Source organism: Chiloscyllium punctatum, chromosome 12 (assembly GCF_047496795.1).
Source record: "Chiloscyllium punctatum isolate Juve2018m chromosome 12, sChiPun1.3, whole genome shotgun sequence".
Lineage (NCBI taxonomy): Eukaryota > Metazoa > Chordata > Chondrichthyes > Orectolobiformes > Hemiscylliidae > Chiloscyllium > Chiloscyllium punctatum.
The window spans coordinates 57,135,449-57,279,627 of record NC_092750.1 but is presented as its reverse complement, the minus strand read 5'-3'; the positions used below and the strand labels follow the sequence as shown (position 1 = coordinate 57,279,627).

Here is a 144,179-nt window from a genome sequence, read left to right as displayed (position 1 = left end):
GGGCATTATTGATTGAACAGATTATAGACCTTTACTGCAGTCAAGAGACAGGATTCAAACTGAGTGTCAGAGGAAGAATCTATAATCAACAGGCACTAGACATTTCAGGTGATTGGTAAAATAAATTTACTGGAAACATATTTGAGCATTCAGATGGCCAATATCATGGAAATCATTATCTTCTGGTTGTTGCACAGCATATTCAGGTTCCCTAACCTCGAACAGCCTGTTCATAACCTGCTTGACAGCACAAATATCCCCATGAGGATCATTGTCCCAGTCCTGTACATGTTCTACCTGCACCAGAATTGGTTCCAATGCCCCAGAAAGTCTCCCTCCTGCACCTTTTTTCCAGTCATGTGTTCATTTGGACAATCTTCCTGTTTTGATACTCACGAGCAAGTGGTTGTGCAAATAGGTCCTGCTTTTCAATCTTTACCTTGCTCAATAAATTCTATTGTCTAGGCCCCATTTCTCTTTCTACCTATTTTGGTGTGAATATGATCCACAGCTTCTTGTTCTTCACCTTCTTTCAAACCCCTGACTGGAAAGTCAGAGTAGACATCTCGCTAACAGCAGATCCTGGCCTTCATGCAACTTCTGCTTTCGCCATAGCGTCCCTGCATGTTCGATAGGTACCATCCTCTTCCATATTTCACTCACAAAATTCAGCATTGGCAAATGTTCCCCTCATCAGCATGCCTGCCCTATGTCCAACTCTTACATTCTTTCAGCTCTTTCAGACTGGACTATCAAGCTAATGGAAACTGGCGACTTTCATACATCTGCCAGTTTACCTTAAACACATGGACACAAATGCATCTCATGTATTCAAACAAGATGACTCTACTGACTGTAAGCTTCATTTCCTACTGCTCACCCATATTGCGCTTACTCAGAGACTATCAGCCTCTCTGTCTTAGATTGTTGTTCTCCAATTCAAATAACCATCCTACCCATCCCCGACTCCCTTTCCAGCCCCACCTCCTCCCTTACATTCCACCAACTGACCCAGCTACCAACTGGATTTACCCCTTTCCCATCAACCAATCAGATCGTACCCAGCACCTGTGTTCACCTATCGCTACCCCTCCCCACCGAAAACCCTCCTTCACCCCCTTTATCTGCTGCTCCCCCTACCCCCACTTCAATTCTTGAAGAAGGGTTACACCCGAAACATTGACTTCCCCACCTCCTGATAGTTTGCTGTGTTCTTCCAGCCTCCTGCTTGTCTACCTTGGATTCCAGGATCTGCAGTTTTTTTTGTCTGTTACATTGCTGTTTAGCACAGAGGAACAGGTAGCAGATTTTCAAGGTTGGGAACACTGAAAAATGGGGAGGACATTTACACACCAGCAGCTTACTCGGCAATGACATTATATGTGGATCCAACAAAGGCAAGCTTAAAAGTCAAAGGGAAGCCAAGCTTATTGGGATTAAGCTGGAGTACAGTCTATCAAGGAATTTGTTCAATTTCAATATGGGTATTGATCACAGTGAGTCAGACACCTGCACCTATGAGAGTCAGAACAGGTATGTCCTTGCATCCTGGGATTTGGCCATGCAGTCCTGCAAGTCAAGTATAACAATCATGAGATTATACATACATCAGGAGAGTGCTGGAGTCTGGGGCTAGGCCATACTCAACTGGATCTATCCAATCAAGTCAGTCCAGGTCTAAACCACAGCAAGTCCTCAGAGTTTGCTCAATAATGGTCAGAGGGCATATTAGGGACAGACCCTGGAGCCCAGTGAAAAGCAGGCAACTGAAGTCTGGGGATGGGCTTCACCAGACTGGGTCAGTGAGGGACTGATAACGGTGAAAGGGGGCAATTTGATATAGAAAGGTGGATGTCATCAAACATAGTAGGAGAGAGAGAGCTTTGGAGGTGGGGGTGTGAGTTTCCTAGGTCACTATCACTCTCGTCTCTACATGGGAAAGATTATATGATGACAAGGGCATTGTAATTCATAAAGTGATGGTCTCTGCAGGAAAACTGAGGACACTGATGGTTATATAAAGGAAGTTAATGAAATCAAGAGGACACTGTAAGGTTATAGGAGACATAGGGACAACCCCACAAAAGGGAACATGAAGATGGAATGATTAGCCTGCTTCTTAGGCAAAGACTACAACCCTCACGCTGGGACTGGAAGTTGAAACCTTGCCATCTTTGACCCAAAGTCAACAGCACAGAACAAAATGGCTGCCACCATGAAAACAGTTGGAGGAGCAAGTTACTGTTTTCATCTTCAAGTGCAAAGTAAAGTTGTTTGAATGTGAGCCCTGCAACTGGCAATTATATTAATCATGCATCCATTGATTCAGTACTGTCACCTATTTGGCATCAAATGTTTATTCATCAACAGTTCATCTATTGTCCAAGAAGGCGGCTTACGTATTATGACCTTATGTCATTTTTCGTGCTCATTGCCTCATTGTCATGTCAGCTGAGCAAATCTAATCAGATATTGACATAAAAACACCACCTCAGTATTCTTAAATCACTTTCCATAGCTATCAGTGAAGAACATCACTTCAGAGTTGCCACATTTCATACACTGAACTGTAAGTATGCAAAGATATCATTGTTAAAGTACAGAATACCTTTATTTTTGCAGGGGCAAGTGGTCACAATGGCTTGCTGCTAGAATTCTACTTGCCAATGTAGCATGGGTGCTTGATTGCTGCAATGTACATTTGGAGAAGATTGCATATCTCAATGTTCCTTGTGGAGGCATGACGTTGATAACACGAAGCCTCCAGGGCACACTGTGTAACATGAAAGTTCATTGTGATTGATGTGATAGTTCAGGAGTACTCTAAGTGAAATGGTTCTCTTTATGACATTCCCCACAGCGTGTCTGCTCATATATATGACATAGACGTCAACAATCTGGAGGGCTTGTGCCATTGTTTGAAATGTGAATATAATATCTGCTGGTGTGGCCTCCTTTGGCAGTCCTTCAGAAAGAGCATTAATCTCTTCTCCACCAAACCAACCAGTAGCACCTCCAGGTCCCAGTCTGCAAAGCAGCATGCTAGCTTCCTTTTCTGTACCATGTCCTTCGTAATAACAGCCTACCACCACAGTTTGAGGAGCAGTCCCTGGTTTAGCACAACTGAAATGTTGTGCAGTTTGGCTTTAAATATGTAGCCGGTGGCATGAATGCTGGAAGATCCCAGCGGTCACAAGCTTCTTGACATCTCCTGTCATGTGATTCCACAAGAAGGCCCTATAATTCATGAGGTGAAGTGAGAAAGACCAGGTCAGAAAAGTCTTCCTGAGCCATGACAGACCAGACTCCATGAACCTCACTTGATAAAACAATTTAACTCAAAATGGAAAAACTCAGCCCATTGATATTATAAATATGAACCGCAAAGATTGAATAAGTCCACATGTGTTCAACTATCTTTTCTCAGAATGTATTGATTACTCAATCTGATAATGTGTATAAATGCGAGAGGATCAAACATTTTCAAACTGTTCATTGTGATATCTTTCTTTTGAGCAAACACTTTCTTAAAGTTAATGGATGAAAAATCATGAAGGCCATGAATTGGTTCAGTGATTTTCATCCAAAGCTGATGATATCTTTTGCTGTCATGATAAGCTGTGCAGTAGAAATCTTGTATTGTGTAATCTTATTGTGTATTATTCCCACACAAAAACGAAAAGACTTCATTCCAGTTTGTAGCCCACAAGTTTATCCAAAATTCACATGAAATCCATATAAAATGAAAATACTGATATTTGGAGCACACTGCAATTCTCCCTCCATGTCATGCAGGAAGAGGTTTGGAATAGACATCACTTTCCTTCCTTCAGGATAATGATACAAATATGCTGTAAATTCCTTTGTTCTGTTTACAGGATTAAGAGTACCATAACTCACTTACAATCCCTCCTTCCAAGAAAACAACACTAGCTGCAAGGTATCATAATGGAGAAGGGAAACGTTATGAAATAATTAATACTTTTACTTTCAGTCTTGGCAGGATGCTGTTGGTAACAGATTGATTGTCCATAGTATCTATTTTATTCAATTTTCCAAATTAAGTCAATAGAAATTTAATTTAGACAGCATTTATAATAGACAATAATCCTTTGCTGCAGTTTGCCATCATTGCTAAAATTGGAATCTACCCCATTAAGTATCACTTGTGCAGAGTGTCATTTACCATTTCATATCACTGACAATAGCCCTCCATATTGTCTTGAAATTAGTATGTCGTTTATTATTGAGATATGCTGTGAAAGCCTTTCAGTTTGCACTCTTAGAATCATACATACAGAATCATTCAGTCCATCAAGTCTGCACCAATCAAAAAAAAACTACTCTAAACTACACCGGAGCCACTCCAGCACTTGACCCATAACCTTGAATGTTATGACATGTCAAGGACTCATTCAAGTACTTTTTAAAGATGGTGAGATTTCTCACCTTTACTGCCCTCCCATGCAGTCTATTCCAGATTCCCATCATTGTCTGGGTGAAATAATGTTTCCGCAAACCTCCTCAAAACCTCCTGCCTCTCTCTTTAAAAAAACCCACTGTTATTGACCATTCAACTAAAGAGAATGCCTGCTTCCAATCCTCCCTGCCCGAGTCCTTCATAATCTTCTACACCTCAATCAGGTTTCCTTTCAACATTCTCTACTTTAAAGAAAGCAATCTGAGCTTGTTCAGCCTCATAGATAAACTGCCCCATTCCAGGCAGCACCCTGATGAATCCCCGCTGCACTGCCTCCAGTGCAATCATTCCTTTAGTTGTTGCAAAGTGAAAGGGTGGGTAAGTGTGTCCCCTGACTAATCCTGACCAGTTCGCAGTAATCCTTCTTAACTCAGCGGCGTAATGCAGTGAGATAGATAAAGAAGACAAGAGACAGGGAAGGTCCAGCACAAGTTTATTGAAAATTTTATCATGGATAAACAATATTTATCAGATTCCAGTATTTAAGCTTTATCAAACTCAATCAATCTCTTTACAAGATTTTTCATTAAACAGTCTTAAATCTTTAAGCAAACAGTCTCGAATCTTCACAAGCTATTTTCTTCTGAGACATACTTCCGAGGATTCGTTGCACCTTATCCACAGGTTCCTAGCATTGTATTTGAACTGTTCATCTGAAAGGATTGGTTCAACAGCAGGCTGTTCCTTTTTTGAGGATTGGCTGATATTTCAGGATATGCAGTCCTCAATTTGAGTTTCCCTTCGTGTCCAGGGCTAGTTCCAGTTTTGGGTTGTCTCACTGAGTTGGTCTCTCTGGGTCCGGTGATCTGATGATGCTCACCAGGGACCACAAGGAGCTAGAGATGCTGTGCAGCTTGGCTGCCAGGAAAAGGTGCTCTCTGGAGGTGCTGTTGAAGAAGGTGCAAAAGCAGAGAGAGAGACAGAGCTGGGGCTCCAGGTTGCCCCTACTAAATCCCCTCTTCTCACCCTTCTCAAAGAAGGGTGTGTCCTATACTAGCAGAGGCACAGTGTGAGCCGCGTCAGTAATTCCAAAGTCAAAATTGTTCAGTAAGTGTATCACATCTATCATTTAACATCATATTTTGAGGTTTGTAAACAGGTTTGTTAAGTGTGGCCAATGCTCTTTTAAGCACAAATCGCATTTGAAATTTTGCATTCTTACTGCCAAAGCAAGATGTAATGCTTGAACAGCATTTTTCCTTTCCAGTATCACTCAAGATCTTTACTACCAAGTGATTATTTAGTTCATACTTTTTACCTGTATTCGTGTTCTAACATAAATCTCTTTCTCTTTCAACACATCTATTTGAACCAGGAACACATAATTAGAGGTGTCTTGTTTTACACCTCCTCAGTGCTGCACTGTAGATGTTATGTCAAAATCCTTATTTAATGCAATCACTCAGTCAGTCTCACTCCGCAGTTCCTTCACTTTTCCCAGTTAGAATTTTTCTACATACCTTTGTGTTAGTCACTCTCTTTCTGCTCTGTGTTCTATCACGTTCTTGTCAAAGATGCTGTTCAATGTGTTGCAAAGACACTGCACATTTAATAGAGGACTTAAGTGTTTGAAGCATTGTAGAAAAATGGTTTTATTTCAAGTTTTTTTTAGAATTAAGCTAGAGTTGTTGTTTTGAAAGAGGTTATTGAAAAGTACTGTTGAAAATTGGAGATATTTTTTAAAAGGTAAAGCTTCTTGGCAGACATGCATTCGGTAATAGCTGTTTGCTTTGCTGTAGATGGCTGCTGGGGTTGTTTGAACAATGACTGGGTGTCTGGAATTAACTGGGGGCTGAGAAACTTGAAATGGAGGGTTGTCCAGCCAATATCTCCCATTTCTGGAAGAGAAACCTTTTGTTGAGTTCAAGCCTAAAAAAGATTTGTTCTTCTGAAAGACTGATTGGAGGCACTTCTTAATATTGTACTTTCTAAGCAAGCTGTGTCCAAAGAACTCCAGAGAAAACCATACATGTTCAGTGACTTGATGACACCAACCAAAATATTAGAGCAACAGATTTTAGAACATTTTATGCTTTATCCTTTGCCTTCAAGGATACCTCATTGGCCAACATTGTGTTCTTTATTTGGAACGCTAATCTCTGCAAAGAAATCCATTTTCATTTGCTTTTCCTGAAGAGAATATGTGTGTTTGTGTGCATATTTACTGTCTGAGTATCTTAACCAATTGTTGCATCTTCTCTGAATATGTTTTGTTTTAATATTAAACAAATAATTGTGCTTATTAAGAAACCAATGAACAGACGTACAAACAAGGAACACGAGGAGGCTATTCAGCCTGTTAAACCTGATCTGTTCATTTAAGAAGATCATGACTGATCTGATTTTGACTTCAACTCTATGTTCCTGCCTGACTCTGATATTCTTTCATCCTCTTGGTATTCAAGAATCTATCTACCTCTGCTATAAACAAAAATTAATGATTCTACATCCACCGTCTTTTAAGAAAGGAAATTCCAAAGCCTCACAACCCTCTGAGACAGAAAAGAACATTCTTCTTCTCTATTTTAACTGGATGAATCTTTATTTTTAAACTATGACCCCCAATTCTAGATTGCCGCACAAGAGGAAACCTGTTCATGCATTTTTTAAAAATTTACAATCTGATAAAGATCTAGTATTTAATCGGCCATTTTGATAATCAGGTAATTATATATTTTCTGTGTTGTGACCTATGAAGTAGTAGGGCCAGATGACAGTACACTCTTCCAGCCTTAGTTATCAAAAATGATTAAGGCAAATGTGAACATCGGCATTGCTACTACCCTCTGAACCCATTCACACAGATGTATTATTAGGCAGCATTTCCTATCCTCGCTGAGATGCATTTAACAAAAACAGAGTCATAGAAAACCTGCTTTAACTAGATTCAACTAGAATGGAAAGCATACCTGAAGCTAATCTTGTTCTGCATGGTGCATCCTGTGAAAAAATATTGCTTAAAATCCCCGATATACAAACATCTGACTTACAAATGCTTATACTTACAAATGAGATCCTTTATTACCCAATTTTAAGGAATGAAATGTGCACGTTCACTCATAGCAAAAAATTATATTTTAGACTGTTTTATATTGTGTTCAACTTGTGTATAAATCAACGTATGAATTTACTTGGGAATAGAACCCTTTCACAACCTGGGGACCTCCTTTATTGCATCTTATTGGTAAAATATAAATCTGGATAATTACAGCCACTCCCCATTATGTGGCAATTGGTTGGAAGAAGAGGATTATAGTCATTTCTTTAATACGGGTATGATGATGGATCATAATAGGGTGAAATTCAATTTCTTCCCAGCAATAATAGATTCCCTTGCAAGTAGATTGCTTGATGTACTCTCTGCTCAGTTGAAAGCAGAAAGTATTATTGTCACAGGGCCAGAAGAAACAGTACAGTTATGTGATGATGACTTCTACACTCGCAACAAACTGATTGGATAAAATGATTTATAGAATACAGTAGAGGAACAGGCTTTTCGGCCCACCAAGCCTAGACTGATTCCAATCCTTATTTAGATCTGCTACTAACTGCCAATGTATGCTTTCTATCTCTCTGTTTACCTCCCATTCGTGTATTTTTAAAGATACACCTTAAATGTTGCTAATGTGCCTGATTCCACCTCCTCCACTGACAGTGCGTTCCAGGCACCCACCACCCTCAATGTGAAAAACTTTCCCCAGAACATTACCCTCTCACCTTGAACCCGTGCTCTCTTGTAGTTGATTTTTCTATCCTGGTAAAATGCCCCGGACTATCCACCCTATCTATGCCTGTCATAATTTTGTAGACCTCTATCAGGTCACTCCTCAGCCTCCGCCTTTCCAATGAAAACAATCTAGTTTATCCATCCTCTCCTCATACCTAAAACCCTCTAGACTGGGTAACATCTTGGTAAACCTGCTCTGCACTCTCTCCAAAGCATCCACATCCTCCTGGTACTGTGGTGACCAGAAATATACACAATATTCCAAATGTGACCGAAATAAAGTTTTGTATAGCTGGAATATAACTTGCCAACTAATATAGCTGATGCCCCAGCTGATGAAGGCAAACATGTTGGATACAATCTTGACCACCTTATATACCTGTTTTGCCACTTTCAGGGAACTGTGGACCTGTAGACCCAGATCCCTCTGTATATCAATGCTCCTGTGGGTTCTGCCATTTATTGTATAATTCACACCTGAATTTGATCTTCTAAAATGCATCACCTTGCATTTGTCTGGATTAAACTCCATCTGCCCTTTCTCTGCCCAAATCTGCAATCTGTCTTTTATCTGACTTCTGCATCCTTTGTAAACCTCCTCAATATCTGCAACTCCGCCAATTTTGGCATCATCCACCAACTTATGAATCAGACCACCAACATTTTCAATTCTATATTTTACAAACAACATGGATCCCTGTAGAAGTACCCTTCCCCCCCGGCTACTCTTTGTCTTCTATGACCAAGCCAGTTTTGTATCCATCTAGCCAGTTCACCCCAGCAACCATGAAACTCTACCTTCTGTCAGCCTGTCATAAGGTGCCTGATCAAATGCCTTACTAAAGTCCATGTAGACAACATCCACTACCCTTCCTTCATCAATCATTCATGTTACCACCTCAAAAAACTCAACCAAATTAGTGAGACATGACCTTTCCTGCACAAACCAAATGCTGCCTTTGACTAACAAGTCCATTCACTTCCATATGTGAATAAATCTGTGTCTCAGTGTCTTCGCCAACAACGTCCCCACCATTGATATCAGGCTGTCTGGTTGCCAACTTCTTTCCTTGAAATGTACATTTGGGCTATAAAATGTAAGTATCTCTTGTTCTGAAGGTGTAGAGATTGTACCTTTAAGAGAGAGAGGAAGCTGGCAAGGACTGACTGAAAGCACAGAGTGTCCTGAACAAGGTGAAAATGTAACATTTGGTTGAAAGAAATAGCTGGAGTTGTGTTGCCATGGAACAAAAACAAATTCAAATTCAGCCAATCAGTTTAAATTATGCCCCAGATACCAAAGTCCAATTGAATTTGAGTTTTACTATTTGGGAGGACATCAAACCACTGAAATGATCCATTGTTTTGCAGTATAAAATCAGATATTTTGAACAGTTAGGGGTAGAACTGCCAACTCACCATCAAACAGACTGCGAGCAGAACAGCTCTCTGAAAGGTACCTGTCTATAAGAAGTTTGAGCAGCAGAACACCAAAGTCAATCTAGAGGAAATCTACAGAGAAACTTCAACATCCAAAAACTATACCTGGGTTTGAAATTGGTTTTTCTGTAAATTTAAGATGGAATTTATCAGACTTTATTGTAGAGTAGGAGGTAAAAATGGGTTTAAGAGAAAGGAGTTGTAAATTTTTTTAGTATTCTTGTTGGACTTAAAGAATAAAATTATTGATTTCTACTTTTAATGGTGACTTCTGGGATAGTTCTTTGCCTCTCAAAGTTTAACAGGTTATGGCACGAGGTGAGCTTCTCTGCGTGTCAGGTTTAAAATTAACATAGGGGTTTACCCTGTGTCATAACACTCTTCTGCAAATTATTCTCAATGTTCCAGATGCACACGATTTTGTATTTAAAAATCTCCTTGACGTTGCTGTCTCTCATGCATGGCAGAGACTTTGAGGGGATGAATGCATGAGTTCAGGTGTTGGTAAAGGGTTAAATTTAGGGAAATGTAATTGCAACTCGAAGTCAGCTTTGACATGATGGCTTCTCAGATTAACTCAACTGCATTTAACACTGCATTTCCTCTTTGTTCATGAGATGTGGGCATCATTGGGTAGATTCAGTGAGATGCCAACCGTATTGCCACGGGTATGGAATCACATGATGGCAGATTTCCTTCCCTAAAGGATGTTAGTGAACCAGATGCACTTTTATGATAATCAGCAGTGGTTATATGATCACAATGAGGTTAGCTTTATTATTTCAGATTTTTATTGAATTCAAATTTTACCATTTGCCATGGGTGAGGTTCGAATGCAGATCTGCAGACCATTAGCCTGGGTTTCTGGCTTATTGGTCTAGGGAGGTACTGAAGCTTGATGATTCCAACTAAGTCTAGTGATTTAATGTAATACAAAGACCTACTGATGCTGGGAACCTGAAACACAAAAAAAAACCAGGAATTGCTGGAGAAACTCAGTGTGTTTGGCAACACCTGTGGAGAGAAAGTGGAGTTAACTAATAGTGACCCTTCTTCAGAACTGATAGCAGCTAAGAAAAGGTGATATTTTTACTGATGACAGGGTCAGGGGGTACATGGACATGGAATGCTTAGGACATGGAGCAGAATTCTAAACGCTCATTCTCACTGTGCCCCTGGAGATAGTTAACATTCCATGCAATAATAAAAATATACACAAAGTCTGTGTTCAAATATCTGTGTTTGGGCTCATTACATCAATTTTTACCACTTTCTTCAAACCCCAGATGGCATTATAAAACAACCATGACTACTAAGGCATAAGAGTAACACAGAGGTAATTCAAAATTATTGTATCATGAGCACCTCATTTCCATATGCCCACACACAAAACTGACAGAACCTCCAGGACGAACTGTCAGAGCTAATTTAAAAAGACAAAAAATATGAATTTCAGATGTATTTTACAAATCCTTATGCAAAAAGTTAACTCGTACTCCAAAATTATTGAAATTCAAATATTAATGTCAGCAGTTTTTCTGCTCCATGTGTCAGAGGGGATTATCTTCATGAAATAATCTTCCAAAATAACACGAACATCAATCTTAATTTAGAAGTTAAATGATTGTAAGTGGCTACCTTTCATTTACACCTGTCAATACTTGTTTGCTATTTTCTCTGCTAAAAATATAATCTGTTATAACACAACGAGATTTAGTTCGGTTGAATTAGAACCACAGAGAATTACATATGAAAGCGCAACTCGCAAATCCCTAAAAATAATTCTGGAAGCAAAACTACATGTAAGAATTCAAGCAACCTACTACTTAAATGAGAGAATGGGAATCAGTCATCTGTGAGTTAATGTTCTTTAAAAAAAAATTCCATGTTGGATTTACTTTAGGAAGAAAGTTTCTTTTGATAAATTAACTGAGTTTCCCCCACGCTTTAATATGGACACTGCAGCATCAAAGTGCATCTATAAGATGAGATATTATTCACTGAATATGTGAATGTCAAAAATGAAGCTCGTTTTGTCCTCACCAGGATTAAGCAAGCGAGACTGGAATAGTCATCTTGTAAAACCTCTTTGATGTAAAGGCATTTCTTTGAAGTGATGAAGCAAAGAGATTTGAGTAGTTCTCTCTGCATAATAGACAATTGGTTTTAACAGCAGCATTTCCTTACTGGCATTTCAAATCACATAGCCATCTAACAAATGCTCCATCCATTTTAATAATGTTTCTTGCCTCCATCAAAAAGAATCCTCCATCAATCGTTCTGTCATTAACAACCTCCTGCCTGTTTCACACAGATGGCTCCACCATTTTGTACTTGGAAAGCACACTACAATGCATCGGAAACCCATGAGGAAGAACATAGGTAGTCCCTGAAAAGGGTTCCAGAATTTACATGAAGCTTGTTCATTATCATTACAGTTGTGTGCAGCCAGCACTAACAGGACTGTTGTTGGAATGCACGCACCAGCAGGGCTCTATATCATGACTTCCTTGTGTTAAAAAGAGCTTACACTGTTTAAACAGAAGGTGCACACTGTGGCAACTTTATATCAATTGAAATAATTTAATACAAACGAGAGCAATGGTTGATTTAATCAGCATTTTCCCATACTGACTGGGCTTCACTGGTGGTCCAGTTGCAAAGGAGGATTTTGTATAAGGTAGTGGTTCCGAAGGAGTTAATGTTCATGCTCCATTGAACTCCATCCAGATGAATGATGTCAAAAGGTTTTTGAGTGGAGACATTGAGTTGGGCATGAGTACTCATTGAAACCAGGTGTATTCTGTATAGTTCCCGAGAGTCTATAGCAATGAGAGCCAACAACAGAAATTGCTAGAAAAACTCAGCGGGTCTGATCTGGAGAGAGAAAGCAGAGTCAATGTTTCAGGTCCAGTGATCCTTCTTCAGAACTGATAGTAGTTAGGAAAAGGTGACGCATATCCTTTGCTGAAGGCAGGGGGTCAGACCGTGGTGAGTGGGGAATGAATGGATAGATTGAGATAGAGTCCAGAAAGAGAAAGAAGTACAATTGGGAAGAAAAAAGGACTGGTTAGCCAGTGAGAAAGAAAAGCTGATGATAGAAACCATAAGTAGGTGAAAATGGGTTGGTTGTCAAGATCAAGCATGTCAGTGAAGAACATAGAAGAATGTGTTTCGTTTCATTATATATTAATTCCAGATTGTCATTGAATTTAAATTCTATTATCTGCCATCTGGTTCTAGAGCATTTCCTGAGCTTCTGAATTAATAACCCAGTGAGAATATCACTCTTCCTCCAAGTATCTGTAATATCTGAAGATAATCTCCTTTCTCCTCTTTGAAATAAACAGTTTAAACAGCCCCTAATCAGGAACGTAATCCAGTCTGCAACATTAACCTTTGCAAAATCAATACCATTTTATATTGTTTCATAGAATATGGACATGCCTGGCAAGTTCAGCTTTTGTTGTTTATCCCTCATTAGCCTTGATCTGAGTGAATGGGGAGGTAATTTCAGAGGGCATTTAAGAGTCAACCATATTTCCTGGGTCTACAGTCAAATGTAGGCCAGGCTTGAGAAACTGATTCATACTCTTAAAAAAGTTAGGGAGCCAGATGTGTTTTTTTTTATACAGCAATTGATGATAGCTTCATGAACACTATTGTTGAGACTGGTTTCCAATAGTTGTAATCTAATTTATACCCATTGCCATGATGGAATTTGAACCTTATTTCTTTACCCTAAGCCTCTGGATTATAAATCCCCCATCTTCACCTATGCTTCTTTTCCCCATACCTAACATTTATTTGTCAATTTTTTAAAAAAGCATAAACGTTTATCATTACCTCATCTCACTTTCCAAATTCAGATGGCCTGGGGAATCGCTGAATTATTACAGTCCAGAAAGAGGCTCTGCGACAGCACTAGCTCTCTAAAAATGTGACTAAATGCCAAACTCCTTGTACCACCCAAGGGGTTCATAGCTTTCCAGCTTAACCTTCTCAAAAGAATTTTACTCCTGAGTTGTTCAAGTTCTTTATTTTAATCATATTCGTGGCAAAACATGTATTTCTGCTTAAGACGGAGGTTTCCTGATTATAAAGTATGCAGACATTTGATACAATCTGTGTTGTAGTATCATTTATAGAACGCCATTAATGTTGAGAGATATTCTACCTGGATCATACAGCTTCATGTCCAAAGTTTGTAACATCTGTTTCTTCTGCCATGGTACTTGAGTTGGGGCTCTCCCCTGTACCAACCTTAAAATTAATGAAATGCTTATTCACACAAACTGGTTCTGTCAAACTTGAATTGTTTGAATCACCAATTTCGCAAATACACCAGGAATGATATCTAATAGTGTGGTTCTATTAATTTAAGTACGTTGTATGAGTAAGCATTTGGCTTTTTATTGCTCCAAATTGCATTGTACTTTTGCATATCTTCTGGAAGTGACATATTGTTTACAGATATAGAATCCTTTTGTCTTGCTGGTCACTGCTTGTGCCTGTGAGATTCTTTTGTCCTCCAGTGCTGGTACTGAATCTTACAATCAATTGTTTCGTCTACTCTTTATCATGTGTCTTTAGAGCGTTCAGTCCTTATAAAGTGAATTAATTCTGTTGTTGTTCTGTGATCAGGTGGGCCTTCTCCTCTCATAACTTTATTCTGCTTCCATCACAATTTAATAGCATTCTCCAAAGTTAAATCTGCTTTGGTTCATAATATACCTGACAAAGATTCATGATTAATTCCAATAGCAATTCCATCTCTTGTGAATTCTGATTTCAAATTTCTGCTTCATCATCACAGTTTTACACAAATCTATACAGATTATTAATAAAATTATTTAACAATGCTGAATACTTTTGTTTAATCTTACTCTTTCAAAAATTCTACTTGTTGCCTGATCAAAGTAATATATAAAATAATTATGACAATATTATTTCTCATGCAATGTTTTCACAATATGATTAATACTTCTTCCTTTTACAGCTGTTTTAAATTAATCAGTATCTAAATTCTGCTGCTAGATTTATAGTCTCAAAGCTTTTAATCTTGCAAGATGTCAATGTTTTCTAATCATTGTGGGAAGAAACTGGTCCGCACGGAGACAAGGGGAATGTGCAAACTCCACACAGACAGTCGCCCAGGGGTTGAGCCCATGTTCCTGGCATTCTGAGGCAGCAATGCTAACCACTGAGCCACCATGTCAGGGCAAGCTTACACAGTTAATGGTAGAGCCTGGGGAGTGTTGTCAAACAGAGAGACCTAAAGGTGCAGGTACACAGTTCATTGAAAGTGGCATCACAGGTAGACAGAGTGGTGAAGAAGGCATTTGGCATTCTTGCCTTCATCAGTCAAAGCATTGAGTACAGGAGTTGGAATGTCACATTGCGGCTGGAAAAGACATTGATAAGGACCACATTTGGAGTACTGTGTACAATTCTGGTTGCTGTGCTTTAGGAAGGATTATTAAAGTGAAAAGGGTGCTAAAACGTTTTACAAGAATGTTACCAAGGGTTTGAGTCATAAGGAGAGGCAAAATAGGCTGGGTCCTTTTGGTGACCTTATTGTAGTTTATAAAATCACGTGGGGCATAGATAAGGTGAATAGCCAAGGGCTTTTCCCCAGGGTATGGATGTCCAACACTAGACGGCATAGGATTAAGGTGAGAGGCCAAGATTTAAGAGGGACCTGAGAGGCAATTTCTCACAGAGGGTGGTGCCTATATGGAACGAGCTGCCAAAGGAAATGGTAGAGGCGAGTGCAACTACAGCACTTAAAAGACATTTGGGTTGGTACATGGGTAGGAAAGTTGGAAAGGGATGAGGATCTAAATGCAAGCAAATAAGAATGGTTCAGTTTAGGAAATCTGGTTGGTATGCATGAGTTGGGCTGATGGGTCTGTTTCCATCAAGATTAGAGTGGTGTTGGAAAAGCGCAATAGGTCAGGCAGCATCCGAGGAGCAGGAAAATCGATGTTTCGGGCAAAACCCTTCATCAGGAATTTCCTTGCTGCATGACTCAATGCTTCTATATCAGAAGTGTAGTAATGCTTGATGCATGGCATTTTAACAACTTCTGGGCAATCAACACACTCCAACAACAGACATAACTGTGTCCCTTATTCTTGAAATTGTAGAAGAGATGCATGTTTTTAATTTTCTCTCCATTAGTTTGGTTACAGTCACAAGTTAGGAAACATCTCAAACTTGTGAGCAATAATCCCTTAAGTGGAATAAGTATCAATTGGAAAGGAAATTAAAATGCAATCAACTTAAGGGAACATCAGCATATTAAGGACAATGTAAGAAGTTGATTCTAAAGAAGTGAAGGATTCATATTTTAATATCTAAAAGAGTGTCCTTCAGTTTTCAGGTGGCAGCCCAAGGTGACAAACAGCAATGTAATGTTAAACATTAGCCTGTGTGCTGTAGTGTTAGAGACCATGATGAAAACATTGTTTCCTATCCACTCATACTCACTTGATATTCCTAAACAGGTGTAATGATGTTGAACATCTCACCCACATCTCTTGTGGCACTCTGTTCCAGACTGACAAAGTCTGAAGAATTTGGAAGGTCCCCCGGGACTTCAGAAAATCCAAGAATCCCGGAATACAGTATCGAATGGAAAACAGTCGGGTGCATTGCTTAGTTAGTGATAACTCAATGAAAAACTTGAATGCCGTCAGGTGGAGCAAAGAAAGAAAATCGTTCGTGGATACCCCAGAAAGTTGCCATAGCAAATAATTAATGCAGCCAAAAAAAAGCAAGGCTATATAATCACCAGCAATTTCAATTAGCCAGTAATGAAACAGCAGAACAATGGCTTCCCCATGAGAATGAGGAGAATGGGGATGTGGGTGACTAAAAATTAATTTACAAAGGTAATCAGACAGACTGCTGTTGAACCCAGTGTGTTTATCCATTTGTTGTAGCTAATAATACATTAAATCCAGCACTTGGCAATGAACCAGCAATATCAAATAACCTGACAGAACATAAATCGGAGCCAGGTCAAGCTTGAAACAAGACATTTACAATGGTTAGGTTTATTTTATATCCTATTAAGCCTAAAAGACTATGCACATTGCTTTTATCATGGAGTTAATGGAAATTAAAAGACATTTTAGAGTTGTTGACTGCACAACAATAAAGGAATAGAAGTAAACAGCTCAACTCTACATTCCAAAATAAAGTTGTAGCTGCATGGCATCTTAGAATTAGAATAAAACAGGAGTCACAATAAGAACAGAAAGAACACAGCAGGATCTAAACACACTGCTGTTTTATTTTATAATTGTCATGCAATGATATTCTCAAGACTACAGTTCCAATATTAAAATGACACCATTATGATTAATGGCATGTGTAAATGGCCTGTAATAAATGACTTGGTATTGAGAGAATTATTAAGCCTGCAGCAATCTTACTGTTATTCTGCATGACATTATGACAAAGGCAAATACTAAAAATAGTAAACGAAGGCCCTGAACTTTAGGAGAGTAGAATCTAGTTCAATGGAAAAGGAATAGGGGAGGATAATTTGGAAGCATGATGAATAGGAAAACAAACTGGCATTTTAAAAGGTTGCATTTTAGGACAGAAACTTCTGAGTTAAGAGAGATTGTTCAGTTGACTGGATAGAGAGGCTGTGAAAGTTGTAAGTGAAACTTTAACAAGCTAAGAAATTGACCAGGGAAGCATAGAAGACAATATTTTGAAGCTCCACTTTGAATGTGGAGTTTCTGTGATCGAAATATGGATGCAGAATTGAGATATATATTGCAGGTTTATCTCTGCCCCACTCTGGTTCTCAAGGTGCGTCAAAAATAGCAGTGCTACCTTGCAATTTCAGCTCAGAAAAAGCACATCAAAGCAATAAAATTTTACAATAAAAAGGGAAATTTGAGAAAAAGGTTATGACCATCAAGGAGAATCAAAATGCCTTTCAGTTCGAAGGAAATCAGCTTGATAAGGACAAATAACTTAAGGTTGAATAAAAATTCAGAAAATTACTTGGAAGGCAAGAGTGAAAAGCTTTGTTAAATCTTTAGGGTTTTAAAGAAGTCAAAGTCAATACATGGCATAATATTTCATTCCGCGATTACGGAAAGAACTGACTTAATGAATAGAATTGTTTTGATGTTCAGTTTCCATTTACATTTAGTATCCAAGACTGGCAAATGAATGGTCAAAGCAGCAAAGGGAACTATAATCATTAGTTAGTAAAAGGTTGATAAAATACAAATCGTGAGAAAAATCAGCAAATTGAAATTCCAGGTGCAACCAAGACCCAATGGAATGCAGTATAGGAAAGTGCGAATATAAATGACTCGATGATTACTGAGGTGTAGAACAAAGATAAATCAAATAGATGTAACAAGGTTAATTTCAGTCATGAGAAAAATAGATTCAAAGTATTATATAATATTAAATGATCATATGTAAGAATGCAGGCTATCGTAGGCAGTCAGTATAGCTTTAGGTACAAAATCTCTCACCTGATACGTTTGTCTAATTTGCAGGATGTGACTCAGTTGTGAAGTGGACAGTGCTTCAGCGATACTCATATTTTAGTTCAAGTAAAGACTCATGACATAAATGGACCTCACCTAATAAAAAGTTGACATGACAAAAAGCATAAGAAGGTGGATTGTGAGATTACAGTCTTCACAGTCTTAGTGAAGAACATAGATAAAAGGCATTCAGCAATGAGTGGCATTATATCTTTACAATGTGTCTTCTTTAATACTGATTAAGAAATATGATTGTTGGTAATGTTATTGCGGATGGCCCACAGTTCCTGAATGAGCTATCACATGTAGCATAACCAGACACTATTCAAAAGGATCTTGGGATGTCCAACAATTGGGCTGAATACTGATAAATAGTATTCAATTTGGAGAAAGCGTAGATATACCATTTAAGACTGTGACAGAAAAGCACATTCATTGAAGATATTGAACAGAAAAATAAGTCTTGAAAATAACTATTGATTTGTCCTTGAAAACGCTCAGCTATATAAAATGCTGATTGACCGAATGGATGTGGCATTATGCTGCAGCAGTCAAGACAGTGAGATCTTTTACTGTTCACTGTATAATTTATGACTGAAACCATCCTTAGAATTTTGGATCCAGTTGTCCTCTAGAAGTATGATTCCAACTTAGTTTAGTTTAACTTTCGGCAATAGTGTAAAGCAGGCAATAATGGATTGGTTGCATGTGAAAATTATTCCCAAAGTGAAAATGCAAATAGTAAATAATATGATGGAGCTGGCAAGCTTCAATTGTAGAATATGAGGCAAAATCCTGCTGGTGATTAGTGACATTAGATAAAGCTGCTTCACCTTTGTGAGCTCATGGCAATAGATTGCTTCAAGTCAGTTTAGTTATTCGTTTATTTTCCTATTTTCTTTCTTTCTTTGAAACTTACCTACGTATGGTTCTATCTCTGCGGTTGATGGAATATCCAGATGAATGCACTCCTTCCTTGAGCTTAGATTTACAACAGATTTCCAAAATATATACCCAGCTAAACTTCTGAAAAGACACCAAACATGTGGTTGGTAATTTAAGTACAATTCTCGTTCATTGTATTAAAACATTGCCAGACAGATAACATCTTAGTGTTTTAATCTAATTTATTTGAAGAAACATTGATCATGTAAATTATAACGGATGATGAATAAAAAATAGTTAAAACTGCAAATGTGGTTCCCAGTCAAGACGAATTTGTACTCGTACCAGTATACAAAACAACATGTTTGTTGATATATTTGTCATACTAGCATCAATGGAAATTAAAATGAGGCACATGCAAACAGGGTACTGAGTGCATTACATCCTGTTTCTGCTTGGTGATGAAAGTGAAGATGTCCCCCAGGTGTCTTTACGATGGTGAGAGTCCAGAGACAGTATATTCCTGTCAGGGTGAAAGGAAAGGCTGGTAAGTATGGGGAATGCTGGATGACTAAAGAAATTAAGGGTTTGGTTAAGAAAAAGAAGGAAGCATATATCAGGTTGAGTGAATCCTTAGAAGAGTATAAAGCAAGTAGCAGTATACTTAAGAGGGAAATCAGGAGGGCAAAAAAGGGATAGCTTTGGGATATAGAGTTAAGGAGAATCCAAAGGGTTTTTACAAATACATTAAGAACAAAATGGTAACTGGGGAGAGAATAGGGCCCCTCAAAGATCAGCAAGGCGGCCCTTGTGTGGAGCTGCAGAAGGTGGGGGAGAAACTAAACGAGTACTTTGCATCAGTTTTTATAGTAGACAAGGACATGGAAGATATAGACTGGAGGGAAATAGATGGTGACATCTTGAAAAATGTCCAGATTACAGAGGAGGAAGTGCTGGGTGTTTTGAAATGCATAAAAGTGGATAAATCAGCAGGACCTGATCAGGTATACCCAGAAGCTATGGAAGTGATTGCTGGGCCTCTTGCTGAGATATTTGTATCATTGATAGTCATGGGGACAGGCCGGAAGACTGGAGGTTGGCTAACGTGGTGCCACTGTTTAAGAAGAGTGGTAAGGACAAGCCAGGGAACTGTAGACCAGTGAGCCTGACATCCGTGGTGGGCAAGTTGTTGGAGGGAATCCTGAGGGACAGGATGTACATGTATTTGGAAAGGCAAGGACTGATTTGGGATAGTCAACATGGCTTTGTGCATGGGAATTCATGTCTCACAAACTTGATTGAGTTTTTTGAACAAGTAACAAAGAGAATTGATGAGGGCAGAGTGGTAGACGTGATCTATATGGACTTCAGTAAGACGTTCGACAATGTTCCCATGGGAGACTGGTTAGCAAGGTTAGATCCCATGGAATACAGGGAGAACTAGTCATTTGGATACAGAACAGGCTTGAAGGTAGAAGACAGAGGATAGTGGTGGAGGGTTGTGTTTCAGACTGGAGGCCTGTGACCAGTGGAGTGCCATAAGGATCGGTGCTCAGTCAACTACATTTCATCATTTATAGAAATGATTTGGATGCGAGCATAAGAGGTATAGTTAGTAAGTTTGCAGATGACAACAAATTGGAGATGTAGTGGAAAGCAAATAAGGTTACCTCAGATTATAACGGAATCTTGATCAGATGGGCCAATGGGCTAAAAGGTGGCGGATGGAGTTTAATTTAGATAAATGTGAGGTTCTGCATTTTTGGAAAGCAAATCTTAGCAGAACTTATACATTTAAAGGTACGGTCCTAGGGAGTGTTGCTGAACAAAGAGATCTTGGAGTACAGGATCATAGCTCCTTGAAAGTGGAGTTGCAGGTAGATAGGATAGTGAAGAAGGCGTTTGGTATGTTTTCCTTTATGAGTCAGAATATTGAGTACAGGAGTTGGGAGGTCATGGTGCGGTTTTACAGACATTGGTTCAGCCACTGTTGGAATATTGCATGCAATTCTGGTCTCCTTCCTATCAGAAAGATGTTGTGAAACTTGAAAGGGTTCAGAAAAGATTTACGAAGACGTTGCCAGGGTTGGAGGATTTGAGCTATAGGGAGAAGTTGAATAGGCTGGGGCTGTTTTCCCTGGAGCGTCAGAGGCTGAGGGGTGGCCTTATAGACGTTCATAAAATTGTGAGAGGCATGGATAGGATAAATAGACAAAGTATTTTCCCTCGGTTAGGGGAGTCCAGAACTAGAGGGCATAGGTTTAGGGTGAGAGGGTAAAGCTATAAAAGGGATCTAAGGGGCAACTTTTTCATGCAGACGGTGGTACGTATATGGAATGAGCTGCCAGGGGAATTGGTGGAGGCTCGTACAATTGTACCATTTAAAAGGCATCTGGATGCATATCTGAATAGGAAGAGTTTGGAGGGATATGGGCTGGCTGCTGGCAGGTTGGACTAGATTGGGTTGGGGTACCTGGTTGGCATGGACAAGTTGGACCGAAGGGTCTATTTCTGTGCTGCATATCTCTATGACTCTATGAATGCTTAAGTTGATGACCAATTCATATAGCATACTGCATGTGGGAATATTAATTTGGGAACTATGTATTCGTGGATAGTGTAACAATCATGAACAAGAATAAGTTGATATTTGCAACTAAATTCAATCAGTACATCATAAAAGATTTGAACTTAAGGCAAGGAGAACTTTTTTTTAAAAGAGGTAGTCAACAGAGAGGCTAAGTAGAGGGGCTGTGTCAAGTTTCCTGCTTCATTAGTTTTATTTGGTAAAGCATTTTTGAGAAATATTTAATATAGTGCAAAATAAAGTGAAATCTGGTTCGAATTAAATTCTTGCAGTATAGGGTGAGTGATGATTTCACTCATAAAATGAGTAAGATTATTGGAGTACAAGGATGCAGTAGGGGGCTGAATCTGGATGGGATGCTTTTGGAAGGTTGGTGCAGATTCAATGGGTCAAATAGCCTCCTTCTGCACTGTAGAGATTCTATGACTGTATTATTATTCAAATAGCAGAAGCAAACATGAGAGGTCCTTTCCAATTCTATAGTTTATAATGTTTAAAAGGACTGTGACACAAATTAATTGGGGCCATATTCATTCTAAATATCTATGTTATAAACTGATATCATTATCTCAATGGAACCAAGGAGTCTCTAGGATGGCGAAACAGGGAGTACTTTAACCTTTTTTGGTTGGAACAGGGCTGGGCAGTCATTAAAGTTCCTGTGCAAAGGCTTGATGTATAATTCCTGCTCCAACCACAACCACTTTTATCAGTGCCTTTCTGCTTCATAAAATCTAGCAGGAAAGTAAAGATGCTCTCCTAAAATAGGTCAAAAGGTTTGCTCAGTTGATCTATAAGGGGCAAATGCATCACTCCAGATACACGAAGGAATATCTCGGCTCTGCTTCTCTAGGATTCAATGCATTCCACGGCTTCAAACTTCTCCAAATCTACCTGCCTCAGGATTTCAACCTCCCTGAAGCTAATTGTCTGCCTCTTTTGACCTGGTTCCTGGTTGACCACTTTTGACTGCTTACGGCAAGTGTCATAAATGATAAATGATAAAAGTGAGGCCCACCTTTTAATATTAACTGAGGGGCATTCTCTAGAGATACTCAGGAACCTCATTCTGGATTTGTAATCCACTCAAAGGTAACTGGGAGAAAACAAATGTGTTCCAATTAATTGATTTGATTGCACTTGGTACTTCATTTTGTTTAAAGTTAATTTTCCTTGGTGTGCTGAGTACTTAATGAGCTGATGGTGAATTGTAGATGCAATTTTCCTTAGTAGATGTATAATTCCCTATGGTGGGTAGCCTGGTTTAAGTTCTCTGGAATGAAAGAATACATTTCAAAGAAAATATTTCCAGTAATGAAGAATTACATCCTTGGCAATGGCATCATACAGTCATACAGGACAGAAGAGGTCTTTCGGCTATGAAATTTGTACCAGCAAAGCTATGCTTAATCTACACTAGTCCCACTTTCGGTATGTGATTTTATATGATTTCACTTTGACTCTGATGCGTCTTGACAAAATCGACGTGAAAAGGATATATCCCCTTGTGGGAAAGTTTGGAATTAAGGAGATGCTTTTAAAATTATGGCTCGTTCTTTTAGGAGAGAGATGTGGAAAATAGTTTTCTCTGCCTCAGAAGACAGTGGAGGTGAGGTCATTGAATTTTTTTTAAGACAGATGTAGGCACGTTCTCGTTAGGCAAAGGGGCAAAAGGTTGTCAGGGATAGGTGGGAATCTGGAATTTGAAACAAAAACAGATCAGCCATGAATAGCAGAGCAAACTCAAGAGGCTAAATGGCCTACTTTTACTCTTTACCTTTCTGTCCATGTGCTTTCTGTTTCCGTTCTGTTGAACACCTCCAAAATAAGCTCATGCCATTTTGAATAAACATAGTTTGTGGACTCTATCAATAAATAAAGAAATTAACCACAATTATAGTGTCTTTACGAATATGATCCAGTCTTACAAGAACCATACGTTCAAAGCAGCCATGATTCAATTCAGTGTTATTTAATTTGCTGAAAAAATGCCACGACACATATGGCTAATAGAAGCAGAAGATCAGATGTATATGTCCTCCTTTACATTCACAATACAGAACTTTCTACAGGACATTATAATTACTATGTGAGCCATCATTTGTCTTTTCTTCCCATATGCAAGCATCCCTTGGTAACTTCCACAGCTAATTTCTCATTTAAAGGTTGTAAGAAAAGCATTTTTGCCTGAAAATCCTGATTCTCATTATATAAAATAAAACTTGAAGAGAATGCTGAGTAGGATCAGTGAAAGGCCTTAGGTATAAGCAAATTCCTTCCTGTACTGTACTGCCTTTGTTAATAAAATCAATCCTCCTTTGAACTACATACGGAATGTGGCGCTTGACTCATCTAATAGTGCTGGGTAGTTGTCACTATGTATATTGATCAAGTCTGTTTAATAGTTAATGTGGCTTTTATATGATTTTAATGATTTATTTCAATAATTTATATGACTATTATATATGATATCTATTACTCATCATAAAGGTTATTTCCTGTTTGTAAGTATTATTTTCCATTATAATTGTTCAAACTATCTCCGAAATGCCTCTTTATCCTCCAAAAGCTGGGCTTCCCCATTTGTACTTGAAGTGTTTTGTCAAGTGACATTCATGTTGATCAGTCCACCATGGCTTGCAGCAACCTTTCTCAGCCAATTTTCCCACTTCCACCTCATTTGTCCAGGCTTTTGGGCACTCTTCTTCGGGGATTACATGGTCAGAGAGGTAGAAATGTCACCACTGCCAGGACTTGCTGCTTTTACAATTCATAGAATTCCTACAGTGTGGAAACAGGCCATTTGGCCCAACAAATCCATACCAACCCTCCAAAGAGTAGCCCACTCAGACCCATTCTCCTACCCTACATTTACCCCTAATCTAACCAACACATCCCTGAACACTATGGACAATTTAGCATGGCTAATTCACCTAACCTGCACATCTTTGGGATTGTGGGAGGAAACAAGAGCACCCACAGGAAACCCACGCAGACACGGGGAGAATGTGCTAACTCTACACAGTCACCCGAGGCTAGAATCAAACCCAAGTCCCTGGTGCTGCTGATGGTGAATTGTAGATGCAATTTTCCTTAGTGGATATATAATTTCCCATGGTGGATTGGCTGGTTTAAGGTCTCTAGAATGAAAGAATACATTTCAAAGAAAATATTTCCAGTAATTAAAGATTACATCCCAGGCAATGACATCATACAATCATACAGGACAGAAGAGATCTTTTGGTTATGAAATCTGTACCAGCAAAACTGCTTAATCTACACAGGTCCCAATTTTGTATGTGATTATGTGTGATTTCACTTTGACTCTGATGAGTCTTAACAAAGTGGACTTGAAAAGGATATAACCCCTTGTGGGAAAGTCTATAACTAAGAAGATCTATTTAAAAATTATTGCTCGTTCTTCTAGGATAGAGATGCGGAAAATTGTTTTCTTTGCCTCGGAGATGAGATTCTGGCACCATATTTAAAACTAATTCAGATGCTACAAGCCAGGAACTTCCTCTCCCACTGTGATAATCAACTGTTGCTACCAATCAAAAGACCCAGAGGACAGGAAAGCTCACTCCTCATTTGTGACAAGGATATAGAAGTGTGGTTGGACGAGGGGGTGGAGATGCAGTCTTTTATCCTGTGATCTCACGCTCACAGGCCCAGCGCTCACTCTAACACTATCATAGCACACACATCTCACCAAACCTCATGGATTACAACGTTCAATATTGTATGCGTGATACTAATACAACGCCATTCATCCATTCCATTCTCCCAACCCACAAAACCTCCCAGCCCTCTGCACTTTCTACTCACGCACTTCGCCAGCTCTCCCAATTGTGCATTAACACTGATTGATCTTGCATCCATTTCTATTGTACTCACTCCCCAACTTTTGCCTCATTTGCAGGAAAAGCTGTTTCATGCCCTGATTTGATGTGATAACAGCACCCTGACTGAATTACCTGTCATCCCCAGACTCCTTGCACTTGACCTGTAGGACTGACTATTACTGATCCCTGACTACAACATTGTGAATCCCTGGATTCTGGTACATCCAAGTTCCTGTTTGGGCCAATGCCCCATAATATAACTAGACAAGAACTTGGCTGACTGTGGTAGTACCTCCTGATTGAATGTAGTCTGCCTTAACCCTACGAAGGATTGCTCCCCTTCGAAGCACATGCAGTGTATTGGCCACATAAACTGCTGGCATATACCACAGGTCTGACATTGACATAGCAAGGTGCCAGACAGCAACATATCCATGCCCCTGTCTGACAGATAAGGTAACTATTTATGTTTCTTACAGTCACATCTGCCTGCTTCTATCTCAACATTGAACGAAACGTTGCAAGTTGCAAAGCAGGGCAGTCTGAAATTGAGCAGTGAAGCCCTTGTGCATGAAGTCACAAATGCAAGCCACACAGAGGCTGGGAGCTTGGGAGCCAGTGTGGAAGTCCGTGAGTATGCACTAAAGAAGTAATGTTCAGTAACTCGAGGTTAGTAGCTACCAAGTAAGTTGTAAAGTGAATGAGCACTACAAAAGCAAGGAGACATCATGTGTAGATGCGTAAGACGTATGAGTGTATGTGTCTTTCTATACAGAGTAATGTCGCAGAACAAGTTGTAGGTGTCCCTGAGTGAAGTGTTGTAGAGTTTGAGTAGAGTTTGTGCTGATTTGAGAGCAGGTATGCTGATGTGATGAGGCTGGAGTGTACATGGATATTATTCTGAAGAAGCAGTGAAAGGATGGCCAGGGCAACCATTTGGTAAGTGCAGCCATCAGGTACGTGATCTGATTTACATGTCGGGAATTAGGACCATCTAGTTTCTCAATGAACAGCAAGTTACATTTAAATAAAGTCAATTGCAATTTAATGTGATGCAAATATGTGGCAATAAGGTAATCACTGCTCTATGGTAAGGTTCAGAATTTGCTATTTATGGCTTGAGGAGAAATTCAAGATTTGGATTCCTTGCTACTATTCAGAGAGAGTAAAATTCCACTCTGCATTTGTATCAGTAACTGAAAATTCTAATGTTTACCTGAAATGAAAAAGTGAGACTCAATTACATGGACACCGTTACAATGTAGCAAACTGGGCTTCTATTAGCTACACAAATGAAATAGGAGGCCTGGTGCAGCCCCTAAATGCTGATGTGATATTGTATGTTTGATAGCATTGTTGACTTTGTGGATTTTTTTTTATGTTTGGATGTCTGGGTGGCAATTTTCACAATTCCATGTCAGATATTTGCTCCATTTACTGTGATTGGCCATGAGACTGGATGTCCATAAATGTCCCTTGCTACAAAGGCAACAGCCCATAGTTACTTTTGTAAAAGTTGAAAGAAGGAGACAGTTCTGATATCCATTGTCTATGAGCAATGTGAGTAAATCAAAGGTTGGAAGGTTTGGTGGGATACGTGGAAGCTATCAATTTGTCAACAACTGTTACGAGGACAATTTCCATGCCATACAAAGTTTAATGATATGATATAAAGGGTAAGCAAGGAATATTTTTCAGATTTCAGGTCAGCTTTCACTCTCATCATTGTCCTGAATGTGATACTGTCTATCTCTTGAAACAAATACCCTTGAATATCATTGTGAAAGCCTTTGTAGTCACAACCGTGTTACCTTCAACTCATACATTATCCCACTGAGAAAAACAGGCAACCATGTATTGGAATTCCTTTAACCTAGCAGTTAGGATACCTGATAACACTAACAGATTCAGAACATTAATCACTCTTTTTCTATCATGCTCAGAATTGGAGGGGTAAAACGGTCTTGCCACTGTATCTGATTCAAAATGTCTTCGCGTTGTGCTTTCAGAAGCAGAGCTCTTTTATAGTGAAGTTGAATTATGAAGACTTAACCATTGAGAAAAGGGTTATGAGCATCCAGAATGATATTTGGGAAGAGAAGGCTCATGATGTTGAGACAACAGAGGTTCCTCTTGTAGAACATTCATTTAAACCTTTGTTAGATTTATGTTCATAATTGAAAATGAAATTATTGAAATAATGGAATGGAAGGTTATACTAAGATTCCTGAAATGTATTTTCTATGTTCTGTTTTATTAGGCCTGGTGTGAAACTACAGATTGGCTCACAACATAGACATGGTTCAAATGTACCACCATTCAATCAGGCACAGTCTTTTGAACACTCATTCAAGTTTATTACCTGTTACAACCAGCTCAAGAAGTACAACTGATGTAACGCTTGACTAGTTTGGCACAAGTAACAAGGAAGAAATAAAGTTGATTATGAAAGAGATAAACTGTCTTCCCATTCACCCTGATCACCATCCAAACATTTCCCCCACCCCATTCCTCTCACACCTGCACCTTTTTTACATAGAGAGTGGTTCGTCTGTGGAATGAACTGCCAGAGGAAGTGATTGATTGCAACGTTCAAAAGACATGTGAATAGGGGTACATGAATAGGAAGGGGTTGGCAAGGTAAGCGTCAAATGCAGGCAAGTGGGATTAATTTAGTTTAGGAACATGGTTGGTGTGGACTAATTGGACCAAAGGATCTCTTTTCATGCTGTATGACTCTATAACTCTATAAATATATGTGATATTCATTTTAACTGTTCCTTGTAACAGTGGGTTCCACAGTCTGAACAGTCTCTGGATAATGAAGAATCTCCTAAATTCCTTTGGGATTTAGTAGATTCTATCTTACATTAAGTGTCCCTAGTTCTGGTTACCAAGAAAATAAACAGTGATGCATAGAAAACTATCTTTAAATGCAAGAATGCATCCCCAACAACAGATTCCTCAACACTTTGGGAGATTTTTCTGAAAAATTGACCAAGTGGCTGTTACTAGGGGAGAGTTCTATTAGTGACACGTGTGGGATACCAATGCAAGAAATATAAAATCTAAAACTCCTTTGGCCAATGCTGTCACCCCTTCTCAATATCTTTCACCTCAAAAATAGACATTCATGAGCTAAACCCAGGAAAGCTATTCTTCTTTCAAAGAAGCTTAAGTGACTTGAGCTTCAAAAGTAGACAGAAAGTCTCTAATTTACTGCGGTACTTTGTGCAGGACTGTACCCAAGTGTAGCTAATCTCAATGAAAATTCCTCGAAATTCCAGACGTCCAAATTCAGATACTTCCATTACTCGATTGCCACTGCGATAAGGGTAATGTCAAAATTGACTAAAAGGACTATAGGAGTTAGTTAGCTCTGTTGGCTGTCCAACTAGTTTGTGAAGGAAAGTAATGCCAACAACATGCCAATTCCTGTGCCAGCTGAGATTGCCATGAAGATCCCAACCTCTCAAAGTCACCTCTCACCTCAGGTGTAGTGACCCTCAAGTTAAAGCACTACCAGTTGTCACTCACTTATGAGATAGCAGCCCTATGGTTGTCTGGGACACCTTTACCTTACCTTTACCACTGAGGCAATAGCCACACAGATTTGGCCATAAATTTTGGCCATGTACTGATTTTTTTTGATAATGTTACAGGACTAGGACTATCCCAGTAGTGATTGGAATGAGATTAACCAGGGGAGCTCATTGAGGTTGTTAACCTGGGCCAATCAGGGAACCTTGGCTGACAGACATAAAACAGGAGTCTCAGATTGTCTCTTCGCTCGAGTGATAGTTGATCAGAGTCCATATAGAGTGCTTACATAAATAAAGGGGTGACTTTGGTGATGATATACAGTTCTCTGTGCAGTCATTTCAGCTTTACTTTTTAATTTCTTTTTATGTTAGACTAATAACCAAATAACAGCCAAATAGCCTAACTGTGTCATTAGTAATCACAAGGCATTACAATGCAGTTACAGCATAGAACCATACTATTTGGCCCAAGAGATTGGTGTTATACTCCAAAGGAACCTCATCCCCATTTTCATTCAATCCCATCTACATACTTTCCTATACCTTTCTTTGCCATGTGCTTATTTAGCTTCTCCCTATATAAAGTAATCGTTTCAACTTCCCCTCATAATAATGCATTCTACAATCTAATCAGTCTCTGGATAATGAAGGTTCTCCATAATCCCTTTTGGATTTATTGAATTTATCCTACTTTAAGTCTCCCACGTTCTGGTCTTAACCACAAGTAGATACATATTCTCAGCACTGACCCTATCCAACCCTGACATAAACTTAAAGACTGGTACAAGTTACCCTTGCTTTTCTAACACTCTCAACATATTCTTCAGCTCAAACCTTAGGGTTCTGTTTTTTTAATAAAGCAAAGACCCCCAACTTATTCAATATTTCCTAAAATATTACCTTGCTTCCATATCCATATATTGTTCATTTGCATTGATACACTTATTCTTCAAGGACAATGTAGATCCTTATTCTCCATCCAAAAATTGATGACTTCACATTTGTCTGTATCAAAGTTGATTTTCCACTTACCTACCCATTCTGCAAGTTTATTAGTGTTATCTGGTATTAGTATGAAAATATCAGGAAAGGAGGTAAAAATTAAAACGTCGTGATTATTTTGAAGTGGAAAGATTTTCTTTTCTTTTTCAGACTGATGCATAAAATGTCAGTTAAAAATTGACATTTAAGGTAATTACACATAATAAAACGCAACCAGTTTTCAAAGTGAGTCAATCTATTTACTTTCTAAATACTGTGAGCTACATCTCCAATACTTATATTGTGAGCTCTTCCATAACAATTAATTTAACAATAAGATCTGCGGTGGTTTAGATTGATAGTTCATTTGCTTATTTTTAAAACTTTCTCTGAGACTCTTCAATGCTTTATGCTTTCTGCAGAGCAAGATGATGTAATTGCAAAGAATGCACCTAGGTGGGCTTTTGCCTGAAATGTCAGTTTTTCTGCTCCTCGGATGCTGCCTGACCTGCTGTGCTTTCCCAGCACACACTCTTAATTCTAATCTCTAGCATCTGCAGTACTCACTCTCACCTTGATATTCAGCAGTCAGGTCTTTAAAAAAATGACAATTGAAAAGACGTTCTATGTGTAGAAGGACCCTGGATGTGCTCAGCACCTTTACCCATTCAGAAACTTAAGTTTGTCTGACACAGACCTGACAAGCCACAAGCTAATGGATAACTGGAACTCTCTCCGACAAAAGGATGTGAATGGTGGGTTGATTGAAAGTCCCAAGACTAAACTGACAGGTTTTTGTTAGATAAGCATATCACTGGATACAAAGCAAGGGCAGCTAAAGTGATATGTGGTGGAGATCAAATATAATCTAAATAAATGTTTACACAGCATTGAGGAAGTTAAATGGAAGCTATTGATTTTTCCAAATGTTTTCAATTCAGTTAAAATCTATCAATGACAATTCACCCCAACAGCTCAAAACTGACAAAGAGCACTTGTTTATGTCATGTTATTCAGAATGATCATTTACATACACTCAATGAGAATATTTAGATTTTAAGATGACAAAAATTAGTTATCTTGCCTTGAATATCTATGGGTGAAAGTTTCACCCCTCTATGTTCCAAGTTAGAAACTAAGACCAGATGCATTAGATGAATTTCCAAGGATCCAAAGTCATCATTCCCTTTCACAATAATATGGAACACATCTATTTGTAAAATTTATATTCAGCCAACTTAATGTGATTACAGTATTGCAAACTAACATTTAATGCCTAAGATATGTACGTGTATGGAATGAGCTGCCAGAGGAAGTGGTGGAGGCTAGTACAACTGCAACATTTAAAAGGCATCTGGATGGGTATATGAATAGGAAGGGTTTGGAGGGATATTGGCTGGGTGCTGGCAGGTTGGACAAGTCGACATGGACAAGTCGGACCGAAGGATCTGTTTCTGTGCTGTACATTTCTATGTTTCTATGGCTCTATATGTTCTAGTGTTTCAAAGGAATTGCAGAATTAATGTTGAAGGTACATAACTACATAATACAGCAAATCTCCCATGATATTCACAAAATGCTGTCTGAGAAAAGAAATGCATATCACTATGAATAAGAATATAAGAAATAGGAGCAGGGATAGACCATTCACCCCTCCAGCCAGTCAATAAAATCCCAGTATGTTGTGGTTTCAGTTGCACTTTTCTGCCTGTCCTCCATAACTCTTGATCCACATGACAATCAAAAATCCAACTCACACACCCTTGGATGAACCAAACTCTTCTGTTCACTGGGGGAGAGAATCCTGAAAACTAATCATCTTTGAAAGAAGAAATTTCTCCTCACCTTTGTCAGTCTGCTCTCCATGTTAATGTATCACTCCTCCCACTTCATGTGTATTAAGCTTTATGGAATCTGTTTTCAAATACCTATCAGAACTACATGTATACTATAACTAATGGTTCATCTTTATCCATCCTGTCAGTTACATTTCAAAACACTGTGATAAAACTCTCAAACAAAATTTTTTTTCACAAACTCTGACTGTATTTCATTGAATTATAATTTTTTTTAAAAATGGCCTGCTATTATTCCTTTAATGATGTTTTCTTGTACAGGGATCTGAAGGTCTAAGAAAGAATTAATAAATTTGCAAGCCAAAAGCACTGCAATAATTTCATCAGGACTTGAGAGGAAAGTAATTAAGGGATCTTGAAGGTGTCAGAACTAAGATCGGGTCTTCTGAAAAGTCTGATGAGAATCTATACCAAAGCCTTCTAAAGTATAAAAAAGTTACACAGATGCAATAAAGTATATCTTGTTCATTACATGAAACTCTTCTCGATTGATCAGAAAGTAGCTATCCACAACAACACCAGATAATGTGGGTCCTGGAAACTATATCTCTTGAAGATATCAGTGGTAAAACATACAACAGGTTGTAGCATTTTCCCAATAACAGACATTAGGCTAGCTAGTCTATGGTTTCTTGCTTTCTGTTGGTACATTTGCAGCTTTCTGACCAGCTAAGACGTTTCCAGAATCTAATGTGCTGCACGTTAACTTGTTACTGAAGAGCAGCTGTGTGCAATGTGGCATGTTCCTTTAAGGGCACAAGGCTTAATTGCTGTAAGTTGACATACCATCATACAAAATACATGCTAATTCCTATTGAATGTAACTTATTACTCTGAATGCTTAGCGTCTTCTCAATGTCAGGAAACAGGAAATGACTGGCTTTCTTTCCTTTATAATCATCATAGTGTGCAAATCTCATAAATGTACGCTGGTGCAAGAGTTTTATTCACAGACTATTGGATCCTCTTTTGCAGTAAGATGGAGGATTTACTGTTTTATAATAATATGAATGTTTATCCTGTTGGAGCATAACACTAGACTTCTTGATTTACAGTGACTGGAATAAGTCAAGGCCCTTTATTATGAAGTGAGTTTCTACAATATTTATTGGCCCTTTGGGGGATTGAAATCTGCAGTGTGCACATTATTCTCTGAAAGCTGAGTTGCTTTTATTTTATAAGTATTGCTTTATCTTTGTATTGAAGATTTACAATTTGCAATTGTTAAAATTTACAGTCCACAAGAGAATATACAAGATGGACCAAGAGGAAGGCATATTGGATCTTCTTGTTGCTGTTTTCTTGTAAAAATACAAGAGTTGCATGTTGGTACACTTGAATTAAATCTGTCCTAAAATGCATAAGAGTGCAATTTTAATAAGTTGTAGGTAATCAGAGACTAGATATGTCATGAGGGTATGAAAAATACTACATGAGATGGAATAGAAAAAAGAGTATTAAGATCTAAGTGATCTCAGCAGGTGCATAGAAATAAATGCTGCATTTTGAAATGTCAGCAGTCATTAGCTGATTTACAATGAATAAAAGCAGGTAGTCTTTCCGAAAAAATTGGCATCTCATAATCAAAACAATCTCACAGCAATTGATGATTCAGCGGTGATGTCTCTAACTCTTAAAGTTCAGTGCAAATCTTTGATAACCAACATAAGAATAATCACTGGCAAAACATAATGGATATTGTAAATAGGTTGTGTTCAACATTATTAACTGTGTAAATTCATGACAATTTTTTGATAGAGTCAGATATAGATTCCTATAGACCCAATCAGAAACAGACAGAAAGTTTTATTTTTCACAAAATCCAATCTGATATCCGATTAAATGATCCTTGACTGCACATGCTTGATAAGCACAGCAGGACAGGCAGCAACTGAGGAGCAGGAGAATCAATGTTTTGGGCTTCCTGATGAAGGGCTTTTGCCCAAAATGTCAATTCGCTTCCATTCATGTCTGAATGTGATGACAAACCTAAAGAGAAATCAACCCATCTCAACATGAAATGAGGAAGGTGGAGAGAAAGCAACAGCACTAATGAATTTTGGTATGATAGAATTCCTACAGTGTAGAAACAGGCCATTTGGCCCATTGAGGCTGCATTAAAGCATTGCTCATTATTGTGTACTCACCCAGTCCCCTCACTGTCATGCCATAATCTCTACCTTCTTGGTTGCGACACATTGTCTCTTGCTGGTGCCAGTGGTGAAGAGGATGGCATCGGAACATATTGTCTCATCCAGTCCTGAGGAGAAAGAATTAGTGAAGCTGACTCCTGCACCCCAGCCAGCCCGGATGAAGAGGTGAGGTTAGACAGAAATGTCGGTGAACGTGAGCTGTATACAGTCACTGTCCATGTCCTGAAATACTGGTGACTGGAGGAGAAGGTCGTGAGCTGGAGTCACCAGGAATTGATACTATCCATTGACAATCTAGCAGGCAGGGAAATGGGAATCTCAAAGAAATGAAATTGAATAATAGTCAGGGTGATCATGAGCAATAATCCTCGTTAACACTCACTGGTGACTCACTGGTGACTGTCTTATCTCAACATCCAAAACTTGGTTGAGAAATGCTGATCTTGACATCGAGGAGGTCCCATCTGGTAAGAATAAGTGTGTGAGAATAAATAACCTCTTTAAATCAATGAATAAAGAATTAGAAAATAATGAAGTGTTTAACTCATTGTAAGAAATGACATTCCCCCTTCACATAAAGCACATTGATCACTGGCAAAGAACATATACATTTTCTCTGCAACGTTCGTGAACACCAAATGGGAAACATCAAGCCATTACAGAGGCAAACAATTGATTTTGAGAAGTAAACAATCCTAGACTATCCCATTTATATGGTCACTGCAAATATACAGCATCTTATTTATGCTGCAACAAAAGGTCTCACGATCTAGGAGTAACTCAGATTTCTCTAAACATTTATATTCTGCTGCCACTACAAAGGAGTATTTGAAGATGATCTGGGTGAGTTTATCTTATCAGCTCATAAAAGCCAGTGATGCAGGAAGATGTGAGGGAGGGTGACAATTGGGATAAAGAGCATAATTTTAACTTTACAGTAGCAGTGTCAGTTTTAACATAGAACATAGAATATAGAACAGTACAGCACAGTACAGGCCCTTCAGCCCTCATTGTTGTGCCAACCTTTTATCCCACTCTATGATCAGACTAACCTACATACCCTTTATTGTACTATCTTGAATATCCCAATCCAGCAGTCGCTGAAATGTCCCTAATGTATCTTACTCTACTACCACTGCTGGCAGTGCATTCCACTCACCCACCAGTTTCTGTCTAAAAAACCTACTTCTGACATCTCCCCTAAACCTTCCTCCAATTACTTTAAAATTATGCCCCCTGTGACATACATTTCTACCATGGGGAAAAAAAAGTCCCTGGCTATCCATTCTGTCTACATCTTGTACACATCCATCAAATCACCTCTCATCCAATGAGAAAAGGCCTCAAACTTTCTTCATCAGACATGCCCTCCAGTCCAGGCAGCATCCTGGTAAGTTTCCTCTGCACCCTCTCTAAAGCTTTCACACCCTTCCTATAATGAGGCGACAATAACTGAACACAATATTCCAAGTGTGGTCTAATCAGGGCTCTATAGAGCTGCAGCATAACCACGCAACTCTAAAACACAATCCCTCTGCTCATAAAAGCCAACACACCATACACCTTCTTGACAACCTTATCTTCTTGGATGGCAACTTTGAACCCCAAGATCCCTCTATGGACATGAACCCTAAGATCCCTCTGTTCCTCCACTCTGCCAAGAATCCTGCCTTTAACCTTGTAATCTGCATTCAAATTCAACCTTCCAGAGTGAATCACTTCACATTTTTCCAAGTTGAACTCCATCTGCCACTTATCAGCCCAGTTCTACATCCTGTCAATGTTCTGTTGCAACCTATAATAGGGCCTGACACTATCCATAACTCCATCATCCTCATGTCATCAACCAACTTACTAAACCACCCTTCCACTTTCTCACCTAAGTCATTTATAAAAATCACCAAGAGCAGAGGTCCCAGAACTGATCCCTGCAGAACACCACCCTGCAGGTCACCGAGCTCCAGGCTGAATACTTTCCATCTACCACTACCTTCTGTCTTCTATGGGCAAGCCAATTTAGTATCCAGACAGTCAGATTTCCCTGTATCCTATGCATCCTTACTTTCTGAATGAGACTACCATGCAGAACCTATTGACTAGATGTTCCACATCTCTTGCCACCCAACATTCTTTCAACCTACCATCTCTTCCTTGTCTCAGTGGGACAAACCTGTCTAGCACTATCAGCAAGTGCTTCCTAAACAATCTCCACATTTCTGCCATGCATTTCCCTGAGTACATCTGTTCCCAATTTAGGTGCCCCAGTTCCTGCCTAATAACATTGTAATTCCCCCTCCCCCGATTAAACACTTCCCCATACTGTCTGCTCCTATACCTCTCCATGAGTACAGTAAACGTCAGGGAGTTGTGATCACTATCACCAAAATGCTCGCCCACTGAGAGATCTGACACCTGGCATGTTCGTTGCCAAGCACCAAATCTAATATGACCTCCTCTCTAGTCAGCCTATCTACATATATTGCATCAGGAACCATTCCTGGACACACCTGACAAAAACTATTCCATCCAAATTATTTGAACTAAAGAGGTTCCAATCAATATTAGGGAAGTTGAAGTCACTCCTGAAAACAACCCTGTTACTTCTGCACCTTTCCAAAATCTGCTTCCCAATCAGCTTCTCCGTGTCTCTGTTGCTGTTGGGGGGGGGCCTGTAGAAAATTCCCAATAAACTGACTGCTCTTTTCCTGTTTCTGACCTCCACCCATACAGACGCTGTAGACAAATCCTCCTCGATGACCTCCCTTTCTGCAGCTGTGATACTATCTCTGATTAGCAATTCCACTCCTCCACCATTTTTACCTTCCCTCCTATTCCTTTTGAAATGTCTAAATCTTGGAACATCCAACAACCATTCCTGTCCCTGTGATATCCAAGTCTCTGTAATGGCTACAACATCATAGTCCCATGTACTGATCCATGCTCTGAGTTCATCACGCTTATTCCTGATACTTCTTGCGTTAAAATAGACACACTTCAACCCATCACACTGACTGCACTTTGCCCCATCAAGTGTCCAACCCTTCTCAAGGACCCTCTGCATGTTGTATCTAGCTGTTCATTATCTATTCCATCAACTGATCCATAGCTCAAGATCCACCCACCCCCCTCTCCCCCCAACCTCTGCCAACCTAGTTTAAACCTTCCTGAAAAGCTCTAGCAAACCTCCCACCCAGTGTATTGGTGCCCCCCAGTTCAGGTGCAACTGGTCCTTCTTGTACAAGTCCCATTTACCCCAGAAGGTAACCCAATGATCCACATAGCTGAAGCCCTCCCTCCTGCACCAGCCCTACAGCCACATGTTCATCTCCACTTGCTCTCTGTTCCTAGCCTCACTTGTACGTGGCAATCCGGAGATTACTACTCTGTTTGACCTGCCTTATAACTTTCAACCTAACTTCCTACCTTCTCTTTTTAGAAGCAGATTGCCAAGGAATTTTTGACTCAACCACTTCATTAGCATCTGACCTCTGGGTTTCCTGACTAATTGGTGCAAGACCACCCAAATTTCAGTTGAACTATTTAATGTCTGACAGCTAAGGATGAAAGTTGAAGGGCTGTTTAGGACAAACAAATCAAGATATACCAGCAATGATTTCAGATAATTGCCAGGGAGCAATTAATCTGACTCAAACTTCTAGCTGCTCTTTGTTCCAGTGATATGGGCTCCCTCCACAGTTGGGAACCTAGTGAGAAATCTACGTCAATTCCAGAGGGATACTCAATGCAATTAAACACCCAGCAGGTACTTAATTGGCTGGCATATGTCTTCCACACACTAAATCACGTAGTGGCTGGATACTAAAAAAAAGTAAAGCAAACAGTGGGATGGAAATGCAATTCTGAGAGCCAGTCAATCAGAGACCAGCAGCTCTCCACTGTAGCTGGGACCGCTGGGAACTGGAGCTGTTGCTGGAAGCCTAGCTCCAGGATCAATGCTACATTGTTGGACACAGTGAGTAAGATGGAGTCAGAACTTCTCCAGAGGTGGGATGCAAGGGTATGAGACACCGGACTTGAGGTGACTTTCAGCACTCGACCCTCCGACAGGCTGTGTCCCTCAAAAGACACATCACACTTATGAGGCCACAGGCAAACCCCAGCAGCATTTCCTGCCCAGCCTTCAGGAGACATGAAAATCATCTGAGACATCTTCAAACCCTGGCCTCACTGATGCACAGTAAAGTGCTCACTGGCTCTTTATCAGCAAGGAAGTGTGGTTAGGATGCGAGAGGATAGTTGGAGATAGGAAGTGGCGACACCCCAAAAATACTGGTGATTTCTTAATTAATGAACCCTATGGTACATCCCAAATACTCTACTTGCTGCCATCTGTCCCAAAATCACCAAGTTGGTTGTGTGTAATAGCACCTCTGGGTATAAAATTTTAAAGAGAAGAAAAAGAAAAGAAAAACAAAAGAAACTCAGTGTAATTGTATCTTTCCCATCCTCTCAATCTTTGGATCTCGTAACAGTAATATTTTCCTGGTCTTTAATGGATAGTATTACGACACGGTGGTGAACCCTTCTGTTCATTAAAACTAAACACCCAGAAAAGCTCACCTTGCCTCGTAATCTGTTAAAATATGAGTAACTCCCAAATTCCATTATTTGAAGAAAATAATATCAATTTATTCTTTAACGCTAACAGTAAACATTAAACAACAACTATTCACAACTCTAAGCCCTTTTTCTTAACTGCTTATTATTTGCCTCCAACTCTAAAAAAAATGTTTTTCCAATAAAACACTTGTCAAAATTACATCAACTTGATTTCAAAACCACACAGCCACTGTGATCTTCTGTGTCTGTCTTCTTCTGGCTGAAGATCTCCCTGGGTCATCTTCTTTCTTTTTACTGAAAGTATGTTTCATATGAAATGAGACCTTTGATAGAGAGTGTTTCCTAACTTCCTGGATCTGTGTTGATAGCATTTTCTGTGTCCAATTTTCAAAATGCCTGCATTTTTATGTCCCCAACATTGGATCATTTCATTGGTTCGATGTTGGCAAAACAATAAATTCAAACACAGATGGGTTTTAGTATCCTGGGGCATAATTTAAATTGATTGGTTAAATTCGAATAGTTGTCAAAATAGCAACTAAAACACAGGTATCCATTTCACAGCCAAATGTTACATATTTTCAATTTTCCAGCACACTCTGAGACTGCCATCTAGTCATGTCACATGATGCTTTTAAGCTCTCAGTTCTGAATAGTATTCACTCTCTCTTAAAGGTACAGTGCACATCTTCAAATTCTTAACAAGAGACTCTGTTGCTTAACAAGGAACCAACCAGCTAACTTGGGCTTTGAGGTGTGAAGAGCTCAGGGAAACTTTAATGGCAAGGGATAGAAGCATCATGACCGTTTGTTGGCAACCATGTACACATATGCACAAGGTTTATTAACGGTTGCTGATGAATTCCACAATGAAGAAATGGAAATCCTTGCAGTTGACGAAAATTCAAGGGTGACCTGGCAGCAACTTGACTGCCATCTTTTCAGTTGATGACCCTCTCCTGTGGGAAACCAGCCAGATGCACAAAGCTGAGTTTCCACCCTTTCTAAGTGAGTTGTTCAGTATGCATAATTGGTGGCATCACATAGATCACTCAAGAAATGTATTTGTAGGCAGTGGATTGTGAAATCCTGCAAAAATCATGCATAAACAGTGAGAGGCAAAGAAATGAATGGTGGTGGAGGACAGTCACTGGCAATGCAGAACCACATGGTTCATTTTGGGCTTCAGGAGCCTCCGAATGTCAGCAACCATCTCAACCAATACCATGAGCCTTCTGAGGCATTACTACCCAGAGATCTCCAGGGCATTGATCCTCTGCCTGAATACACTATATTGGGTTCATTACGTCCTGTAACTTGCATCTTTGTGCTCATCCCCTCTTTCCTTCTGATGCTGCTGTTCATCTTGATCCTAATCCGTTCTCCAAGATAAAGCTGCATAGATGCTACCAATCCTAAATTATCCATTAACAGAAAAAAATTGTAGATAAAGTATGTAAAACTCTAAGGTAGGAAAACAAAGACTTCCAAAGTTGAAATAACATGTAAGGTAGTAAAACATACTCTCAGAAAAAATAATTCTGAGAGGAAATATGTTCTCTTAAACAAGAAATCAGTCTTGATGTTTGAAAACTTATAGAATTGTGGGGCTGCCACTTGACCAGACTCCTCAGTTCCCAATTTGTTTTTTTGCCTTGTTTGCACTGGCAAGTCTCAGAAAGCTAGGAAAACCCACATGCCCAGATAAATTCCAAAACCCAAGTTAACACAAACCTAACAGCCTTTTTTGAAGATTGTAATGGTAGCACATCTTTCCCAAAGCAGGCTTTCTGCACACAGCTGAACATGTTAAAGTTCACCACTGTGCAACTGTCTCCAAAATAATTGTTGGAACTCCAGCTTAACTGCACTGCGCAGTATGAAGTTTGAAAATTTGAATTCGTAAGCTTAATCAAAATGGAAAAGTATAAATATTAATGATGGATATAAGGGATCATAGAAAGCCTTTAGACTACAGTCACTTCCTGCACAATAGGTTGTCTTTCATCTAGTGCATGTCACCAGCAGTTAGTTTGCATTAGATTGTGCATAGTCTGCATTCACAGCTTCTTTTCAGGGGAAAAGGCAACTAGCTACAAGATGTCTGAGATCAGATATATTACTGTTTATAAAGTAACAGATTGGTTAATTGTACATGTGTACCTACTTCTCACAAGTTTTAATGTCAGATTTTGATGTCTTATTCTCTTTCATCTCGATGAATCCAAATACACTCAGTAAAATATTGATAAATTAATTAAATTAGACTGATGTATGTCTGGAACATAACCTTCAAAATTTCCCAAGTTCCTTTCATTTCAGTACCAAATTCAGTGATAGTTCCACCACAACTGGGAAGTAACATTTTAACAGATTACTGATCTGCTGTTTGCAGCTCTTCAGAATGAGCAGCTGCCTAAACAATTTTAATGCCAATAAAAATAGCACAGAGCTTAATATCAAGAGTACAAAGTATTGCATTACAGTTTATTAACTGGAAGCATTCCTCATCACTGTTTTAAGCACAAGTACTCAGTATTTCACATTGATCTCCGTCATTATCAATGCAATACTTTCTGCAAAAATATTTATTTTTACACAAGTGAATATCCAGCTTATGGTTCATGTGTTTTAGTGTATACATTTTTATTGTCTAAGAATTAAAATTTTAACTGTAGAAATTGGGATGAGTGCAATGTAAATGGGATGGGCGATTATTACATTTAATCAGTTAGAATCGAGGAGATATGAGCTATAAACCAGCAGATGCTTCTTAAAGCAAGATGTCACTGAAAACTGAAACTGAAATGGAAACAGAAAAAAATAGATTGGAAAGTGACCCCCTCAGTTTCTAAGAAAACAAAAACTGAGCCTGAAGTTTTGGAAAGATATCTGTGTTTTGTGGTTTTAGGTCATCGAGATAGGCATAACAAATGTCTATTAGACCTGCACTGCAAGCAATGATAAACACTTTATCATTGACTGCCAGGAATGAGGTGAGGTTTAATCTCAGTTTGAATTTTTGTCAGAGAGCAGAAGCTGGAAAACTGACTAATTTGAAACAAGTAGAAGAATCTACTGTTGGACCCCACAGAGTCTTATGGAAAACAAAGCAACAAGTTTGGGCAAGTAATGAGAATAAGGACATGAAACATCCACAGTCAAGAGTAAGGAATGAATGCTTTACGTCTAAGAACAACTGGAGCTGAGGAGAATTCTCCAGAAGGTCACCATATACTTACAATTGACTCCAAAGCAAGTAAATGCATTCTATGTTTTTGTGTTGAATACATAATTCTTGAGGAAAGTAAGAAGTAAACCTGAGTGCATAAGATATGTAGTTATAAACCAGATTGTTCAGTGGTGTATGTGTTTGTTTGAGTCTTTGAAATAAAGTTTGTGTTTTCTTTAAAAATAATGTGAAATCTTGTGGCATTGTGCTATTGGTTAAAATTAGATGTTTGAATGTTAATTCTCACCACCTGATTGTAACAGTGCTATTGGTTCTTGAGAAGTCTTGGATATTAAATGGTTGAAATATTCTTATACGTGCAATCCTTTGAATATTACTGCCTTTCCTGATGAAGGGCTTATGCCTGAAATATCGATTCTCCTGCTGCTTGGATGCTGTCTGACCGGCTGTGCTTTTCCAGCACCACACTTTTTGACTCTGATCTCCAGCATCTGCAGTTGTTGCTTTCTCCTATTATTGTCTTTTGCAAAGTTACCTTTGGTGGCACGGTGGCTCAGCATTTCACACTGCTGCTTCATGGTGCCAGGGACCTGGGTTTGATCCCACTCTCAGGCAAATGTCTGTGTGGAGTTTGCACATTCTCCTTGTGCACTCCTCTGGGTGCTCTAGTTTCCTCCCACCGACCAAAGATATGCAGATCAGTTGGGTGGCCTCAATCTGTGAGAGAAAAGTGAAAGATGGTGTCTGAATATAAATACAAAGACAGAATTTGATCTTAAATTCATTCTTTACAACTTCCAACAGGAGATACTTAAAATTAAATTTGTTCCTTGCCCTTCCTCCCATTCCCATCTAAGTGGAGGGCACAGTGAGGACGAAAGGGAATTAAGATAAATGGGGCACAAAAGGAAGGTGTAGCAGTGTCAGCAAAACATTTTTACTCCGTGTTATATATTCAGCATCGACTGATGAAAATGAACAATATACTCAATATTGAACATATTTTGGACCAAGCTGGAGCCTTGTGCCTTATTGTGGACAATGCCCTTGAGGAAGACTGCCAACACCTCCACAGAAAAAATGGAAGAAGATTCCTTCAGAGTGTTTAACAAGTATAGGTGGAGCAAATCCTGAGTGCGTGACAACCAATTTAGGATTGTCAGTTGGGCTTGCAGTGTGATGCACTTTGCATGCATTGAAAGCTGTATGTGCTAATGCACAGTGTCTAGTTCTTTACAGGCAAAAAGAACATATACATATGCTGCACCTGTTTCAACTCAACAAAATACGTGACAGCCATTTTTGAGTCAATTTCTCAGGGCAATGTCTTGACCATTTACAGTTAACTTGCCTGGTTTAAAATGTACACAATACTTTACAGTTAACTGTCAGTCATCATGAAGTGGTGCATTCTCCATGGCAACGTCATTGCTAATCAGACTCCAATGTCAAACAATCAGCACTCTCTGCACATCCATTATAAATGTTGATTACCTTTATTTTTATATTTCTTGCAAATTGCCCTGTTGAATGCAAGAAAAGATTGCTTCCACACAGAAATAGTGAGGACCTGAGAATCCAGAAACAGAATATACCTTAAAATAATTAAGATTAAAGGAACGTATGGGAGAAATTAATGTAACTAAAGGTTGAAAATATTCTGCATCTAACAGCCTTCCTAGATTACTGAAAGAGGTAACTGAGGAGATGCTGGATGTATTGGTTGTGATCTTTCAGAATTCCCTTTATGATGGAATGTGGATTGGAAAGTAAGCAATTTAAGACTGCTGACCAAGAAAGGAGACCACAGAAGTCAGAGAATGTTAGCGAGTCAGCTAATACTTCATCTCAGTTTTAGCTCACTTTCACCCGGCAGAATTGTATCACAAACTGCTCATTGTATCACTACAGACCTCTGGCTTTTCATCCTTCCTTTCATTTGGAGCATTGCTGGTGGGATAAGAACATGGTGGGTGACTGGGCATGAGTGAGATTAAACCAAGCAATGGGCAATGAATAATGAATGCACCAGCTCACTGGAGGAATGAGGTCATCTGCTGCAGGGCTCTCAGGTGAGGACTTACATGGCAGAAGCTTCAAGAAAAGGCTGATAGTCACAAACACTAAGCTAGAGGTTACACATAGTAAAGAGAAATGCTAGAAACTTATTATTAGGGATGCAGTAACTGGCCACTTAGACAATTATAATTTTCGGCAATGCCAATACAGTTTTATGAAGTGACAGTTGTGTTTGATAAATCCATTAGGAAAGATAATGGAAATATATTCAATATTAACTTTCAAAAGGCATTTGGATAAATATTTGAAAAAGAAAAATGGTCAGGGATTTAGGGAAAGACAAGGAATGAAAATAATTTTATGGGTCTTTCAACTTGCAGAGATGGAGATTTTTAAAACACGCTGCAGTTGTAAAGAGTTTTAAAGTACTATCATGTGTTTCCAGTGCTGAGTTCCTTTTATATTGCAGGCAGTGTAGCTGTGTGGCAGGAAGGACAGAGTATGAGGGGACACACAGGCAACAATAGTCATGGGGGCAGCCATTGCAGTGTCTTTGAATCAAAAAGTGTGGCGGTGGAATAGCATAACTGGTCAGGCAGCATCTGATAAGCAGGATAGTTGGCATTTTGAACATTAACTCACATTCCCGATTAAGAGTTTATGCTCGAAACATCAATTCTCCTGCTCCTCGGATGCTGCCTGACCGGCTGTGCTTTTCCAGTGCCACACTTTTTCACTCTGATCTCCAGCATCTACAGTCTTTACTTTTCCCTCGTGTCTTTGAATCTACAGTATGACAGGGAGATGGAGTGAGGCTGTAGAGAGGGCATGTTTCTCTGAGGTAAGTCTGTGCTGAACTCATCCATTACCCTTTGCAGATCAGATGGTTGTTTAGCCAGTGTAACCTCTAGCTTAGTGTGTGTGACTATCAGCCCTTTCCTGAAGGTTCTGCCATGTAAGTCGTCACCTGAGAGCCCTGCAGCAGATGACCTCATTCCTCTAGTGAGCTGGTGCATTCATTATTCATTGCCCATTGCTTGGTTTAATCTCACTCATGCCCAGTCACCCACCATGTTCTTATCCCACCAGCAATGCTCCAAATGAAAGGAAGGATGAAAAGCCAGAGGTCTGTAGTGATACAATGAGCAGTTTGTGATACAATTCTGCAGGGTGAAAGTGAGCTAAAACTGAGATGAAGTATAAGAGAGGAACATGACATTAAATTCAATATGCTCAACAACTTTGGATGCCACTGTCTCTCTTGCACAAAGCTCCTTCATTGCATTCTGAAGATCCTTGCTCTGTGGTAGCTCTGCTCTCCTCTCCTGTATTCTGTGCTGCACTGTATCCCACTCTCCCCCATCCCCGAGAGAAAGTGGAATATTGGTGATTACATAGCACTGTGCCTGCTGATGGACCTGCCATAGCAGAATACCTGTGAAGGCAGTCAGAGATGGATGTGAAGCTGGCAGTGTTGGCCAATGAGGTGGAACACTTGCATTTTGTTATAATGTCCTGGTTGCTCAGAGCTCATGCTGGTCAAGGGATGGGAATGTAGTGAGTACAGCGGCATGAAAGGAAAGTGCAGTGACGTCCAGGGATATCATGTAAAGATATGTTCACTGTGCATAGTCGAAGTAAGAAGGTCATTAGACTTCTAGTGGCATTAATGTCAGGTCTTTCGGGCTGGAGACCAGAAACCAGCGACAAATGCTCCCAATTCCTTCTGATGGTAGTTCTTAAGACTACCACGTTCCCTGTGAAACTTACTATCACTCCTCATGCCCATCTCCACCACTACATTATTGAGCATCACATGTGACCATGAAACTCTGTCTCTACTCTGAAGAGTCATGCCATACTCATAGACTCATAGATTCATACATTTCAGAAACAAACCTTTTGTTCCAACCAGTCTATGCCAACCAGAATCCCAAACTCAACTATTCCCACCTGCCAGTGCTTGGCCCATGTCTCTCCAAATATTTCTTACCTATGTACTTCTCCAAATGTCTTTTAAACCGTGTAACTGTATGTGCATCCATAACTTCCTCTGGAAGCTCATTCCACACATGAACCACTCTCTACGCAAAAGAGATCCCTCCTGCATTTTTAAAATCTTTCTCCTCTCACCTTAATAATATGCACCGTAGTTTTGAACCTCCCCACCCTAGGGAAAAAGACACCTGCTATTCACCTTATCTATACCCCTTATGATTGATAGACCTCTATAAAGGTCACCTCTCAACCTTCTATGCTCCCAATGAAAAATGAAGCAGCACATTCAGTCCCTCCTTACAACTCAAATCCTCCATACCCGCCAACATCTTGGTAAATCACTTCTGAACCCTCTCCAGCTTAATCATAGGGTAATCTGAACTGGACATGGTATTCCAGAAGAGACCTCACCAATGTCCTGTACAACATGACTCGTGACGGTTTAACCTGAGGGTCATCCTGCAGAGGGAGATGACTAGTGACGGTTTAACCTGAGGGTCATCCTGCAGAAGGAGTTGACTAGTGATGGTTTAACCTGAGGGTCATCATGCAGAGGGAGATGACTAGTGACGGTTTAACCTGAGGTCAACATGGCTCTGGCAAGGGGTGAGGTTGTAAAGGTGGGAACTACATGGTAGCCTCAGCCAATGTAGGAATTGAACTGGGTTGTTGGCATCACCCTCCATCACAAACTAATTCTCCAGCCAACTGAAATAACCAATCCCGATCTGTGCCCTACACTACAATCCCTTAATGAGGTAACGGTACAAAGTTTATGTGCTGTTCACCTTCAACCAAACCAGAGTAAGTAGGATATGAATATCAATTCTGTGCTAAAAAATTGGACCCTAATTATCTTAAAGCACAGACTGCTGCACTGCAATTGGCATTATGTCTATTTATTCACATTTTAACTGAAGCATTATGTAGTAATATGCTCTCATGCACTGGAACTATCTAAGAAATTGTGATAGGTGCTGGATTACTATTAGCAGTGAATTCTCATTTTGCTATTTACGATTAACAGGCTTTAGATGAACAACAGTATTAGGGGGATCTGAAATGCAAGATTGTTGATTTTATGTCACAAATTCTTACTGTGATCTGATGACACATCAACATGGTGGTCAAGGGAAACTAAATATGGTCGAAGAGTTTTGAAAGCTGACTCCAACTAATATAGAATTGGGTTGCTTTACTTCCACTAAAATTTGTATTTTTCTTGTCATTTACTTCTTTCACAAGCAGAGGTGGTGGTGTAATGATGATATTACTTAACTACTACTTGAAAAGCACAGGCTAATTGTCCAGGGATAAGGGTTCAATTCCCACCATGACAATTGTGGTTATTAAATTCAATTAATTGAGAAAAGTACATCTGGAATTGATACCAAGTCTCAATTATAGTGATCATGAAGTTATCATCAGTTGTCTTAAAAAGAATCTGGCTGGTTAATGCACTGCAGGGAAGGAAATCTATCATCCTCATCCAGTCAGGCCTACATGTGGCTCCAGGCTCACAGTATTCTGGTTGACACCTCCCTTCCCTTTGAACTGTCATGATAAGCCACTCAGTTCAGGGGCAATTAAGGATGGGAACCAAATACCATTAAAGTTGTGAGCTCTGTAAGTGAATCACCACAGGTGAGAACACCACCATTTGAAAATTCCTCTCCGAGCCACTCACTATCCTGACATGGAAAAGTATCGTTGTTCCTCCAGTGTTGCTGGGTCAAAATCCTGGAACTCCTTTCCGAAGGGTTAACTTACAGTACTTGGACTGCGGCAATTCAAGAAGGCAGCTCATCATCACCTTGACAAGTGCAACTAAGGACAAGCAATAAATGCTGGCCAGCCAGCGACGCCCACATCCCATGAGTGAATTAAAAAAAGAATAAATCATTGTTCATGTACAATTTGGAGGCAGTGACAGTCAATTTGAACCATTGATTTTTATATTCAGAAATTGCTGATTCCTTTCTCAGGTGCAATCTTTTAAAAAAAATCATGCAATCATTATTGCATAGAGTTACAATTATTGATTGGAGGGAATTAAAGTTATTTTCCATGCAGTCATTAGTTTTAGACATTTAAGTATTCCATGGAAGTTGTGGTGAGAACCATTGAGTCATAGAGTCATAAAGATGTACAGCATGGAAACAGACCCTTTGGTCCAACTTGTCCATGCTGACCAGACAGCCTAAATTAATCTAGTCCAATTTGCCTGCACTTGGCCCATATCACTCTATTTATGTACCCATCCCAATGCCTTTTAAATGCTGTAATTGTACCAGTCTCCACCACTTCCTCTGGCAACTCATTCCATACACGCTCCATCCTCTGCTTGAAAAACTTACCCCTTAGGTCCCTTTTAAATCTTTCCCCTCTCACCCTAAACTGATGTTCTCTAGTTCTGGACTCATCCACCCCAGGGAAAAGACCTTGTCTATTTACCCTAGCCATGCCCCTCATGACTTAATAAATCTCTATAAGATCAATTCCCAGCCTATTCAACCTCTCCCTTTAGCTCAATAACGGAAAAAGCAAGGTTAACTGATTCATCCAAACTATTCTATTTTACGCCAACACCCTGTTCATCTACATTGCCTATGAGGAAAGGTGGCAAACAAAATAAAACCCAAACTCTCTGGTGATGTATTCAGTGAGGTAAAAGCTTCTCCACTGTTGCCAAAAATGCTCCAGTCAAAAACAGTCCCAATCTTTCCAGTCTATTTTTATACTTCAAACCCTTCATTTCTGGCAACATCCTGGTAAATCTTTTCTGAATCTTCTTCAGTTCAATAATGACCATAAGGATTTTTAGGGCTGAACACTGTAATGAAATAAAGCCTAAGAGAAGGTGGTCAATTAGTGAGGAAATATAAAAATTGCATAAATACACAGAGGTCTCATTACACAGAGTTTGTATGGAAACGTGTTGTGAATTGCTCTTAAAAGTTGTTGTTACTATAATTAACAAGCATCATTGTCTTGTACAATAGCAAATATTATGATGACACAAGACAAAATAATGAATTAAGGCTCAAATCAACTTGTACTGAGGATGTGTGCAGGGATAATGATTCAGACACTTGTGCAACTAATAGCAAACATCATTAATAACTGCCGAGGTGTTCATTGCTGCATCGAAGTATTATACACTTGTCACAAAGATGAAAGATTTTAAAATCAGCTTTACTCCTATCTGTTCAGTGACTGCTCCATGTTCTAATTCCTTCATGTTTTCCAGTGAAAATTTAACAGAACCAACCCAAACATCTCTCGGCTCACAATGGCAAGTGGTTCTTTAAAGGACATATTCTGATCCTTTCATTTCCAACTTGTTCTTCATCTCTTTCTCCCCCTCACCTTTTCTTCCTCCTCTCGTGGCTCCTGAATCTCGTCCACTGGCACTGTTGATGATGGTAATGGCTGATCTTTCATGATTGCCAGACTGTGGAATGTGCAGTTAGTCACAACAAATCCAAAGCCCTTCCCCCTATCCTCTTGTTCCCCTCCCCCCAGAAGCAGATGCTGCTTTGTTTGGACTCTTGTTTTTCCAAGGGAAGAATCCCTAGCCTCGTGTTCATTGTAGTACAGGACATTTAGTATCTGAAGGGGTTAACTGACATCACATGATAAAGTTGACCCATCAAGTTGTAAAGGACTGCTCTTAGGAGGAACAAACCAGTTTCTCAATCAATTCTTTTTTTGGTTTTGTATATATTGCCAATATTTTGCTGGCTGCAATTTGAATTTACATCAATATTCATGATCCAGGGCCTTCAGCCGTTTCTTGAGGTGAATTGAACTAGCTGAACATCTGTGAAGCTGGGGACATCCGAAATGCACAGAGATGCATCATCCAATTGTCACTTCTGGCTGCAGATTGTTGCAAATGCTTCAGCTTTGCCTTTTGCACTGAGACGTTGGGCTCCCCCATTATTAAGGATGGGGAGGCACTCCTCCACCACCATTCACAGGACTGCAGAGCTAAAATCTGATACATTGTTGTCACATCCCTCAACTGTCTGTACTTGCTACTTATTCTGTTTGGTACGCAAGTAACCTCACCATCTCTGTTTTGGGAGGCCCTGCTGCTGTGCCTGGCATGCCCTCTTGCACTCTCTTTTGAAACCGGGTTCATCCTGTGGCATGATGGTAATGGTAGAGTGGGAGGATTAGCTGGTCCAAAGGGATGTATTGGAGTATTGGAGTACAATCCTGTCAATGCTGACAGCCTGCAGTATCCTGTGGATGCCCAATTTTGAGTTGTTGGCTCTGTTCAAAGGCATTTAGTGCAGTGATAGTGCCACAGAGCATGATGGAAGGCATCATCAATTTGAAAACATTTGTTCATCTACAGAAATTTCTTCCTCAGAAAACGATGGTGGCTGGGTTATTGAATTTATCAAAGAATGAGTGTCTTAGAATTTTTTTTGTGGGGCAATAAAATCAAAGGTTATGGCAGACTGAGTGGAAAATGGACTTGAGATCACAATCAGAGCAGCCATGATCTTATGGAATGGCAGAGCGGGTTGAAAGTCTCAAAAAATGCTCCTGCTTCTAAGTCCGATTTTCACAAAGATGTGTCTTGATCTGAGCCTGACCACTTGGTGAAAGTTTTTGTGTTCCAGTAGAAAAGATAGCCCAATTATTGATTTGAAAAATAAACACAGCAGTAAGTATCAACCATATTAAAGAGATAGCAGTATATTAAGTTATATATGTCGTATCTACAATACACCAGCAATTTATCCTTTGGAGACTTAGGGCTTGCAAGAATTCGCACCCCGTCAGCACATTAGAACTCTTCTTAATCTGGTTCCCTACTCCTGAGATCTCAATTCTGAACCAAAAAGGCTAATGCTTACATTGATAAAAAAAGGTACAGAAGTTAACTTTATGTCATCTCTTTAAAAAACTTAAGTTCCAACACAAGTGCTCACTAAGTCATGAACATTGTCATTGTCCCCATTTGCCTGTACTCACTGGTGTTTAGAAGAATGAGAGGTGACCTTAGTGAAATGTATAAGAGCCTGAAGGGATTTGACAGGTAGATGAGGAAAGGCTGCTTGTCCTTATGGGATCATCTAAGATCAGAGGGCATAATCTCAGAAGAAAGGGTCACCTAGCCAGGAAAGAGATGAGAAGGAATTTTATTTCTCAGAGCATGGTAAATCTGTGGAATTCTTCACAACAGATGGCTACAAAGTTGGAATATTTGTAAGATAGATTGTTAATCAGTAAACGAAATGAGGTTTATGGGGGGATAAGATATCAGATCATCCACGATCTCATTGAATGACAGAGAGGACTTGATGGGCTAAATGGTCTACTTCTGTTCCAACATCTTATAGTTTTGTGATGTAAACACTTAAATTAGGAGCAGGATTTAGCTCTTCAGCTTTTCAATAAGATCATGGCTGACCTGATTGTGTCTTCAACTTCACATTCCCACTTTGAACCCATTATTACTTAAGAATTTATCAAGTTCCGCCTTGAAGATATTCAAGGACAAGGGGAATCATCTTTTTAGCACCCATTCTGTCAAGTACTCTAAGAATCTTAGATGCTTCAGTATGAACTCTTCTCATACTTTCAAACTCCAGTAGACACAGACCTAACTTGTCCAATCTTTCATCAGAAAATAAACCCTTATCCCAGGAAACAGTTGAGTGAACCTTCGCAATACTGCTTTTAATGTAATTATGTCATTTTAAAAAATAAGGCGATTAAAATTGCACACAATACTCCAGGTGCAATCTCACCGAAATGCTATACATCTGTAGCAAAGCCTCTTTATTCGCGTATTCCACTAGCCTTCCAATAAATGGCAATATTTTGTTTGCCTTTCTGATCACTTGCTGTACCAGCATATTGCTTTATTATTTGTTATTGCTTTATGACACAGATTTGAGACCAGATATGTACTTGTAGATAATTACATAAAGTCACCCTCGCCATGTAATGGAGGCGAAGTAATACATTCCTTCAGTTGTTTGTATGTACGCAATAGAGTCATAGAGATGTACAGCATGGAAACAGACCCTTCGGTCCAACCCGTCCATGCCGACCAGATATCCCAACCCAATCTAGTCCCACCTGCCAGCACTCGGCCCATATCCCTCCAAACCCTTCCTATTCATAGAACATAGAACATAGAACAGTACAGCACAGAACAGGCCCTTCAGCCCACAATGTTGTGCCGACCATTGATCCTCATGTAAGGTAAACCTAATGTACGAACCCTCAAATATCTGTGACCATATGCATGTCCAGCAGTCTCTTAAATATCCCCAATGACCTCACTTCCACACTGCTGCAGGCAATGCATTCCATGCTCTCTCAACTCTCTGTATAAAGAACCCACCTCTGACATCTCCTCTATACTTTCCGCCAAACAGCTTAAAACTATGACCCCTTGTGTTAACAAGTTCTGCCTTGGGAAAAAGTCTCTGGCTATCAACTCTATCTATGCCTCTCATTATCTTGTACATCTCAATTAGGTCCCCTCTCTTCCTTCTTTTTCCAATGAAAAAAGTCCGAGCTCAGTCAACCTCTCTTTGTAAGATAAGCCCTCCATTCCAGGCGGCATCCTGGTAAACCTCCTCTGAACCCTCTCCAAAGCATCCACATCTTTCCTATAATAGGGCGACCAGAACTATACACAGTATTCCAAGTGCGGTCTAACCAAAGTTTTATAGAGCTGCAACAAGATCTCACGGCTCTTAAACTCAATCCCCCTGTTAATGAAAGTCAAAACACCATATGCTTTCTTAACAACCCTGTCCACCTGGGTGGCAATTTTAAGTGATCTATGTACCTGCACACCAAGATCCCGCTATTCCTCCACACTGCCAAGAATCCTATCTTTAATCCTGTACTCAACTTTCAAGTTCAACCTTCCAAAATGTATCAGTTCGCATTTATCCAGGTTGAACTCCATCTGCCACATCACAGCCTATCTCTGCATCCTGTCAATGCTGTCAATGTCATGCTGCAGCCTACAACAGTCCTCTATACTGTCAACGACACCTCCAACCTTTGTGTCATCTGCAAACTTGCTAACCCATCCTTCAATCTCCTCATCCAAGTCATTAATAAAAATTACAAAGAGTAGAGGCCCAAGAACAGAGCCCTGTGGAACACTACTCACCACTGACTTCCAGGCAGAATACTTTCCTTCCACTACCACTTGCTGTCCTTCTGTCGACCAGCCAATTCTGTATCTAGACAGCTAAATTTCCCTGTATCCCATTCCTCCTGACCTTCTGAATGAGCCTACCATGGGGAACCTTATCAAATGCCTTTCTGAAGTCCATATACACCACATCCACCACTCGACCCTCATCAACTTGTCTAGTAACATGGTCAAAGAATTCAATAAGATTTGTGAGACATGACCTGCCCCTCACAAAGCCATGCTGACTGCCTTTAATCAAGCCATGGTCTTCCAGACGGTCATAAATCCTATCCCTCAGAATCCTTTCTAACACCTTGCAGACAACAGAGGTGAAACTGACTGGTCTGTTATTGCCAGGGATTTCCCTATTTCCTTCCTTGAAGAGAGGAATTACATTTGCCTCTCTCCAGTCCTTAGGTATGACTCCGGTGGAGAGCAAGGATACAAAGATCTTCGCAAGCGGCGAAGCAATCACATTTCTCGCTTCCCAAAGCAGCTGAGGACAAATCTGGTCTGTCCCTGGCGACTTGTCAATCTTAATGTTTGTCAAAGTTTTCAGCACATCATCTTCCTCAATCTCTATCTGTTCCAGCATGCTTATCTGCTCCTCAATGGTTTCATTCACTACAAGGTTCTTTTCTTTAGTAAAGACGGAAGCAAAAAACTCATTTAGGGCTTCCCCTACCTCCTCAGACTCTATACACAAGTTCCCTATGCTGTCCCCGATTGCCCTACTCTTCCTTTGATCATTCTCTTATTCCTCACATACGTGTAAAATGCTTTTGTGTTCTCCCTAATCCTTCCTGCCAAGCCTTTTTCATGCCCCCTCCTGGCTCTCCTCAGACTATTTATGAGCTCATTCCTCGCCTGCCTGTAATCCTCTAGAGCTGAGCAAGACCCTTGCTTCCTCCAACTTATGTAAGCTGCCGTCTTTCTTTTGACGAGAAACTCCTCCGCTCTCGTCATCCAAAGTTCCTTTATCTTACCCCTTCTTGCCTGTCTCAGAGGAATACATTTATGCATCACTCGCAACAACTGTTCCTTAAACAGTCTCCACATGTCTATAGTGCCCTTTCCATGGAACAATTGCTCCCAGTCCATGCCTCCCAACTCACGTCTGAAAGCATCATAGTTTCCTATCCAATTAAATATCCTCCCATTATGCCTGCTTCCCTCCTTCTCCATGGCTATGTCATATACCCATCCAAATGCCTTATAAATGTTGCAATTGTCCCAGCCTCCACCACTTCCTCTGGCAGCTCATTCCATACACATACCACCCTCTGCGTGAAAACGTTGCCCCTTAGGTCTCTTTTATATCTTTCCCCGCTCACCCTAAACTTATGCCCTCTAGTTCTGCATTCCCCCACCCCAGGGAAAAGACTTTGTCTATTTATCCTATCCATACCCTTTATAATTTTGTAAACCTCTGTAAGGTCACCCCGCAGTTTCCGACGCTCCAAGGAAAACAGCCCCAGCCTGTTCAGCCTCTCCCTATAGCTCAAATCCTCCAACCCTGCCAACATCCTTGTAAATCTTTTCTGAACCCTTCCAAGTTTCACAACATCTTTCCGATAGGAAGGAGATCAGAATTGCATGCAATATTCCAACAGTGGCCTAACTAATGTCCTGTACAGCCACAACATGACCTCCCAACTGCTGTACTCAATACTCTAACCAATAAAGGAAAGCAAACCAAACGCCTTCTTCACTATCCTATCTACCTGCGACTCCACTTTCAAGGAGCTATGAACATATAGTCCAAGGTCTCTTTGTACAGCAACACTCCCTAGGACCTTACCATTAAGTGTATATGTCCTGCAAAGAGTTGCTTTCCCAAAATGCAGCACCTCGCATTTGTCTGAATTAAACTCCATCTGCCACTTCTCAGCCATTGGCCCATCTGGTCCAGATCCTGTTGTAATTTGAGGTAATCCCATTTGCTGTCCACTACACATCCAATTTTGGTGTAATCTGCAAACTTACTAACTGTACCTCTTTATGCTCGCATCCAAATCATTTATGTAAATGACAAAAAGTAAAGGACCCAGCACCGATCCTTGTGGCACTCCACTGGTCACTGGCCTCCAGTCTGAAAAACAACCCTCCACCACCACCCTCTGTCTTCTACCTTTGAGCCAGTTCTGTATCCAAATGGCTAGTTCTCCCTGTATTCCATGAGATCTAACCTTGCTAATCAGTCTCCCATGGGGAAGCTTGTCGAATGCCTTACTGAAGTCCATACAGATCACATCTACTGCTCTACCCTCATCAATCCTCTTTGTTACTTCTTCAAAAAACTCAATCAAGTTTGTGAGACATGATTTCCCACGCACAAAGCCATGTTGACTATCCCTAATCAGCGATGGTCTTTCCGCAAGTAGGCGGCCTGTCGCCCCAATGTATAGGAGGCCACATCGGGTGCAGCGGATGCAGTAAATGATGTGTGTGGAGATGCAGGTGAATTTCTGACGGATATTGAAGGATTCCTTGGGGCCTTGGAGGGAAGTGAGGGGGGAGGTGTGGGCGCAAGTTTTGCATTTTTTGCGGTTGCAGGGGAAGGTGCTGGGAGTGGAGGTTGGGTTGGTGGGGGGTGTGGATCTGACAAGGGAGTCACGGAGGGAGTGGTTTTTCCAGAACGCTGATAGGGGTGGGAGGGAAATATATCCTTGGTAGTGGGGTCTGTTTGGAGGTGGCGGAAATGACGAAGGATGATCCGATGTATCTGGAGGTTGGTGGGGTGGTAGGTGAGGACTAGTGGGGTTCTGTCCTGGTGGCGATTGGAGGGGCGGGGTTCAAGGGCGGAGGAGCGGGAAGTGGAGGAGATGCGGTGGAGAACATCGTCAACCACGTCTGAGGCTAAATTGCGGTCTTCAAAGAAGGAGGCCACCTGGGTTGTTCTTTCCGCAAGTAGGCGGCCTGTCTCCCCAATGTTTCCGCAAGTAGGCAGCCTAATCAGTCCTTGCCTTTCCAAATACATCTACATCCTGTCCCTCAGGATTCCCTCCAACAACTTGCCCATCACCGACGTCAGACTCACCGGTCTGCAGTTCCCTGGCTTATCCTTACAGCCCTTCTTAAACAGCGGCACCACGTTTGCCAACCTCGGGTCTTCTGGCACCTCACCTGTGACTATCAATGATACAAATATCTCAGCAAGAGGCCCAGCAATCACTTCTCTGGCTTCCCACTGAGTTCTCGGGTATACCTGATCAGGTCCTGGGGATTTATCCACCTTTACCTGTTTCAAGACATCCAGCACTTCCTCCTCTGTAATCTGGATAATTTGCAAGATGTCACCATCTATTTCCCTACAGACTATATCTTCCATATCCTTTTCCAAAGTAAATACTGAGGCAAAATACTCATTTTGCGTAATAAAAGCACAGAACCCAGACTGTGCTGTTAATAAATGTCAAGATATCTGTTTCAATAAGCACCCAAGTCTTTATTGTACGTCTTATTTGGATTATCATAGAGAAAATAACAAGTAAATCATGGTGGCAGGAAGTGGGCATTAAAATCTAATCATGGCAGCTAGTTTGTGGCAATAAGTGTGCTGAGAATATGATAATATATGCATCCATCAACCTGTCTGAGCCCATGGCTGAAGTAAGGCAATTAACCAGGTGGCTACGTTAGAACAATGTGCTTCTTCTCCCGGCAATGTTTAACACTCAATAGCGAATCGTATTTGGGTGACAAATGCACACAGGTCGACCAGAGCTTAGTCATTTATGACTCCTGACTTCAATTGTAGCCTTGGTCTAAAAATGGACAAAAAAGCTAAACCAGAACGATGAGTTGACAGTGAATGCCAATGACATCAACATAATGTTGGACCACGTGTGGCTTCGAGAGCCTTATCAAACCTGGAGCCGTGGAGTCATAGAGTCATAGTGCTGTACAGCACAGAAACAGACCCTTCAGTCCAACTCGTCCATGCTGACCCGATATCCTAAATTAGTCCAGTCCCATTTGCCAGCATTGGTCCCATATCCCTCTAAACCCTTCCTATTCATGTACGCATCCAGATGCCTTTTTAAATATTGTAATTGTACCAGCCTCCACCATTTCCTCTGGCAGCTCATTCCAGACATTCACCGCCCTTTGCGTGAAAAAGTTGTCATTCAAGTCCCTTTTAAATCTTTCCCCTCTCATCTTAAACCTGTTGCCTCTAGTTTTGGATTCCCCCACCCCACTTTGTCTGTTTATCCTATCCACGTCCCTCATGATTTTATAAACCTCTATAAGATCACCCCTCAGTATCCGACAGTCCAGGTAAAACAGCCCCAGATTATTTAACCTTATTTATAGGTCAAATCTGGCAACGTCCTTTCTGGACCCTTTCAGGTTTCACAACAACCTTCTTGTAGTAGGAAGATCAGAATTGCATGCAGTATTCCAAAATGGCCGAGCCAATGTCCTCTCCTGCTCCAACATGACCTCCCAAATCCTATACTCAATGCTCTGACCAATAAAGGAAAGCATACCATATGCCTCCTATCTATCTGTGCCTCCACTTTCAAGGAACTATGAACCTGCACTCCAAGATCTCTTTATTCACCAACACTCCCCAGGATCTTACCATTAAGTGTATGAGTCCTGCCCTGATTTGCCTTTCCAAAATGCAGTACCTCACATTTATCTAAATTAAACTTCATCTGTCACTCCTCCCCCCATTAGCCCATCTGATTAAGGTCCCGTTGTGCTCTGAGGTAAACTTCTTCATTGTTCACAACACCTACAATTTTGGTGCCATCTGCAAACTTACCTCTTACATGCACCTCGTATGATCACATCCAAATCATTTGTACAAACGATGAAAAGCAGTGGACCCAACACCAATCCTTGTGGCATATCGCTGGTCACAGATCTCCAGACTAGAAAGCAATCCACTACCACCTTCTGTCTTCTACCTTTGAGCCAGTTCTGTATCCAAATGGCTCGCTCTCCCTGTATTCTATGAGATCTAACCTTGCGAACCAGTCTACCATGAGGAATGTGGTCGAACGCCTTATTGAGGTCCATATCGATCACTTCCAATACTCTGCCCTTATCAATCCTCTTTGTTACTTCTTCAAAACACTCAATTAAGTTATTGAGTCACAATTTCCCATGCATAAAGCCATCTTTACTATCCTAAATTAGTCCTTGCCTTTCCAAACACATGTACATCCTGTCTCTCAGTCCAACAACTTGCCCACCAATGCTAGGCTCACTGGTCCATAGTTTCCTGGATTTTCCTTACCACCTTTCGTAAATCGCACAATGTTAGCCAATTCTTCCCTCTTACACTATCACAACAAACCAAATGTGCATGACACATTGTTGGAAAGAAAGGAGAGAACAGTACAAGAACATGATCATTGAGCATGCAGATACTCATCCCAACTTGAACCAGTACAACATATGATAGTTCGAGACTTTCATTTGAACAGTTGAGTTCATGGAAAGATATAGCTGTGTCCAGCCTGTGTCATAAGATTTGAGAATGTGCAATGGTCAAGTCTTATAAAGAAATAGCCAACATATCCAGCTGCATATCATCAACCAGCCATCACACAGGGTGATGACTTGAATACTGAAAATACCATGCTAGAAAACAATCACACATCCCCAACGAATGATATGTATCCATCCTTGATGATAGATAGCACATTACAGATTGGACCAAGGCAGATGACTCATGATAAATGTACGAGGACTTGATATGGTCAAGTCGTATATCCACCAAGACATGCTTGCATATGTTTATTAGACAAGGGCTTCATTCTGTAAGAGGGAAAGATAGGATGGTATTGTTTCCAGTCAAGACAAGCCTAGATGTTTGAGACAGTTGTACAACGTGTGATATAAAGATACCTATATCGTGTTCAGTCACCTTTTCTGTTTAAAGAACTCAGTGTAATTTATTCAGTCAGGTAGGTGGATGCAATACATAAAAACATCAGTGAGTAGAGAACCCTGACTCTGTATGTATATCTGTGATATTATAGTTGTGTAAATAGTGTTGTTAATAAACTTCAAGACATTTGTCTCAACAAGAATCCAACTCTCAATGGTATATGTTATGATGTTGCCAGGGTTGGAGGATTTGAGCTATAGGGAAAGGCTGAATAAGCTGGGGCTGTTTCCCCTGTAGTGTCGGAGGCTGAGGGGTGACCTCGTAGAAGTTTATAAAATCATGAGGGGCGGGATAAGCTAAATAGACCAAGTCTTTTCCCTGGGATGGGGGAGTCCAGAATTGAGGACATAGGTTTAGGGTGATAGGAGAAAGATATAAAAGGAACCTAAGGGGCAAAGTTGTCATGTTTATGGGTGGTGCGTGTATGGGATGAGCTGCCAGAGGAAGTGGTGGAGGCTGGTACAATTGGAACATTTAAGAGGCATTTGGATGTGTATATGAAGAGGAAGGATTTAGAGGGATATGGGCCAAGTGATGGCAAATGGGACTAGATTGGGTTGGGATATCTGGTCAGCATGGACAAGTTGGACCGAAGGGTCTGTTTCCATGCTGCTCATCTCTCTGACTCTATGACTCTACATGATAAAACACAGGCTCATATACCTGGATAGGATGGACCATAGATTAATGTCTATGTTCAGAGCCTGTAGGACCATCTGAAAGCAAGGAACAAAAGATAAACAACTGCAGATACTGAAAATCTGAAAAAAAAATCAGAAATTCACAGACGCAGGAGGTCTGGGTCTGAAGAAGGGTCACTGGAGCTGAAACAATGACTGTGCTTTCTTTCCACAGCCGTTGACAGACCTGTTGAGTTTCTCCAGCAAATTTCATTCTTGCAGTAAGATGAATGAAGTGCATATAGGACAATGGGTTTTGCTGGCACCATTGTCCCTTATTGGTCAACCATCTCAAATTTTACCCCTGGCATCTGTGTCTAAAAGACTTGGTGTGAATGAAGTGGTCAGCAATGTCTGGAGCAGAGAGGTGTACAGCGCACAGGAGTGCCTTAGGATTACCAGGGATTAGGGAGTCCACGGTTGGGGGGAGGGAGAGAGCGTGTGCGTGTGTGTCTATATCTATGTGTGTGTGAGAGAGTATGTAGTGTGCGTGTGCGTGTGTGTGAGAGAGAGAATATAGGTGTGTGTGAGAGAGAGAGTATGTAGGATTATGTGTGCGTGTGTGTGAGAGTATGTTGTGTGTTTGTTCCTGTCCTCTATAGGGCCTCACATCGTTCAGTCTTGCAGGCCCCTCACAGATCAAGACAAAGAGCCTGCCCACTCTCATTTGTTGTCATAGCCATTTTCGTCCCCACTAGGTAGTTTTGAATTCCAGCACAATGTATGGCAATTGCGACTGTACAACAACCAGTGGATTCCAGGCTCCATCTCGATGTGTCAGTAGGGCCTTAACCACCCGATCTTCCTTTCTGCCAGTCCTTACTGTGAACCCGATACACTTCCAACCTCCCCACGTTCCCACCTGATCCATCAAGATGTGTCTGCAACTGCCCACCTTGCTCTTTAGCTCGTGATATAAGAGGTGACCAGATTTTGGGGGGGGGGGGGGGCATGCATTTTTTTGCCCACCCCTTGAAGCCAGCGGTACTCCCCCCCATGGACAAATTCCCTTCTCCTGCATTGCCCCTCTCCCACATTACCCCCATCCTGTCCATGCTTTATCATATTCCCTCAGCTTGTGACCCCATATCACACAAATAGGTTTCTGAGTCTCCTGCTGTGTACTAACGCACTGACCTATTGAATGAGCGATAGTTTTCAAACCTACAATATTTCGTCTTTGATATTTTGAATACTGCCTTTGAAGATCATCAACCACCTCAAAAGTCACTGTGCTTGGCACGTTATATGCACAGTAATACAGAATGATATTTTTTCTGAACTCCCAACATTTTCCTTTCAAAACAGTTTGGTGATTTTTCTGCAAGTCATGTTAAGAAAGTATCTTTCTCATCTATTTGCAAATTCATTGAGAAAAGGCCCTCTAACCCACAGCACCACTTGTGAATGAATCACTTGCCAATGGGGGAAGAAAAATCTCACTGATGGAAATTTATTGCTCCCAGCAGAGAAACTGCATTTCAAGTTAGCAGCAAGTGAAGTGGGTGCTGGGAAGGTGGTCAGAGACTGGGCTGGAACATTTTAGCTCTGATTATCTGACTCATATTCCCTTCGAGTTTACATTGCTACAGAGACCATAGGTTGCTGAATTGAATGTCAGCTGCATATGAATTGGACACATTAATCCAATCAGCATATTCATGTTCTGAGCCTGGAGACTAGATAAACCTGTTATATCTCACGATTCTGTAATTGTCCTATCATTCAAATGCATTCAAACAATAAAGATTGATTTCAAGTAATTTTCCTTATGATTTTTGGAGTCTTCACTGTGCTAATTTAAAGGCTGAGTTTGAGACACCATCTTGACTTAATGATAGTGCTAGTTTTACAATGGAAGACCCAAGAGTGTGCTCCATAACATGACAGAACAATGCAGGACTCACCGTAACAATTTAATTTTCATCTGTATTACATGGGAAAGTTAATGGCCTGCAGTAAGCTGATGGGAAAAACTGAGCAATATTTTAAGGCATTACATGATAAAACATATTTAAAAACTATAAGATTACCAAGTGACTGTTATTTTGTAAGCTGCTAAAACAGATTAATACGGCAGCATTAAGTCATAAAGTCATAGACTCGTAGAGATGTACAGCATGGAAATAGACCCTTCGGTCCAACTCATCCATGCTGACCAGATATCCCAATCCAATCTAGTCCCACCTGCCAGCACCCGGCCCAAATCCCTCCAAACCCTTCCTATTCATATACCCATCCAGATGCCTTTTAAATGTTGCAATTGTACCATTCTCCACCACTTCCTCTCCAGCTCACTCAATACACGTACCACCTTCTGTGTGAAAATGTTGCCCCTTAGGTCTCTTTTATATCTTTCCCCTCTCACCCTAAACCTATGCCCTATACTTCTGGACCCCCCACTCCAGGGAAAAGACTTCATCTATTTATCCTATTCCATGCCCCTCATGATTTTATAAATCCCTATAATGTCTATTAGCTTGACATTCATGTAAATATAAACCCAAATTGAGACATCTTTGAAAACAATCAGCAAGATTTGCAAAAGAGCTTCCAAGTCTGTAAACACTAAGAAGGATGGAATGAAGTGTCAGTGAAATGAAATGCCATCCCTCTACCAAACGGAAGTTGCAAGGATCACAGCAAACATTACCTAATGAACACAAGGTAAGAAGTACACATTCGTGAGTTTTGAGAAGATTCAAGTTTGTCAGAACCAAAGGAAGTATAAGATGTGTGAAGGAGAGAGTTGAGTCATGAGCAAATAGTTCACACGGATCATTTGAGCTCCTTTGATGATGCAACATACAATCTGCTATGTTCTCTTTCACACACTGCACTTGCTGAATTGCATTTCCAATGTGAGACTCAGCTGGTTCACCACCACACTCCCAAAGAAACTCGTCCCAATTCTTGGCTGATAGATCAACTCCTCTGTCTCAGCAGATTGAATTAGAGCACAGGAAATCTGATCGGAGATTACTCATTTTTCAAATCTAATCGGCTATCCATTAATATAAAGGAACCTTTAAGTTGGACATTTTGGACTTGTACTTCTTTCTAACAGATTTTTCTCTATGTGCTGCATTCAGGTCAGCCAGAATCATAAATGCCCATAGGTGGCACAGTGGCTCAGTGGTTAGCACTGCTGCTTCACAGTGCCAGGGATATGGGCTCGATTCCATCCTCAAGACACTGTCTGTGTAGAGTTTGCACATTCTTCCTGTATCTGTGTAGCTTTCCTCTAGGTGCACTGGTCTCCTCGTGCAAGTCAGGTGAATTGACCATGCTAAACTGCCCATAGTGTTCAGGGATGTGTAGGTTAGGTGCATTAGTCAGGAGTAAATGTAGGGTAGTGGAGAATGAGTTTGGGTGGGATACTCTTCAGAGGATTGGTGTGGGCTTGTTGGGCCGAAGGACCTGTTTCCATGCTGTAGGGATTCTATGATTCATTTCTGTCCTCTAATGGAAGGCATTTCGATATTACCTTAGCTTGAGGGCACCATTCCACAAGAGTGAGTCAGAGCAAGGAAGCTGACCTCCATTAACTACCAGTGTGTGCCTATTCAGATGGTCCAGTGGTGCTCTTTGAAGAAAAACAGGCAATTCTTCTAAGATACGAGTTAGCCTTTTCTCCCTGAATCACCACCAATAGCAAATTAATTAATTTTGTTTCTCTTTGATATTTGTTGGGACTTGTGAACTTGGTTTGGATATTTCTATCCATGAACTTGATTAGTTTGTATAAGGTAAAGTGATTTAGATGTTTTTCAGGAATAAGTGAGCTATTTATTTTTATAATTTTTTCCCCACTTTTTATTCAAGTTTTGAATTGCAATAATTTTCCAGCTCTGTGTAGTCTCATTCCATTGGGTTCAGAAAATGTTGAAAATTAATTTGGTGGAGTAGTGTTGGATGCAGTCCACCAAGAAAAGTGCTATTATTAAAGTAATTCTATCATCCATTTTATGATAACAGAAGAAATAAAACACAGCAACTTTCTCAAACGCACTCTGCTGTGCTGCTCTGTTAGTGTTAGAGTGCTGACGCAAGAAGGGTCTTCTTTCCTCACTGCAAAGCTGAACAAAAAAACTAATGAGACAAACAATGGCAGAATGCCAGGCGTTATGCAACTACAAAGTTCATTGTGATATTGATAGAAGCAGGTGGCTTTGGCTGGGAAAAAAAATTAGGCAGACTGTATTTAATATTGATTCTTTTAACAATTGTCACAAAACCTGATGGCGCACATTGTGTATTTCAAACCCATATGCTTCATGTCACTTCTGAGGGCTTCTTCCTGAATATATTTTGTTTTTTTAGGACAGTTCCCAGCAAGGGTCACATTGTTTATACTCAATGTTATCTTGACCTTTCTAGCTGATGGCTAACAAATAATAATGTCACACTTTTAGAATTGCAAACACATGAGGTTAAATTTAAGGTGCCTTCCTTTTCCAATCAGCATTCTCTTCAGCTTGCTCAGAAGCAGTTCAACAACTACTAATGGCCATCCAGTACCTTGTCCAAGCGTGATTACCTACCTGTGACTTTTGACTGCCAGCAGGCTAGCTGACCAAGGTCAGAACAACCAACCACAGTGCCACACTCATGCATTCACAAACGTGAGAGAATCACTGACAAGAAACACAGAGTGGTTAAGAAGGCATTTAGCATGCTTGCCTTCATTGCTCAGACCTCTGAGTATAGGAGTTGAAATGTCATGTTGAGGTTGCACAGGACATTGGTGGTGCCTATGCTGGCGTACAGTATCCAGTTTTGGTTACCCTATTATATGAATTATATTATTAAGCTTGAGAGGATTCAGAAATGATTTACCTTAATGTTGCAAGGAATTGGGGTGCTTAGTTATGAGGAGAGGCTGGAGAGGCTGGATAGGCTGGGACTTTTTCACTGGAGCGTAGGACTTTGAAGGGTAACCTTATAGAGGTTTATAAAATCATGAAAGGTATAGATAAGATGAATGTTCTTTTCCTAGGGTCTGGAATTTCAAGCCTAGTCTATATTTTTAAGGTGAGAGGAGAAGGATTTTAAAAAGACACGGCGAGCCACTTTTTTTATACAGAGTGGCTCATGTGTGGAATGAACTTCCAGAGGATGTGATGGATGCAGGTACAATTACTGTGTTTAAAAGTTATTTAGATATGCACATGAATAAAAAAATGTTTGAAGGGGTATGGGCCAAGTTGCAGGCAGGTGGGACTAGTTGAAATTGGGATTTTGATTGGCATGGACTGATTGGAACGAAGGGTCTGTTTCTGTGCTATATGACTGTATGAGTCTATGACTATAAATCAATAATTAGGGAAACCAGATGATTGAACCCTCCCTAACATAGAGCACTGAGAGAAATGTTACTGCTTCTATAACACAGATTAGTAAATTTAGCGTAGAGCAGAGTTCATGATCAGGTAACTTTGGCTGTTATAGATAAAAATCTGGCTGAGCCATTAGACTAAAGATGGAAAAGGCAGATGGAAGTATTTTCCATCTATCTTCTCAGAATTAATTTATATTTTTCAGTTTAAGGATGCATAATACTTACAAATTGACCAAAATGTACTAAATTATTGTAAGTTCTTTTTTCAGTTTAAACAGTGAAAAATTTGCAGTTATCCAGTGCATTTTGTCTTGTGCACAAATGAGAAAAAGGAAAGGTTAGATTTTTATCGAATTGGAATTTCTGAGACAGAGGCAAAGATTTAAGGAGACAACAAACAGTCTCAGTTGTCAGTTGGAGAATCAACCAGAACCCCAAGTAACCTCCTGAAGAGAAGGTCTGCTGCATTATCTGCCATTCAGTCATTTAAATGGTTAGCAAAGACTCTTCCTATGATCAAGAATCCTGAAGGGGAGGTGAAAGCCTGCTCCCCAAGAATGACTGCCCATGCAGAGGTCACACTCTTTAGAAAGGCAGTACCAGAGGGGAGATAATAGTTGCTACTGGTCTAATATCTAATGGTGACCTAGCATCATCTCAGGATCCCAGCCATAGGTAAGTGAAGATAGGAGAATGGCCATTCTGTAGAACTTGTGGCTAAGGACAGCCAGCAGCACAAGCTAGAGCATGGTTCTGAATGGGCTCCTTTTACTAATGCCAAGCCCTTCAACGAAGGAAATAAGTGCCTTTGGCAGAGAGTACCTGGTGCACCCAAACAACCCCACTTGAGTTTGATAGTTATGTATTTTTAGCTAAGAGTGAGTTATGTGAGTTTTTTTTAAAGTATTCGCGCCAGAAAGCCTAATGAAATTTCCTAGCGTATCTTACCAAACCCATCTCATCAACCACCTACTCCACCCCATGGCATCCCTCACTGGCTGATTCTAGTCCCACTTTGCCACGAAGATTCCTGGAAAAACTCATCACTCGCTGAATATTTGCTGTGAGATTGGCATCCCTTGTGCCCATGCCATCATTAAAAGGCCACAGTGCACCTGGACAAGCATTGACAATCCAGCATTGCCCCTCACTGGCAACATCATGACACAGCCACATAGTTGGTGCTCTATCACACAGACAACCCCTATGTCTCACCCCAGTCACTGTTTAATGACCAACCCACAGTTTACCTGTGCTTAGCTGCTCTCTAAGTCTCTGCTACTCTGTCCCCAATGCCTACTGTCGATACATGTTTCATCATCATCATCATCATACAGTAAACACACCATATACAGGCAAGCTAACAGGTAAGAAATCTCAAGAAGGGCAATAATGGCCAGTGAAGGCTGTGGTAGTATGATGGCTCAGTGGTTAGCATTGCTGCCTCACAGTGCCAGGGACCTGGGTTTGATTCCAAACTTGGGTGACTGTCTGTGTAAGTTTGCATGGGCTCCTGTATCTGCGCGTGTTTCTGCTGGGTCCTGCAGTTTCCTCCCACAGTCCAAAGATATCTTGGTTTGGTGGATTGGCCATGGTAAATACAGGGCTAGGGTGGATATGATGCTCTTCAGGAAGTTGGTGCAAACTCAATGGGCCAAATGACATCCAAAAAGGATGAGCAGTTATCAAAGACACTGCATGAATTCAAAGTCTTTCTTTCTCCCAGAACGATGTGTGTGTGTGTATAATATGACAACAATGGTGTTTCAATTTTCTCCCTTGACCTTTTCTTACCAGCATATGGGCATAGATCATTTGAATCTGTTCAGTGCATGGTTAGTGGAAGGAAAAATTTAGTTGTCACTCAAGAACTAGTTATAGAACTGACTGAGGATTACATTTTACAATGAGAGGATGGGCAGATGGGCTGTTGTACCTTGTTCAACCATACTTATTACTATGTGCTTTACTTTGTTTAAATGGTTTGAAGCAAAGTATATGCTGCAATATTCAGAAAACACCTCTTGCAAGAGTTCCCTGAATTATGTCCAGTGCTGCTTGTCCACCATTGAACATTACCTACTTTCTCTAGTGACTCAGATAAATCCTACCAAGCAGTTTTAACAAGCAGCTAACAATGAAAACAAAGTTAAATGTCAGCCTGCCCATTAATGTGCTCGTCTTTAATGCCAGCAGCAATTTTAGCAACTTGAGCAAAGTTGGTAATCCACTTGATTAATACCATCTAGCTCTTCCTGAACTTGATGCTTTTTAGTGCCTGACTATTTTGAACAGTTTAGCAGATTAAAATCCCAATATCCCAATCATATGTGTCAGAGTTTAGACAAGTCTGAACAGATTAGTGGGCGACATGGTGGCACAGTGGTTCGCACTGCTGCCTCACAGTGCCAGAGACCCGGGTTCAATTCCCGCCTCAGGCGACTCTGTGTGGAGTTTGCACATTCTCCCCGTGTCTGCGTGGGTTTCCTCCTGGTGCTCCGGTTTCCTCCCACAGTCCAAAAATGTGCAGGTCAGGTGAATTGGCCACACTAAATTGTCCGTAGTGTTAGGTGAAGGGGTAAATGTAGGAGAATGGGTCTGGGTGGGTTGCGGGTCGGTGTGGACTTGTTAGCCCGAAGGGCCTGTTTCCACACTGTAGGGAATCTAATCTAATCTGTAGATTCCTCTTCATTCCTGCAATTGTGTAGATCTAAAACTAAATATTGCTCTAAACATTGAAAATACAGCTGCGTACTTTAACAGAACTTCTCTCACTCGGATCTATGCTTTCCATATCTTTCCATTTCCATTCCTCAATTTACACCTTATCTTGAGATTACTTTTATGAAAACAAAATTTTAAAATAATTTATGCATGTCCTTAATTCAAGCTAAAATGAAGAGATTTTTGAAAGGGCTTTGAATTCTGCTGACTACAAGCCTTGGTTACCATGGGGAAGGGGGTCCAGATTGCAATTTATTTGGAGCAAGGTATGAAATCCTGAAAACAGAAGTAAGAGCAGTTTGGTTAAATGTGGATAGACTTTCAGTCTCAGTTCTTGGACAGGCAGAGGAAAGGGGCAATGAGGTCTTAGCAGATTTAACTTTTGCAGCTGATGTAGACAGCAGAGTGGAGAAGGCTCAGAGTCTTTGTTGAGCTACCAGGCTGAATGTGGGAGGAAGGATGGTCTTTGGTGAAAGAGATGTATTGCATGGCAATCTAATGATTCTGGGGCAGTTGCCTGCTTGTGAGTCCAGGAGGAGAGATTGTTGCAATGGCCTCACAGCTGGCAGTTTGGAAATTTCCTGTAAACTGAGAGAAGCACATTTCAATTCACTTGACTTTACAACTTGGGAAAGCTATTTGGGATATGCTTACTGACTGGAGATTGGGAGTGACTTTAGACTGTTTTGAATTATGATTATAATACAGTGTAGGATATGCTATATTGTATGTGATATGGTATTTTTCATCATTTAAAAGCATTAATGGGGGTTATCTTTAGTTTTGAGAAATAATCACCCAAGATCTCCAGTTTTGTGTTTGAACAGTAACATGCTTCACTGAACATAAAAATATAAAGGAGATGGTTCGAAGAACATCAAATGTGGAGCCCTGTCAACCCAGGCTCCATTTCCATAGGGTCTGATGTCACTATGACAAAGCTCCTTTCTCACAGGCTCAGCAGCTATATTTAATTCCCCATTCACCACATCCATCCCTACTTCATTAAAGTACCCTTTTACTATTACCAGTTAATCAAGACCACTTAAATGCTTTACTCAAACTTGTCTCAACCCTACAAAATCTCTTTTTTCTTCCTGAAGGACTCACCTCTAACAGCATTCTCTGCTTTGTACTGGAAATATGGGTTTCTCTTGCTCTTTCTCTTAACACATAGAGCCATAGAATCAGACAGCATGGATACAGGCCCTTCATCCCAAGTCGTCCATGCCAACCAGGTTTCCTAAACTGAACTGGTCCCATTTGCCTGTGTTTGGCCCATATCCCTCTAAAATCTTTTCTTTACTGGAATGGAATAGCAGCTTCTGATGACAGCTTGGTTTTGGGCTGTGACGCTCATAAGAATCTGAATGCAGCAGTAGTAAAGGCTCATCAATGAAAAACCGACTCATAGAACATTCCAGGACTTGAATGATCACAGCCTCTTGAAATGGAAGACAAGGAACTGAAATGGTAGTTCTCTTTTCTGTCTGTTTTGCTCTTTGATCTGGGATGAATGTAATAGACAAAAAGCAGGATGAATGGCAGGTTGAAGATAGTGCCGTAGGCAAATAGAAGAAAACTTTGCCACTACTTCTACAGCATGAATTTCTCTTTGGCAAGTGTCACCTGAACACTTGCTGTTGTACGAGGCTGCTGAGGTGCAGGCAATGACATGTTGGGACACTGCGAGAAAGTAACACTGTATCATGATCAGCAGCAGAATAAACAACTGGGTCAAGATCAGTAGAATATTCCTGTGTGTACTCTGATTTACAGAGCTGGTTGCAATGTCCACGTTATGTTGCATTATGATCTTTTTCATTAACAAGGGAATGATGATTGTTCTTCTCTCTATCAAGGTTTTAGTTTTGGAAACATTGGTCATCACTCATTAACCATAGCAAAACATGACTATGGAGCTCTCAAAATTTCTGCAATAGAGATGCTTCTTTCTCCACCAACATTATCCCTGTTATGTGTCACTTGAGTGAGAATATTGGTTGTCTGAATGGATGTTTTGTAAATCTTCTGCATGCTTCCTTTTTTTTAGCCTGTGTGGTTTGGTTGTGCTGTTTGGCTGTTAATATAGTGACTTTTACCTCATAGTCATAGCCAGGCAGGTAGACTGTGCCAATCATTGTGAGTTTTGATCTGTTCAAATTCATTCCACTCGACCTTAAATTTGACAAGATTATTCCTTATTTCCCGCAACCTGATAGTGTGGAATTTGGTCAAAAAAAGATCCCTACAACAAGTTCATAGCTTGTTGATGGGCTTTCTCCCTGACCCATCAGCAATCATTTATGCAAGTGAACAATTTCTGCTCATCGAATATTGACTTGACCTACGTGGGTTTCCTCCGGATGCTCCGGTTTCCTCCCACACTCCAAAGAATTGTAGGTTTAGTGAATTGCCCACGCTAAAATGCCCACAGTGTTCAAGGATATGGAGGTTAGGTGCATTAGTCATGGGTAAATGTAGAGCAATAGGGTAGGGGAATGGGTCTGGATGGGTTACTCTTCAGAGTGTCGGTGTGGACTTGTGGAAGGGCCTATTTCCATAATGTAGGGATTCTAGATGATTCTAGATGGTTTGGACTTGAGAATGTATTTTCCTCTGAATAGATTTTCATTAGTATCTACCTGGAGCTGTTGTACTTCTCCATGGAGCTCCTTTAATGATTTATGTTTTTTTTCTCTAAATGTGTCAAGCTCATGTTGATGTCTGTGATTGCAAAGATGTGATGCACACAATTAACATTTATCCGTGTAACATTCCATCCATCCTGACTGGAACTTCAATAGCCCTGAATCTCTTCCATGCTTAATTGACAATCTGTTTCTAACTCCATAATCTTAGACATCACAGGTTCACTTTATTGGCTATAGAAAGTTTTGCAACATTAGTGATTAAGCCTTTACAAACCCTTTGTTCTTGTTTCCCAATGGTGGTCCATCCTTTCTACTCTGGGGTGTAACATTTTCATCGAACAATGGTCTCAGTTGCTGTTGCTGGATCTACTCAGAAGATTCAGAACGATAAATATGCAATTTCATTTCTTCATTATCTTTTTCAAGAAAAGACTCCTTCTCTTTAAAAGAGACAGATAGGTTTTAGGAACCTGAAGTCAAAGTCACAGGAAGGTCCGTGGTGTAAGGCTCCTGTAATTGAATGATGAATGATGGCTTCCTTCTCTGGGATGAAAGGCTTAAAGAACAAACAATTTTCAGAATGCACCCTGATGGCTGGTCATTATTTTGGCTGGTGCCTTCTTTTCCTGCCGTTTTTCAGCTTCTGCTCTGAGAGTAAAGGAGGGTCTGCACCACCCTGAGCTGGAGGGCATGGAATGGAGGGCAATCCCTGGCACACTGACTCAAGGTTCATGTCTTCAGTGTCTGACAACCGAAAAATGCTATACAGGCAGCTCCACTTAGTGAAGAATCATAGAGATTAGAAACCATGCAGAAGAACTCTGCAATCTCTCTTCCCTTGTCAGAAAGTGCAGCATGCACCCTGGTCCCTCCCTCTTTCCAGTATTTACCAAGCCCCCAAGTTGAGTGAACAGTTATGAGTTTCCCTGGCCTCAACCATGGAGTAACTTCCAATATGCCATCTCTGACTTTCAAATGAAAGCATTTTTTTCTTGCCATTCTCCTTAATCCTCCACAAACCAGAATTTGTCTCGTGGATGTGTATTGTCAGGGGAGTTGAATTCCTGCTGTGGATTGGCCACATTTCTCCAGAAGGAGTTTATCTTTTCTTTTTGCATTCCCTCCTGCTGGGGCTGTTGTAGCCCTGTCTTTAATTTTTTCCCCTAATGCTACAACCAGATCTCTTCTTCCACTTATGATCAGTATAGACTGGCTGGGTTGGGTTCCTACTGATTGAGATTCTCTGTAGTATTTCTTCATATGCTCAACAGCTATGTTCTCTGAATGCTCCTTTCTGCTCCAACTGTGTAAATACCACCGTTATCCGTAAATACAATTTATTTTGTTGATTGATTTCTTCCTGTTGCTACCCACATACTTTGCAGTGGCCTTCTCCTGCACTTTCTTCAGATTCTGTGCAGGCTTTCCGATTCTGTGATTCATTGTCTGGATGAGCCTCAAAGTCTATCACTTGTTGATCCCCCCCACCCCCCTCCACAAGCAGCTGAGCTTAACTTCATGTATTCCCTTTACCTCTAGATTTAGATCATTGGGCTGACCCCATGGATTCTTCCCTAGCACTGTAACATAACTGGGTTTCACTTTAAGTTCTTGTATACACTTCCCTCTGGTTATTTTTGTCTGACCGCTATGGTCACCATGTATATATGTTGCTGTGAACGAACAGCAATGAGCTTTTTTGTGTCTAACACGAGACATCTTATCTGGAGCCGGACAGCCTAGTCCTGTTTCATACAACTACACTGTGACAATACACCTTTTGCCCATGTTCAGTGGCTATACTTAGAGAAAGGCATCATTCCCTTTGCTTTACACTAATCAATGCATAGTCAATATTTTAGTTTGTCACAGTCGTGAACTAGCAATCTTGTTTTGCAATATTTGTAAGTTGATCAATGGAAATTTGAGTTTTTTTTACAAAAAGTGTCATTTGAAAGATAAATGAATCTCTTCTAGTTTGGAGATGATACCAATATCCCACAAACTTTCACCACATTCATAATGGCCCTGTGCAGCAACACAGTTACATTAAATCAGATTCCACAACCTTCATATCAGTACTGCATGGAAACAGTGGCTTTAGGCTGAGCCCATCTCTCATTTAGCTGTCTTGTGAACCCAGTCTGATACTTGCAGGCAGAACTCAGACAGGTCAATTATAAAAATATTAATGTGAGCAGACCTTCTCATCCTTAATAAAGCAAACACCAACAAGAAATTTGAACCCAATAGACTGAACAAACTAAAATTTATTTAGCAGTATTTCTCAAAGCTCCTAAAAAATGCTGTGAATGACAGAGAGGTACCGTGTCAAAAGTAAATCTGTGCTTTTTGAGATTAGAAGTACAATGAAGCCATTACATGCATATAAATCAACCAAAAAGGGTCAAAAGTACTCCCTTAGAGTCAAAAGTTGAATGCTGACTAGTCTGCATCTTTGGATCTCACAGCTCTCCAAGTGCAACACAAGACATTGGTCTCTCCAAACCAATGTGCTCACAAGCAAATAGGTCAGCATACAGATAGCTGTACTGTCGTTTCCCAAATATAAAAAATTCAGGATTCTGCTATTTCAATACTCTTATTCTCAAAAGGGTCAGAAGGAACTTATTTGGAAAAGGAAAGGTCAATGTTGAACATCCCCATGAGCAATCAGATGTACAACTTTGGTTTCATTGTCAAGTGGATGCTGACTTATTTAACAGTTAACAATAAATTGTGAGAACATGCTCAAAATTGTAGAGGATACCTCAAAGCTACAACAAGATGTGCTAATTATCTGCCATGAGAGGAAAAGTTAAAAAAACACTTTGCATCTTGAATTTAACTTCGAAGATTTCGCCTACGCAGTTGTGAATCATTAGACTGCCATTGGCTATAACAGATTTTGCAACAAAAAACCCCATTACTGAGCTTACTGATGGAAATATTTGGTGTTAGTCAGTGTTCAAACTGATTGGATGTCTTCTGTCATGGTAATGATTAAAGAAAGTGATAAAGTATTTCCATGCCTCAATCACAAACCATTTCATAAAATCCTCAAATGTGATTACCGTGCACTTCAAATCATAAATGATGTTCTGCCTGAAAGCATATGAATATGAAACAATTTACTTTTGTGGATATAAATAACAGAATATGGCAGATTGCACTTGATGAAGGATTGAATCTTCTGACTACCTTTGTCAACATCATTTGGAAGATACTCTCCAACATTCAGCAAAAATGGAGATTGTAGTACTTTAGAATACCTTACATTAAAGTGGAAGATCCTTTTGAAATTTGATCAAGGAAATTAAGTTTAGTACACACAGAAAGACTGAGGGGAGGGGACAGCATTGGTCTGGAGGGATCAGTGGAGGTGAGGTCGTGAGTCTGGTGTGTGGCGCTGGAAGTGCAGAGGAAATTCTGCTCATTTTGGGCCATGTATCTGACTCAATCCTTTTCGTTATCATCCCAAACAGTTAATGGTAAGTAACATTAGGATAGCAGGGTCATTTATAGTCCAGGGAGGTGTTTGTTTCTGTCCTTTTGTGAGTTGCCACCGTCCAAGTAATGTGGTGCTAGAAAAGCACAGCAGGTCAGGCAGCATCTGAGGAGCAGGAGAATCGACATTTCAGGCAAAAGTCTTTCATTTGGATTTCTGATGAAGGGCTTTTGCCCAAAACATTGACTCTCCAGCTCCTCAGATGCTTCCTGGCCTACTCTGCTTTTCCAGCACCAGAGTCTCGACTCTAATCTCCAGCATCTGCAGTCCTCACTTTCACACAGTTCAAGTAATGGTCCCATGCTAAATGTATGTGCCATGGTCAATAGTAGAAAGACCAAATTGTCAGGGCAATGGCAAAAGAGCTAGTACCTCAGTCTCAACATCTGCTCATGAAATGGTGATCCCTGGAAGAAAAAGGGCATTTCCTTTAGCATACATGAATAAGGCAATTAGAAACCAATTATCTACCCCAGCCCTATTAGTTTTTGAAGAATAAAATGAAAGGCTCTTACAAACATCTGAGAAGCACATGTGGAGGAATGAGCCAAGTACTTGCATTGGACAATCACTCCCAATTCTGAACATTTGTTTCGCATGTTTCATGGATTGAATCAATAGTTGTGCAGATAGCTTTGACTTGGCTCTACACCAAGTAGAGTTGAGCACCACAGATTTTGCAAACATTTTTCTTGGTATGCAGAGGATGAAGACACCCAAGAGGAAAATTAGAGGCACTTAACAGTAAATTAACATGGGAAACATCTCTTCACTGTAAACTGTTGTTCATTTGCCAGGGTCGATACAAGAGAGACTTACATAGATGTCTACAATGTCAATACATCAAAAGGTTTGGTCTCTCCTTCCCTGCCATTCATTTCAGGTTATTGAGCAAAAATTGTCAATTTTGGCCAAGGATTACACGGTCTTTTATTCTTGAGCATTGTCTCCACCAATTCAGGTCACTACCATCTTAAATGTATTTAAATCTAGAATCTTCTAGCTAACATCTGGTAACTGGTACCAAATCAGACAGGAAGCAGTTTATATCTACATGAAAACACCCATTGAGATTTGTTCAGTTAACTGGCAGAATTCATTTCATTACAACTGGGACCAAAGGGAACCATTTAGTTTTAAATAAAAACAAACAAATGAACTGTGAATGCTGGAAAACACCTTTGCTGGAAAAACTCAGCAGGTCTGGCAGCATCTGTGGAGAGAAATCAGAGTTAATGTTTCGGGTCTAGTGACCCTTCTTTGGAATTGATGGTAGCGAGGGAAAGCGAGGTTTTATGCTGAAGATAGAGTGGGGGAGGGTGTACGGAGTAAGCAATAGATGGAGATATGTTCACCTTCTTCCTCAACTGAGGATTCCCCAGCACCATATTTGACCAGAGCCTTCAGCTGGGTCTGACCCATCTCCAACATTTCAGCCCTCACTCCTCTCTTCCCTCCCACAACAGCAATACAGTCCCCTTTGTCCTCACCTACCACCACACCCAGTGTCCACATCCAGAGGATCATTCATCACCATTTCTGCCACCTCCAGTAGGATGCCATCACTAGGCAAATATATTCCCCTCCCCTCCTTGTCAGTCTTATGTAAGGATCATTCCCTCTGGGACACCTTGGTCCAGTCTTCCTTCTCTCCAAATACCCTCCCCACAGCCTCACAGTACCATCCCTTGCAATCATTGAAGGTGTAACACCAGTCCATTTACTTCCTCCCTCCTCAGTATCCAAGGGTGCAAACATACCTTCCAGATGAAGCAGCACTTTACCTTCACTTCACTCAATCTATTTTCCTACTTTCACTGCTCACAATGTGGTCTCCTCTACACTGGGGAACTGAACCATAGACTGGGTGACTGCTTCACAGAATGTCTCTGTTCTGTCTGCAAAAAAAAAAAGACCCTGTTCTTCCTGTTGCCTGCCACTTACACCACCCTGTTCCCTAACTAATATCCCTGTCTCAGGCTTGCTGCAGTGCTCCAGCGAAGCTCAGTGCCAGTTGGAAGAACAGCACCTCATTTTTCACATGAGGACTCTGTAGCCTTCTGCACTCAACAGTGAGTTCAAAGGTTTAAGGGCTTGAGCAACTCCCCATGCTTTGCCCCACACCCACACACCAGGTGTTGATGTCACATGGTCTGCTATTACAACTCATTATTGACTACTAACTGTTCCAATTAGGAGCCATTCATTCTTCTAGGCTGACCATTATCCACTGCTTTGCCAGACCAACTGTTTTTCTTTCCCTTCGGATTTTATCTCCACCTATCTTCTGCATTAAAAAAAACAACTTTTCCCTCGCTACGATCGTTTCTGAAGAAGGGTAACTGGACCCAAAATGTTAACCCTGATTTCTCTGCACAGATGCTGCCAGACCTGTTGAGTTTTCCACAATTTCTGTTTTTGAACTTGGTTTTAAAACCTGCCTGGCTTTACACAGATCAAAAACAATTGTTCAAACTCACTGTGGGAACACCCGACTCAATGTGATAAGCAAAATGGAGATGGGATCTATTAGCAAGTCTTCCCATATTTCCTTGTTATACATCTTGAAACTACCTAAAAATAAGCTGAGACAGGAAGAAAGTCTTAACCTTCAAATCTACCAGTTCTGGCTGGACACTTGAACTCAGTGGATGTGCTGGAAATCCATATCTCTCAGTTAAAATATGCATTCTAAAAGACTCAAAAGTATCATTTTGCTCAATATATCATTACTCATCAGACTTTAGAAACTTGTTCCAAAGGTATTTCAATTCTCGTGAATGGATTCTTTTTTCTTTCATTTTCAATGGTGTACTCCAGGAATCTCAGTGTCTCATGGTTTTTTTCTGTACTATTTTTCTAAGTGAAAATGTTAATCATTCTCTCCTGAGGTATTCTATTGTTGTACAGGCATTTATGATTCTGTAATCTCATAAAACTGACCTTTGCCTGTGAAGCAAGGAGGCTTAAGTCAACTTAAAGGATGACTGGATTCTTAAGCCCAGGAATGACTTTAAAACAAGGCCATGTTTGCTGACATTGAAACTACAAGTGGTGACTTACTTTGTCTCCAATATAATATTTTGTGACTTCCAAGACCTGTATGCGTTCTGTGTGATGTGTTGTGGACATTTTGATGAGTCCATTCCCAGTATTATAGACCAGTGACTGAAGGGGGGGTGGGGGGGGGTCAACATATTGGGTATTATTATGTATCATATAAACCAAAGCAGAAGTCACAACCAAACTGTCATGTTATGTCTCACAGGTAGCATAAAATTCACATTGAAAGAGACATGTTCATGATATCATCTTCATATCATTGCATATGATTATTATAAAGGTCTCAGCCTCCATCTCACTAGGGTAATTGCAGTGTGACAGACTGAGAGAAGTGTCCTACAGTTTGTGATTAAATTGCGCAGTATTAAACCAGACAGGGAAATGCCTGGGATTGTAATATATGTAGATAGCAGAAGCTGAGATGTAAACCACACTGGCACAGTCATCTCTGTGTCCATGCTTTACCCATGAACTGACTGGATAGGTCAGAGTTATTGCTGTGATTTGGGAGTGAGGAGTGTGATGCAACTCCAATAAGAAGCTTGACAAGAAATGTCAGGACAAAGCAGCCTCCTTGATTGGCGTGTCATAACCCACTTTCAGCATGGAACCACTTCATCACTGAAACACAGTAGCAGCAAAATACCACCTAAAAGATATATCGCAACGACTCATCAATGCTCCTCCCATAGCATCTTTCAAACCTGTAGTTTCCAGCACCAAGAAAGACAAGGACAGCAGATGCTTTGGAAGACAACCATCCAGTTCAGAACTGTACCCTCGCTGTCGCTGGGTCAAATTGTAATTACACTGAGACTGTATCAAAGATTGTAGCTCATCATCATCTTATTGAGAGAAATTAGGGATAGGCAATAAATGCTGGCATAGTCTGCAAAGGTCACATCCCATGAACAAATACAAACACAGTGATATGCGGCATATGGGTGCACCTAAAAAGCAAGCAGGTGCATGATATATGGCAGGGTACATGTGATAAGTGGCAGGACATCTGTGGTAATTAACAAGGATTATGCAATATGTGACAGCATGTGTTATAAATGGCAGGGTGAGTGGGATGTATGGCAGGGCATGTACAAATGTGACACAGTGTTGGATAAGTGACAAGGTATGTGATGTGTGATAGGGCACAAGATGAGAAACAGGGTGTGCAAGATCTTTGAATGGCGTGTATTATGTGACATAGCATGCCTGGTGTGTTATAGAGTTTACGGCGTGTGGCACCATTTGGTTGACTCTATAATTTATGGTTTTTACATGCTTTTACCTTGTAATTTTTAAAATATCTCCAAAACTTCTTAAAAATCCAACATTTTCTCGTACAAATTCATCATTATTGCTTTGTTCTTGGGCTCAAATTTTATTGAAAAGTAAAATTGGCTTAGAGTACAAGAGTTCAAGGTATAATTGTACATCTTTTGCTCACCTATTGCTAAATTTCACTTGCTCTTTCATTGGTACAATTATTCCAGGTAATGTTGTTATTTTTTGAGTAGTTACTTTAAGAGCAATTGATTTAACTGGGATAAAATTAATCTTCAATGCAGCAGAAGAAGGAAATAAATTCAGTTCATGCTAAAGTATTGTATAAAAGGATAAAAGTCAATCTAATAAAAGGCTCTCAAAATGATCCATACACATTATAGTGGATCAAGTAACTGTCAAATGTGTGCAGAATTTGTTAGAATTCTGATTCACCTCCTCACATAGCCCCAGTTCCTTTGAGAGTTTAAATGTAATCACGTTTTCTTGGAATTGATGAAAGTAATTGACACAGCTTGGTGGAAAACCCTCTCTGTTACAGGTGACTGTACATCACCCCTTCACTTTCAGCATTTTCCCAAACCCTTAGTATTGGCACTAAGTAAAATTGTGCTCATTAATATCCTGTTTGAGCACAAAAGCACTTTTCTTGCTCCGTGAGATTACTGTTGCTTCATTTATTTATGTCTTGGGTCAGTTATTGCAGTTTTACAACACATAAGGTCACCAGACCTCTTCCATTTCAGAGATCTGTTTCTTTCTTTCTTTCATTTAGAGAATTGTCCTTAACTGTCAACAGAACTGGTTTTCTTTTTTCTAATAATTTAGTGTAAATATTACACAAGATTTTTATTCCTGATTCTTAATGAAATCTCTACAACTGTCTTATTGTGGTGTGACTTGCCTCTACTTAGTAGAAGAAATCATAGCAACCATTTACTACACCTGTTTAATTAACATAGCTTAAAATATATTTTAACAATAGGGCCTATCAGGTGAATGGAAGTTAATTTATCAAGATTACTTGAAGCGAAGATTTAAGTCCATTTACTCTGTATAATCCAGTCACTGATTAGCTATTTGCCTCAAAGATGTTGTTTCTGGTGTTCAAAAAAACTGGATTGAACTTTACAAAAATGCTGTGCACACTAAGTTTAATAAAGATGACATGCACTAACACAATGTCTTAGACATAAGTCAACATTCCATAGTAATTCACATCGACATGATCTAAGCATAGATATAAAAGCAAAGTATAAGAACTTTCATGACTGTGTAATGATATTAAAGAAAGTGAATTTATCTTTGTTGAAAATGAATGCAGCTTCATACACGATAGCCCCTGGAAGTCACATGAATGCTTTTGTCGATTCACTACATCCAAAAAATCAGATCAACAGTTTTGTTATCTCAGCAACAAACACAACGGGACCCATTTTAAATACAACTAACCTTTGGACAACATAATGAGTCCTTTTGAAGGTGAGAGTTTTCAAAGCTTCTGAAAAAGACAGGAAACTGGTAGGCCACATAAACTGCTTTTGCTTTATGAAACAATGATTCAACAAAGTTAACACAGCAACAATTTTAGGTTTGTTCTGTATAAGATCTGCCATAAGGCAATAACTTAAACAGAACTCCTCAAGAAAGACTCTGAATGACATCATCAGAGGCAGACAGTTCTCATCCATAAGACCATAAGACCATAAGACATAGGAGTGGAAGTAAGGCCATTCGGCCCATCGAGTCCACTCCGCCATTCAATCATGGCTGATGCGCATTTCAGCTCCACTTGCCAGCATTCTCCCCGTGGCCCTTAATTCCTCTAGACAACAAGAACCTATCAATCTCGGCCTTCAAGACATTTAGCGTCCCGGCTTCCACTGCACTCCGTGGCAATGAATTCCACAGGCCCACCACTCTCTGGCTGAAGAAATGTCTCCGCATTTCCGTTCTGAAGTGACCCCCTCTAATTCTAAGGCTGTGTCCACGGGTCCTAGTCTCCTCGCCTAACAGAAACAATTTTCTAGCATCCACCTTTTCAAAGCCATGTATTATTTTGTACGTCTCTATTAGATCTCCCCTTAATCTTCTAAACTCCAACGAATACAATCCCAGTATCCTCAGCCGTTCCTCATATGCTAGACCTGTCATTCCAGGGATCATCCGTGTGAATCTCCGCTGGACACGTTCCAGTGCCAGTATGTCCTTCCTGAGGTGTGGGGACCAAAACTGGACACAGTACTCCAAATGGGGCCTAACCAGAGCTTTATAAAGTCTTAGTAGTACATCTCTGCTTTTATATTCCAACCCTCTTGAGATAAGAGACAACATTGCATTCGCTTTCTTAATCACAGACTCAACCTGCATGTTTACCTTTAGAGAATCCTCGACTAGCACTCCCAGATCCCTTTGTGCTTTGGCTTTATTAAGTTTCTCACCATTTAGAAAGTAGTCCATGCTTTTATTCTTTTTGCCAAAGTGCAAGACCTCGCACTTGCTCACGTTAAATTCCATCAGCCATTTCCTGGACCACTCTCCCAACCTGTCTAGATCCTTCTGTAGCCTCCCTACTTCCTCAGTACTACCTGCCTGTCCACCTAACTTCGTATCATCGGCAAACTTCGCTAGAATGCCCCCGGTTCCCTCATCCAAATCATTAATATATAATGCGAACAGCTGTGGCCCCAGCACCGAACCCTGCGGGACACCGCTCGTCACCGGCTGCCATTCTGAAAAAGAATCTTTTATCCCAACTCTCTGCCTTCTGTTAGATAGCCAATCCTCAATCCATCCCAGCAGCTCACCTCGAACACCATGGGCCCTCACCTTGCTCAGCAGCCTCCCGTGTGGCACCTTATCAAAGGCCTTTTGAAAGTCCAGATAGACCACATCCACTGGGTTTCCCTGGTCTAACCTACTTGTTACCTCTTCAAAAAATTCCAACAGGTTTGTCAGGCATGACCTCCCTTTACTAAATCCATGTTGACTTGTTCTAATCAGACTCTGCTCTTCCAAGAATTTAGAAACCTCATCCTTAATGATGGATTCTAGAATTTTACCAACAACCGAGGTTAAGCTGATTGGCCTATAATTTTCCATCTTTTGCCTTGATCCTTTCTTGAACAAGGGGGTTACTACAGCCATCTTCCAATCATCCGGGACCTTTCCTGACTCCAGTGACTCTTGAAAGATCTCAACCAATGCCTCTGCTATTTCCTCAGCAACCTCTCTCAGAACTCTAGGGTGTATCCCATCGGGGCCAGGAGATTTATCAATTTTAAGACTTTTTAACTTTTCTAGCACTATCTCTTTCGTAATGGCAACCATACTCAACTCAGCCCCGTGACACCCTTTAATTTTTGGAATATTACTCATGTCTTCCACTGTGAAAACTGATGCAAAGTACTTGTTAAGTTCTCCTGCTATTTCCTTATCTCCCATCACTAGGCTCCCTGCATCAGTTTGAAGTGGCCCAATGTCTACTTTTGCCTGTCGTTTGTTTCTTATGTACTGAAAGAAACTTTTACTATTATTTCTAATATTACTGGCTAGCCTACCTTCATATTTGATCCTCTCATTTCTTATTACACTCTTTGTTATCCTCTGTTGGCTTTTGTATCCTTCCCAATCTTCTGATTTCCCACTGTTCTTAGCCACTTTATAGGATCTCTCTTTTTCTTTAATACATTTCCTGACTTCCTTTGTCAGCCAAGGTTGTCTAATCCCTCCCCGGTTAATCTTTCTTTTCTTGGGAATGAACCTCTGTACAGTGTCCTCAATTATACCTACAAACTCCTGCCATTTTTGCTCTAGTGTCTTCCCGGTTAGCCTCTGCTTCCAGTCTATTTTAGTCAGTTCCTCTCTCATGCCCTCATAATTACCTTTATTCAACTGTAACACCATTACATCAGAATTTGCCTTCTCCCTTTCAAACTCCAGACTGAACTCTACCATATTATGGTCGCTACTTCCTAAGGGTTCCCTTACTTTAAGATCTTTTATAGAGTCTGGTTCATTGCAAAGCACTAGGTCCAGAATAGCCTGCTCTCTTGTGGGCTCCATGACAAGCTGTTCCAAAAAGCCATCCTGTAAGCATTCCATGAATTCCCTTTCTTTAGATCCACTAGCAACATTATTTACCCAGTCCACCTGCATATTGAAGTCACCCATGATCAATGTAACCTTGCCTTTCTGACATGCCTTCTCTATTTCCCGGTACATGTTGCGTCCCTGGTCCTGACCACTGTTAGGAGGTCTGTACACAACTCCAATTATGGTTTTTTTGCCTTTGTGGTTCCTCAATTCCACCCACACAGACTCCACATCATCCGACGCTATGTCATTCAATACCATAGATTTAATTTTGTTCTTAACTAACAAGGCAACCCCACCCCCTCTGCCCACCTCTCTGTCTTTTCGATAAGTTGAAAAACCATGGAGGTTTAACTGCCAGTCCTGACCCCCCTGTAACCAAGTCTCTGTGATGCCTACTACATCATAATCATTCACTATTATCTGTGCCATTAATTCATCGGCTTTGTTATGAATGCTACGAGCATTCAGGTAAAGTGCCTTAATGCTAACTTCCTTATTAGAGATGTTGTAAGTCATATGTCCTAAGTTATCCTTGCTTTTTTCTGCATTCTCAGTCTGCCTCAATTTTAAATCCGCCTGGAAACATGCTATCCTGCTGCTTATCTTTCCATTTACCTCCATACTCCCTGTCGCTTTCACTTTCCCTTCCCCCCAACTCAGAAGTTTAAAGTCCTACTGACCACCCTATTTATCCTACATCTCGAGCTACAGTGTGCTTTAGGAGAAAAGAAGAGTTCTTGTTCCTCATTCATTCTGTAATTATGACACTTGGAAATTGTCCATATTCTTTCAATAGAGCAGCAATTGATTTCTGAGTGGGTTTCGCATTGTGCTTCCATTGGAGGGATTCCACTTCGTGGGGCATTGGCATCAGTTTTGGAACAGGGGGGATCTGTACCGTTGGGACGGTCTCCACCTGAACCGATCAGGTACCAATGTTCTAGCGAAGAGCGATGAAGATCTCTGGACAGACAAAGAAATGAGAACTTTTGGGGTTGCTGGCTAAGCATTTTGAATTCAGATTAAAGTCAAAGCAGACTGCAGAAGTTGAATTCAAACTGGACAAGGTTACTTTAGTCCAAGTATAACTGAAACAGCTGAAATTGAGCAGGGGTTTAAGGTCTCACAAGCAAGGAAAGAGAGACTGGGCAGACAAAAGGGGCTGGAGGTACAAGTCCAGAAAGAGAGGAGAAAGAGAAAGAGGTGAATTTCGAGCCGAAAGTTGGAGTGGGGCAATGATGCTGCTGCCCGAATCCTGGGAGGAGAAGCTTGTGTAACGTGGAATGACCACTCTGCTCATTACCTTCAATGTGGAACTGTGCTCAGTCATTGTGGCTACCTAATTATTGGATGATACTTGCTGTGAGATGGTGCACTTTTTATCACTCACAAGTCAGTGGCATCCCTGGTGCTGTCCTCATATATCTTTCCCTTTCACGCAGCAATTTTCTGTGTCACAACTGGAAGCTTTTGCAATTGGATCTGGATAAGCTCGACATGAAGTTCACATCTTGGAGTTACACCTAAGACCAATGTATTAAGCAGTTATAAATCTCAATTAATGATTCCATCAAGGTTAACTCTCACTTAAGTGCACAATTTGAAGTATTGGAACTTTCTATAGGTTGGGTGGCTAATAAGTAACAACAAAAGAACAGACAAATTATTCTACTGGCCAGCACTTTGCTTCAATTATCTTTCTCTGAATATTTCCACTGGTTGGTAAAATGTGCAAGGTTGCTGATTCACTTATAAAAAGTCTCTGACTTATCAGTTAACTGACAACAATTAACAACTTTCAACACTATTACAAGAAAGATAAACTGGTTTTCTTCAGAATTAAAATTAATTGGATGGATACTCTATTCCCAGTTTGTGGGAGAACTGAACACTTCTCTCTCTTATTGTAAATTCTTACAGCTTTAAGTTGTTCAGCTACCTGATCTCAAATCAAGGTAAAGGCAAAGTTGCTAGACCATGACGCTGCTGTATCATTAGGAAGAAAAAACTGGTGGTTGTTTAGCCTAAAGGACACCATGCCTCAGATGAGGGGCGAAGTTCAGAATGTTGGGGCTCATTGTAGCCTCACTTGGCATGGGAATTGAACCCACACTCTGTATTGCAAACCAGATGACCAGCCAATTGAAGTCACCCTGTCCTTGCTGAAAGATGCTTAAATTGTAGAGTGTACCCTCAAAATTCATTGTGTCTCCTTTGAAAATCAAAAACAACAAAGACTTATAGTATATATTACCACCATCTTTATCACAGTTTTGATACACTAAAATTTCCTTTGGGGACTGGCACACACACCATAAATGGTAGCAGTTTCAGTCCATGTGGCAACACACATGGCTCTCATGGCCTTGGTCAGAACTGATACTATAGAACTCAGTTGGTGACTGTTGCAATGGAAGTTGGAGCGATAGTCACCAGACATAATGGTCAAGTCTACAAGTGCTCCATTAGAACTGGCCACCGCTTGTACTCTGGGAAGAATGAACTCCAAACTTTGCAAAGAGCTCTGCAGCAAGTTAGTGCTGTCCTCCTCCTTGATCCTCAGTAGTGACAATAGGCTCTGTGTCAGCACTGTCAATTCTCCAAGCCTTTCTGAATGTACACAGGTCAGCTTGTTTATAGGCTGATCGGATCTGAATCCTTTGCAGCAAAATTCATGCGTAACCTTGTCTTTTGGTGAGCACTTGTTCCCTGTTCAGGTTGCAAACCCATTTATACTCAAAGGTTCACCCTGTGCAGATCTTACTCCACGCTGAAGACAGTCCAACGCGGTATCCAAGCTGATGAATGTATGTGAGAGATTGATTGAAGATAATTCTTCCTCAGCAACAACTTCTCTGTTTCGGCCATTGGCCTCCCCCAGCTACTACTGGTCAAGTGGCAACTGTTGTCTGAAATACAGAGGCAGAGCTGGAGTGGAGGAGCAAGGGGTGCAAGGGTCACCCAATCTTCAGCTTTACAATCATGACAGAAAGCAGGATGGGAGTCAAAAGGAAATGGGGTGTAAGAATTAGGAAAGAATATATCATCATTCATGATGGTTTCAGCCATGCCACTAGCTACAGCCTCAGTGAAGCCCACTACAATGATATAAAGGACCACCTCCAAGGCTGTATCCTGTCACTTTGCTGCTGCGGCCACCATTAGGCTGACAATAAAGAGGCATGTTCTTTACTCAGCATCTTGCAGTAAGTCTGGGTAATCTGCCTGCCAAAGTTGGACAGAAGATAGCAGACACAAGCTGTGAAATGTGAAATCCAGAAGAGGCTGAGAAATACAAGTAAATCAATGTCTCAGCGAGAAATCTATTGTGGCAAAGTCAAAGTTGGCAAACCATTGGGACAGAGTCATGTGAGTTTATCAATAAATACTTTAGATTTAAAATTTAAGTTTTGATGAAAGATAATCGATCTGAAACTCAATTTGTTTTTTTCTCTCTCCATGGATACACTCTAACCTGTCGAGAATTCCTACATTTTTGGCTATTATCTCATCATCCATGGAATTTTATTTCTGAATTCGGATTTTAGCATGTATAGGGATTGAGCTGTGGTGACAGTCAGAATAAGAAGAAGGCAACAGTCACATTTAACTTGAACATGTAGTTTGGTGAAAATACACCCATCAAAGAGAGGCAGAGTGAGTTAGCCTGTCGAAGAGGAGACTGAAGAGAAAGGCAGAGGACTACAATGGTGGGCTACAATTCATAATCACAGTAAAGGAATGTACCATCCTAATAGGCCTTGTATAAATAAGGGCATTAAAAAGTCTGAAAATAAGAACGTTGCGGGGTAGATAAATCCATGCAATAACTGGTAGATAATGTGCAAGTACACAGCTTTAAAACAATTCACACACTTTCCAGGTTGCCTTTCAGTGAAGAATTCAGATGACATCCTCACATAATGAAAGGTACATATACACCCAATAACATTACAGCACTGGCAATCTGCATACGCACTAGAAAGCTGACCAATTTGTGCCTGCAAGAACTTATCCCGATGGATAAGCAACATCACAGCAATGGCACGTCAGTAAAATTAGGACACTTTTCCATGTGTGTGAATTCACACATGCAGGAAGCTGGCTTCTGTTCTGCTCCTTTAAATATCTTGCTAAAGCAATAATCAGATTTGTCACTTCAGTAAATCTAGTTAAAGCACAGGCCATTACATTTTGTTTCATATGTTTAATCAGATGAAAACAAATGCAGGAAAAACAGTTCATTCTAAAACAGCAGGAGAACATGTAGATACACATCAGCCTCTGGAGGTGACTGGTTCAGAATGGTACTAAGTTGTAATTATTAATTCCACTTAATGGAATGGCAATCCGATGTAACCAGAATGAGACTCACAATAAAAAAAGGTGGTATGCAGAAAAAGAATTTAAGTATGTTAAAAATAAAGTTATTGATAAAAGATAGAATAATTAAATGTCAAAAGTACAGTTTAACATTTATGGGGTGTAGAACTGCCTGGCTTGGCACATGGAGGGAGGAGGCAGAAATGTACAGGAGGCTGCTTTTAAAGATGAGTTGAATTCTTAAAAGACAGAAGATGCTGATCTCAGAATTCGAACAACTTTGACTGTTTTGGCTAAACTAGTAAAATTTTGATGTAAATAATGCTTTATTTTTGCAATCATACATAAAAGCAACATTACACTTGACTATCAATGTCTCGAACATTATGGGTTTAGTAAAAGCCCATAAGCATATTTCTGTGTGATTGAAATTTGAATTAGTTTTCACACTATAATGCATCTGCAAATTATTTTGGAAAATACTGACCAGTTCAGCATTAAAATCAGGCTCAAATAAAATGTTCCTTTAACTACAAAAGTGTGAAAAATGAGAAATGTTTAGTCATTCTCCTACTGATATTCTCTTCTATCAATTTTCACTTAAACTTGTTGCAGGTATATATGGAAAAAAAGAGGCCCCTTGATTAGATTAGATTCAATTCAATTCCCTACAGTGTGGAAACAGGCCCTTCAGCCCAAACCGACCCAGACCCATTTCCCTCTGACTAATATACCTAACACTATGGACAATTTAGCATGGCCAATTCACCTGACCTGCACATCTTTGGACTGTGGGAGGAAACCAGAGCAGCCCCATACAGACACAGGGAGAACATGCAAACTCCACACAGACAGTCGCCCGAGGCTGGAATCAAACCTGGGACCCTGGTGCTGTGAGGCAGCAGTGCTAACCACTGAGCCACCATGCCGACGCATACTTTTGCTTAATGGGCCTTTTAATGTGTGCGACAAGGTTATCATTTGATGTGGGTGTTAAGAGATATTAATGGCAGTTGCATCCCATGTCTATTTGTGCATCGTTAACCTATATTGTTAGAAATGGGGCAGTCAGGACTTTCCAGTAAGTTACAGCTTAAACAAGGCAACAACTGGTAGTGATGACAATTCAAACAGCTGTATCTTGCTTCATTGAGCGATCTGGTTGCAAGAGAAATAAAGCACTTCAATCTCTCTGAAATAATTTCAAGTTCAGTCTGTAGGTGAGGTTCTAAATCGATGTTGCCAGCCTGACAAAGCATCACACAGTAATGATTAAATACTTATAGTAAAGCAAAAGTGAAACATATTTTTCTTCTCAAGATATTTTCTTCCCCATTTTGACCCTCACTCTAACTCGTCATGTATTATTTCAGAACAAGAGAAAAGGCAATTAGCCTTCTTGCAAGCCTTTAACAATTATGCATTTTTGGCAATCCCTGAAGAATAAAGAAATGTAATAAATTACTTGCTAACTAATGTTTTCCAACCTTCTACACTGGATACTACTGAGCTGATTTAGCAGGCAAATAAATCTGGAACCAATTATATCATCTTTGATTCTATATGCATTGTGCCACTGAACTTTCATTTGAGCTTCTTTACAACAGAATAATTTAGCATCTTATTTATTGATAGATTTGTTTCCAAAGTAGAAACCTTCTCAAATGTATTCCTGTTTGTGAAAAAAAGTAGTAATTACTGCATCTCAATCTTCTGAGATGAGAAACTCGTTCTATCAAAAAGATAAAATGCATGATGCAGGGCATTTAAATGACACAATGATCAGTCTGTCTTGGCTAGAATCAAGGAGGATGTGCTACTTCAATCATTCAATCTGTTGTAATGCTATGTTTTTCCTTTCAGTCTATTGAACCCCTAGTTGCCACCTGTCTCTGCCATCTGGCTTTATCCTTTGTTCAGAGGCAGTCAGGATATTTGCATTGGTCTCTTTTTCTCTCTGTCCAAAGGAATTTTCACCCAACAATGTGAAAATAAAGCTTTGGTGAGGTGCATCTGCTTCTCCAGACACACAGCCAGACAGAAGCCCATCCTTGACAACCGAGAAATTGCTTTTCTTTAAAATGCCTTCTCATATTCTTCCCTCACAGGTTGTATGACACATTATGCATTCAACAGCTTTAATGAAAGCACGTGGGAAGAAAAAGTCACACTCACAGGCAGCATTTTACTAAAACTTCCTTATTTTGCCACTTCAAAAAAAAGTTTTACAAGAAACTGAAACAATGCATAAAAAAACTTGTGTAACTTCTCTAATTCATTTAAAAAATGAGAATGTCAGATCAAGCCTGGTCATTAAGGAGAAACAAAGGATTCCCAAACATTGAAACCTGTTTGCAAAAGTTAGTTTGTTTTAACCATCAAAAACAGAAGGTTTCCCTTGTTGTTTCTTCAAAATGGACAGTGTAACGAAACAAAATTGCTTGGCTACGGAATCACAGCCTTTGAATATATCGTGATATCCCATATAAATCTGTATGAAAACTTCCACTCGAAACCAAGCATTGAAACAATGAAACAAATTAGTTTATCTACTTAAAGCAAAGTAGCACTTACATTGGTCAAAGATAACTTAAAAATGGAATATTAAGGTAACAACTGAAGTTTTGTGTTAGATACAATGTCTATACACAAGGGCTGTGAAGGAAATGTGGTGCAGGCACTGCTTCATTTTATTCATTAAGCCACATCCCAAGCTAACCCGAGAATGCAACTTTAAAAAAAAATGTTTTGTGATTTACACATGAAAGAAGTGAAACTATCACTGTATCCTAACAGATGAAAAGCTTAACAGACAATCAATTTTTCAACGTATAATTTCAGTTACATCACACTGTAAATTTTTGCTTTAAATTCTGTGTTAGGATTGAGCCCTCCACTATCACCTGATGAAGGACCGTCGCTCCGAAAGCTAGTGTGCTTCCAATTAAACCTGTTGGACTATAACCTGGTGTTGTGTGATTTTTAACTTTTAATATTCATCCATACTATACTGATAGAGGTCATAATTTTAGAATAAGTGGTCACAGACTACAGACAGAGATGAAGAGAAATTTCTTTTTTTTTAGATTACTTACAGTGTGGAAACAGGCCCTTCGGCCCAACAAGGCCACACCGCCCCGCCGAAGTGCAACCCACCCATACCCCTACATCTACCCCTTACCTACACTACGGGCAATTTAGGATGGTCAATTCACCTGACCTGCACATCTTTGGATTGTGGGAGGAAACCGGAGCACCCGGAGGAAACGCACAGACACGGGGAGAATGTGCAAACTTCTTCTCTTAAAGCCTTGTGAATTTGTGGAATTCACTACCCCAGAGCGTCGTAGATGCTGGGACATTAAGTAAATTTAAGGAGATAGGCACATTTTTAATTAGTAATGGATAGGTGCATTATTGGAGGGAGCTTAAGGTGAAGGAACCCTGAGGAGGCAGTGATCATAACATGATTGAATATACTCTGCAATTTGAGAGGGAGAAGATCGAATCAGTGGTAATGGTATTACAGCTAAATAAAGGCAACTACAGTGGCATAAAGGAGGAGCTGGGTAGAATTGACTGGGAGAGGACCCTAGCAGGAAAGACAGTGGGACAGCAATGGCAGGAGTTTCTGGGAGTAATTCAGGAGACACAGCAGAGATTCATCCCAAGGAAAAAGAAGCATGGTACAGAGAGGATGAGGCAACCATGACTGACTAGGGAACTCAGAGATAGCATGAAAGCAAAGAGAAAGCATATTATGTGGTGAAGGGCAGTGGGAAACCAGAGGATTGGGAAGCTTATAAAGACCAGCAGGGTCAAAATGTGTGACGCTGGAAGGTCAAGAAGTGTCCGAGGTGCAGGAGAGTCGATGTTTTGAGCATAAGCCTTTCATCAGGAATGTGGAGGGGGAAGGGGATTCAGAGGTAAATGGGGTGGGTAGTGGGGATGAGGTTGGGGGGGAGGTAGGTGGGAAGGTGATAGGTAGATGCAGGTGGGGGTGATTGTGATAGATCGGTAGGGAGGGTGGAGTGGATGGGTGGGAAGGAAGATGGACATGTCAAGAGGGTGGTGCCTGGTTGGAGAATTGGATCTGGGATGAGGTGGGGAGAGGGGAGATTTGGAAACTAGTGATGTCAATTTTGGTGCTGTGTGGTTGAAACGTACCAAGGCTGAAGATGAGGTGTTCTTCCTCCAGTCATCGGGTGGGTTTGAGTTGGCACTGGAGGAGGCCCAGGACTTTCATGTTCCTGGGGGAGTGGGAGGTGGGGGTGGGGGTGGGGGGGGGGGGGGGGTGTTAAGGTGGTCGGCTACATGGACATGGTGGTGGGAGTTTTTAGTACATGTGTGCCAGAGATGTTCCTTGAAGCACTCCATGAGTTCCTTCCCACGTATCTCCAGCATCTGCAGTTCTCACTTTCTCCTAAAGACCAACAGAGGGCAACAAAAAAAAAATAAGAAGGGAGAAGATTAAAAATGAGGGTAAGCTAGCCAGTAATATAAAGGAAGTCTATCAGAGTTTCTTTAGATGTACAAAGTGCAAAAGAGAGGCAAAAGTGAACATTGGGTGACTGTAAAACGATGCTGGAGAGATAGTAGTGGGGAACAAGGAAATGACTGAGGAATTGAATAATTATTTTACATCAGTTTTCACAGTATAATTTCCCAAAAAATCAAGAGAGTGAGGGGGCAGAACTGAGTATGGTGGCAATCACTAAGGAGAAGGTGGTAGAAAAACTGAATGGCCTGAAGATGAATAAATCACCTGGACCAGATGGACTACACTAAGGGAGATAGCTGAAGAGATAGTAGAGGTGTTAAGTGGTGATGTTTCGGGAATCGCTAAAATCAGGGAGGGTCACAGAGGACTGGAAAATCGCCAACGTGATACCACTGTTTAAAAAGGGAGTAAGGCAAAAGACAGAAAATTACAGAACAATTAGGCTAACCTCAATTAATTTTAACTATAGAATCTCTATAGGCTCACCGACCCTCTGAAGATAACCCACCTAGACCCATTCCCCTATCTTCACCCGTGAGTAATGCACCTAAACAAGGCATCCCTGAACACAATTTAGCACAGCCGATTCACCTAACCTGCACATCTTTGGACTGTGGGAGGAAACCAGAGTACCTGGAGGAAGCCCACATGGGGAAAATGGGCAAACTCCACACAGACAGTCCCTTGAGAGTGGAATCAAACCTGGGTGCCTGGTGTTGTGAGGCAGCAATGCTAACCACTGAGCCACCGTGCCACCCTGGGTAAGATCCTGGAATCCATTGTGAAGGATGAGATTACTGAATACTTGGGATTGTATGGTAAAATAGGGCAAAGTCATCAAAGGGAGGTCATGCCTGACAAGTCTGCTGGAATGCTTTGAGGAAATAATGAGCAGGTTAGACCAAGGAGAGCCAATGGATGTTATTTACCTGGACTTCAAGAAGGCTTTTGACAAGATGCCACACAGGATGCTGCCGAGCAAATTAAGGGCCCATAGTGTCAAAAGGAAGGTGCAAGCATGGATAGAAGTTTGACTGTCTGCCAGAAAGTAGAGAGTGGGGATAAAAGGATCTTTCTCAGGAATGTGGAGGGGGAAGGGGGTTCCCTTCTCACATGCAGCCAGTGACAAGTGGTGTTCTGCAAGACTCTATGTTGTGACCAAAATGTTTCACTTTATACACTCTTATAAGGTGCTGCCTTTTATTTCAGCTACCTCTTTTCTCAGAGACCAGCATCCCAATTTCATTCTTATCCTAGAGTAAGGCCCTTTTAACTCTTCAATACTATAATACTCTGCCTACATTTATACGTTTACAGATTACTGAATACCATCCTTTAGTGTGGTACCTCAGACCTTCTTATTTATATTTATCTGATTCTGCTGTCTGCTCTGCTCTGTTAATATGAGAGTAATATCAGTTCATCATCATTCACACATTCTACTATGCCATTGGTGGTAAAATAGTCAGACTAAAAGCAGGTAGCAATGGCCACAAACAGAGACTTTCATGACTTCTGCTGGCATTAGGTATTTGTTAGACAAGGTCACTTAACTCACATTGCAATTCCTCAGAGCACTATATGCCAAAGCAGGTTATTTTAACCTTGAAGCAAAATGAATAACAGAGCAACTTCACAGTAGGCAAGATACGCAGTGGAAACCAATAGTACATAGCAGTCCTGATAGTTCAGGAATTTGGGAATTCTATCGCATGCAGAGTTCCAGCTATTGAAAAAAGCACAGAGACAAGCAAGAATATATTCACTGCTTGAGACAGGTGACATTGCAGTACAATCCAAATTAAACATAAGATAAACTTTTCTTGTTTTCTGCACTCATTTTATTTCATTTTCCTAATGTAAAAAAAAATTCAAGTTTGTGCAAAATCCAATAAGAAGACCCAAAAAAGTGAATGCTAAAAGATGAACTAATCAGGAGAATATGAATTGATAAAGATATGAGCAAGGAAACAATTGAAATGGACAAGATATGAGCAAACTAAATCCCTAAACATTTTTGCATCCCATTGCTCCATACTAGGGTGACAGGGACTCCAGTCACAATATTAATGATATCATGTTTAAACCATTATTGGGCAACGTGAAATGCACAATAGAATAAACTTGATAGTGACAGTGCTGATTATGAAACAAGTATGATTTGGGCTACATTGTGAATATTTTGGTAGTGAATTGATGACTCTGAAGATGGACCAAACACAATGAGCCATCTGGTTCACTCCACTGATGGTAATAGATATTATGGGGTCACACTGTGATCTTCATGAGGTACACAGTCAAAATTGTGATGTCAGTGGCAAAAGCCCAAACTAAATTAAATGGTTAGCACTGCACCAGGGACCCAGGTTTGATTCCAGCCTTGGAAAACTGTATGGAATTTTCATGTTATCCCTGTATTTGATTGGGTTTTCTTCCAGTGCTCTGGTTTCCTCCCGCAGTCCAAAGATGTGCCTGTTAGTTGGATTAGCCATGCTTAAAGAATTTCCCCACGGTGTCTAGAGATGTGCAGGTTAGGTGCGTTAGGCCTGGTGAAAACCTCATGTGCAGAGTCTGGTACAATTCCTCTGATATGTTCTGAAGAAGAGGCATGCCAGACTCAATTTGTTGACTTTGTTTTTCTCTCCACAGATGCCACCTCATCTGCTAGCTTCTCCAGCATCCTACTGTGTTTGCTGCTCAATTCTACTTTCTTGACTATTGTGGGAATTCACTGAAAAATGACAGCCAAGGTTCACTGGTAGTCTTTGATTCGAGTGCACCTCTATCAGGATTGGGAAAGACTTAGCACAGAGATACTCAGGAATAGAACATGGAATATAGGACGGTCCAGCACAGTACAGGCCATTCAGCACTTCAGCCCTCGATGTTGAGCCAGCCTTTTATCCTTTTCTAAGATCTGACAAACCTACATACCCTTCATTGTACTATGTTCCATGTGCCTATCCAAGAGTCGTTTAAATGTCCCTAATGTATCTGACTCTGCTATCATTGCTGGCAGTGCATTCCATGCACCCACCACTCTCTGTGTAAAAATGTAGGGATGCAGACTCACTCTAGTAGAAGGAAGATATTATTGGATCAGAGAATAGAAGAATCTGAAATGCTTGATTAACTGCTTTAACCACCACCCACTGTGATGATATTATGAGGATTAGTGAAAGAATCGTTAGGATATTGTGAGAGGCTGGGTTTTCCCAGCAGCCCTTCTAATGATGCATAGCCTATTCTTGTAACCTGTAAATTGTTGCAGGGATGCAATAAATATTGTCTACAATAACACTCCTTTTAGAGCAGAAGGTTTTTACCCTCACACATGTAAGCCCTTAAAGAATCTACTCACTTGAATAACAGATATGGCTCCGAAAGATTGTCTTTTTCTTGCCTGATGGGTCTCCACACTATACTTTAAACCATTTGATGGTGCGTCTGCCGGGAAAGGAGGATGGTGTCAGATGTGACAGATACTTGAAACCACAGCAGATTTTGGAAAGGCAAATTTCAATTTTACAATTTCAGCAGATTTTTAATTGCAAGAAAGGGAGAAAAGTATCCCCTTGTTGTCCTCTAGATAGGGGTGAATGCTGTAAATACAGTCATAGAAATGTACAGCATGGAAACAGACCCTTCGCTCCAACTCGTCCATGCCGACCAGATATCCTAACCTAATCTAGTCACATTTGCCAGCACTTGGCCCATATTCCTCTAAACTCTTCCTATTCATACATCCATCCAGATGCATGTTAAATGTTGTAATTGTACCAGCCTCCAACACTTCCTCTGGCAGCTCATTCCATACATGCAGCACTCTCTGCGTGATAAAGTTGCCCTTTAGGTCCTTTTTAAATTTTTCCCTTCTCACCCTAAACCTATGCCCTCTAGTTCTGGACTCCCTGACCCCAGGGAAAATACTTTATCTATTTACCTTATCCATGCCCCTTGTGAGTTTGTAAACCTCTATAAGGTCATCTCTCAGCCTCCGACGCTCCAGGGAAAACAGTCCCAGTCTATTGAGCTTCTCCCTGAAACTCAAATCCTCCAACCTTGCCAACTTGCTTGTAAGCCTTTTCTGAACTCTTTCAAGTTTCACAACATCCTTCGTGTAGAAGGGAGACCAGAATTGCACTCAATATTCCATTAGTGGCCTTACCAATGTCTTGTACAGCTACAACATGACCTCCCAACTCCTATACTCAATGCTCTGACCAATAAACAAAAGCAAACTATATTCTTCTATTTTCAAGGAACTATGGGTGGCATGGTGGCACAGTGGTTAGCACTGCTGCCTCACAGACCCGGATTCAGTTCCCGCCTCAGGCGACTGACTGTGTGGAGTTTGCACGTTCTCCCCGTATCTGCGTGGGTTTCCTCCGGGTGCTCCGGTTTCCTCCACAGTCCAAAGATGTGCAGGTCAGGTGAATTGGCCATGCTAAATTGCCCGTAGTGTTATGTGAAGGGGTAAATGTAGGGGTATGGGTGGGTTGCGCTTCGGCAGGGCAGTGTGGACTTGTTGGGCCGAAGGGCCTGTTTCCACACTGTAAGTAATCTAATCTAATCTAATCTAAACATGAACCTGCACTCCAAGGTCTCTTTGCTCAACATCACTCCCCAGGACCTTACCATTAAGTATATAAATCCTGCCCTGATTTGCCTTTCCAAAATGCAGCATCTCACACTTGTCTAAATTAAACTCCATCTGTTACTCCTCAGCTCATTGGCCCATCTGGTCAAGATCTTGTTGTACTCTGAGGTAACATCACACCAGCAATAAACATCCTTCAGTGCATTTATGCCAAATCTGTGAATCTAAGAGGTATACTTCCATCCTGTGTTTAAGCAAATCCAAATAGGAAATATTGCAGAGGCTTCACTTCTCTCATTTAAATATCTTTTTCACATCCACAAATGAGTGAGAGTATTTTATGCCACTGGGACTGCCTATCAGAAAACTGGTAGAAGCAGGAGACAGGTGGTAGCCAAGATGGGACAAGGCATGTGGAAAATCATCATCTGCACTCTTTACAAGTGAAGCAGTGACTTAGAACTCAATGTTAACATTGTGAATGCAGAATTTTGCTTGTGTTTGAATTCAATTAATTTTATCAGGCTAAATTTTAAAGTCCGAGGAATATGTTAACATTTATGTGTTTGGCTGAATATTTGACAAGAGGGGAATTGAACAGAATAAAAATTAAATTCTCAGTTAATCTACTACATCTGAAGGTGGTAGCTACTGTTGAAGCAGATAGCAACACAGAAGCAGCTTGAATTGAGCTTGTTCCATTGAATATGAAAGGGTACCAAATGCTATGTTCAATTAAAAGGTGCTAAAGAGACTTAATCAGGAATTTAGAATGGACCAACTGCTAGGCAATATATACAATGAGATGCAGTGAAAGCCTGGGTGATAGAGACTATCAAAAAGAATATTGATGGAAGCTGTGACTTACACATAATTATTCACTGCATCAGGCAGTTACTGTCAAATTCATTTTAAGTTTGTTATACGATTTCCATAGAGTGGTGCTTCTGCATAATTTTAAATGCAAAATTGTTGAATTTATTAATATTTCTGGTGAATGCCATTAGTTTCTTAATACTTTGATTCTTAAATGCAATTAAAGTCATGGCGCGCTATCAAAATAATTGAAAAACAGAAATAAGTTGCCAATAGCCTTGCACCATTCTAATTGATGTTGAACAGATCAGAAACAACACCAAAACATACAACAAAAAATAGTTTTCAGAAAAATGACTGAATTCTCATTACAGAATATCCTTTCATTAAAGAACTAAATCAATACTTTAATCTATATTTGTTTTTCAAATGTCTTCTGGGTAAATAGATGACACTTTAGAGAAGATGGCTTGGAGAAAAAAATCCGAAGAAATTGAATTCTTATCACAGGAGCTGAAATTATGAAACTTACATCTCTTGTTACTAATCTGAGACTGTATAGAATGGATCTTAAAATCCGGCTTGTACATTTACATTTCTTCACTCCTTCATCTCTTCAAAACAAATGCACAAAGGGAGGGGAATCTTAAGTGGAATCCCTCTTTAACAAATATAATTGGCAGCTGCAAACCATCAGCAACCAAATTCCTGATGATAGACTTCAAACTGTGGGTCTGGAATAATAAGGGGAACAATACTACGGTAGCACAGTGACTCAGTAGTTAGCACTGTTGCCAGGGAGCCAGGTTTGATTCCATTCTGACTTGACTGTCTTTGTGGAGTCCTTTGGGTGCTCTGGTTTTCTCCCACAGTCTAAAGATGTGCAGATTAGGTGGATTGGCCGTGCTAAATTGCTCATAATGTTCAGGGAGGTGTCAGGTCAGGTGCATTAATCAGGAGTAAGCATGTAGTAATAGGGTAGGGGAATGGGTCTGGGTGGGTTACTCTTTGGAGGGTTGGTGTGGACTTGTTGGGTCAAATGATCTGTTTCCACACTGTAGAGATTCTATGATATCAAGAAAACATCCCTGTGAATCTCTTTTCAGGGGCCCATAGGTCCATAATATAAAGCAGACGTAGACCATTCAGCTGATTGAGCCCATTTCATCACTTAAACAGATTATGGCTGGTCTACCTCTTGCTCTCCACTGTTCCCATATTCCCATGAAAGCGCTAACGCTTAGAAATAGTTATTTATGCATATCAATAAATCTGTGAAATTGATGTATGTATGTATTTTATGTCTGTTGAAACAGAGTCATACAGCACGGAAACAGGCCCTTCAGCCCAACTCATCCATGCTGACCAGGTTGCCTAAACTGAGCTCATCCCATTTACCTGCATTTGGCCCATATTCCTCTAAAATCATAGGAATTTACAGCACGTGTGCAGAAGCATCCCACTACAAGAGATTTAAATATTAAAATGTAGCTCTTGCTCATTTTTGATGTGTCTGAAATTCTGACATATGGTGCGGAAAGCCCAGTAAAATCAAACTCCATGGGATTGTCCAGCTGCCTCCCAGCATTCCTTGCTCTGGGGTACCTCCAAACATGCGGATCGCAAAAATTTTCTTTTGTGCGTATTTCTGTAGGCATTGGCTCTGATCCCTGCCTTTTTTTTTCCATCTGCATAGATCACACATTTGTCCAGTTACAGGTTGTGGTTTCTTCTTTCTTTTCTTTAAGGAAGAGCATTAAAAAAATATCCAATATAAAGATCTCTACAAACCCGAAGAGTAATCAAGCAACGTTCTAGAATATTAATTTAGATTTACACCCCAAACTTTGAGTTCCAGCCCATGCAGCATTACAGTAGCTTTACTTATTTATTTATTTAATATATCATCACTTGCACCTAGGTCCAGTGAAATGTGGATAATGTTGCCACCTTCCAGCATCCTCTTGGATTACTGAATAAATTGTATGACTTGTAAAATACTAAATAAATTGATATTAAATTGATGCTACTGGAGCTGAAACAGCTTGAAAGTTTCATCAATCCCTCTCTGTAGACTTCAGCCTCTCTGCTCCTCTAGTCACTGCTGTCTGACATTGTCCTGGAGTCCTTGCAATATGCTCCTTTGATACTGCCAGCAGCACCTTTGCTTCCATGTCCACCATGTCCAACCTGAAGATGATCATGCTGCGTGCATCCCATACCTCCTCCGACATTGGACACCGACGGGTCCTGGCTCCTAGTCAACTGACAAGGTCCTGGCTTGTCTTCCCGATGCCGCCACCCAAGATGGAGCAGGGGTGGAGGTACAGGGGACCCCAATCTCCCATAGGAGGACATCAGAAGGAGGCCCCAAACAAAATAAAATGTTAGTGAGCTGGATAGACAGTGATGAAGCCAAACACTGACAATCCCACACCAGCAGCTTGGAAGTCAGGGAGAATGAGTGAAGGTGACTATTCACCTTGGTGTTTACCTTTAATATTTGACTTCTATGTGCCATTGCCTAACGTAATGCTCCTAAGCAGTGTTATGCTGGTCACTGAAGCTGGTGGAAGGCTATTGACCTTTAATGACAGAGCAATCTAATTGGATTATGTGACTTTCACAGTTGAAAAGCTGGCAGTTTGTGCAAGATATGAAATATGGTGTGAGTATTGCAGCAGTGCTTAAAGCAAAGGACCTGATGATAGGTGTGAGTTGTGATTAATAGAAATTGATGATCGTTGTGTGATAGTAACGTGGTGAATTGAGAAGTGCTTGAGGGTACTGGTGCAGTCGGTGTGACAAAGCATTTGACAATACACTTACTGACCTTGAACATGCTGGAGAAGTTATTGAACTTCTTGCGATATTACTCCAGGTCAGCATTGACCTGCAGGGTTATCTGCTCTCATTGCCTTGTCAGAGATTGGTTGGATGGGCCAATGTGGATATGATGACCTTACTCCTCCTGGACGTCTGTACCAAGATATCCAACACCGCACTGGAGAAGCTTGGAGGGACGATATAAACTTCAGCAATTATCTCAACGGTGAAAAGTCAAATTTTGGATATTTGCCTGATTAAATCATCACACCTGTCATTAATCCTGCCACCTCAGGCAGCAGAACCTTACAGCCTCACTTCCCAATCCCCTTATCATGTTAAAATGTAAACATGTCCAATGACCTAATTTCAACATGCCCGAATTAGGTGTTTAAACATTGCCTTCCATTGTCATGAAGTCTATTTGTTCATGATTTGACTTTAAACACTATATTGTTAACATTTGCTTGTGACAGATATGCAAAGGGTATTCTTGCTGTTGCTGAGGAGGCTGTGGTGTTCTCGCACTGCATTTGGGTTTCTTCAGCAAACTGCTGAACTCACATAAGGTTTGAGGCAGCACATAAATCCACTAAGCATTATTGCTAAGCTAATAAATGGATATGTTATTGTAAATCAATTTTTTTGCTGCTTCTATCTCTTTATCTGGACTTAGCATCACCACCATCTCAGGTCATCAAATTAAAGCAACAGTGAAGGTTCTCCAAGTTATATCTGCATTTTTATGTTAACAAACAGGAACGTAAACAGTAGTAACAACTAGGCAAGGCGTATCTGCAGGACAATACCCCAAGGCTTTTGTCTGATCCAAGGACATATTTGAAATACCTATGGAGTCACTCAAGTCCTCCAAGTATACTCTCTTACCTAACTAACAGATCAGAAATTATTTCAACTGCCTTCTCCATCAAGGCAAAACAATTAAATGAAACTCAAGAAAAGATGGTTTCAAAAAGCAGTGCTTCCAAAAAAAAAGGAAAATCAAATTCACATGCACTGAGAAATAAGTTTCAAATGAATGTTTCAAATAGATTCTAAATATCTGGAGCTCCCATGATTTTCTACAGTTTATATTCTTTGTGCATTCACTGACTATTTTTAACTGACCCCTTCCAAAATCCTCTGTGATGTTTTAATTAGAATGTACAATCTGAAAATGTCAGTCGTCATGAAACTGCTGAGAAAGCAGAAAGTGCTGGAAGACTTGATTATCTGATTAGTCCTCGGTTGAGCTTGTCTATACGTGTACATTCAAGCTGTTATTTACTCTTGTGCCCGTGCTGGATGTGGCAACCGATCTTATATGAGACAATCAGCAGATTGAATTATCAAGTGATTCACATGCGCAGCATTGAGCAAACTTTACATTGCAGTTTGTTCCTAATTATTTGTAAGATGTTATCTACATACACAGAATAAATTGTGGTTCAGTGATAGCATTTTGTCCACTGTATCAAAAGGTTATAAATTCAAATCTCATAGTAGATATCCTTTGAGAGTGAATCAAAGTGATCTGGTGTCTGGAAACTAGTTGACATCCAGTGAAGTATTGAGGTTTAATGGGAGCTCAGTGTGTCTGTCATAGCCCCATCTCCAACCAAGCCTGCTTCTGCTTCCCCTGTGCCATTGCCTCAATCATTATAGAGTTGGAGACCAGTGGTCTAGCCTCGGAATAATGGGTTAACATCAACTGAGGTACTTGTCTGTTGGGAACAGAATGGATACCCATCATTACTGCATTGTCCTTCTGCAGCAGCATAGTACCCATTAGGCAAGAGGAAAGGGGACATTCCCAACTCCTGACCCTCAAACAAACCTTCAACCTCCCTCCGGCTGATCACAACATCCTGTGCACCTGTGATTGGTTAACCTGATGTGGCCCCCACTATACCTGGACACTTCCATCCTTCATGATTAGTATCTTCCAATTGCTCAGCTCCACCTTCCCTGAATCTCAAACCTGCTCATTCCTTCCCCCAACGTGGACTGAAATCCTAATCATTCCAGTGAAACTCAACTCAATGTACAGTGACTCAGCTTCCAGTGAGGCACTGTACAGTCTTCTAGACTCAACTGTGAATTTCAGGTCATGAATTCTATCATCTCATCTGGATTCTGTTTCTTTGCCATGTACCAGTTTGAATCTTGCTTCTCAGTTTTGGCTTTTGGGTGGAACTGTTTATTATTCTGAGATTCACAATCACTCCAGATAACTTCATTATTTATTTGTGATAACTGTTACCACTCATTTTTGCCTTTTTTTGCCATGATATAATTGTTATTTAATGTTTCCTATCTTTTGTCCTATGTTCCCTTTGTTCTACCTATTTCAGCAGCTTAAAACCTATTATGATGTTACATTGCTGCAGTTCTGAAGAAGTCATCTTCAATTCAAAAAGTTAACTCTTTTTCCTCTTTTTACAGATGCTGTCAGACTTGCTGAGTATCTCTAACATATTTCGTGTTCAATGTTGTTTCTAGTTTATTTGTTCCAGCAAAAGGCATAAAACCTGAAACCTTGTGTGATCTAAAGAGTCAATCGTAGAATCTAAACATTCTTTTTCAAAAGCTACTGGTTTCTACGGAGACCATAATAAATTGGGGATTCTTTGTAGGATTTGAATCCAGGGTAATTACAGTGGAATTGTCCAGAGTTTAAATGATCAAGATTTCACCATTTTGGCGATTTTACTTTATTAGTTTTAAAATTAACATGACTGCATCTATCACAGAATTCTTCATGAAGGAGAATCTGTCTGTGAGTGCCTTGCAACAGCCACCAAAGATTAATTCGATGGTGATAGCAGCATGGTTGAGACATTGGCTCAGCATTTAAGCCATGAGGAAGAAAATGTAATTAAAGAAAACACACCATTTGACTTGATGTGAGTTCCTTTGCGAATAAAGGTACTACAAAAGTGGATAGGTTTGTGACTATGAAGGGAATCAAAGATTATCCAGAAAAGGCAACCTTTAAAGGGTGGAGAAATATAACTGCAACTGAGGTCGGAAAGGTAAAAACAATGACTGCAGATGCTGGAAACCAGAGTCTAGATTAGAATGGTGCTGGAAAAGCACAGCAGTTCAGGCAGCATCCGAGGAGCAGTAAAATCGATGTTTCGGGCAAAAGCACTTCATCAGGAATACAGGCCTTTCTGAGGTCAGAAAGGCCAAACATTGAAAAACAATGGAGAAACCAATAAAAATTTGAATTCAAACTTTAAAGAAAGGAAAATAAAAATAAAAAGAAAGACAAATCCAAAAACTTCAATTAAAATTTCAGAGAGAGAGAGGGTGGTCAGAAAATGGTATCTGGAAGAGAAAGGTTTCAATTGGACATAGAGGGAGAAACAGCAAGACTTGATGAAGAGTCAACATCAACCTTGAGTTTTGATTTAGCTATAAATATTCACTTGCTGGCTAGATGTTGTGAGGAAGGAGTTGGATGGCATTTGGTCTTGTTTGAGAATATTGCTGTAAAATTACAGTCGCTGAGGGAAAGTTGGACAGTCTTATTCCAAGCTGTGTTAATGGAAAGGTGCTAGAAGCGTATTCGTCACTTTTGGGCGTGTAATCTAATTATTATGATACTGTGAAGAATGTTTTTTTTTCTCTCAGTGCATATGAGTTACTTACAAATGTTTAGGAAGCTCACAAAAGGGAACATTTTTAAAAATCTGCCTTTTGTCGAATTTGCAAGGGAGAAACGAATGATATTTGATAGCCAGTATACGGTAAGCTTGAACATGATTTTAAAAACCTTATAGAGGTATGACTAGTGGAAGAATGAAAACAGTGCATTCCTTTATGAATAGGATCCCACCTGGAATACCAAAAAAAATTTTGAGCAAGGTTGCTGTTGTGACAGATGGTTCCAGGCTAACCTCCAAATACACAGGTGGCAATGATCCTTTATTGTAAACCCACTGGCAGGACAAGAGAACTGAAAAAGTGGAGGTTGTTAGTTTCAAAAAGGGGACAGCAGAAACAAGAAGAAAAATGGTCTTGAGAGTAATAGAAAAGATAGTGTGGAGGATAAATATGATTAAAATAGACCAATGTGGCACATTTGCAGTCAGAGGGGTCATTTAAAAGCAGATTGCTGGATATTAAAAGTTAACTGGTTTCCATTTGTGGTAGCATCTGAGGTTTCTCCAGAAAATGCTCTACCTGGGAATAACATTAGAACACACCAATACCATGTAATGTATTTACAATGAATGTAAACTGGAACATCTTAGAATTAGATGAAGGATTATTAGAATTTTAGTCTGGTGGATGCATTAATTAATTTATTTTATTTATGATAGACAGGGTAATTAGCTCATTCTTCATAGAAATTGATTATTTGCAGTCAGCTCAATCCTTGCTCTTAGCAAAAGATATGAAGCTACTCAGGAGCAGGGAGAAGTCACTGACCAAAGAGACCTGAAGCAGTGCTCCAAAGCTTGGTGGCTCTGAGAGGCAAATGGCACCAGCACAGGTAGCCAAATGGGCTGATAGTGCGGCCAACACCTCAGTCCTCACCTCCAATAGTTGGACTGGTGGCCTTCTACAAGTCAGCGTGAGATTCTACTCAAAATGGGGATTAGAATGGGACAGTCAGCAATTTGGACTTTCCATCCTGCTCTTGGCAATGTAGCTTTATTACATTTATAACAACCTTACTTTTTTCTTCCTAGTGGCATCACTTCACCCTGTATCTTCTGAACTGAAGTATTAAAACAAGCAATAAGGAAGCATATGTATAGGAAAGTCTCCTTATAGTCTTGCTCAAGAAAGGTCCTTACAGTCTTGCGCAAGAATGGCCTTTATGGTGTTGCTCAAGGGTTAACTCCACATACTGAAGGAGCAGGGCGTAGGTTGATTCAGGTGGGAGGTAAAAATGTTAAGAGTTACAACCCCAACCCCAATCCATTCCCATCTTGTTCAAACTGAGGCAGGACAAGTATTTGGGCAACCAACCTGTACTCAGGATTTGCACTGATTTGTGAATTTTAACCCTGAAATGATACCCTGACAGGCTGGGTTTCATAGATCTTTGTGAAAAATGTTGCTTTACTTTTCAAGACAAGAACCTCTTCTGAATAAAACAACAATCACCTGTTGTTTTTCCTCTTCCACTGTGACTGAGTGAGGTCCTCAGACCCAGCCAAGGAAAGGGATGGTGGCTTCAAACTACTCTAGTCACAAGCTGGATATGATTGGAATCACAGCTCATACATTCACCTGCTTCATCAATGTGGCATTTATCCATTTCAGTGATATTTTGCTGTGGTTTACTTCAAATAATTCAATCAGATGCTTAAGCTCCAGCTAAACTGACAGGTCAGGCCTTTAGTTAACTGATGGTGTTAGTCGTAGAAGTGTAGGGAGGCTCATGTGGAATGTAAAACAATGCCATGGTTCTTTTGGCCAACTGGGCAATTTCTCTGCTGAAAATACTTTCAAACAATTTGTAACATGTTATTCTAAGTGCGAGACCTCTGAGACCTCCAATAACAGAAGGTTCCCTTACTGCTGCTCTGGAGTGAGCAGCTGTAAGGATTGAAGTTGAGGAGTTTCAATCCAGAAATCCTCTGACGCAGGAATCTTCAACAACCAACTAATGCATTGAGAGTTGACATATCATTCTAAAACAGCTGTTGAGATTAAGTCAAAAATTCACACGACACCAGGTTACAGTACAACAGGTTTATTTGAAATCACAAGCTTTCAGAGCATCGTTCCTTCATTAGGTGCAGTGAGAGAGGGCACACTGATACAGAGCTACTGAGATGGTTATCCCTCTCTTTCATTAGACATTAGCATTCCTCTGCTCAGCACCTGAGAGTTTATTGTTCTTGGAGCATGTGCAGGATTATCATTATTATGTAATTCTCTTAGCACTGAAGATATTTTGCAAGTTATGCGTTCATGGTGCTGAACATTAGAGGGTCATAAATATCCATATCTCATTTGAAATATGACAGCAAACAGTATCTACATGTGATTTTAGAGTCAGTCATTCTGGGAGAATTTTATAAGCCTTTTTCTGGGAAGGTGGATGCTTGAATTAATATTTTCATCATTTCTATGATGGAGAAACATTTACATTTGGTTAATTCTAAAATGTATTCACGGGGTGTATGTGTTGCTGGCAAGACAAGCATTTGTTATCTATCTTTTATTACCTCTACTAGGCCATTAAGGAATAGCTACATCACTGCCAGCCTGGAGTCTCATAGAGACTAGATTAGGTAAGGCTGACAGATTTCCTTTCGTTAAGGGCATTAATAGATGAATATACACCATTGCCCTCAGCTAGAGGCTTACTCTAGAACAAAGATAACAGATGACACCAAGGAGTGGCAGAGACCTATGGACAGACTTGCAGCCATGTGCCAAATAATGTCTGCAGAGGAGGCATGAAAGGATTTGCAGTTCTCCTGGTGCCTTGCTGATGAAGATGATGAGATAGGTGCATTGATCATAAAGAGGTCAGCCAGGTGGACAACATAGAATGTAGGTTCCCTGTTTGAGACTGTTAGCCTGGTCCAACCAGGGAGCACTGGCTGACCGAAAAGAACAGGAGTGTCAGATATCCTGTTCACTGTGACAGCTGGCTCTGAGAGAGCTGGGTGAGTGTCAAACGCTCTCCATGTGTAAATAAAGGGTGACTTGGTGACAAGATACCACCCTCTGTGGAGCTATTTCAGTAACAATGAAAGAAAAGCACACTTCTGAAGCAATTCACTCAGAACAGTCATCTTTGAGTTGGAGGGTAAGCATTTCTGCTATCAATCCTTTGTTTGGGAAACTTGACTCATTTGATCCTGCCAAAAATTGGATCCAGTATGTGGAAAGAATGTGTTATTGCTTACTGGACAAATGACATTGGGGCAAATGAAAAGCAACAAGTAATTCTCCTGATAGTTTGTGGACCCATATCTTTTTCAGTTATTAGGAGCTTAACTTTCTCTGAGGCACCAGATACTGAAACATTTCAACAGTTGAAAAATTTAGTTAAGGAATATTACAATACCAAGTTTCCTCTAACTTTGTGATGCTTACGTTTTTACGTGGCAATTCAAGAATCAGGGTATCTGTCTTAGTATTTTGACTAGATCAAGATGATTGGTAGAGGCATGCAACTTTAAGATGTTGAGAGACCACTTGGCATGTGGGGTTAATGACGTATCCATGCAAAAGTGCCTACTAGCTGAAGGCCAACTGGTTTTATCATACAGCAAGTGGAGCATATAAATTGCAGGGTATTCTGATGGATGTGGGTAACATTACGAGTCCGACTTCAGTGAAACCAATTGCATAGTCTCACTCAGGACATATCCTGAACAGAGGGAGTCTAGATCAGTCCCAAATCAAAGCCAAACCTTGGCCGAATGGTTAAAATTGTCTTCAGGATCCGGGCCAGAAAGCCATTGTAGAAGCTGCTGGTATGCAAACTTAAGGCTGTAAAAGAGTCCCACCAGACCTAAATTAAGTAAGGGAAGTCATAGGCCAGTCTCAGGAGAGTGCATACCCTGGAAAGTCCACCTACATTTGGCTTGGAACAGTTTAATTGCTTAGCAACATCCAAATCAGAACCAATCAAAGTAAACATCTGGTTAAACGGTTCTAATGGAGGTCAATTATCAGCGAAAGTGGTTGAGAAAGATTCACCTAGATTGGTTCAACATTTTTCGATTTTAGAAAATGGTTGCCTGAGTGAAGTCCTAATTAAACACTCGAATGTTTTTCAAGAAGATCTAGGCACTATCAATGGAGCCAAGGCCACCTTGAATGCTGAAGCAATTCTGCGATTTTGTAAGTACACTGCCTTACGTGAAAAAATTAAAGACAGAAATCAGAAGATTGGAAAACAAAGGAATCATCAAACCAGCCCAGTTTGCAGAATGGGCAGCACTGGCTGTACTGATTGTGAAGCCCAAGAGATCTGTCTGCCTTTGTGGGGATGCTAAGCAAATGATAAACCATCTTTTGCAGCTGGGTAAATATCTTGAATAGAGGATTTATACGTAAAGCTGACAGGGGAGCAACCTTCACGAAGCTGGAAATGAGCTATGTGTTTAGATGAGGACTCCCAGAAATGTGCTACAATTAGTACCCATAAGGGCTTGTACCAATACTCGAGACTGCCGTTTGGGGTATCATCAGCCTTTGCAATGTTTCAGTGGATAACGCAGAACATTCTACAAGGTCTAGATGATATACTAAGAGAAGACTAATAAGGAGCACTTAGAGAACTTGGACGTATTGCTTGAATGATTCTCCCAGGCAGGGGTATGCCAAAGAATGGCACCACCAAATGAGTTACTTGGTCTACAGAGGTGACAAGTTCAAATGAAGGCAATCAAAGGTGACCTGGCTCCCACCTCCGTACTGGATCTTAGACCTTTCCTTGGGCAAGTCAATTATCAACTCTTTAAAAAGGGTCAGCCTTGGAAATGGTTGTGTGGCTAAGCCATAGCTCTGAGAGGCAAAGAAACAGCTATCATCCTCGAAGTTGTTGCCACATGATGATCCCAAGTGAGATCTGGTATTGACATGCAATGCATGTGGCATCGGGGTAGTATTAGCTCATAGGTGGCCCAGTGGAGAGGGGCACTCAAAAGTGAATGCATCCAGGAATTTGGCTAATACAGAATGTAAATATCCCCAGATAGAAGAACAAGGTTTGACAATCATATTTGGAATCCCACGCAGACATGGGGAAAGTGTGCAAACTGCACACAGATAGTCACTGAGGCTGGAATCGAACTTGGGTCCCTGGTGTTGTGAGGCAGCACTGTTAACCATGCCACCCCTTTAACTTTTGAAATCAATACTTTTGAAATATTTGCAGGATTTACAAGAACTTCTCTATGGATATAAATTTGTAATAATAACCAACCACAAATACCTGCTAAGTCTAGTTAAAGAGAACAAGGCAGTGTTGCCCATAGCTTCAGGCAGAATTCAGTGGTGAGCTGAAGATAAAGGGTGATAAAACTACAAATGACAGATGTGACTTTCAAACTTCCAAAGAGTAAATGAAACTGACAGTTTTCTAAGATATTGGAAAGACCTGCTGTACTACATGTGGGGTCTCTTCATCTAGGTGTGGAAGGCAAGATAGGAGTCAGTAACATCTGTTGTTAAATTTGTGGTTTTGAACTTTGTCCTATCGCCTGAAATTTGACATAGATGTCGAAAATGTGTCCAGTAACCTCTCAGCACATGCATACTGAGCAAACCTACTCTCACAACCAGGTAAGAAAGCAACTCGAGCCATATGGTCACAGAAACATAAGAAGACTACAGAACAGGAAAAAGGTATTTTGGCCCATCAATTCTGCACCAGCACCAACCTACTCTGATCCCATTTTCCAGCACTTGGATAATTTCCTGCATGATATGGCAACAAAAGTGAGCATTTAAATAGAATTCCCACAGTGTGAAAACAGATCATTTGTCCTATAGAGTCCACACCGACCCTCCCACCTAGACTCGCCCTATCCCTGTAAGCCTGCATTACCCATAGCTAATCCACCTCGCCTTCGCATCCCTGGTCACTATATGAGCAATTTAGCATGGCCAATTCACCTGACCTGCACATCTTTGGACTGTAGGAGGAAACTGGACCTTGGGAGGAAACCCATGCAAACACGGGGAGAATGTGCAAGACACAGGCAGTCACCTGAGGCTGGAATCGAACCTGGTCCCTGGTGCCACCCCTTTAACCTTTTGGAAACAATACTTTTGAAATATTTTTGAGGGTTTACAAGACTTTCTCTTGAGAATTTCTTATTCTACACGTTCCTCGCTGTTTATCGAAAGAACATAGAATTTACACTGAAACGTCCACCTTTCACAAAGGGTTGTATGAGGGTTTTATGGCACCAAGTTGTTTTGGATGTGCATTTTATTGTCTTCTTTTATTGTGACATCACACATGGATCATGTTCTGTGCAATTGCTTTTCTCCCCCTAGCCCTGCCGATGTCAACTATGCTCAATAAGTAGGTCTTATGCATCTTAGTAAGCAAATGGCTGCCATATTCACCCAGTTGGTCCATGCTCCCAGATAAGTACACACTTGCAAAGATCATGAAGGAAACAAATAATAATCAAACAAGATGACAAACCATTCGCTCTCGCCTAGTACTCAGCACTCAGAGCTAAGGTGCAAAATCACTGATCAATTCAATCCTGACCAATTGACAATTTTTTCTCCTAAATGAATTAAGCATGAAGCCCATCACACTGGAATGAAATGTAAAACGGAAAAGTTACAGCTAGTTTCCGAATGCACTTGTATTTTTCCAGATTTAACCCCTTAACCACAGCCAACTGCATGGAATCCTCCAGGCTGAAATCTCACCATTGGCCATTCTCAATAATGCTTCAGTTTATATTCACACAATATAAAGACAAATGACTAATTGCTCAATTCCCTTTTATTGGTTCCAGAGCTGCGAGACAAGAGAAATTGCAGCTGTGGGTGCAACTGGGTTTGAATAAAGCAGAGTGTAATGTTAAACTTAATATCCTGAAGTATTGATAGATCACTTTGGAGAATTTGGGAGCAATTTCAGGGAGGATTATCTTCTTTGCTTAAATAGTTCCCTTGGGAGATTAAATGTGCTGAGCAGAGTCCACAATAGGACTTGATCTGCTGCACAGAAGGCTGAATGTCCTTTATTTCATTGTGCACTTCAAGAAAATTTAAATAAAACAAAAAGCATAATAAAACCATAATGAGATCCTTCTCAGTTTAATAGTGTTTTGGTGACTCATTTGATTATGATGTCTTAAGCAATAGTACTCGCAGAAGATCTATTGCTTTCTTGTGGAATGTAATGTCCTCTCCTGCAATAATCACTCAAGACATCACAGGAGATCTCACTTAAAAAGGGCCAATTAAATTTATACTGCTCAATCTCATGGCCAACCCCTGGAGGTAACTTTCCATCACCATAGATTTTACAGTTAACTTGTATCTGGATGTATTCTGTGCTCAAACATATATTAAAAAATCTGTAAATACGGTTTAAAAATGCTTTATTACCTGTTACATTGACAGGATGTGAAAACAGTATGGTGTAGAACCATTTGCAACTCCAATAATGCTGATGAATATATAACAATTCTACATTCAAGTAAAACTTGGGCTGGAAGTAAATTCTGACCATTGCATCTAGCTTCTTTTTCTCTTCAGCAATACCTTCATTTAGAGACAATAACCTTGAAAAACCCAAGACCAGTTCACTGAGCAAACAGACCCCTGGAAAAAGCAAAGATTGCACAAGATTATTGGCTGGTCTGTATGGAAAAATAAATATGTCAGCCAAGCATCTCCCAATATAGGATATCCAGCAATTGTGGGAGAATGAAAACATAAGGGAATATCTGCTGAGCTTAATACGCCGACAGTTCTCTTGGCTTTTCTCAACAACTGACGAATCTTCTCATGATTATAGGTGAAAACCTTATAGCTTATGTTATCCCTTCTCAAAAGATTTCTAGCCCATCGATTAACTTAATCAAAACAGTTTATCTGATTCGCATCTTGCTGTTTGTGAGACTTTGCTGTGGGTATTTTTAGATACTGCACCATTATAACTGCACCTAAAGCAATAACAACACTCCAAAAAGAAATTTTATTGGCTAGAAAGCTGCTTGTTCAGCCAGTGCACTACTGTTCTTGCAAAGTAAAATTGATGAGTGAATTCGGGACACATAGACTTTTGCTGGATTTCAAACTACCAACTTCATTCTGCTTCAGGCAGACCTTGCGGTCATTACATTCTGCCTTCTTTATTGGATGCCAATGATTTCTGTCTTAGAGGCGTCAGTATTACCTGTGGTCATGGAGGATAGAATGAACAGTGGGTGAAACGGTGTCCAAAATGGAACTCTGCCAAAGAGTAAATGGTACCAGTGAGTTTGTTTGTATTATAGATGGGGGTGGGGGTGGAAGGGCATGACAAAATATTAAAATAGTATTAGGTCTCAATGGCCACAAATCTTCGATCCCATCTACCAACCCCTTTTACATTGCTAACAACTGTTTTTGGTCCACAAGGTAACATTGCATCTGCAACCGCAGCATCACTAAGACTGTCTATTTCCAGCTCCACACCCTAACAATTTCATCACTGCCTCAACTCATCTGCTCTTGAAATTCACATCTACATCTCAAGCTGACAATCCAGGACACGCCCCATGTTCTACCCGCTATCAAATCTGGACCTCTGTTGGGCATGTCTTATCGCACATGGGGTTCTGTTCACCAATCTCTCCTCAACTCTCTAAAATTAACTTCCAGACAAGTAATGGTTTAATTTTAAAATACTCATCCATGATTTCAAATTCTTCCATGTTTTCATCCCTCCCAAATCAGGGAGATGTTTAGGCAGTCTTAATATCAATTCAGTACTAATGCAACAGCACAGGTTAATGCTCCAAGAGTTTCATGGGACATTGGCACCAGTACTGGGGAAGAAGGGACCTGTTCCAATGGGACAGTCTTCATCTGAACCGTGCTGGGACCAGAGCCTAGCGAATCACATAACTAGGGCTGTAGACAGGGTACGGGAGTGAGGGTTCAGTTATGGGGAAATTAGAAAACTTGAAAAAAAAGGAGGTAGGAGTGCAGAACTCAGGAGAGGTTATTTAAATCTTCAGCACAGACTCAAATAGGAGAGAATATTTGGAAAGAGTTAGCAATCAAGCTGCAAGCACACTGGACAAACAAATGACGATGAGAAGAGGGGCAGTTAATATAGGACACAAGTTGTTGTAACTGAATTCACGTTGTCAAAGGAATAAGGTAAATGAGCTTATGATGCAGATCAAAATTGGCAAGCATGACCTGGTGGGCATCACGGAGTTGTGGCTGCAAGAGGATCAGGATTGGGAGATGAAAATTCAAGGATATGCATCCTATCGAAAAGGTAGGCAGATGGGCAGAGGGGGTAGGGATGCCTTATTAGTAAAAAATGAAATTAAATCAATATTAAGAAAAAAAGCGTGGTCAGATAGTGTAGAATCTGTGTGGGTAGAATTGAGGAACCACAACAGTCAAAAAAAGCCATAGTTGGAGTTATGTACAGGTCTCCAAATAGTAGTCAGGAGCTGGGGCACAAGATACACCAGAAGATAGAAAAGATGTGTAGGAAAGGCAAAGTTACAGTGATCATGAGGGATTTCAATATGCAGGTGGACTGGGAAAATCAGGTTGGTAGTGGATTGCAAGAAAAGGAGTTTGTGGAATGTCGACGAGATGGTTTTTCGGAGAAGTCTGAGAAGGAGCCCAGTAGGGAACACGAATATTGGATTTAGTGAGACAGACTTAATAAGGCAGCTTAAGTGAAGGAACTCCAGGAGGCAGTGATCATAATATGATTGAATTTACTCTGCAATTTGCAAGGGAGAAGATAGAATCAGAGGTAATGGTATTACAGCTGAATAAAAGCAACTACAGAGGCATGAGGGAGGAGCTGGGGAGAATTGACTTGGAGAGGAACCTAGCAGGAAAGACAGTGGAACAGCAATGGTAGGAATTTCTGGGGGTAATTCAGGAGACAGAGCAGAGATTCATCCTGAGGAAAAAGAAGCATGGTACAGGGAGGATGAGGCAACTATGGCTGACTAAGGAAGCCAGTAATATAAGGGAAAACTGTAAGCATTTTTTTTGATATCTAAAGGGCAAAGAGAGGCAAAAGTCAACATTGGGCTGCTGGAAAATGATGCTGGAAAGATAGTAGTGGGGATCAAGGACATGGCTGAGGAACTGAATAATTATTTTGTGTCAGTCTTCACAGTGTAAGATATGAGAAATATCCCAAAAATTCAAGAGAACCAGGGGGCAGAGCTGAGTATTGAGACAATCACCAGGGAGAAGGTGCTAGAGAAACTGAATGTCTGGAAGGTGGATAAATCACCTGGACCAGATAGACTATACTCCAGTGTTCTAAGGGGGTTAGCTGAAGAGATAGTGAAGGCATTAATGGTGATCTTTCAGGAGTCACTCAAATTAAGAAGGGTCCCAGAGGACTGGAAAATTACTAACATGATACTACTGTTTAAAAAAGGGAGTAAGGCAAAAGATGGAAAATTACAGACTGATCAGGATAAACTCAGTCATTGGTAAGGTCCTGGAATCAGCTCCTATGTCTTATGGTCTTATAGAGTTTGTCTCAAATTTCTAATATGCCAGCTGCTGGAATTTAAATTTTAATTAATAAAATATGGAATTGAAAGCTAGTTGCAATAATGGTGACCATGAAACTATCAATTGTTGTAAATAACCAATTGGTTCACTAATGTCTTTTAAGAAAGGGAATCTGTCATCCTTACCTGGTCTGATCTACACTAGACCTATAGGCATGCTTTTGATTCATAACTGTCTCCTTAAGTGACCTAGCAAGCCAATCAGTTCAAAGGGCAGTTAGGAATAAACAGAAAATACTGGCCTTGACAGTCACACCCATATCCCATGAAAGAATGAATTGGAAATCTGCAACCACCTCTGGCCCTTCAATACTTCAAGAAATTTGTGTTCCTGTAATTATGGCCTTTTGACAATCCTTAATTTTGATTGTTCCACCATTGTTCGCTGTGCCTTCAACAACCAACATATTATGGTCTGGAATTCCATTCCCTAAAATGTTAACATCTCTAGAATCGTATAATCCTGACTGTGGAAACAAGCCCTTCAGCCCATCAAGTCCACACCAACCTCTGGAGAGTAACCCGGACCCATTCCCCTACCCTATTACTCAACATTTATCTCTGACTTAATGCACCGAACCTACACATCCCTGAACACCATGGGCAATTTAACCTGGCCATTTCACCTAACCTGCACGTCTCTGGATTGTGGGAGGAAACTCTCACAGCACGGGGAGAATATGCAAACTTTACACAGACAGTTGCCAGAGGCTGGAATCAAATCTGGGTCCCTGGCACTGAGAGATAGTAGTACTAACCATTAAGCCACCAGGCCACCCACCTCCATCTCACTTGCTTTGAAAATCTCCTTAAAATTGAGCTCTTTGACCAAGTTTTTGGTCATCTGACATCATATACAGCTCAATGTAAATCACATTTCTTTGAAGTGGCTTGGAAAGACACGTTAAAGGCACTATACAAGTTAAAGCTATTTTTACGTGCTGAAATTGTTACCTATCTTGTCCTTTTTAAAGACCATGCCAGAGCACTAGTTGGAGAAAGGACTTGTGCAAGATTAATGGGTTTTTTTGTGGATATTACAGACATCTGTTCAAACACTTTGCTGTGACAAACTTCTCTCCTAGCTACCACTAGTGGGTAACCAGGGAATTGGAAAATACCCTAAATAGAAACTGGAGCTGATCCAAATGGAGAATCTTGCTTCCAAGGTCCTGCAGCAAAGCTCTGCTAATTTTTAACACTAGACCCAACAACACCACCTCAACTGCCAGCAGAGGAAAATCCAGGCCTAATGTGAAGTGACTTCACCAACTGTCTTCGGAATGTTTTTTTTAACATTCTCTCACAGTTTTAACAGCTCCAACATCAGAAGCCAAATTGAACCCATGGCTCAACTAGTAACATTAACTGTGAGGTGTGGTTTCTGGCATCAAATTCCATTCTCGGACTTGAACACAAAAACAAATTTGACACTCCAGTATTGCAAGGTTGGAGGTGCCTATCTGATGAGAAATTAAACTGAGACTTTGTCTGCCTTCTCAAATGGGCATAAAATATCATGGCACTACTTTTAAATTAAAAGAATGTTTCTGCTCATGTCTTGGCCCACATTTATCCTTCAATCAAAATCACATAAGCAGATTATCTGGTCATTATCACATTGCTGAATTTGGGAGCTTACTGTGCATAAATTAGCTGTCCTATTTCCTACACTACAAGACTGACAACACTTCAAAAAACACTTTAAAGGCGATAAGGTACTTGGGACAATGAGATCATGAAAGGAGTTGTATAATTGCAGGATTTTAAAAAATCTAATCAATTGCAAACTGCACTTCTCCAACAGAAATATTGAAATAAGTTTTTTCTCCGTAATCACACATCATTGTTTGATTTTGAACTTCCACAAATAAGTTTAGCTGTGCTTCCACTAATCTGTTCAAAATCAGGACATGAATGGGGGAATTGGGGAAACCTATTTCCAGCTCACCACACTTTAAATGAGGAATAACAATGTCCCTTACGTACTCCACTCCACTGGAGCGAACAGCTGACCTTTCATTTCCACTATTCCTGAGACTCAATTTTGAGCCTGTATTAGACTTATGATTGTATGGACCTTGCTTGTTGTGCAATACTGTGTCTAGGCCCAGATATGGGCCCAAATTAACTTGGCAGAAAGGAAGGGGCTGCTTCTTAAAGCTATGGTGAAACAATTCCTAAAACAAGAAAATCTGAACATGGACAACTCCTCCCAAATTTTTTTCTACCCTTTATGTCTTCAGGAAAAAGTGGGTTAATGAAAATTTTTGTTGATGAAAAGATGTGGTTAAAATCTTTCAGGATGCTTCTGCCGCCTTTCATGTTAGCCTCTCCCTTTCCAGGAACTAAAAACCATGTTGGATTATTGGCAGCAACATCTTTCTTTTAAGTGCGGTCTGTGATTCTGGCAATGCCAGCCCAATCGATGCACAATAATGAAGCAAGGTTGCTAAAATTACTCTGACCTCATTCTGTCATGGAGCAGGTCAGAAACAAATTGACAGTAGTCATTTCAAACCCTCTAGGAGTTAATATCAACTCTCTAGGTTATGAAAAGGTCAAACAAATCTTATAAATTCAATTTGAAAAACAGAGCGATTTTGGAATGATTCTAACTTTGTAGAGTCTGAAGTAGCCACACAGCATTGAAAATAGCAAAAATAAAGCTTCACTGAAAGAACTTGTTCACCTCATGTTTGGTGGAGCCCTCACGACGGAGCTGAATGAGTGTCATGGCAACAATGAATAATAAAATGATTTAGCGTTTGTATTCTTATTTTAGGACAGCTCATGAAGCATGTTATGAGCTATAATATTTCATCATAGTTCAGGAAAGTATCCATGCTAGCAGTCTGCAGATTCACATATGCCTTGTTCTGAAATTGGACAAATTACATGATGACTTTCAATCATCCAATTTTATAAGTGGCTATTACTCACACTTTGGTGACAAGTTTCTTGGAAACTTATTTGGGGTTCAGTAAGAAGCCTTTGCAGCCAGACAAAGACTGAATTATCTTAAGGTAACATCAGGAAATTAATTTGCACTCCTTTGATAATAAATGCGCACAAGGATCAGGCTGTATGCTGTGTTGCTGTCTCAGCCAATTGTTTATCCACCTGGAGTCATCATAAACCAAGCATTTAATGAAGAACTGATTTACTTCTAACAGTCATAATTCTATGAGGGCTTGATTTTCAAAGGAAAGGTAAATAAGCAGGATAGGCAACCAGGCACAGCCTCTGCTGAATGTCTGGGACAATTGCCAGATATAGACAAGATCCTCTTTTGATATTTGCACTCGATTCATTAACTGTAGCTTTACTAATCTCTGTCAATTTTCTGTTTTGGAAGAATTCCCCTTGTTCCCAGGATCAGAGATATTCAAGAGAATTTTAGTCAACTCCCCAAAGCCTCCATCCAGGGTAGGCTGTCAACATTATGGTCAAAATCTCAACAGTACTGAAAGGATTTTTTAAAAATGCTTAATTTTTGCAGAGATAGTGATTTAAAATTATCATTCAAGTATTTTAACATTCTTTACCTATTAAGATCCTCCTCCATTATTTATTGTAACACTAGATCTTAAGAATTCAGGTGTCCTTTGGGCCCAGTAATGTTGAATGCAAAAACAGGAAATATGACTTACTTAAGTCCTTGAACTCTCCCATTTTTTTTACTTCTCATATATCAGAAATGTTTTTGCATAATGTTTCAATGTGTAATATGACAAGGCAAACAATTCTTACAAACGTCCATCTATTACTCTAATGCTTTAAAGCTGAATGCCCTGAATAACATTTATCTAAACGGTCAACTCAGTCTTTGTCAATAGGAGAGTGAGTCCCATTTCTGTCAGCTTCACTCTCTGATATGTTTGTTATTGGTAAAATTCAGAACCAAGAAGAAAGTATTCACACACGCAAACATGTTTGTTGCAAAATATTGAACCTTACAAAAGGACTGAAATCAGAAAACTGTGGATGGCATGAAATCGCATAAGGCCATCTCACAAATGTGAATGCAAGGGAGCAACTTCCATCAATTTTCAATTCTGGAAAACAACAAAAATTTTGCATATCCCTCAAGTTCAAATCTAAGCCCTGAGATCACACAGAGCAACTGAGTGCAAAAATGTTTGATGTGCTATTTGAATCTCTTTTATTTCATCCAAGATGTTAACTCAAAGAAATTCCTTGGTACCTCCAGCTAAATTGTAAATTAAACAAAAAAGAGTTATGTTTTGAAAGTTTTATGTCAGCACTTATATTGTTAACATAGAAATAATCTTTGATTATATGCATTATAAAATTTTTAAGGAGCCCTGATGCTGTCTCTACCTAACAACAGGTATTACATATTGCTGTTTAGATTTCACCAATGATTTATAAACGCTTTAGGAACAGGGATTGAATGTTCAGGCTATGTGCAACACTGCAATAATAGTTGCATATCTTGCAAGAATGTCAAACTCGAGATGAATATTCAGATATTAAATTAACACTAAGGGTAAAATGCAGGAAGTCATTTGGTATTGTTAGTGGAAAGCTAGACCTCCAGGGGTCATTAGTTGATGCAGAATGCTTTCAACTAATATTCCCTTTCAAATGAAGATCTCCTAATGGAATCGCTGAATTTTACAATTGTTTGATTGTTTCTTGGACCAAAAAGTAATCAATTTACTTGCTTTAGTTTTAGACATGGGTGACAAAGTACAGCCAGCTGAAAATGATCAACCTTGAGAACATTCTGCCATCCAATCTTGGATTTCCTGCTATTTGAAAATAATTCATATTGACAGACAGGCATCTCTACCCAAGCATAGATACTACTGTTAAAAAGAAACAAAATATTGTGGATGCTAGAAATCTGAAATGGAAAAAAAGAGAATTTGGGGGAGAAACTCAGCAGGTCTGGCAGCATTCGTGATGAGAGTAACAGATTTATCATGGAGTCTGATGTGATCCTTTTACACAATTATCCTTAAAGTTTATAAGAAATGATGCACACAAATAAATCTAAATTCCAAAGGTATTCCAAAATATTGAGAATGTTGTTATGAAGAGGAAAATGGATAACCTTTCCCTTTCTCCTGACCTCTCAGTGGTTTGCAACAAAGTGCATGTTAAAGGCACTTTTTCTCAGTACCTTGATATTCAATCATGAACACAAAGCAAGTTTTTGGAGAAGTATGACAGGAAGTAATAAATGGACCATACCCCAGAATGTAAACACAGTAACCACACATTTTGTCTGTCACGCACACACACCTACACACGTGCACACAGAGTTGCATTCCAGAGAACAAAGCACTTGACTAGATTCTTAACAAAAGAATGCTTAGATTGAGTGTTGAAAACATGGGTAAGTTCCTCTCATGGTTTTTCAAAGATTGAAAATTGGACATCTCTGGATTTCAACATGGGATTATGGCTATGTTTCTCCAGAAACAAATCTTATCAGGTGAAAATGAATTAGACTGCCTCGTATGATATGATTTGAATGGTGTTTAGGTATGGTTCTATTCCTTTCTCTGGAGGAATTGTCCCGTCTTTTCTTCTTAGTCTCCAGACTGACTAGTTTCCTCCAGATTAATAAAATTGATAATCTGTAGCCAGTTTCAGTTATTTGATGAACATTTCTATTGCCCACCTAAATGTTTTAATTAGAGGATACTGTTTTGAAAAGAGAATGGATGACAATCTTTCACATTCACTTCTGACTTTTTTGGTTTCTTCACAGTTGTCAGGTCAAATTTTGATCTTGAAGGCAATAAGTCTCATCACCCATAGATTTTGAGTTTGAGTCAACCCAGAAGTGGGAACTGCATAACTCCCCAGATGGTTTTTAATTTGTTGAAAGGAGTGCAGCCCAACCAGTGCCATTTACATATTACAACTTCACAGAATCTTGTTCAGAAATGCAGGACTCTTCATCCGGAAATCACAGAATGTCACCAAACCCTTGAGGGCCATCTTGGGTCAAGGTAAAATGCTCATATGCCATGTTGTTCTTTTATGTTATTAACGTAAAAAATAAAGACCATCACCACTTGCTTGCAGGCACATAACATAGATGTGACAATATTACTTCACATTTAATGCAACAGCGAAATAATGTAGATCAGAAAAGAGCTCTTAGAATCTTTTTGGACATAAGTACCATTACAGTAGACAGACAGTCATTCATTCATCGGAGTGGGTGTTGAAAGTTTTAACTGTCAGAAGTAACTCAGCTTATCATAAAAATAGTGTATTTAGGAAAATAAAAGCTCTTTTTGCAGGGAAGTACAGTGATGGAGAAGAGTTTAAAAATGCATCATATTTGTTCTGATAATTCATGTGCAAATGCCACAGAGCTTTTCAGTGTAAGTGTGATGTATTTGTGAACATAAAGAAGTTGTCAAATTTAAGTACGTTTGCTACTTTCGTGTGCCACTAAAAGCATATAATGGGAATGTCAAGGACATCAATCTATTTGATGGGCTCCTGAGATGCAACTGATTCACCGTAACATTCACAAGGTGAAGGCTTCATCTCATGTGTTCCACGATTGGGGACTCATGACAATTCAAATTGTCCCTCATCTTCCACTCGTGGTTCAAATCACCACATTGTCTATACCTCATACAGTCCTGCTGACCAACTGGCTTTGAAGAAAGTCCTTTTCAGGGACATCTGATTTAGCTCAGTAATGAAGCACTGTTCTTTAAGCTCTGAACATCCTCAATTCTATCCATCTGGATAGTGGATAGATACTAACAGCTGAATTTGAATTGTTTTTGAGAAAAAGGGCCAGGCAGTGATGAGTGGGGTACCAGGATTCGATGCTTTGACCCAACTAATCACAATCTATGTAAATGATTTAGGTGAGGGAACTAAATGCAATATCATCAAGTTTGCAGACACACAAAGCTGTGTGGGAGGGTGAACTGAGAGATGGACGCAGAGATACTTCAGTGTGACTTGGACAAATGAAGTGAGTGGGCAAATGAATGGCAGATGAAGGATAACATTGATAAATGTGAGGTTTATCCAATTTGATAGCAAAATGTGAACAGATTATTATTATTGTCTGAATAGTAATAGATTGAGAAAGGGGGAGAAGCAACAAGACCTGGGTATCCTTGTACACCAGTCACTGAAGTGCAGAAGTGGGGAAGGTGACAAATGGTACATTGGCCTTCATAATGAGAGGATTCGGGTACAGGAGCAAGAATCTCTTGCTGCAATTGTACAGGATCCCGGAAAAATTACACCATAAAGATTATGTGCATCTTCTTTAGGGGGTGGGGGAGTGTGGGGAGATAAATGTTTGTTTATTAGACTGGTTCCTGGGATGACAGGATTGACACACGAAGAGAGACTGGATCAGTTAGGACTATGTTATAGAGTCATAGAGTCATACAGCATGGAAACTGATGCTTTGGTCCAACTAGCCCACTCCGACCATGTTGCCAAACTAACCTAGATCCATTTGCCCCCTAGACTTGAAATCCCCACCCTACGGAAATAACACCAGCCATTTGCCTTATCTATACCCTTCATGACTTTATAAACTTCTCTAAGGTCACCCCTCAACCTCCTATGCTTCAGTGAAAAATATCTCAGCCTATCCAGCCTCTCTTTATAACTCAAACCCTGCATTCCCAGCAACATCCTGGTAAATACTTTCTGCCAGCTTCATAATATCTTTCCTACAACAGAGAAACCAGAACTAGACACAGTACAGATGGTTCTGCTATAATGCATGTTTCTTCATCGTGAATTGGTTTTAATGCAATTGATGAATTTAGAGCATTATTTGTAGAACACAAACTTTTCTTACATGTATTGGTGATAACACATTACTGGCTCCATTAGTTTAAATGGTGCAGCTATTGCATGATTTTCTTATAACATGATATCGCACGAGAACAGAACTGTCAAGTTATATCAGAACTGGCTGTATTCCAGAAGAGGCCTCATCAACTCCTAAACATGCTAAACACCTTCTTAACTAGCCTGGCTACATGTGATACAAACATCAAAGAATTAGGTACCTGAACTCCTAGGTTTCTCTGTTCTACAATATTACCGAAGACACTGGGGGTTAGAAGAATAAGTAGGAGTTTTATCAAACTCTATAAAATCTTAACTGGAAGGATTTTCCAGATGATGAAGAAGTCCAAAATCAGGAGTCATAGTCTAAGAATATAGGTTAGGCCACTTAGTACTGAGATAAAAAGAAATTTCTTCACACTCCGAGATTATCATCTACAAGAAGCGATTGGAACGAAAACATTGAATGTTATCAAGAAGGAGTTAGATATAGTTCTTAAAGCAAAAGAGATTGAAGGGTCTTCAGAATAAGTGGGACTAAGGTACTGAGTTGAATGATCAGCCATGATCATATTGCCTGGCAGAGCAAGCTCAATGGACTGAATGGTCTCCTCCTGCTTCTATTTTCCAAGTTTCTAGGAATCCTGACTCAAATCCAAGGCCAGCAAAGAGGCCCATCTCACAGTCCTTGCTCCCTACAATGCACAAAACTCTTGTTCTGTCCTTTTCCTGTCAAATAGAAAATAAAACAAGCATCCGACTTCTGCATAGCAGCATTTCCCCTCTCTGCCTGTCTCACAAACATGCCTGCTCCTTCACTGTGAAAACGCATTTGGCAGAATGAACACAGGGTCAGCCCACCAGAGGGATTTCTAATTTTCCCAATTTCATGCATCAGTAGTTCCAATCACCTGAACAGAGTTATCAAAAAATTCACCTTCCTTTGGCAGACCAGTTTGTGCATGTGCAGATGAGTGGATGAGGGCAAAAATGCGAATGCTACTGGATTAGCAATGTGGATGCCTGGGTAACTTCTCCACAGATAAAGTTCACATTCCACCAGCTAATTCAATATATGTGTCAAACCTCCCATCTCTGGATTATTACAGACTCTAAGTGGAGCTACAATGTGGGTTAGGTGCACACATCGGAACTTGCCTACTGCCCCTGAGTGAGGATTGCCCATGCTCAACCTCAATGGACAATTTCTCCACTCCTCCAGATCTCTGTGAATGTCTCAGACTCTGGGTTTGATGATCTTGCACTTCTTCACTGGAAAGTTTACCAGGAAATGTTGGACAGTTTAAAACATACATCAACACTTAGGTAACTAGACAACATGCAACAGGTAATCCTATAACTACACAGAGGAGATCTGAGCTCTGCAATCCTGCCACTTCTACTCATGAATAGCAGTTAATAACAAAAAAACTACACAGCTCCAACCTCACTGCAAAATGGCAAGGCTGAAGCATTTGCAATCATCTTCAGTTAGACCTGCCAAGTGGCTGGCAGGAAATTCTAGGATTTTGACCCAGTGATTATCACCCTATAAGATGACATTTAATCATTAAGTTGTTGGAAGCAGTCATTGACAGAGACATGAAGTGGCAATTACTCAGCAACAGCCTGCTTTGTGACACTCAGCATGGATTCCAGTGTCAACTCCAAAGTCATTCTAACTACGGTGGAAACATGGATAAAAGAGCCAAGTTCCAAAGGTGAGATAAGGAGAGAAAGATAACACTTGACCTCAAAGCAGCACTTGACCTAGTGTGGCATCAAGGACCAAAAGAGAAAATGCTGGAAAATCTCAGCTTTGACGAAGGGTCAGTTAGACTCGAAATGTCAGGTCTTTTGTCTCCTTACAGATGCTGCCAGACCTGCTGAGATTTTCCAGCATTTTCTCTTTTGGTTTCAGATTCCAGCATCCGCAGTAATTTGCTTTTATCCAGTGGCATCAAGGAACTCTAGCAACATTGGGGTTAATGGGAAAAAGAGGACACCTCCCATGGATTGGAGTCATACCCAGCACAAAGGAAGATTCTTGGAGGTCAATCAAATCAGTCACAGGAATACCACAATGTGGTGTATTTAGCCCAACCACGTTCTGCTGCTGCTACAACAGAAAAGCCTGGGAATACTCAGCAGTCAGACGGCATCTGTTAACAGAGAAACTGAGTTAATCTTTTACATCAATGACCCTTCATAGAAACTCATATCTTAAATCTTTATTTTCTATTGACAAGCCTATGTGATAGAGTCTTGTTGCATTGCATTTTCTTTATCAGTACAGGTCAGAATCTTCTTCACCGAATTGAAGTGCCTAAAAATAGACGCCATGCATTTAAGGTGAGGGAGTAGAATTCAAAGGAGGTGCGAGAGGCAGAGAATGGTAGGTATGTAGAGCATGCTGCCAGGGGTGGTGGTGATGGCAGGTATGACAAGGGTGTTTAAGAGACCTTTTAGATAAGCACATGAATATGCAAGGAATGGAGGGATATGCACCACAGTCAGGCAGAAGGGTTTAGTTTAATTTAGCGTTATATTTGGCACAACATCATAGGCCAAAGGGGCCATTTTGTACATTTGTACATTTCTGTCTGTGTTGGAAATTGATTATTTTACAAATGGTTGTCATTATTTCTTCCATTTCAACATTTCATAGTGGCACCGGATATTCACATCCCCCAGCTTGCGTGCCCTATGAGCTATTCAACTGGACACTTGTCACGAAGTTGTAATGCATGAAATATTAATCTTTAATTGTGTCAACTGATGCAATAGCTTGGAGTGTTGCTTGAATGAAAACACCTTCAAATGAGCCAGTACACTGTTTCCAAATGGCTATGGAGGCCCCCCCGACCATTGAAGCTGGCCAAACTCCACAGGGAATTATAAAATAAATGCCTCACAACATGGGAATGAAATGATTGGCGTTAAAGAATTGAACTAACAATAAAAAGAAAAGGCTTCTTGTCTTCACGATGAGCAGAAGTCTCCTGAAATTTATAAAAAGTAGGAGCATGTGTATGTGTGTGTAGTATGTGGGGTGTTTATGCCAAAGACCCCCTACTTCAATGGCATCTTAATTGTTTGACAAAAGGGGCTTATGACAACATAGGAATTAGGAGCAGGAGTGGACCATTGAATCCCACTGAATCTACTCCATCATTCAAAAACACATACCTTATTGTCGCTGTTACTATTGATGTTATTAGTATGCAAAACTCAATTGCATTTCTTGAACAAGCTTAAATGATTAAACACCCATAGCCCTCTAGCATAGGAAATTCCAAAAACTTAACAATCTTGGCTAGAAGAAGCTCGTCATGGCCTGCACTTTTCTTTTCAGACTTTGGGTTGTATCTCATGTTTATTTTGGACAAGTGTCAATTTTGTCACATTTTACAAATACTGTGCATCTCATTGCAATTTATTTTCCAGATTGGTTACACCTTACCAGGACTGGGATTAAGGTCCTCCAAACAGCTTGGGTAGAGGCTTGGAACTAGTTTGGGATGGGAACCCAAGAATGGTAGGAGTGTGGAATGTGGTGGTGGAGGCAGATACGATAGGGGTGTTTAAGAGACTTTTTATATAAGCACATAAACATGCAAGGAATGCAGGGATATGGACCACAGGCAGGCAGAAGGGTTTAGTTCAATTTGGCATCAAGTTTGGCACAACATCGTAGGCTAAACATGATGCCAAGTTAAACTAAACCCTTAGTTAGAATCAAATCAAACCATATAAAGTAATAAAAATAGAAATGGAAAGGAGCAGAAAAAGGATTCCAGAATTAAAGGGGGTCAAATTATAGGAGAGGTTTAAACAAATCAAAATTAAAAAGACTCTGAATGCATACAGCATTTGCAACGAGAAAGGTGAATTGATGCTGCTAGTAGAGGTAAAAGGAGTGTAATTTAATCTCTATTACAGAGATGTTGCTGCTGGGTCACCAGAACTTGAAGAAGGGAATAGGTTAAAATGAAAGGGAAGTGGAATGAAATAAAATGAACTCCCAGAGGAAGTGGTGGAGGCGAGTACAATTGCAGCATTTAAAGGCATCTGAATGGGTATATGAATAGGAAGGTTTTGGAGGGATATGGGCCAGGTGCTGGCAGGTGGGAATAGATTGGGTTAGGATATCTGGTCAGCATGGATAAGTTGGACCGAAGGGTTTGTTTCCGTGCTGTACATCTCTATGACAATGACTCTATGAGTAGACTTTTAAAACAAAGCTGTCTGATTGGACAGTCAACATGGATTTATGAAGGTGAAATCATATTTGACAAACCCAAATGTTTTTCCGGATGCTGCTAGTAGTGTTAATAGAAATCAGTGGATGTCATACACTTGGATTTTTCAAAGCCTTTTGATAAAGTCCCACACAGGAAGTAAGTAAACAAAATTAAAGTACATGGAATTAGAAATAACATAAAACCATAGATTGCAAATTGGTTAACACGTAGAAAGCAGAGTGTAGGAATAAATGGGTCACACTCAGGTTGGCAGACTGAAACCAGTGAGGTATTACAAAGATCAATGCTTGTGCTTCAGCCACTCACAATATACCAGTGATTGGGGGGCAATTGTAATATTTCCGGGTTTGTAGATTTTACAAAATTTTATGGGAATGTGAGTTGTGAGGAGAATCTGAAGAGGCTTCAAGAGGATTTAGACAGACTGAGAGAGGGGGCAGGAATTTGGCAGATGGGATAGAATGCGGATAAGTGCAAGTTTATCCACTTTGGTAGGCGGAATATATATGCAGATTTTTTCTGAAATGAATAGAGGTTGGGAATGGCCGATATCCAAAGGACTTTGGTATTCTTATTCACAACAGCAAGCAACTCAAAGGGAAAAACTTAGGTTAGTATTCATCATAAGAAGGTTTGAGTACTGGAACAGAAAAGTACTGTTGCAGGGCATACTTTAATAGAGGGAGCACAATGAAAGTCCACCAGACTGATTTCTTGGATGTTTGGACTGTCCTATCAGTAGCCTTTTGAGGAGTCTATACCTGTAATGTCTGTGCTTAAGAATAACGAAAGACAATCTCTTAGAAACTTACAAAATTTGTCAAGAGATAAACAGAGTATATACAGAACTGATTTTTCCCTGGCTGTGGGGTCTAGAACCAAGGAATACAGCCTTGAAGATAAAAAGGGAAGCCATTTAAGACTAAGATATGGAGGAATTTATTCAGACTGTAATGAATCTTTGGAATTCTGTATCCCAGAGAACTGTGTTCATTCAGGCACTAAGTAAGTTCAAGACAGAGATTGATATATCTCTAATCAGTTGTGACATCATGAGACATGAAAATAGCATGGACATATGGTATTTAGGTAGATGATGTAAAATACACAGCAGGTCAGAGGGGCTGAATTGTCTATTCCTGTTCCTAACATTAATTGGACAAAGACCAAGCTGAGACACTTCATAGTGGCTTGCCCACATCTATCATGTGCTGAATTCAAAGTATTTAAATTTAAGCAGCAAGAAACAAATCAATCTGGAGGCAAACAACATTGAAGAATTGATCCACAATTTTTGCTTGAAGTTATTGAGAGGAATACCTTGTATTTATAAAAGCTCTTTTCAGAATCTTATAGATGTTCAAAATACCACGTCTGCCTAAGTCAGTGTGCAATGTAAGGTAGCTTGCTTAAAATTCTTGTTCCATCACTGCTGTAATGCAAGATATGAATCTGTCTTTGGCTGGTAGGAATTAAATGGAAATCTGCCAACCTATTCTGAAAATGCTTAATTATTTTGCCTGAGTCTATACAACTCCAAAGACAAACTGTATATTTACGCTCCCAAGATAAAATGAAAATCAATTGTGTCAAAATTATATGAGTATTTTCTCACTGGGATTTGGTAAAGCAGGAATTGTTTTGTTTCACATGCTTGTAATACTCCTGCACTTGGTATTGCAGAATTGTGTTTTCAATTGGAAGAATTTAAGCTCATCACTGTGTGATGATACAATGGCTTTAAAAGATGTATTTTGCCTTGGTTTCTTTTTGAAGAGAGGTTTAGTGCCACAGGTATAAAGCTGTCTATCCAAAGCCAATAAAGGAAACAACCTGTGAAGCCGACTGTTCCTTTTTAAAGTTAGAACAATAGAAGCAGCATGAATGGGTAGAGTCAGGCTCCCACAGAACCAGGGTTTTAGTTTAGGCTTCAGAAATTATTGGGGTTTTGAGGCTTGGTGTGGAAGCTGTTACATCATTCTCTGTGTTACAGCTTGGGTGCTCCTTCTGCTGTCAGAATTGCATGTGAGTAAATCTGTTTTACTGACTTTGCCTTTGCCAAAGATATGTTGATGGGATGGTATATATTGGAACAGCTACTGTTTAATAGTTGAATCATCGATTATTCAGTTCAGTTTTTAAATAAAGTTTAAGTTCTACCAATTCTTCTTTTGTTTGTATTCGAACAGGGGGTAAGAAGAAAGTGTGTTTTGCTCAAAGCCAAGTTGTGTGACCAATTGAATTACATCTGGAACACAGCATCTTATAATTGCCTTTAAATAAGATAAGAATTCAGATCTAGGCCATTTGTTTGGTATATTTGCATGGGGTTTGGTCTGATCTATAACAAATTGGGATGTCTTGTTGGGATCAAAATCTCTAATTCCAGGTTAGACTTGGGATTATTGGACTGAAAGACATTGAGTGGTCAGTGTTGTTTTTTTTAAAATTTCAGATGTTGCATTCGGTTGGTTCAAATAGTGTGTGCTTTATGTAATAATGCTTGTTTCAATCACTAAGAATTTCTTGGGAATGGAAGAAGTCACTTTGGTAGTTCACAGAAAGTAAGTAGGGCAAAACGTTTGGAGGTTGGCAAAGAGTTTGTAGTTGGAGTTGTCTGCATCTGCAAGGGAAGGAGAGCTAGTTGTAGCAGCAGTTCTGCATTTACAATTGCCAGTAATACGATTAGAATAATTGGAAATGACTAAAATTCAATTGCAGATGAAGCAGCTTGAATTAGAGGCAATGGTGAGAGAAAAAGAGAAAGAAAGAACAGCCCTGGCAGAACAGAAAAAAGAAAGAAAGGCAAAAGCAAAAGAGAGAAATAATTGCAGAGGAACAAGCAGCAAAATAATTAAAATAGTTTAAATGGGAAAGGGAAAGGAAACAGTTTGAGTTACAATGAAAAGCAGAAGAAAGGGAGAAAAAGAGAGCTTTTGAACTTCAGAGGATGGAGTGTAAGAGGAACGTCAATTTTAAATAGCAACGGTAGAAGGTAGGAGTAGTGATGAGGGCAGTGATGAAGAGCAAATCCAAGATAGCCAAAAGCTTGGTGGGGACCTATTTCGGGATGTCCGAGCATTACCAAAGTTTGCTGAGAAGGATGTAGCTTTTTTCATTCCATTTGAGAAAGTGGCTAAACAAATGAAATGGTCAATGATTATGTGGGTATTGTTGATTCAAACAATATTGGTAGGGAGAGTTAGTGAGATTCTGGATAGAAGAATCTGGTTTCCAGCATCTGCAGTCATTGTTTTTACCAGAGTTAGTGAGATATTTGCATTTCTGTTAGTATCCAGGGAGTATGAGGGGCTGAATAAAGCCGTATTAAGTGCATATGAGCTAGTGCCAGAGCCGACAGACAATGTTTTAAGAATACAAGGAGGGAACGTAGTCATGTGTACATAGAATTTGAAAGGATCAAACAAGGTAATTTTGGTAGATGGATAAGGGCATTAAAAATAGATCAAACGTATGATGCTCTTTGAGAGACTGTTATTTTGGAGAAGTTCAAAAATTCACTTCCTGAGGTAGTGAGAACTCATGTGCAAGAGCAGAGAGTTTAAACTGCAAAGTTAGTGGCAGAAATAGAAGATGATTAAGAGCTAGTTCACAAATCAAGATTTGGTTTCTGACATCAATTTCAGTCTGTGAGGGATGGAAATTGCAGGAAAAAAAATCTTCAGGTTATAAAGGAATAGGAGATCTCATTGATATTAGTGAAGATAGTTTACCACAGGTTAAAAACAAGAAACCCAAGAGGGGGAAAGAGAAGTTGAAAAAAAAGCTCAGCTGTGGGAAAACAAGATAAGCCAATGGGATTTCTTAAAGTGGTAAACGAGATCCAAGTGGAAGCTAAAGAGCTGCAAAAGAGAGTCCAGCCTGGTCAGGGGTTGGTGAGTAAGAAATTACCAAATCGCTTTAAAGAATACTGTCTGGGTAAGATTTGCTCATGTGTACCAAGAGGAAAATAAATTGAAATTTTAAGAGATACATCTTTGATGGCAAGAGATGAGGAGGTATGCAGTTTGGAAGAAGTATTGCTGGAAATGGTGGTAACATGTGGAACAGTTTTCCATTATATGGAGATTCTGATGAGATATGATGAAGTCGTGGTTGGAATAATGGAGAAATTCTCTGTACTGGAGATGCAGTTTATCCTCAGATATGATATAGTTGTATCATAGGTGGGAGTGATGACTACCATTATTGAAAAACCAATGGAAAATCAGGCAACTGAGATACTACAGGAAGTATATACTGGGATATTTTCTGACAGTGTGATAACAAGATCACAAAGCTACAGATTGAAACAGGAGGAGAAATCAAAGAATAAAAATAACGAAGTTATAGTTCAACTTATTAGAAACCATTTTTGAGCAAATGACTGAGAAAAAATAAATAGGCGGAGGACAACGTACATATTTTTAGTTCAGAATGTCTAGTTGCATTACAAAAAGATGACAAAATAAAGCAGTTGTATCCAAAAGCATACACAGAAGCATCTGCGTACATTTCAGAATGTTACTACCTTAAAAAAAGGAAGTCTTACTGAGGAAATGGAGACCACTACATATTCAGATCAATGAAAAATTGGCATAAGTCCATCGAGTGGTATTTCCAGTGGGTTATGAATTACCAGTAGGAGGTAGTTTGAGAGAAAGGAAATCTCAAGGCAAAATACAAAAAAACATTTTTATTGGCCTGCACTGCATACAGAAGTAGTTGAACTTTTTCTAGGCATGTCATATGTGCCAGGTAATTGGAAAATTGCAGGCAGAGATAAAACCAGCACTATTAATACCTACACCAGCATTTGAGGAACTATTTATAAGAGTCTTAATTGATTTTATATGACACATCCCTAAAATAAGTGGGAATCATAATGGATGTGTCTACTAGATTTCCAGTCACCTTTCTATTATGCAATATCACAATTGGAAGGATTGTAGAAGAGATATTCAATTTTTTTAACTAGATATAGATTATCCACTGAAATACAATCAGATCAAGGATCAAATTTTACATCAAAATTATTCAAGGAAGTTATGGATAGCTTAGGGATAAAACAGCTCAAATGTACTGCATACTATTCAGAATTGCAGGGAGCATTACAACTGTGGCATCAAACTTTAGAAGACCAATGTTAAGGGCTTATAGTCATGATTATCCAAAGGATTGAGATAAAGGAATTCAATTTGTACTTTGTTTTGCATTTAGAGATGCACATAATGAATCAACTAGATTCAGTCCATTTGCATTACCTTTCAGATATAAGGTGAGAGGACCACTGAAATTAATTAAGGAAACATTGTTAAGTCAGAGTTCAGAGATCACATATTTGGATGATGTGTCAAATTTCAAAGGAATATTAAATAGAGTGGGTGAGTTGGCTAGAAAGTATTTGAAATTAGTGCAGCATGAGTTGAAACAGGAAACAGACAAGAAATCAAAAAGTTGTAGTTTTGCTAAAGGTGATGTTAATGTTAAAATTACTCCCAGTGGGAGGTGAAACTTTAAAAACAAGGTTTAGTGGGCCTTATCAAACTAAAAGGAATTGAGTGAGGTGAATTACTTGATAGAACACCAGATAGAAGGAAAACTCACAGTAGTTAGCACTGCTGCCTCACAGCGCTAGAGACCTGGGTTCAATTCCCGACTGACTCTGTGGAGTTTGCACGTTCTCCCAGTGTCTGTGTGGGTTTACTCTGGGTGCTCCCGTTTCCTCCCATAGTCCAAAGATGTGCAGGTCAGGTGAATTAGCCATGCTAAATTGCCCGTAGTGTTAGGTGAAGGTGTAAATGTTGGGGTATGGGTGGGTTGTGCTTCGGCGGGTTGGTGTGGACTTGTTGAGTCGAAGGGCCTGTTTCCACACTGTAAGTAATCTAAATCTAATCTATATTATGTGAATATGCTCAAACCTACTTTGAGATGGAAGGAAAGCAATAGCAGCATGTGATACAGCTTATGGTGAAGAACCAAATCCAGACAAATTTGAATTTGATATTCCTCAAAATAAATTAGATAATGAAGAAGTTCTCAAAAATGGATGAAATTATTGAGGTACCTTCCAGAGGAAAATCAAAATGACCTGAAAGAGTTATTACAATCACATGGAGAGATATGTGGGATTAACCTGGAAAGTACTAAAATGACTGTGCATAATGTAAAGGTTGGAAATGCTGTTCCAATTTGAGCAACATCGTAATTGACTTAACCTTCTAAAATTATCACCGGTTCAAAAAGAGATTTGAATATATGCTCAAACACAATATCATCAAAGTGAGTTGCAGCAAATGGAGTTCACCCATAGTGATAGTGTCAAAATCAGATGGTTCCCAATGCCTATGTATTGATTACTGAAATATCAATGTAGTTACAAAACCTGATTCATATCCTTTGCCAAGGCTAGAGAAGGGACAAGGAGCTCATATTTTAATGATGGACTTACTCAAAAGATATAGCAGGTACCTTTATCCAAGAGAATAAAGAAAGTTTGGCTTTTGTGACATGGAATGGACTTTACCAGTTTATGATTATGATATGAAAAATACACCAGCCACATTTCAAAGAAAAATGAATAAAGTCATTTTGGGAATAGCCAAATGTGTGATGGACAGAGGTAATCCTGTGATTTTTAGTCACACATGGAAGGAACATTTGGAGTATCTATCAGAATTGTTCAATCGACTTCAGAAGGCGGGTTTGGTGATAAACCTGGCCAAGAGTGAGTTTGCAATAGCCCAAGTCATGTTCCTGGGTCATACCATTGGACATGAACAGCTCACATCTCATGAAATGTGGCCCCATGAGATGTGAAAAGAGAGGTTATTGGAATGTTTCCCACACCATCAACCAAGAGGGAAGCATTACAATTCCTGGGATTGAGTGGTATTTATCAAAAATTCATATTAACTTTTAGCAGAATGGTTGCTCTACTGACTGTCTTGTTGAAGAAGTGCAAAACCTGTCAGCAGACAGAGAAATGTTAGAAGGCATTTGACAGCGTGAACGTGCGTTAACTCCTGTCCCAGTGTTAGCCACACCTAATTATGTAAAGCCATTCAAGGTGGCTATCAATGCAAGTGATGTGGGTGTTGGTGCTGCACTCTTGCAAGAAGGTGACAAGAAGATAGAAAGACCTACTGGGTATTTTTCCAGAAAGCTGAATATTCATCAACAGTAATTTTCCACAACTGAGAAGAAGACCTTGAGTTTGGTGTTGGCATTGTAACATTTCAATATGCATGTCGCCAGTAATGTTTCTGAGACAATTGTACATGGTAATCATAACCCCTTAACATTTTTAGAAAAAAAGATAAAAATACCAGACTGTTTAGATAGAGTTTATTGCAACAGCTCTTTAAGTTGAAAATTATACAGATGACAGAACGAGAGAATGCACTTGTTGGTGTGTTGTCATGACTTTGATGAAGGAAGATGAGGGTGTTTGGTGGCAGAAGGAATGAATTAAAATGGACTGTAGTATAGAATGTTTGCATGTTCTGTGTCAATGTAATGTATCTGTATTGTTGTCTATTAATAGTGTAAGATGAAAGGGTTTTAAAAATGAAGTCATCTTTGCATATTGAAGATACATTTTTCTGAAGGGGGGAAGGTGTGATGATACTATGGCTTTAAGAGGTATATATTGTCCTTTGTTTTTGAAGAGAGGTGTTGAGCCATTGGAGATGATTTGTCTATTCAAAGTCAATAAAGAAACAGCTTGTGAGGTCTTGGGCATTTTAAAAAGTTTAAACAATAGAAGCAGATTTACGTCTGAAATACAGTACCTTACATTTGCCTTGAAATAAGACAAAAGTTAGGGTCTAGACTATCTCTATGATATATTTGCAGACATTTAGACCTGGTCCATAACAACTGACTTGCCCTAACAGCAGGAGTTGCAAATAAAACATATGATCACCATTTGTGTTCTAGTCTGTTTCCGTTCAGATGTATTCAAGATGATTTGATGGCTAAAGACACTGGGTATTTTCAGAATATACAGTTGTGTTCACAAGTTGTGTTTTAAAATTGTTGGCAGGAGTTACACAGGAAATAAAATGCTTGGAAGATGTACATTCCTTGTTACATGTGCATGCCAACGTTGATTACCAAATCATCTGCAATTTACTATAAATAAATGCTGATGTCCAACATTTACTGTTAATATGAAGTGAACAGCTGGCTATCTTAGTGCCAAATGCAACAGTTTGGCAGCTAAAAACTGCAATTTATTACATATCAATTATATGTTTCTGTGTTTTTTATTCTTTTAAGCAACATCTTTAACAGTGTATCAAAATTAATTTCTATACTTTTGGGATTTAATTCAAAGTTCCTTCCCCTCCAAAGAATAAATACAATTTGTTTAAATGCTCCATAAACCTATTGTACTTACACCTGATAGTCAGATTTAAGAAACTATTAACTCCAATTGATTGTCATGATCTCAGGACCAAATATTCAGTGCCAGCATATTTTACTTTATTGTGGTCTTGACTTATCTTTATAGTCGTCATTTCTTTTTTAGTAGATTTCTTTGTCATCGACCACTTCGTGACAAACAAATGATTCACTCTCTAATCTCAGCCAGATTCTCGGCTGACTGATTTACTTCATTTTTTCCCCATTCTCTGAGGCCAATCATAGAATGGTGAGGCACAGTTTGTGGATAAGTTTATGTACCCAAATGTGCTAATCCACTTTTAAATTCTGCTCTTACAAGAAATGTAACGTAAATGTCACAGATTAATGTCACTCCTAATTCTGGTCAGTTGAGCCTCCAAACTTTCTATTGCCGAGATCCTAAGCTCCAGGATTCACTTGCTATAGCCCCACACCATTTCTCTACACCATGATCCTGCTTTTGGACTCTTAATACACTTTTGGCAAAGCTTTTAATAATCTGACTTAATTTCTCTTTAGGTGGCTCAAGATTATAAATTTGCTTTATAAACGTGCACGTGAATTATAATTTGACTTTTATTTTTCTTTGTTTATATTTTGCTCTTAAAAAAGACATGACAGTTTGGGTGGAAACACAGATTTTCTATCAAATGACTTACCTTTTGCATTCACCAGATGTGACAGTGATGCTAGATGGATCCTCTTTCTTCTTTATCAAGCTCTCTGCCTGAAGGCAGGTCTGACCCCACAGCACCACAACCTCTGGCAAGGAGGCAGGTTCATGTACATCTGCAAAGAATGACCAAAACATACCATATCTTCAGTAGTGAGTGTCATTACAAGAAAACCCTGTTTAAATTTTCAGGATTTCTCGTAACAGCCTCCCTCTGCAGCTGAACAATAATTGACTACTTCACAAAATTCACACACTTAATTCACTTTAATTCTCTTGATCGCTGATCCACGATGAAACTAAGGAAATGCACTGAGTGTAATCATTTTGGATATATTTTAAGAAGCTCACTGCTGCACTGTGTGTACCTCCCCCCCAACCCCCTCCCCCAGCACCATTCGGCTCAAGAACTCATTACAGCATTGGTCTAAGTAAAGGATGAATTCCACAGTTGAGGCAATGGCCTCAACACCAGGGAAACAGTTAACCAGTGCAACCCTAAGGAGCCAGTACAGTCAATGAAGTCAATGTTAATTGGCCAGGGGAGGATCTGCAAGCACAAAAGCACACTGATTTAGATGGTTATATGGAAGACTCACAGCCAGAAGTGTGTCTCTGGCCCAATGACTTTCAACTTATTCCTCAATATTGCTCTCTCTCTCTCTCAAGGTCAGAAATGGGTCTGCTCACTAGCACTTACCCAGCATCCAGTGATGTTTGCATTTTCTTATTGAGTGAAACCAGTCTTGCTCTCATTTTTCAATACCTGTGTCAATCAGACTTGAGACAGTGAAGACAGCTTTCAAACCACATCTGTAACCTTCCAGAGAACGTGGGCAAAATGCACAAGATATCAAGTGAGGCCTTTCTTAACATCAGGAGCAACAAGTTGCATTTTCAAAATAAGTTCTGTATATCAATACGAGATTTTCTAGTTAGCAGCAGAAGGCCTGTTAGCAGTGATTACTGATCTTCATCATTTTACTCATTGCTACCTAATCTCATCTCAGTAATACATATGTTCACGTTGAACACAAACATTTGGCATGGTGGCTCAATGGTTAGCACTATTGCCTCACACTGCCAGGGGCCTGGATTCAATCCCAGCCTCAGGTGACTGTCTGTGTGGAGTTTACACATTCTCCCTGTGTATGCGTGGGTGATCAGTCTTCCTCCCACAGTCCAAAGATGTGCAGGTTCGGTGGATTGGCAATGTTAAATTGCTCAGGGGTGTGCAGATTTGGTGCATTTGTCATGTGGCATGTAGGGAAGGGGCTGGGTCTGGTTGGGATGCTCTTTGGAGGGTCCGTGTGGACCAGTTTGGCTGAAAGGCCTGTTTCCACTGTTGGGATTCTATTATTCTATGAACAAGCATGGATTGGACCATGCTGCATCTCAAGGCTGTTCATTGGTTTTCTCAGTGCTCACTCACTTTCCAGCAGCCCTGCCTTCCTTTTCAGGGCATTATTGCCTCTGCTGCACTTTAAAGAGCACTCCCTCCCCCAACCCCCATCTGTCCTTCTGCCTTGCCTTGCTGTTTAGCACAGACAGAAAGCCAGGCAGCTTGTCTTGCCTGTCAACAATCATTAGACAAGTGGGTGAATATGTTGCTGCATGGCACCATGCTGTATTGATCTCAAACTTAACAGTATGTGCCAGCAACTGCACAGCAAACACTCTGGCTACATTAACAAAATGATCATGTCTCAAGGTTGAAGGGGAGTAGCCCTCAGTTGAGACAAGGGGAGGGGTTGCTGTTAGTCAGTAGCAGTTTCTCTGTTCTCAGTCTGGAAGCTTAGACATGGTCAGGCTCACTAGAGACCAGGGAGTGGGCCATGGTCAGTCCTACAGGACCAGCACAAAGAGTCAGTTGATTCACCGATCAGCAGGTTAGGCAGATTCCTGGAGAACAGGGAGAACTCTGATCAATCATTACTCACAGCTGATCATCTGTGTCAGTCATTAAGGGGGCAGTGGAGCATACGGTCAGTTCTGAGAGTTAGTACAGTGAATACTGTGGATGGGTATCAGAGGACATTGCAGCACTGAGGAAGGTGGGGAATTCATTGCTGGGAATTAGAGGCAGCAGTGTGGGATGTGGAGGACGTAAGGATGGTGATGGGAGGAAATTTGATGCCTATGGCGAGGGGCCTGGAGGGAGAGCAGTAGTGCATCTGGGGAGGGTGTGTGTGCATTTAGATGGTAGGTAGACTGAGCTTTAGGATGATGCTTAGGGCAAGGATGAGAGTTTGAGTCTCCATTCACAGTGTAGAGTAGGACAATGTGAGAGCTCAGCAAGATGGGCTGTTCAGAGAGTGATAGGTAAGAAGGGGACATGGACGCTTGAGGTATGGTAGGGACCAGACAATGAGGCCAAGCTTGATATTTATGGTGCCTGACATGATTAGTCAATTGTTAAAGGCAACTTACAGTTGGGAAAGGAATGGAGGCTCACCCAGGGTGGGTGCAGTCACCATCTGCTCATGGTCAAAAACTAGACACTTCACTTCTGTATCACCTCAAATAGCACTTGCATCAATTTGTGCCAGCAGAGTCCAGTTTGAAGTCATTTGCCATCATATCCTTTGCATGTTTTTCACACACAGGGTCCTGAAATGTGTGGCATTCAAATGCTGTCACAACCTGTATGATGACATGATTGGTTCTTGCAAATTGGAGATGGACAATTTCGAATCAGAGGGAATCACAGGTGACTTTAAGGAGGAGATGCACACAATTAATGCAAGACCGCCTGGTCACCCAGGGACAAAGCTGATACTCTTGCCATGAACTGCTAGTGTAATGCAAAACTCTCCTGTCTGCAATGGCACCTTCTGTAGGTGGGGTTCAGAGAAGGGTCAGTGCTTATGGAGCACTTGCAGTCTGCTACTACATATTTGCCACATGACTGGACCTTATTTCAATGAAAACATCACCAGTTCTAAGTGCCGAGCAATACATGGAGCACCTTGTTGGGAAACTCCATGTCCCAGTGCAGGGAGGAGTATGTTAAGCCTTCATTTCAAAGAGATACAAATGCGGATTCCTTCCATTGCCAAGCATTGGGTTCTCTTTCTATCTGTTTTCTACACAAGGCCATTGCAAATATGGTTGTTGGATCTAGACGCAGGAAAGGCTAGTGTCACAGTGGTGCAATGATGGTTCAGGGAAACAGAAGAGGAATTGATCCTCCAGCAGATGCTGAACAGCCTCTGCACGCAGAGGTCACAGATGAAGGGCCCCTCCAGATGCACAGCAGGTAAAACACAGCCACATGTCTTGGGTGTTCAATGCCATTTCCATTGCATGAACAAGGTAGTGTTGGCACAAGCCAATGATGGGCCAGAATACCATGCCAGCTTTTGGAGTGGAAGCTGCAACCTAAAGGAGTTGGGGGACCATCCCACCCAACGGCTGTTGAAGTGATAATGATGCTGAACCTGTGTGGGACTGGCTCCTTCCAGGGAGGCACTGGGATCTCTCACTCAACCAGCCAGCCACAAAATGTGTCAAGGCTGCGACCAATGCCATTTGTGCCATGACATCTCTTTTCCCTGTGACTGAGTCAGTCCTGCAGCTTGGAGGGCAGTAGGATATGGAAAGAAAGCTGGATCCCCACAGGTGCAGAGTGCAATGGATTACACACACCACACTGAGAAGACCAGTTCATAATGCAGCAGAGCTCAATAATCCAGTCAAAAATGAATTCCAATTGCACCAATGTGCAAGTGATCCACGATCAGCAGTTCCACATCTTACAGATTTGTACTTGGTACCCAGGCAACTGCCACAATGCCTGTATCCTGGAGAACCCTCCTGTTCCTGCTGCATTTTTACAAGGATGGTTACTGGGAGACCAGGGTGACCCACTGAAGGTTGATGACTTTATTGTGTGCCCCTTAACAGGGGCAGAGCACCAACATAATGGAGTCCATTTTGAGGGTAGGTGTTGAATAGTGATGAATTGAGAAATTGGGAGCTGACTTCTAATAGGATGGGACATTGAGCAGGAAGAACAGTACCTTGTGCATGATAGAGTGCCACTGCATCAAACATTGTAAGCCTCAGAGGACTGAATTGATATCCAGTTCCCGTAAATGGGAGCGGGATACAGTAATTGTTCACTGACTAGTAATTGTTGGTCATCAACATTCAAGCTGTTTGCGTGTTCCAAGAGGTAAGGGCAGATTCTGTTTATTTGATTGCTGTCCACTTTTGGTGATGGTAAATACAAGCAATGGTTTGAAGCATTTGAAAGCTTTTCTGTACGTGATGGCCACATGCGTTACTGGTAAGACACTGGGTTATAGAGGGCATTCAGGAAAGCTTACCCAAGCTAGAACACTCACTATCCTTGTTTCATTTGAAGTCCTCTCTAATTCCCTATTTATGCAGATTGTGAGAACACTAGTTGCACAATGGTTCAAGTGCAGACTGTCCAAATGGTACAGAGCCAAATTTCCACAGTAGTGGTGCCAGGGGCACAACAACCAGAATCTATTTATCCCACACCAATTTAGGCCACACCTTCACTTCTGTAATAATCTGCATCTTGTGCCAATTTACACATGGTTTTGGTATTAATCAAAAGACCTGAGACGTTCTGCATTTCAATTGAGCATCTAACTTCTCATATTACCTCAGCATAACCACCAGCCTACCTCCAATTAGGTCATTAGTCAATTATATTGACATTCCGTTAGAACTGCAGTAACTTAAAGCAAATATTAATCTTTATGGATCAGCAGCTAGTTGACAAAGAATGATAGGCTGTTAAATTTCTTGTTTTGAACACTGAAAGGATAACTCAAATCCTCCAGTACTTCTGGTGGTAGCTAATGGTGCAAACAAAACTGTATAAAATTTTAGAAAAATCAATTTCCAGTTGATTTCAAGATCAGTTTGGAGTTAGTATCTTCTCTCCAGCAGCAGCTGAAACATTTGACTAATTCATAATCTAGTTTCAAAGTAAAGGAATGGAATGTGATTTCACTGGAGCTAATTGAATTGAAAATATTGTTAAACTGGTCATTATATCCACACCCACCAAACCTTCCTGAAAAGGTTCTTTTGGATAAACCCAATACTAGAAAAACAACCCAGGTTTAAAATAATTGTACCAGGCCCAGGAGCACCTGCAAATCCTGGCCTCTAGACAAATCATTGCAGTTTTCAATAAAGGTCCAGTAGAACATCAAAATTTTGCATAAGGTGTAACTTGTTTGAACCACAAATAACATGTCTAGCATTCTTTGCCAATATGCAAGCTATCTTCCACAAGAAGGCATTGCGCCCATCTTTGATCAGAGTTCAATTGCCTAGAGAAATACATCATGCAAGTGGTCAATTTGATATATAACATAGATGCAGTAAAATAAAGCCTTTACCTCCATCCAAGTGGTACATGCCAAAAGAAAGGATAATGCATGCTCTATGCCAAGATGAGCACTGGTGCAGCACAAACATTTTATGCTTTACACATTTTACATGAAATGTACTCATGAAATTGACAGGATAGTGCAGTCAACATAAGATTAGTTAGCGGTTTACAGTGAGGTTAATATCCTATTCATTGGCAAGATTCATCTTGTCTTAAATGTCAAGTCAATGCCTCAGGTGGATATCTGAAACCCTCTACATTATTGGAACAAGTCAGCTTCTATCATCCAACTACCAGGATGCACAGATTGACATATAATAACATAGCTAAGTTGCAACAACAATTCTTCAAAGTCATGATATCAAAATTATTGATCACATGACTACTGAGACCCATTTAATGTGCTCAACAGCTTTAAGCTGATGTAATGCTACATAGAAAAGATACAATCCAATCCAGCGTTAACCCTTCTCATTAGTGTAGTGTTCACATGGAACAAAAACTCAAGCTTGCACAGGGTTCCCTATTACAGAAGAACATAATTCAGAAAGTTGATCAGCAGCTGATTGGCGCAGTACCGTTGCTTGCATATTGTCATTTTTCTTCAAAACATATCAATATACATGAATATTTAGAACCAGATAACGGAGCATTTCATTAAAAAAGGTACTTAAATGAGATTCCTGCCCTGCAAGAACTAAATTGAAAGTTCTGAGTCATTAAACAATTTTCCAAGCATAAAGTGAATGAATAAAGCATGAGCGTGGCGTAAAGTTCCATCAGCTTATGACAACAGCAAGAAAACAACTGTCTTTTTTCACTATTGAAAATAAAAACAAAATAAACCATAGCAATTTTTCAGTTCAATCCACTCAACTGGTATTAGACATGATCCTATTAAATTAGAAGGCATATAGCAGACCTCTAAACTGCGGGACAAATGTGCCTTGATTTCTTTAAATTATCATCACCTTGTGTTCTCAATCTTGCGATAAAGTATTTCTCTTTGAGATCTTCCATGTAAAAATATATTACATTTGCAAGAAGATCACCAGCATATTTGCCCAATCTCTCAAAAATAATCCACCCACTAGTTTAGTGCATACTTTAATATTTTGACCCTTCCAAACTTTCAGGTATGGGTTTCATGGGATGTGATCTACCAAATACCTCTCAACTTCAATGCATGAAGACCTGTGAATACAACATAGAGGTGAAATGCAAGGCAGGCTCCCAAATGATCATCTGGATGTTCCGAACTGATTTTCAAACCACACTAAGAACAAAGATATTTGTTTAGATTAACAAACATATTATTGAATCTGAGCTGGAAAACAGTGTTATTAACATTCTCTTATGTTTTGGTCACTGCTAAGCAGCGCATATTCAGCAAGCTATGTCAGATGGTTACTGCTACAAAAGCTCAAGACGATCATTATCCCTGAGTAGCTTGAATGCATCCAAGAGGTCCCTGAACAACAACATTCATTCCACATCATTTGGAGACAATCTTTACGTAAAGAACATTGTCTTCGAAAGGCAAACAGTTCATTATTCTGCAATAATGACAATAGTGACAGACTTTCAACAATTTCCCATTTCTGTGGCAAATCATTGCCATCATGTCGGGTTTGTTTGGGGTACCTCAATAAATTTACATCCAACTTTGGCACACAGCATGCTATTGCACTCTTCCAGGTCTTATGGGAAATGAGGTGCATACCATGTTATGTCTTCTCTCTACTAATCTCAGTCAAATGATCTTGGGGAATGCAGTGATCATTCAGTCAAGTTCATGAACATTAAATAAAAAGCAACTTGCCAAGATGTTGGATAGCCATGTTAACTCTACATGCTACTCTTCCATGCAACGTTTAACAGTCATCGGCAGATCACATTTAGGTGATAGACCCACAGAGTTGTCTCCTCCACTCACCACCCAACCATGCATGCATGACACATGGTGATTATGGAGGTAGAAAATGGTACATAGAAAAATCAATAAGCATGAAGACCAATATCCTAACTTCAACCAGGAGAAAGTACACAAAGTCAGATTTTCACACAAACATGTGGTTTTATGGAAACGGTACCACACTGCTGTGTCTAGCCTAGGTCATATTCTGTTATAACGAACAATGGTCAAATCCTGTGAAGAATTAGATGACATATCCAAACTGCATGTTGTTGATCACCTGTCACACACGAAGATGTCTTGGACCCTTCAGACATCTTGCCAGATAGCCACACATCTCCAACAAATGATACATATTCTCAATTAGCACTATAGGGTAAAGCTACACTAGCAAGTCATGATAATTGTATAAGGAACACATCTCATACAAACCTCATATTCTAGGCCTTAGCTGAATGTATAGAGACAATGTATGCATGTGCATTCTTGTACAGGTTTATCAGAAAATGGAATTGCCATATTTTAAAAAAGGAAAGGCAGGGTGTGCAGGATGAATGCCCTAGAATCGCATAAATTCCAGATGAGCCTGCACCTTTGGGAACACTTACAGAACATTGCAACATGTGACCTTTCATTATAAAAGGCATGCAATTTACCTTCAATCACATTTTACTATGGAGTCAATGTAGTGTGCATAACGTACAGCAATATCAACTGTCACACAAATACACACTGTATGCAAGAATTGGCTTTACATTACATGGACTAACATATATTAAACCATAAATGGTGCCCCAGCTCACAGAAGTCTCTGTACTTCTGAATCAGGCAGCATATGTCAGTTCTATTCTGGTTTTAAACTAGTGACTAAGGTCGCCTTATTTTGAGAAGGAAAGACACTTGGCAAATCAAATCATTTTAACCTGGTACCTATGTATCTACCTGTCAGCAGTTCGGAGCTTAGATGAAATGTAAACATCTTTCCTGCTATGTTGGGCCTGCATTGGAATGGCGACCCTGAATATTCGGGTGAGTGTGGAACTAAGTATCAGAGACTTTGGGCCATCCAGGTTGTAGTGTTCCAAACCTAGCTGAGTCCCTGGACAGGTTATTTAGGTAAAGCCACACAGGAGCACCAGATTTATTCAGGGTCTAATTTATGTTTTAGATTAGATTAGATTCCCTACAGTGTGGAAACAAGCCCTTCGGCCCAACCAGCCCACACCAACCCTTCGAAGAGTAACCCACCCAGATCTATTTTCTGCTCTGACTAATGCACCTAACACTATGGGCAATTTAGCATGGCCAATTCACCTGGCCTGCACATCTTTGGACCGTGGGAGGAAACCGGAGCACCCGGAGGAAACCCACGAAGACACGGGGAGAACGTTCAAATTCCACACAGGTAGTCACCCGAGGTTGGAATCGAACCTGGGACCCTGGTGCTGTGAGGCAACAGTGCTAACCACTGAGCCACCGTGCTGCCCCACACTGAGCACGAGTTGTCTCCGGTAGTGGCGTCCACCTGGAAGGAGCTCTATTCTCTATCTAACCCACTGAGAATATCTGAAGTAGTATAAAAGATGTTATGTATCAAATTTCTTCCAAACCGAATCAAAGTTCTCTCAGTGCCAGACCCAAACTAAGAATGGGCAATTCCAGATTTAGAGGATTGCCGAGCTAGAAAACCATAGTTACAAGAAGCATTGGACCACTGAGGATGCATATATCACTGCCACCCAACTTTGCCAAAGCAGCAGGTAGCAGACTGGGCTGATGAGGGTGGTATGAGATTTCAGGTCATGAAAGGGAAGCATATAAATGCCAATTATTGTAATCCAATAAGTGAAAGTATCACACATCGCAACAATCTCTGATTCCAATTTATTTAGAATCATGGAACCCCTAATGTGTAGAAGCAGGCCATTCAGCTCATCAAGTCCACACTGACCCTTCCAATGAGCATTCCACCCAGAAGGCCCCCTTTCCTCCATCCCTGTCACCCTGTTTTATCATGTCGTATTCACCTAGCCTGCACATCCCTGGATGCTATGGGCAATTTAAACATTCAGCAATCCAATTAACCTGCACATCTTTGGGCTGTCCCCTATGCTATGCATTTCCAGACAGGCTGTTCATTCTCAGTCCA

The 144,179-nt window shown here is 40.2% G+C and overlaps 1 long non-coding RNA gene across 1 annotated transcript; it reads right to left on the bottom strand.

Annotated features, from left to right (window-relative positions):
• Window positions 1–33,829: 33,829 nt before the first annotated feature.
• On the bottom strand, window positions 33,830–137,349 carry LOC140483861 (uncharacterized). Its single transcript, XR_011962057.1, has 4 exons — window positions 135,436–137,349; window positions 134,722–134,851; window positions 42,334–42,515; window positions 33,830–34,488 (listed from the first exon to the last, which is right to left on the bottom strand). It is a non-coding gene; the product is annotated as an uncharacterized lncRNA (long non-coding RNA).
• Window positions 137,350–144,179: the final 6,830 nt, after the last annotated feature.